The sequence below is a fragment of the Carassius auratus genome, chromosome 43 (assembly GCF_003368295.1).
Source record: "Carassius auratus strain Wakin chromosome 43, ASM336829v1, whole genome shotgun sequence".
In the NCBI taxonomy this organism is placed as follows: domain Eukaryota; kingdom Metazoa; phylum Chordata; class Actinopteri; order Cypriniformes; family Cyprinidae; genus Carassius; species Carassius auratus.
Window position 1 is genome coordinate 4752067 of NC_039285.1, and position 114368 is coordinate 4866434.

At 36.7% G+C, this 114368-nt stretch overlaps 6 protein-coding genes across 6 annotated transcripts in view; 2 read left to right on the forward strand and 4 right to left on the reverse strand.

Moving 5' to 3' along the window:
* lrriq1 (leucine-rich repeats and IQ motif containing 1) overlaps positions 1–4138 on the reverse strand; it is a 24357-nt gene extending 20219 nt beyond the window's left edge. The window contains exons 1-8 of the mRNA XM_026230678.1: positions 3898–4138; positions 3470–3578; positions 3281–3366; positions 3001–3094; positions 2618–2826; positions 2457–2528; positions 740–2008; positions 496–648 (exon numbers count right to left, since the gene is read on the reverse strand). Of these exons, the coding sequence (XP_026086463.1) occupies positions 496–648; positions 740–2008; positions 2457–2528; positions 2618–2826; positions 3001–3094; positions 3281–3366; positions 3470–3578; positions 3898–4011 (2106 nt within the window). The 5' untranslated portion in view covers positions 4012–4138. The remainder of the gene's footprint in view (positions 1–495; positions 649–739; positions 2009–2456; positions 2529–2617; positions 2827–3000; positions 3095–3280; positions 3367–3469; positions 3579–3897) is intronic.
* Positions 4139–9344: 5206 nt separating this feature from the next.
* On the forward strand, positions 9345–22678 carry LOC113061516 (sodium-dependent neutral amino acid transporter B(0)AT2-like). Its single transcript, XM_026230679.1, is given in 13 exon segments — positions 9345–9535; positions 10506–10963; positions 10966–10980; positions 13360–13517; positions 13699–13825; positions 13964–14145; positions 16592–16702; positions 17637–17878; positions 18013–18202; positions 19312–19504; positions 20172–20331; positions 21060–21222; positions 21549–22678. Coding segments are annotated over 12 exon segments (2205 nt in total). The 5' UTR covers positions 9345–9535; positions 10506–10680; the 3' UTR covers positions 21930–22678.
* Positions 22679–23430: 752 nt separating this feature from the next.
* LOC113061519 (cathepsin D-like) lies at positions 23431–28921 on the reverse strand. The gene is made up of 9 exons (XM_026230682.1): positions 28743–28921; positions 27694–27850; positions 26518–26641; positions 25531–25649; positions 25256–25455; positions 24987–25109; positions 24688–24832; positions 24181–24279; positions 23431–23915 (listed from the first exon to the last, which is right to left on the reverse strand). Exons 1-9 carry the CDS (start codon positions 28802–28804, stop codon positions 23754–23756), a joined length of 1191 nt encoding a protein of 396 aa, XP_026086467.1. The 5' UTR covers positions 28805–28921; the 3' UTR covers positions 23431–23753.
* A 2202-nt stretch (positions 28922–31123) lies between these two features.
* Positions 31124–35154, reverse strand: LOC113061518 (class E basic helix-loop-helix protein 41-like). The gene is made up of 5 exons (XM_026230681.1): positions 34891–35154; positions 34711–34774; positions 34462–34569; positions 34229–34340; positions 31124–33928 (listed from the first exon to the last, which is right to left on the reverse strand). Exons 1-5 carry the CDS (start codon positions 34950–34952, stop codon positions 33003–33005), a joined length of 1272 nt encoding a protein of 423 aa, XP_026086466.1. The 5' UTR covers positions 34953–35154; the 3' UTR covers positions 31124–33002.
* Positions 35155–36518: 1364 nt separating this feature from the next.
* LOC113061520 (sarcospan-like) lies at positions 36519–41690 on the forward strand. The gene is made up of 3 exons (XM_026230684.1): positions 36519–37112; positions 39195–39281; positions 40218–41690. The coding sequence occupies exons 1-3, from the start codon at positions 36858–36860 to the stop codon at positions 40575–40577; spliced, it is 702 nt and encodes a 233-aa protein (XP_026086469.1). The 5' UTR covers positions 36519–36857; the 3' UTR covers positions 40578–41690.
* Positions 41691–43061: 1371 nt separating this feature from the next.
* LOC113061517 (inositol 1,4,5-trisphosphate receptor type 2-like) lies at positions 43062–112567 on the reverse strand. Its single transcript, XM_026230680.1, has 57 exons — positions 112122–112567; positions 103745–103815; positions 100932–101047; positions 100706–100792; positions 100301–100459; positions 99366–99464; positions 98949–99032; positions 98695–98841; positions 98113–98208; positions 96341–96391; positions 94370–94518; positions 93830–93929; positions 93583–93746; positions 93312–93453; positions 93066–93224; positions 92815–92987; positions 92113–92232; positions 91804–91971; positions 91423–91674; positions 91181–91328; positions 89504–89651; positions 89207–89394; positions 88972–89092; positions 88812–88863; positions 87066–87234; positions 86780–86947; positions 85752–85841; positions 85546–85659; positions 85224–85346; positions 84907–85107; positions 84356–84598; positions 83190–83315; positions 82910–83035; positions 82638–82758; positions 82007–82185; positions 81621–81754; positions 79710–79818; positions 68193–68295; positions 67902–68089; positions 67642–67822; positions 65702–65946; positions 65336–65536; positions 64800–64910; positions 64461–64556; positions 64179–64295; positions 61307–61417; positions 60916–61108; positions 60690–60815; positions 59204–59379; positions 58191–58355; positions 57292–57475; positions 56441–56497; positions 54676–54806; positions 54109–54274; positions 53081–53241; positions 47379–47540; positions 43062–44929 (listed from the first exon to the last, which is right to left on the reverse strand). The coding sequence occupies exons 1-57, from the start codon at positions 112211–112213 to the stop codon at positions 44846–44848; spliced, it is 7947 nt and encodes a 2648-aa protein (XP_026086465.1). The 5' UTR covers positions 112214–112567; the 3' UTR covers positions 43062–44845.
* Positions 112568–114368: the final 1801 nt, after the last annotated feature.

Consider the following 114368-nt stretch of genomic DNA (forward strand, 5'->3'; position numbering starts at 1 on the left):
GAAATGAATACTTTTATTTAGCAAGGATCCATTAAATTGATCAAAAGTGACAGAACAGACTATCATAATGTTACAAATTACTTCTATTTTAAGTAAATGCTGATCTTTTGAACTTTCTATTCGCCAAAGAATCCTAGAAAACAATGTATCACAGTTACCACAAAAATGTTTTAGAACCAAATCAGAGTATAAAAATGATTTCTGAAGGATCATCATGTGACATTGAAGACTGGAATAAAGGCTGCTAAAAAATTCAGCTTTGCCATTACAGGAATATTATATTTGAAAATATATAAAAATGGGAAAAAGTTATTTAATTTGTAATAATACAAATGAAAATTATTTACTGAAGTTTTGATCAAACAAATGCAGCCTTGATGAGTATAACAGACTTTTTTAAATGGCGGTGTATACTGTATAGCATAAATAAGTGATCATTTTACTAGAAAGTTTGAAAATAATGCAGTCTGCATTGGATAGTTTGTTCTTTCTTACTTGTACATCAATACATCTGATCTGAGTGCACTGGTTCAATCCATCCAATGTTGTGAGGCCGCAACGTCTAAGGGTCAAAGTCTGCAGTTTGTTACACTCGGACAGTGTGGACAGGCTACAGCCTGGCAGGTCTTCCAACGTGACTGTTGTAACCTGATTTTACAGCACAATTACAATAAAGTCAGCATGAACATATGAGACGCATGTCACAGCCAAGAAACGGGTTTTCAAGTTCAATTTCTACCTGTTTGAGACAGCTCCAAGCGCCTGTTTTGAGAATAGTGTCCACAGACAAAGGGGGTAAACTGGGGACTCTTCTTTTTCTTGGGCCTCTATTTTGGCACTCCTGCTGTGCAGAAGACCCCTTCCTTTTATTCTGCAATGACAGTTTGGACCAGGGAGTGCAGTTCATCATCCAGGCCAGTCGCTTCTGTTCTGTGCTGTCAGGCAGACAGATTGAAATTGATTCTTTGCTTTTTGGTTTATGGTCTTCAAGCTCAATAGCTGTAGTATTTTCACACCCCCTAGTGTCCATCTCAGGCACTACAACAGCCAAATCAGAAACCTGTTCCGCCAAGTCTGTTTTAACATCTGCTTTAACCCTGAGATGATCTGCAACACTCGAGGAAACCACTGGACTGATACCAAGCTCACCGGAGAGACCTTGATGTACATTTATGTGGGACTCTGTAGAGGTTTTGGTAACTTTAAGGCTTTTTCTTGACTGTAAGCGATTTACCTGAGAGTCAAGCTCTCCACTGATTTCAACAGTTTTTTCTTCTTTATGGCTCTTTATTCTGTCTTCATCACTTTTGTTTGTTTGTGGTTCTGTATAATCGAATCTTTCTGTGTCTTCTGTATTTATGCTTTTAGTTGTGTCCTGTTTTTTCACTGTATTCCTGTCGTCCTCCAATGTGTTTTCCATTTTTTCCCCATGCTTTTTTCTTACATTGTCTTTTTCCCCTCTTTCTTCCTCTCTTTTACATTCATCCTTCACCTGACTACTCCTTTCCACTATTTTTCTTTCCTTTTCTCTGTTCTTGCCTACATCCTCTTTCTGTCTTCTGCAATCATCTTTTACACCTGCAATGTTGTTCTGCATTTTCTTCCTCTTCTCATCTTCCTCCTCTTTCCTCTTCTGCTGTTCCAGTCTTTGCTCCGTCTCCAGACGATGGCGCTCTTGTTCTTTAGCTCTTTCATAATCTGCTCTGCGCCTCTCCATCTCCTCCCTCTGAGTGCGCTCTTCTTCCTCGATCCTCTTTCTCTCCTCTTCTCTCTCCCTCTTCATCTTCTCCCATTCCCTCTTCTCCTCCTCATGTCTCCTTTCTTCTTCTTTCTTTCTCCTGAGCTCTATTTTGCTCCAGCGGCGTACTAATGTTCCTCTGAGAGCAGCTTGAATCTTTGTTGCAGCTGTGCATTGAAGTTTCTTGGTTCTCCTTCTCTCCTCCTCCTGAGCCTTCTCAAAATCCTGTTTCTCCTCCTCCATCTGCTCCTCAAGTTTCCTTATTAAGTTCTGAAATTAACCAAAAAAATTGGACTGGTACACTTACTTCAGCAGAAAATCATGAGGCGATATATGAGTATACAGGAGTTAAAATCAAATTTCACTTTTATGTAATATAATAATTATACTTATGCTTGCATATAGATTATTTACACATATACGTACACACAATGGGAAAATGGTGTAGGCATTATTTTACTGGTGAAGGATAACAGTTTTCACTCAGAAATGACTAGTAAATTAATTACTCACTGAAAACTGAAAAATAATTTCCTACACTGTACATTCAACAAATTGTCTTATTTTTGTATATTTTGATGTTAGTTTTTTTTACATAATGCACCAACTCATTTCATATATTGACAAATATTTACTTTTACACAATTTTTCATATATATGCTTTTGCCTCATATAATAAGAGCACATCCTCAACAATTCTAGGCATATTTAAAATCACCTGCTGTTTATCCAGCTCCAGTTGAAGATCTTCTGTGTGATGAACTTCGTTTTCCACTCCAGCATTTTGAACCTGTTATAAATTTAGATTTTGTTATTCAACCATCTTTTCTTCTCATTTTGATTTGTATTTTTCTAATAAAGTGTTGAAGACAGTCTTACCCAAGTGGCCTCCTCTATCTTCTTCAACTCCTCCTGAAACTTTATCAGTCCCCTCCTCCTCCTCTCTTCTTCTTCTCTTTCCGAGTTCAGATGCAGCTCTCTTTCTACCTCCTGTGCTGCTAATTTCTGCTCCTCTTCCTCTCTCAGTCTTTCCTCTAATTCTCTCCACTCAAGACTAAGTTGCAGTTCACTCTCAGTGCATATACCATCTAAAAACAGAGTAAAGGTTTAATTCTGTGAATATAAAGAGGCTAATAAGCAATCTATGTGAAAACATTGCAGAATTAGTTTTTATGGTATTTTTTGCATATTTAATGTTTTTACTAGTGTTAAGAAACTTAAAATACAGGCTCATCGAACCATATCATTACAGAAAAATATACCTTCCATGCCTGGCATATTTGGAATCTCCCGCTGGGCGTTCTGTGGCACAGTGTCGTTAAGATGTCCAACTTGTTCTACTACTTCAGAGATAACCTGACAAAAAAAATATATATGACACAGACACAAAACACAGACACTTCTCCTTTCCTCTGTTATGCCTGAGATTCAACTTTATTGTCACTGTGCAGAGTACAAGTACAGAGCCATTGAAATGTAGTTTTAAAAAATATGGATGGAATACCATTTCCATTTAGCAGCAAACAGATAACCATGACTCACTCGCTCTTTCCACTTCATGGGGTCTTCTATTAAATCTGAAGCTGGTTCATTGTGATTATGGTGAGCCAGGTTCTGGCTTGAGATGTCTATGAGCACATAGGAAAGGGGGAAAATGCAATGCTTCTAATAAACATATTAGGTTATTTAATTAAGACTTCCAGTCAGTTCTATTTTAAAATGCCTTCTTACCCTTTTCTTCAACATCTTCAAGGATTAATTGTTCAAAGGTATTCATTCGATTTCTTGAAGCTTCAACATATGTGAGTACTGAGTCAGGCAGCACATCTTCTGAACTCAGCTTTTAAGAAAAAAAAGAGATGATTGTTAATTCTGTACAGACAGGTATTAAGTAAGCATACTTTTTTGATGAACTACTTGATATGTCATCACACTGTCATAAAAGTGGGATAGATTATCATATTCAATGTAAATATTGTTGGTTTTAACAAATTTTTCTTCACCATTCAAGATTCAAGAAATTCAAGAAACCTTAGTTTTACTTTCAATTTACAAATAAAGCTTTCATAATAAAGTGGGTTGAAATATAATGTTAAAAAGTTGACTAATTTTTAAAATAAGTAGAGGATGAATAACAAATAAACAAAATAGCCACTTACAATTCTATCCAAAACCGTGAAAGTGTCATCGTCTGATTCTGAATCATTTTCAGAAGAATGCAGGTTTAACTTCGTCAGCTCCTCATCAATCGCCTGTTCGATGTCATCCATCATTATCAGTCGAATTAGAAAATCATCTCATAAGTATTTAATAAACACTTCATCTTTCTGACTCATTCTTTATTGGATGCAGAGCGCCTGCTTCTCTGTTCACCTCATGTTTGTACATTCGCGTCCACCGTAGTTGCTATGGAAACAAAAGTACAGAGTGGCTTGAGGGACAAACTTCTTGTGCTGCGCCAGGTTAAATATTAGCCGGATGCACATCTTTCAGATTTTTTAATCAATTTACGATTACATTTTTAATGTATAATAAATAAATACATGCATACATACATGTACAGAACTAAATAAAATATAGTAAACAAATGTTTCAAAATACATATTTTAAAAACGTTTTCAAAATACATTTTGTTAATTTGTTTGCCTTTACTGAATCACAACTATTTAAATTATTATCTGGGCAGTTATTTCCAGCACACATATATTTTTTTATTTGTCGCCCTCTAGTGCCAGCACAGTTCATTAAACGCAGTCCCTAATGGTGGCGTAGTGTTTTAGTACAAACTACATGAAAATGGCTGATATTAATAATTTGATGCACTAGACTAGTGGAATCATTTCTCTTCTCTAAACAACACACATTACGTCTTCTGTCATTTATTGTGGCTAGACTGCTGTAATTTGTACTTCTCACTGCAAAAAGTTGTGATTTTCATTTACATTTATTCATTTGGCATGCACCTGTAGCTATTCTCACCAAAAAAAATTTTTTTTCCTAAACACGATTGTGATAATATTCAGTGGATATAGTCTCATGGAGCTTGATCTGCCCAGTGGCACATCAACTTCAGTGTTACAGTGTCATAATAAATGGGTCATTATTTTGTGTATTTGATGTAACAGAATATGTTTACAAGTTTTTCAAATAGTGTACATTATTGTTGGTTTCTATGTCCGCCTCTCTTAATCGCATCATTTTCTACAAAGTCTCTCTCTCTCTCTCTCTCTCTCTCTCCCACACACACACACACATACACACACACACACACACACACACACACTCACACGTGCACACACAAACACACCCACACACACGCAGACACACACACACTACGCATTTGAACAGTCAATAGCAAATACTTAAACTAATAACAAAACATACTTACAGTAGCTGATTCAGGAGCGCCAGATCGTCGTTGGAAAGTCAGAATGACCTCCTCTCCTAGTTCATGAGTCAGTCGTCCATAAAATGCATTGCTGTTGTTATAAGTAATCTTAAAGATTCCTAAATGCATCTACTTTTGGAAGGCCAAATAAAGTGCTTTTGCCTAGATACACACAGCATCTCTCTGACATGTCTGCTTCAAACACTAACTGCGGTTACTGAAACCACGGCTTCTTTCTTTGCCTGAACATTTGGACAGCATTACACAAATCTTCCCACATAGTGACGTAGAGATGTGGCGGCATGTTAGAACAAGCTGTTTTAGGGGGGTGTGGCAGAGTCTTACTTTGATAAAGAATATCTCTTTGGATTTGAGACTTTAGTCTTTGCAACTTTACAGATCTTCTTTATGCACCAAGAGCTTGTAACACTCCAAAGAGAAAGGAAAATTTGAAATCGCATAATATGACCCCTTTAACTGACCCCAGTGCCTGCTCCTAGAAAGTGTCCTCCAGTGCCCACTCCCTGAAAATGCTTTCCCTCCCACCCACTCCTGCCTCCTCCACCACTGTCGTCTTCTCATCCCACCATCTATGTAGTACAAGGACTGCAGGACTGCCGTCCTCCAGCGTTGCCATAGTCGGAGTCTCCCTCACCTCCAACTCCAGCCTCCGAGGCCTGGACTCCGCCTGTGGCTCCACCTCGGCTCCTAGCTCCTTCGCCTCCACCGTCAACCATCAATCCATCAGCTCCAGCAGGCTCCCTTGTCACTCTGGTTCTGCCTTGGTCGGGCGTGGACCCATCATCGCCTCTGGACTCCTCTCCATTGGCTGCGCCTAGTCGCTCCGTCCCACCAGCTCAATTGGGATCCTTCCTCCCGCCATCTCCACCTTGATCCTCAGTCGACTTGGCTTTGCCGCTGATCTCTGGGGGGGTGAAATGTCAGAACTATGGACTTGTCTGGGTGTGTTTTTTCCTGTTCCCCAGTTTCTGTCTCTGCTTGATTGTTGATTAGTTTCCAGAAGTGTCTCCTTAGTTCCCATCTGTCTCCTTAGCTCCCTCATTAACCTGTCTTTATAAGCTATGCCCTTTCAGTTCAGTTTTGTTGGGTTTATCAGTTCCATGAGTGTGTCTTCTTCTTGTCTTCCATGTTGGATTTACCACTGTATTGGATTAATAAAGATTTTTCAGATTATCCTCGGCTCTGTGTTCCTTCCTGCACTGTAGTGTGACATTAACATCCATTTTAATAAGTTAAAATGGAAAAATTACCCATATTTCTCAGTTTTTTAAATTAGAATTATTAAAGATTAATCTAAACCCATAAAAAGTTTTGGTACTTAAAATAATAAAACAAACATTAACTGAAATCAAATTAAAAAAAAAAAATATATATATATATATATATATATATATATATAACAATATAATTACAAACTAATAAACATGTCAAAAACAAAACAAATATAAAAATGAATTCAAAATATTAATAAAAATACAATAGTATCTTAATTATACTAAAATATCAGTTCTTTATGTTTTAGTGGTGTAATATATGATGTCTGTATTGCAAAAAGCTAATTATTATTAGTAGCATTTTTATCTGCTGTAAAATGCTTCCCACCTCCCTACACACTGCAGAACTGGGCAAAAGAACATTCAATTGAATTAACAAAATTATGAGTATAAAGTTTGGCTTCTCAATAAATTTGATACTGCTCAATCTGGAGATAATCACTTTTTGTTCACATTAACACCTATTACTTTGAATGACTAATATTCATGTTTGCAAGAATTTATAATTCTATTTGTTAACCAAAATTGTCTTTTTTCTTCTTCTTTTGGACGTGTGCCCTAACCTTGTCACTACAATTTCCATGTTCCATTTCATATGTGAATATTAAAGTTTTCCAGGTATTTTTGTATTCTTTCAGTCTCAATCCCAACCCTTTCCATGACTAAATTGAACCCAATGACACAGGCCATTTTTCCTAAGAAAGAAGACTTAGGACCACACTGAAAATAATCCCCTCATTGTCAAACATCTCCAAGAACTTGTGAAGGCACCACTGTCCACTCCGATTCCCACATTATTTCCATTAATTTAGAATATGGACAGTTAAGATATGACAAAAAGTTACTGGACAGAGGGAGACAAAGATAAAGGGAGATAGAAAAAATTGAGGGGAAAGAGTAGAATACACATTTTTAATCAGAATAAAAGCAACTACAGCATGGGTGGGTCTCAGCAATGCTATGTGAAAAGTGTCAGACTATATTAAATACTGATTCACTCAAGGCTCCTGTGAAAAGCCTCCTACAGTCTTGTGATTGCTAGACACTCATTCAGTCCAGGACTATATCATTTTTTTCTTAATTCAGATGCATATTTAAGCTACTTAAAATCAAATCAAAGGGCTTTTACATTATGTTGTTCATACATATAATTGTCACTTATTTCAGTCAAATGAGCACTCTTCAGGTGCTTTAATTTCAAGTATGTTTATGTATTGTACATTGTCACTTTGTAAAAAAAAATCTAGAGCTGAATACTATTCATTATCATAATGATAAGTTAATTAATTAAACTCCTCCATTGTATTTTGATTTATCCACAAGTAACCAGATCAACAAATTTACCATCTGGTATCGGTGTAAAAAATAAATAGAGAAAAACTTGTGAAAGCAGCAAAGCATTGTGTTACCTTATTCATGGCGTAGTTAGGACATTAACTATTTAACAGTTAGGTAGAACAACCTGCCATCTGTGACACACTTGTGTGTTTGTTATCATCACATACTGGAAACATTTTCAAAATAATGCCCGGACAAGAGCCGCTGGGAGATGTATAATTAATGTATATGCATGTAAAGCATGATTCCAATATTGATATTTTCAATATTTTATCCCTTTAGTTCTACTATTCAGTTGAGATGTCTGCAGAATAGTTTTTTTTTTTTTTAATCTAACGATGTCAAGGATTAAGCCTTATCACCAATGCTCCTGTGATTCATCACAATGTGCTGAGTGCAATGCAACATCAAGTACACTCTTCCTGGTACATCTGGCATTATGATCACCTCCAGCTATAAGAAAAGTACAATCACGTCACAAACGGCCATGTTTTCCCATTAACTGAGTCACTTTTAGCTTCCAGAACCTTCACACTCAATGTAGGAGTCACTAAAAATCTTTAAAAAATGACTGAAGAAACAAATCTTCTGCAAGTAGGCCTATTGATCTATGCAGACACCTTCCAAAATTGCTTTTTTTTTTTGTAAAGCTCTTTCCCACAAAGCTAAAGTTGCTATTTTTTTCTTTTCTGATAAATATCCTGCTTCAGTCCTGCAACTCTGTCTATATCATTTAAAATGTCACTGTTATAGCGCCACCCTTTTGCTGAACTGCATCAAACCTTGCAGGTTTCCTCAAGTTCTTGCTATAGTATACTGAGTTTTATGAAAATTGGACTTTTATTTATTTGTTTGTTTGAATTCATTTGTTTTACTTAAAATAGTGCATGCATTTATTGGTCTGGGGGTCTTTGGATCTTTCTGCAAGTTTCATTGAGCAAAAAATAATAGCGTTAGTCCGCAAAATGTTTTTCAAAAAAATGCCAAATTTATAAAAGGTATGGTTATAAATTTGTTCACAAAATGGTATGTGGGTTTACAACGTGAGACAAGGAATCGACGAACATGACATCTATTTCTATTACCAATTGCCCATCAATTAAAACTAAGAAGTCGCAATTAAGTAATTTTGTTTTCTCTACAGCTTAACCAGTATTGCAATTTACGCGCATATATTTCCTGAGTAGAGGAGGTTTCATTCCAACTTTTACGTTTATACAATTTGCATAACCAAAGGCATAATAAGAATCCAGACAAAACTGCAGCGTTCCCATCGCGTCGTTATTGGACTTATATAAGCCTGTTTCATTAACTCAGATTTATTGTAAAGCTGATGTAAAATTTCCAAGCACGAGGTTACGATACCGGTAGGCAGACTTGGGCAGACTAGGCACACCCCTAAAAACCAGCTTGTGGGCGATAGTGGGGTGTACCACTCGTTTTATTTGATGGGGGGGGGATTTAGATTAAATGTAAATGTAGACTAAATGCGATGCAATATTGTCATATTATATGCATTAAAATATATTATGTTAATACATAGAACACGCTCAGTTCTGTTCTTCAGGGAACTCAAGTCAGTTTTCTCTACAATTTCCTGTGGGTCGGACGATACGGATAGACAGCAGACAGTAGAGCATCTGCGGCTCCAGCATCACATTCACATCAGATTGTATGAGCCACACTTGTAAGATCAAACCATCGAATATAAACCGTCTACAAATCGAAACAGCAGATTTCAAAACCTAAGCTCATTTCCTTTTGATTCGTTGTAAGGTAAGATTATTATTTTCTATTCGATTGTGCTGATTTAACATACGGTCTGATGAGAGAACGGCAGCGCAATCACATGCAGTCTGTATGATGAAATCTCGCACATGGGTCACACAGTACATTTAGGCGGGGGGTGATAAATGATATTCTTTACAAATGCATATTGTATTAACTTACTTTCGTAAGAAATCATTGCTATCATCGTGAGCGTGATAGCCTATTTCAGTCAGTTTATAAAACTAATAATATTCCCAATAATAAGCGGAATTTAAATAAGATCTACACATGTAGACACAATGGGTTTTGCTTATAAAAAAATATATTCTTTAAATCCTATGCGAATTTAGATTCCTTAAAAATGACTTTTTTAAATTTCAAAATGTTTGATCTAATTTCGAGTTAATTTTAAGAGATTTTATGGTAAATTAATTGAGGAAGAGGCCAAAATGTGTTCTGCTGGAGGCTGGATTATAAAAAAGAGCAGCCTTGAAAAAATCTATTTATCACATGACTGAGAGCGCGCCGCGCAGCATCATTCACATTTGTACACTCGACTCAAGGCTCAGTACAATGTACAAACCAGAGCTTCTCAGCCTCAAATTATCGACTTAGTAACGTAATTACTATAATTTTCTTTTTTGCTATCCATCTATTGCGAAACCGGCATCCAAACCTGCTATTCTGGAGCGCTGCGACTAGAGAAGGCGCACTCTTTTCTGTTTGGGTTCGTATGTAAATGAACCGACCTCGTGCTCCTAAGAGGGGCTAAATTATTTAGACGCGAAATATGATCGTGCAGTTGACTTGAGGGACATTTAATTTTTGTTTTGATGCCTGACTTTGCCTGAAGCTGAAGATATGGGTATGGAGTCTAGGGAAAATAATTTTTACAAATCATGCATCTTTGACACATTGCATCATGTCAGGCGGATTTACCTGTCTGGTTTCTGTTCTTTGCTTTTGTATCTAACAGGAAACCTGTATTGTGAAAATGAGAAGATAAATATTTTCTCAACCCACACGTTTTCTCTATCTATGACTAAATCCCACTCTCTGACCTGCCTTTGTACGTTTGACCTCAACCTGCCCTACCGAAAAGGACTTCCTAGAATATCTCCCTCACCCATTGCCAAAACAGACAATTTCAAATGCCCAAAAACAGCAAAGCGGTCAAGAGAGAGATTGACGATGACGAAGTAACGGAATCTGTCAAAGATTTGCTCTCCAATGAAGATAACTGTGAGGACTCTTTCAAGAAGAGCTCTCTATTCGTAGGAGATGTTCCACAGAATAAGGAGCGGGATGTTGAGGAGGGTTCAGAGGAAGAGGAAGAGGAGGAGAGGCCCGCCTGGAGCAGCAAGCTCCAGTACATCCTTGCCCAGGTGGGCTTCTCAGTGGGCCTGGGCAACGTCTGGAGGTTCCCCTATTTGTGCCAAAAAATGGTGGCGGTAGGTTATGATGAATGAAATTAATAAAAAATTATCAAGTTAATATATATGGATTATATACATATAAAAATTGAATAATTTACCTTGAGTACATATATAAATAAATTAATATATATATACATATAACTGAAACTGCAGACAATTTCACTCTCAAATGTTCTCAAATATTCAGATAGATATGAAAGGAGAATAGTGAAACTGTGAGCTGTTTCAGTTCATTGACACATGCTTAGACTGACAGCCTAAAGTCAGACATATGCCTGACACCTCATTTTCAAGTTCTCATTATGCATTTCCTCCTTCATTTCCTCTTTCAAGTCTCATCAGTGTATTTTCAGGGCCAGAGGTCTTCTAGGAAAATACATACTGACATTATGGGGTATCAGAATTCATGTTTTAACTAAACAACAGCAATAAAAGCGTTGACTAAATGTAAATGTAAAAACACATTTTTTGTCAACACAAACAAAAATACACCATAATGGAGTGATGGTTTATCACTACATCTGGAAATTCTTCTGGCTAATAAACTTATTTCTTTTGAAACCATAAAAAGTAATTGGAGTAAGAGTACCAAAATGGCAATCAATATCAAATTAGAATTAGTTACCATATTTTCCGGACTGAAAGTTTTTTTCATAGTTTGGCTGGTCCTGCGACTTATAGTCAGGTGCGTCTTATTTATCAAAATTAATTTGACATGAACCAAGAGAGATGAACCAAGAGAAAACTTTACCGTTTGGATGGAACTTTCAGTGCTGCAACTTTGCAGATATTGTTTATGCTCAAATAGCAACATTACACACTAAAGTTAAAAGTCTTTAAGTTTTTTTTTTCCACCAGGAGACAAAGTTTTTTCCATGAATGAAAGTGAACATTTCAAGTGAATTTTGACAGAGTTAGAAAATAATAATAAAGGCTTCAAATTATTATAATTATTTTAAAAATGTAGGGTTTTATTTTGAGGAAGGGGGGGTGTTCGTCTTTGTCACCTTTTTCCCCCATGATGAGTTTGCATCCCTATAACAGAGGGAATCATGACATTTTCCAAAGCTTGCAACCAACAAAGTAATGTTATTATAGTTATCCTACAATGAAACGGAAAAATTAAAAAGTTGAAATAAAAATAAGCTGAAATAAATTAAAATATATATATTTTTTTTATTTCATTTAGCTGGCAAAGAAACATTTCTCATTTTAATTCCATTTAACTCAATGTGTATACATACATATATATCAACAACTACAAAAAAACACAACAAAATTACTTAAACTTGAACTAAACTTGAAAACAGAATATCAAAATAATAATAAAAACCATGATAATATCTTGGTGATGCTAAAATAACTCAGGTTTAAATATATTGTATAAACCAAGATGTTTATAAAAAAAAAACTACAGTTTACAGAACATCTTGATGAGTACCTGTCATTCCCTTTTCATAAATAACGCTTCAGTTTATGCTCCCAATTGAAAAGATATATAAAAGATATTTAAAATCATAATTTTCTGTGAATCTCAGTAGGTTTTTGTGTGTTAAAGCACATGACTGCAACATGTTGAAGGAGCAGCTGCCCTACAGTAAATGCTATTGTACTGAAGTTGTTCCCCATAAGGCAATGGGAAGGAATGTTCTACCCTGCGCCACTGGCAATGCTTGAACAGTTTTAAAAGGACAGTCTCTTTCTTCTTGAGCTCTCTGAAACAGAGATTAATTCAAGAGAAGAAAATAATTCCAAATAATCACAGTCGGTTACCTCATCCATTCATATTTTGTAAAAAAAAAATTAGACTAAACTGTTAACTAAAAATAATATTATTAAAAATGGGTGTCTTTAATTGAAATAAACCTGAAATAAAATAGAATATAAATATAAGATGAAAAAAAAAATACTTTAAAAAGTCAATTAAAAATGTTGCCTTGATAAGTTTTAAGTTCTAAAATAATTAAAAACTTAAATAAAAATAAAAATATAGTTTATTCAAAATATTAACAAATACTATGTAAATAATACTAAAATAACACTGGACACAGAAAAAATTTACATGATTCACATTATAAATAACCATATTAATAACTTCATTTTATAAAAATAATCAAAACAAATTAATTATAATAAATGAAAAAGCATAAAACCAAGATAAAAGTAATTTTGTTCGTTTAGGTAAGATATCTGACATCTTTAAAAATAATCCAACACTGACCTTGAAGAATGTTTGATCTTGATGGGTAATTGCTTTAATTGCATTTACATACTGTCACTTGTCGCATGAACATACTGTATCTGACATACTGTATAGCTCACGTCCTCTGTATACCAGTGTGGAAGTTTGGTTCCTAAATAAATAGCCATAACCATAAATTCTTCTCTTTGTAGGAGCGTATCTGGTTCCCTACCTCATTCTGCTGGTGGTGATAGGCATTCCCCTCTTCTTCCTGGAGCTAGCAGTGGGCCAGCGCATCCGTAGAGGCAGTATTGGGGTGTGGAACTACATCAGCCCACGTCTGGGTGGCATCGGCTTCGCCAGCTGTTTGGTGAATATCAGTGCTTTCATGAGGACAAACATTATATAAGTGCACTATAAAAAACAAAATGGCCAAAGTTGGATATTGTCTTTGCACAGGGGAAAGGCAACTAATTAAACCATTTAAAGACTTTTAGATTTAGAGTAGATGGTGCAGCCCATACATTTGACTGCATTCCCTCTTATTGCAGGTGTGCTTTTTTGTGGCTCTTTACTACAACGTCATCATCGGCTGGAGTCTCTTCTACTTCTCACATTCCTTCCAGCAGCCTCTTCCTTGGAACGAGTGTCCCCTGGTCAAAAACGAAACTAATACATGTAAGAGAACTTAAAGAATAACAGGATATTATACTTTTACCATTTAGAATGAAACAATACATTTTAATGCACTGAACAACTTTTCTGATCAATCTTGTGATGCGGTGCAGGATTGTTAAGTTTCATGATATTTTGTAGATGTCGAACCAGAGTGTGAGAAAAGTTCAGCCACTACGTACTACTGGTATCGTGTGGCCCTGGACATCTCTGATTCCATCTCTGAGAGCGGAGGACTTAACTGGAGGATGACTCTGTGCCTGCTGGCTGCTTGGACCATGGTGTGTCTTGCTATGATGAAGGGTATCCAGTCTTCTGGCAAGGTAAGAAAAGTCTTTTGTCTTTTGTTTTAGGAAAGTCTGCCTTTGGGGATGTCCTCAAGGGATGTCTTAAAAGCAACACAGAAGGAAACACTGACCTTTAGACTGATCCTTCCGATCTCAGTGAGGACCATCATCCTCTCATGTGATCCATGCCTGTGTAACGTTGTGAAACGTGATGCAGCAGTACTCTGCCATCAGTGTGCTTTTGAACAAGTTCGCTTTAGACAGATGATGTTCAGGTTTTCTCAAATAATGTGAGAATTGAAACCCCCCCACAGGAATAGTTCCCCCAACATTGAACATTGGCTTAAAATGTACTCACCCTCAGGCAATCAAATGTAGATGAGTTTGTTTCTTTATCAAAACAGATTTCTAGAAATTTAGCATACATTACTTGATCACCAATGGATCTTCTGCAGTGAATGGGTTCCGTCAGAATGAGAGTTCAAACAGCTGATAAAGGCATCAATTTAATCCAAAAGTAATCCACACAGCTTCAATCCATCACTTAACGTCTTGTGAAGTGAAAGCTGTGAGTTTGTAAGAAAGAAATCCATCTATGGTAATGCCAAACGCTAAAAGCTAAATTTCTACAAATCCTTCTTCAAATCTGTTCCTATGAAGAAACAAACCTATCTGCATCTTGTGATGGCTGGAGGGAGATACAAAATTCAGCATATTTGAATTTCTGGGAATGGATAGGGGGTAATTTTTTTTTTTATGAATCCTTTTTACATATTTTATAGCGTACAGTATATGTTAAAAGAAAGCAATATTTCAGTAACCACATAAAAATTACATTACACAGTCCACTAAATTGATGTATGCTTATGATAGATATAATAAAGGTTTCTTATAAACATATAATCCATTCCCAGTTAAAGTGACAGCAGATGAATTCCTACTGTTTAAGCGTGGCCCCTCAGTCAGTAAGGGCTATCCTATACTATACTCTGCAGTGAATAAGGCCAGTCTTTGAAGCCTAATCTGGGATTTACCTCACAAAAGAATGTCTCATTCAATGTCCCATTCAAAATTCCCAGAAACCGCATTTTGCTCAAAAAAAAAAAAAAAAAAAAAAAAAAAAATCCCACCCACAGTGCCATTCTCTTTTTTTTTCTTTTTGTCATTTTGTGTGCACAAATTGCATAGAAATAATGGTTGCCATGGTTTTTATGTGCACCCTCCCCATTCACAGTTCTGTGGCACTGCACCCAATAACCATACTCTATTACAATTATTGGTGACTGAGGATACTGTACTGTAGAATTAGATGTGTGTCTGCAGAAAAAGGGGTTGATTAATTTAATGGACCTTTGTAAAGTCCTTCTTGATGCTTCATTTTTGGGAAGCCACAGCGAAAGTGTAATTTTAATTTTAATTTTCTCAGCTGTGGGATGGTAAAACTTCAGGCTTTGTATGACTGGCCCACCCTTGATGAATCAGAGATGAATCAGTAGCATTTTCAGCATTATAGTCATACAGTAAAAGCAAGATCAAAGTAAGCCAATAATGTCCATCATCTATGTCATTCTTTTATAAAGGCTGTTTTGTTTACTTTGTTTAAAAAGTGCTTTTTATCTCAAATGAGCTTGTTAAACTTAAATTAATATGTGACTGACTATGTACACATATGTATATAAAATGTATACTCTCAAAGCAATGTAAGTCACTTTAAATAAAAATGTCTGCCAATGCCATATGTACAAATGTGAGTGTAAAACGCCGTTTACTTTGTCATCATAAACATTGTCCGGTAGAAGTTTTCATCATGATAAACATTAAAAAACTGAAATCAGCATTATCGTCTTCATTCTGTAGATGACTATCCTGGTACTGTCAAGATATTGCCCGGACAGGCAAAAATATGTGAAATATGAAATAAAATTGGATATATGTTTCAGTCTGATCAGTCTATCCAGGTCAGGTTTGGGTCGTGTTTTTTTTAGTAATCTGGGATGTAACATGCATATATAACATCAATTCACTCATTTACACTCATCTGCTAATAGATGCCTAACTACATCATCTGGCTTAAAAAAAGCATCTTTCTTCATGAAGACATAAAAATTAGATGTGTATTGTGATCAAACTAATGTTTTCACTACACTGTTTGAACAAAACAGATCTGATTTCTACACAAAATTATGAATTGTCAAGGTATGAAAATTAAACAAATGTAAAAGTTTGAAAAACTAATTACAATTCGATGCACTGTGAAAAAAGGCAGTCGACTCTGTCAGCAAAGTCAGCAAGTGAGGGCAAATTTCCACCCTATATAAGTAAAGGATTTAGCACAGCAAAAAAAAAAGAGGCAAATGGTCATTCATAACAGAAGACACTGGCCTTCTCTGTGTTATTATTGCAGTACTACAAATGTAATTTTTGTGTTTAATGTTTTACTTTGCCATCTTTTCATAACTTGTTCGGTTATGTCTAATTGCAGGTGATGTACTTCAGCTCTCTCTTCCCCTACGTGGTGCTTATTTGTTTCCTGGCTCGTGCTTTCCTGCTCAAGGGTTCTATTGATGGCATCATCCACATGTTTACACCGAAGGTAAGAACCTAAAGGACATGATCTGTGTATGTATGAGCAGATGATACATCACCACAATGATTAGACTAATTTACATGCTCTGGTTCCTACAGCAGCAATTAATCCAATTTATTGAGAATTATGGTAATCACACATTAATAATTCCAATGTGCATCCGTCGTCTCAGTCCGGTGGAGACCAGTGGACGTATCTATGGTAACAATAGCCCAGCATGCATTTGTGATGTGACTCGACAGAAGTGAATTAACTCTTCCCTCAACACAGACTAAATTGTTAATTAAATGTTTTTCATTATTCTTATTATATTTCATATGTAAGAAGATTTTTAGCACTGATGCAACTCAGTATCTAGAAAAAGCTGATTAGGTATGTTTATATTTATATTTTTACACAAAAATGAAAATGACTCGCCTATCATATTTTGTTCAAATATCTCTAAAAAAAATACCATATTTTATGTTCCATAAAGTCCGCAAGTCATGGTGTTACAAATGTATATACCATTTTACTTTTTAGTTTTGATATTTATATTGCTAATTTTAATTTTAGTTAATTGTTTTTTTATTTTTTATGTGCTGTTGTCATTTTTTATCTTTTCTTTTTTAACTTTAGGTTTACTTTAATTAAGTTTTAGTTCAGTTTTAGTTTTTATTTCCAGTAATTTTAGTGCTTTAACTTCGACTTATTTCATTTAGTTGCAAAGGTAACATTTCAAATTTTCATGAAGTTTAAGTTCTTATAATAATCTCATATGTAGGCATTTCTTTAATAGGTTTATATGTTAAAATTTGTGGTGTGGCACACAAATTAATAAATTAATTAACAAATTAAGACCAATACATTTTCAGATGTTTGCAGATATTTTAAGAGAAAAGCATATCATTGCATCCAATTTAGCATGTGACAAACAATAAACTACAGTATCTTTTTACAGCTGGAAATCATGCTGGAACCCAAAGTGTGGCGTGAAGCTGCCACGCAGGTCTTTTTTGCCCTGGGCCTTGGTTTCGGTGGAGTTATTGCCTTCTCCAGCTACAACAAGCGAGACAACAACTGCCACTTCGACGCTGTGCTGGTCTCCTTCATTAACTTCTTCACCTCAGTGTTGGCCACTCTGGTCGTTTTTGCCGTTCTGGGCTTCAAAGCTAACATCATGAATGCCAAATGTGTGGAAATGTAAGTTCTAAAGCAAATAAAGCATGACGAGCAGTTTAGTAGAATATGTTGAAAATAATAATAAAATACTGTACACTTGCAGTTCATACAGACCAAAGAACCAGTATTTGATTTTCTTTTTTAATGTATCTTAGGAACACAAAGAAGATCGTTGATTTTCTTGGGAAAGAAATCAATCCAAGCTTGATCCCTCACCATATTAACCTTAGTAATGTTAGCCCTGAGGACTACCAGCAGATGACCAGCATTATCCGGGGCGTGATGGAAAACGATTACCCGCGCCTAGGCTTAGACAGCTGCGATATCAAAGAAGAGCTGAACAAGGTGAGGAGGAGCTTAAAGTGAACTGATACACCTCGGGGAAACCTAAGAGACAACTGATATACACAAACTTTCCATGGGATTCAACCCTGGCAGCTACACGCTCTCTCTGGTCACATGTTTTTAAATTTTAATGCAACACTAAAGAGCAGTTTAAATAAAAATGTGCTCTTTTAAAACCCATCCAGTCTTCACAACTTTCATCAAATCTGACAAAAAATTTATATATATATATATATATATATATATATATATATATATATATATATATATATATATATATATAAATTTTAAGCAATAAAAATACATGAAGATTTCTCCTTTCCTAATCACAGACACCCTTGTTTGTAATTGACGGCCAGAAACAGATGTAAAATGCTTTAAAGGCACAGAGGTTTGCTGCTGTCTGTGTTGTTATGGAAAGAGGTGTGTGGGTGATCAAGAAACACTTCATGATGAAACAAATGGAAATAAATGTGGTACGTGTTGCCACAATGAGATAAACCACACAGAACCATCAACTGCCGTAGTCTTCTAGAATATGAAGCTCTTTCTTTACACAGTCACTTCTGCTGCTTTGATGTGTTTTCTTTTTCCTTTCATTTTTGTCACTTCCTGCTAGTTTCTAGGTAAACCCTTACACTTAAACGTGTTGAACAATCAAGATTTACTATCTTCATATATACCGTATTTTCCAGACTATAAGTCGCACTTTTTTTCATAGTTTAGCTGGACCTGCGACTTATAGTCAGGTGCGACTTATTATCAAAATTAATTTGACATGAACCGAGAGAAATGAACTAAGAGTCATGAACCAAGAGAAAACATTACCGTCTCCAGCCGCGAGAGGGCGCTCTCCTGCTCAGTTCCCTGTAGTCTACACTGAAGACATAGAGCGCCCTCTCGCGGATGTAGACGGTAATGCTTTCTCTTGGTTCTAAATAAATGCGACTTATACTCCAGTGCGACTAATATATGTTTTTTTACCTCATCATGACGTATTTTTGGACTGATGCGACTTATACTCAGGTGCGACTTATAGTCCGAAAAATACGGTATTTGTGCTTTTATAGGTTCATGCTAAAATCCTACCTTTATCTTTCTTCTCACAGGCAGTGCAGGGGACAGGCTTGGCCTTCATCGCCTTCACTGAAGCCATGACCCATTTCCCAGCCTCACCTTTTTGGTCCGTCATGTTCTTCCTTATGTTGGTCAATCTGGGGCTGGGCAGCATGTTCGGCACTATCCAGGGCATCCTCACCCCCATTGTGGACACCTTCAAAATACGGAAGGAATACCTCACAGGTCAGTCAAAAACAAAAACACTGCTATATGGAGAAAAGACAGAATCCCTTAATTCATCTGTTTAAGTTTCAGAATATAATAGATCTTTATTTGATCTCTGAAGCCTGTTCTAGACTTGCATGAATTTTTAAGTTTAGCCGAACTATTCCTGTCATCACAAGGCTTCACCAACGAGGAATGCTATGGTCAGTGGTGGATAGGCATTTTCAATGACCTGAGTCTATGCAAATATAAATAAATAATAACAATAATCAAATAACCTACTAATATGAGGTGTAAGTCAAGACAAGAACATTCTCAAAGAAAAGTAACAATATAAACAGCTGTTTTCACTAAAATTCAAACGTTCAAGGCTACATTTATTTGATCAAAAATACAGCATAAAGCGAAATATACTGAATTATTATTACAATTATAATAAGCTTTTCTTTATTTTAATGTATTTAAATTTTTATTTAATCCTGTGATGGCAAAGCTGAATTTTTAGCAGCCATTACTTTAGTCTTCAGTGTCACATGATCCTTGAAAATCATTCTAATTTGGTTCTCATTAAACGTCTTATTATCATCAACATTAAAAACAGTTGCCCTGCTTAATATTTTTGAGGAAAACTTGATCAAGTTTTTCCCCTATAGTTAATTCGACACTTTCTCTGCTTTCTTTCCAGTTGGTTGCTGCGTACTTGCCTTCTTTATTGGTTTAATCTTTGTCCAGCGATCTGGGAACTACTTTGTAGCCATGTTTGACGATTATTCCGCTACACTGCCTCTTCTCATCGTGGTTCTTCTGGAGAACATTGCTGTGGCCTGGGTGTATGGCACCGACAAGTATGTTACTCTATTAGACAGTTTACAGCGCCCTCTGGTGACACGAGCGTCATATTGCTATCAATATTATTTATTGTGAAGTGTAATAAATAATAATAATTCAAGTTATGGTCATATCCAGACCAAATAAATAATTATACTTTATTGATCATAAAAAAAGCAATAAAAAAAAACTCATAGTAACAAATGCTAATCTGATTTTAATTTATTAATAATATCTCGAATTGAATCATCTTGATTGAAACTCACTGAAAAAAAAGGCCAAAATGCAATTTGAAAGTTAATATATCTGAAAAATAAAATAAAATAATATAAAAAAAATGTTTTGAGCTAAAAAAAAAAAAAAAGACAGACATTTGTGGTTTTGTTTAGAGGAACATATTCCATCCAGACTTTATTTTGTATATTATTGAGATTGATATTATGAGAAGTATTTGTTGTCAGTTAACTAACCTAAGAAAAACAAATTTAGTTATAATTATATTACTTGTATAATGTGTGTGTGTGTGTGTCTGTACATCACAGATTGCTTTCACAAGACAGTTAAAAATTATATGTAATTACAAGAAATCAATTTAAATAAAAATAAGCAATCATAATAATAATTTACAAAAGCTTAATACAATCAAATCTTAAAACTTAATATAATGAGTTCATAATTATGCTGCAATTTAATCAACTAATAAACAAGCAACTGCAATCTATTTGTCTCTCGTGGGTTCGCTCAGGTTCTTTGAGGATCTGAAGGACATGCTTGGTTTCACTCCATACCGCTTCTATTACTATATGTGGAAGTTCATCACACCAGTGCTTCTGCTGGGTCTTCTGGCCGCAAGCATCATTCAGCTGGGATTGTCCCCACCTAGCTACAGCGCATGGAACCAGCAACTGGTGGGTAAATCTGAAACGTGTTTTTAGCTCAAAATATAGCCATACTTTTGAGGTTTTACTCAGAGGAACATACAGACTCCGTTCAGAGTTTGTTTTGTAGTTGATTTCACCTATAGGCATTCTATTTTTATTTATTTTTTTGGTAAACATCAAACTAGTTAAGACTAAGTTTAAATCACCGATTAATTTATTACTGATCCATTTTTGGGTGAACTATTCCTTTAAGCCTGGGTCAGTTCTAAGGCCTTCAATCCACAGTTTTACCACAGGATTAAAGTGGAATTATACCTTTGCCAGAATACTCCAATTGCTGTGTCTGTTGTCAGGCTCAAGAACAGTCTCTCAGCTATCCGCCCTGGGGCCTGGCTGTCTGCATCTCACTGGTGGTGACCGCCATCCTCCCTGTGCCTGTGGTTTTTATTCTGCGCTATTTGAACATCATCGACGAGAACGCAGGAGGCCTGTCCAATGTCTCGTATAAAAAAGGCCGTATTATAAAAGACACTGCTTGTAGGACCAGAGAAGAGGACGAAGATGACGCCAGTCTTCTCAATGCGAAGACGCCGAGCGAAGCCCCATCACCCATGCCAGCCAATTACCGCAAGCAGAGCGGTCCTGCTTCGACCGCAGACGTCATGTTCAATGGTAGCTGCAGCGCTGGATACACAATGCCGAATATAACAGACATTCTGGAATCTGATTTGTGAGGACCTGTTCAGCCTTATCTGTAACTGTGAGGACCAGTGTCATTTCATTTGCCCTGTAAGAACCTCTTCATCTAGTTCCTGAGCTTCAATTGTCAGTCACCTGAGTAACCAATCACAATTCATTGAGATGAATGTTAACGCTAGCAGCCAGTGTTCTCCTATAGACCTCTTCTAACAGCCATCTTCCTTTCACACTGGTCCAGTACGGAAGTTTCAACATTTCTAAACGTAATATGTGTGTACTAACGCGCCCCCTACCCCCATCCCAATCCATTGGCCCAACTGTTGCACGCACTTATCCTCCTCTGTAGGGGCCTGTAGACCTCTGGGTTTATGCTCCACTGTAGAATGGCTATTTGTACAGATTATGCTGCAAGTCAGGACAGTTACTGTCCATAAAATTCAAGATTAGAAGCATTATAGCAGCTTTGGAAAAGTCTAGAATGTAAATGAACATTCAAGTAGAATGTCTAGAATTGTATTCTATCAAAATGTTGATAGAATACAAGGTGTGAATGTTGCACACTTAAGGTATTCTGTAAATATATTATGAATAAATGTATTCAAATATAGTTTGGAATACCGATCATGTTTTGGTAGAAGTGCTTAAAAATCCAATACGCAGACTTTGTTTGTTTGTTTGTTTGCTGATGTGCTATCATTGTAAGGAGACATATTACTCCTCCCTCTTCCTGTAAATATTTTTTAATAAATTTGCTCAATGAATATTTCAATTAAAAGAAAAAGATTCGGACACACTGTTTGGCTTTACTACTTTGTTGCGCTCCACAATAACGTGACTGGAATTTAAATAAGAATTTAAAATTCCAGTATATGGAAAAATATGCACCAATATATGCAATGATATTAAAATTCTGGATGCTTTTATGAATCATTTTAGTTTCTTAGAACCGATAACCAACAACTGGCTGCTTTTAAAATTATAAAGTTAAAATGGCTGTACTATTTTTCTGTACTAAATAATCTTAAAAATAAAAGCCCACACTAAATTCAATTGCAGAAATTCTACAACAGTATTTAGGCATCGTAACATAAGTTTGCTAAAGAACACACATATATATATATATATATATAGGTTTATTTTTAACACTTTTTATTTATGAATTTAAAGTGAAGGCAAAGTCTTTGGCTATTATACATCCAATATCAATAAATACATTTTAAATAATAATAGTACTAATAATAAAATCTCTATTACCAGAACTGATATGTGCTGTGTCTCATTTCAGAGGCTGCGTCCTCCGGAGGTCGCATTTGAAGGCTGCATACATCATCGGGGAAGTCTCATTAAGAAAGTAATCATAATAAAATTGACCGTTATTCCTTGTGATGTTTAAAATACTATAGTTTATTTTTTACTTTGCAATTTAACGGTTACTTCCCCGATTTCGGACGCAGCCTCCGAAATGAGACATGGTAAATGGTAAAAATATATCATGTGTCCCTTTAAATAAAAAATAAAAAAAAGTAACAACATAGATGGGTTTAAAACCTTTATTGTCCATTTTGATTCGTTCAGCCATTGGAAGGTCATTTTCATCAATAAAAATCTTAAAACAGGTAGTGTCTAAAATCAATGACATGAAAATAAAATGTGACATATTCAAAGAAGCCTCGGCTAAAAATCAAATGAGTGTAACTTTTTTCCCTGAATCATTTCATCTCCACATGCCTCTTTAAAACGAAAACATTTGAAGGTTAAAAGCAGTGCAAAACAACAATCATACCGCTACTGTGTCACTTAAGCAGAGATTTCTTATTACTCTCATGACACATCTTAAGTGTTAAGGTCGACAGTTGGGCTTATACAGACTTAGCAAAGCCCACTCGGTTATTCTCCCGATCAAACACAGTGTAGTACTGCCCAATGAACACATCACCCAGAATCCACAGGGGTCCAGCGGGGGGTGGGATATCCAGGCCCATGAATCCACTCAGACAGATCTCCTTTCCAGCCTGCTTTTCCTGTAAACACATACAAACACACAGAGAGATGCCATCTTTAGAATGTTTTTGTGATCACCAAGAAACGCTTCAGTGTTTGCTCAAACAATACTTGGCTAGCTGCATGTGATTTACAAGAAAATAAATCTCCAGGTACATGTTTTTTTATTTTTTATATCCTGACTCATGCACAACCTTGTCAAAAACAACACCTCAATTTCACAGCTCTGCTGATGCAATGTACCACACCACATCAACAGCGCTTAGGTGACAAACTAGGACTGACCTTGAGTATGTACTGTTCTCCAGTCAGTGAGTAAGACTTTCCACCCAGGACGAATGAGATGGTGGGAAGTGTGGGCACTTTTTTACAGTCTATCATATACTACAGAGAAAACGGGTTTAGTTAGAGAACATTATCAAATCATTATACATTTCGATAAGTAAGCTACCATTAATAACAACACGACAAGCATGAATACTTTGTTGAGCAGTCTTGTAAAAAAAAAAAATTATTAAACTAGTTAATTTAAATGTACAATTTTTGTTTAAAAATTTTATACTTTTATTCAGAAAGGATGCATTAGATTGATTAACAGTGACAGCAAAGACAATTTTAATATTACAAAAGATTTCTATTTCAAATTTCATTTGCTGTTCTTTTCAAGTTTTTTATTTCTAAAAAAAAATAAAATAAAATAATAATAATAATAATGAATAGATCCGAACAGAAATCTATTCAAGTCACAACGCCTCAATAATGTATAATTATAAACATTAGAAGTTGCATTACCTCTCCCTGCATCAGAGGGACGGCACCAATAGCCTTCTGCAGGGCTTTGATTTCAGCAGCTGGGCCAGTGATCAGAGACGTCCCAGTGTCCACGATGGCTTCACATCCTCCTTTACACAGAGTCAGCTCAGTGCCGATGCTCATGCTACACAAACAAACAGAGCACTGTCAACACTAGATTACGGTCATAGGGATTTTGGTTGGTTCAGTGGTAAAATTCTTGCCTCTCACATAACAGACCAGCATATTTCCAGACCATTAGTTTGGTCAGAATATACAAAAACCCAAAAATCTCTTACGCATCCATGTGAATCTGCCAATAGGCCTGTCTGCTGATGTCCACGTAGTTAAAGTCTCCAGTGTAATATTTGGGGTCTGTGCCTCCAAGGAGCAACTCACCACCAGGTTGGGTGTCAGGGTTTCTGTCGGACAAATAAAACCGCATCATCCACAGAAATCAGGCCTGAAAATTACTGCATCAAATGCATGTTTACGGCAGGCTGACATGTAATTATTCGTTTCATAAAAATCTGGGACAGATGAGGATGGCTTAAACAAATGCATGTACCTGTTCAGGTAGAAAGAGAAAATATTTTTCTCCACTTTCTTCTGGCTCATCATCATGTCAAAAACAGGAGGAACCCCATCCACAGAGATACGAGGATAAGCCATGCCGAGAATACCATCAAACTTGGCTGCAATGAAGGCTACTCCTGGCTGTTTGATAGCTTCTCCAAATATCTGCTTCTCAACTGCAATATCCCCAACCTAAAAGAGAAGTAACAGTTTGGTTTCTTTCACCACTTCAGGTGACAAAAAAAAACAACAACTGATGATTCCTACCGTGCATGTGTCCTGGCTGAGATACCCAGACAAGCTTCCGGAACCATACTGTATGGAAAATTCAGTCCCGTTCTTCACATAGGTGCTTGACTTGGCCCCATTGTATTTATGATGAAGCACTACAGGGTTAAAAGTAATTCTTCAGTTAAATACTTTTTTTTTTTTTGGTATATGTACAGTGCTCTAGCTGTATATAAATACACAATATAGTAACAGTATTTATCACACTCTTCTAGCTACTGTGTCCAAAACTCACAGAGACCAATTATTAACCTTATATTTCATGTCAGGGCTTTTATCCTTGAGCAGAAAAATGGCACTTAAATTTGTACTAAAAGCTAATAAACTTAATATGCATTTAAATGCTTTTAATTATATATTAGGCATAGGCCTTCAGGTTGTGTTTACTATTAAAATTGATTTCTAAAGAGTGCAAAATGTGGGCAAGTAAATTTTATGCCACATCCATCCATGAAGCATCCAAATATTCACACCAAGTAAAGCATTTAGGCCTTGTCTGATCTGCAAGACTCTTGTACTGCAAGAGTTAAACGCACCAATGAACTACTTTGAAAGGGTGAGATACAATCACTGACAAGTTCTTGTTCAGACTACAGGAACAAAATTGCTACAACTTCACTAAAATGAGGCCACAAAGAACTTGAGCAACATTTGGCCACACTGAAATGGATTCTTGTTTTAGCAAAAAAATAATAATAATAATTGCTTTAAAATGTGTTTACAAAGTTAATTGTGGTCTAAGTCTGAAAACACAGAGTGAAACAATATTACAAAAAAAACAAAAAACAAACGAGTTTCCTTAATACTGCCAGTATATGTTGTTCTTGACATCAAAACAACTATTTTACAATACTATAACATTGTGTGTGTGTGTGTGTGTATTTTACTGTTACCAATTTAAAGGCAACACTGATCTGATAATACTGTAAAACTGAAATAAAATTCCTAGGCTCTCTGTGGACTTACAGCAGGCGATATCAGTCAGCGAACAGTGGATCGATGGCACCCACAGGTTGGAGGATCCCGTGTCAAACACCACAGTGAAGGTCTGGACAGGAGTGCCAAGACCGATCTCTCCATAGTACTGAGCCTGGAAACACAAACCCTCAAATCATTCAAAATTCAACGCCACAACAGACAGTAGTAGAGCTAAAACATTTTCACACAAGCGTAGAATTGCTAGGGCTTTAGAAAAAAAGAATAATGCATGCACATATTAATAATTCACTGTGAACTTAAAATCTGAATTTCATTTTCCTTAAATGCAATAAATGTCACGAGGTTAATTCCTAACTAAATATCTCATTTTTACAAAGTTACTGATATTCCAATTTATTACAAGTAAACGCCAACCTACATTTTTTTTTAACAAATGTAAAGATTACCAAAAAAAGGAAAGAAATAAAGTAAGAAATTTAGGACAAAACCTCTTGTTGACTCATTATGTATATCATGCAAACATTAAAGTGATCTTTGACACTAAAGAACTTGCATTTATTACCTAAGCCTGTTTACAATAGCAGCTGCTTACTGTCAAAGAGGATTGTTGTGGTCTATTGTGGCAGATGTATTATTTGAGAAGCATGACAAATAATCTCATGACCTGCTGTCTGACACAGTAAAACAAACCATCATGCTGTCCATTACAGCTTATGACAGGAAATGGACCAGTACCTAATTTTTTTTTTTTTTTTTTTTTTTGCTGAATAAAGACAGAACAGGTTTTAAGTTCACTTTTTCCTACTGTCAGTCACATTTCAACTGACATAGTGAAATTTATTAATCATATGACATGATTAAGCAATCGGACTGTAGGTTAAACTTTAACAACTGCTTGTCCTCATTTTAACTTCAACTTTTTAACCTCATTTTAACTTCCTGGATGTACAGTACAGCTTTGTGCAAGGCACTGCGGTCAAAAAGACTGCAGACATTCACATGCCTCTAATAACAAATACACTGATTTACAATACCACCATACACAACTTAGTGATCTTCTGAAAAAAAAAAAAAAAAAAAAACAGGCCAACTAATGATGTTTGGTAAATGATTAGAGGCTATTGTTATTAAATTTGGTAGATTAATGCGGATTCATGTACGACAACACAAACAGCAGAAACGCCATTAACAAGCAGTACTCACATCAAGGTAGTTCTTGAGGGTTTCTGGAGTAGGACCATTACTTGCTGGGAATCCCAGGTTGTATTTCAAGGGTGCAGAAGCAGCCACAAGCTCCTCTATAGCTCTGCCAGAGTCACTCAGTGTCCGTCTGATGGAACGAAACTTCTTTAAAGGAATCCTGGAGAGAAACAGACACAGAAACATCAACATAAAGTGTGCACAGTTCAGCTATCTTACAGGCATAACTACTTCCCCTGCAGCGAACTACAAACATTCTCATGCGAAAAGCAAGCCAAGTCTTCTTTCCACCGTCTTCCTTCATGCCGAACTCAAGTTTTTAGATAACGCAATGTCATTTGATTTGAAAAGGGATGGGGGGAAAAGCTAAACAAATGTAAGCTGGGAGGAAAAACTTTGCCAATTGCTCTCTATGCATACGATGCAGAGATAAACAAGTTATTTAAATGAATTGCTTGATTTAATTACTCACTCACTGAATGTATATGACAAGATGTGATGCAGTAAAATCTGTGGGGGTTTTTGGACTTTGATTGGGTGGTGAGTCAAATTGAATCTCATTATGTGTGTCTCTTTCAATCAGGTCAATTTCTAACATTCAAAAAAAGAAAGCAAAGGGCTTCCACCATAAGGACTGAAATCAAGTGATTAATGACCATGATATATACACAATATCCACGTGTTTTTGAGCCAGCTGGGGTGAGATCTGTCAGCTTAAGTGCACTAAATTGGATTTGGAAAGGTTGAATTTTAAAGGGCCCTTCTTACTTATCTATAAACAGATTTCAGTTTCTGCCGAGTCACAAACGATCAATCTCTGTCTAAGTTAGTAGGAAACCTACAACAACCCCTGGGTGCTTTACAATAATTCACGAAAAGTTTTCAGAGACAACTATTGTTTGTTAAAATACAGGATAAAATAATATAAAAAAACAGACTAGTCCCAGTGAAAGAAAAACAAAGCTCGCACTGCGTGGTTTAGCTCGAATGGTCGGATTGTGTCGCGTTGTGTTGTTGTTATTGTTATTGTGAAGTTTTTTGTTCGACCTTACCGAACAATCGCGTCGGTCGTCCACAAAAAGGCAGCAGCTAGCAGCAGACAGGCGAGTCTCATGTTGGCGAGCCGTCAGGACTAGTTAAAACACCTGAGGAGTAGTATATGTGTTGAGAGAGTGTTGTTGTGTGCAATCTATTATCTAGGACAAACGGCTGCAGTCAGCTGACTGCGATAGCGCTGCCGGGCAACGCGTGCACACAGTCATGTGATGGTGCTTTGAAGAATGTCACGGCTGCGCTGGTTTCTGCGCAAAAATAGGTTGATAAAAGGTTCTGGAGAATGGTTGTTAGATTAAGAGCGTCAAAATGTAATTAATCGTATTACTTTGTGTTCGTTATAAATGTAATAAAAACAATTAATCACATCGTAATTCAATCGAAATGTTAAATATATGTAATATAAATATATGAACCAACTAAATATTTTTATATTAATACAAATTGCTAAATAACTACATCTAAAATAATCATACATCTGATAAAGCTGGAATTAAATAGTGCTGACTTGGTTGACACTGGTCCTGATCATTATTTCCGATTTCCCCTATAAATGTAGCCATAATTTGCAAACATATTTGCATAAGCTAAAACTGTGGAGTAATAATAATAGTACTATTATAGAAAGTTATATATCTGACAAATACTGCAGCAGTCACACCAGCCTGCTTGAGGTCAGTATCAAACATTACATCCAAGAGTCCAATATGTGACTTCCATATCTTTGAAATGAACGTTCCGCTAGGATAAGCGCCGTTCTTGAGCTTAAAAATGAGTGGAGTACTAGGAGAGACACTTAAAATAAAAAATAAAAGAATAAGTTATCAGTTTAGTCTTTCAAACATAAAAATGTAAATAATTAATCACTTTTAGACGAATTAATAGACAGAACCATTTTTATTTAATGTGTTTTAATTTTTATGATAGGCTATTACACATTATATTAACATTTATTATATTACTATTTTATTGTTTTATTTAACTACGTTTTAAAACATTATTAAATAAACAGTCAATTTTGAATGTCAGTTTATTTCCCAATATAAAACGGATTTATTGTTTTATTTAACTACATATCATAACATTAGTTTAAAAAAATAACAATAATGTAAATGTCTATTAATTTGTCGATTTAAAAGTTATTTATTTATTTACATTTTATTTTTGTATGATTAAATTGGTAAATAACAATAGGCCTACACATTGTAAGAAAATCCACACAGATCTATTACACAGTTGAATAATTCTTCAAACGCTAAACAGAGAAATACATGCCTGTTTTATCACTGCTTCCCTTATAATTACTTAATAAGGACAGATAATTTCCAACATCTTATTTAATTAATATATTATTTAAACATTTAAATGATTGCTATAAATTGCATGCGACTTCGCCGTTTTACCGCTGGGTGTCAGTGTGATCTCGATCATGTCCTCACTGCAGTCTGAGAATGTGATGAGGGACTGGCAGCACAGCAGAATCTACACATTTCTACACGTTTGTGTTCTTTAACTTTCTCAGCATAACTCAGTGCTGAAATATAAGACCAAATACCCCTTATCACTTTTCACGTCCCCAACATAGGTGTCTTGAAGTAAATATGTAGCACTCTCTCCAGTTCATTGCAACCACTACTATTTACTCAGTCCATTACATAAGCATTCCAGAAACAATATGGTTAAATCTATTACTAGATGTTTACATATGCATTTAATAGCTGGGTCCTTATTTTTGGGTTGCATTTTTATTTCCCACAAGCTATGATTTACAGACACTTACTTTATGAGCAATAATGCTATATTTTACAGATGCACATTCCGAGTAACTTGAGGGATTCATATAATGTGAACTTGTATTAACTTGGGTTGTTTTTACATTTCAGTATTGTGAATCTCACAAAACACCCACATCAAGACATAAACAACATAAAACTAATTCAGTGTATAAAAGGTCATTTTGTTGGAGGGTATATATTTATTTATATTGACATTTTGATTAATAACAGTATAAATGGCCAGTTTAGTTAATCGCATGATACTTTGTGTAAACATTTATCAATCCAAATGATGGGTGAGTCTAAAAAAAAATATTAATAGAGACAGTTTCAGAGTAACTGATTTTAATTTTTTCTTGTTAATGTTAATTATGCATAAAATCTGTTGACATATAGCTAGCAGATCTCTTGATGTCAGCTGTAGGTAAGTGGCTGTTTCTGGGCGGTTCATGTTGAAAATAACACTCTAATGGACTGAGTGTCACATGCATCCTTCAACCTTGGCTGTAATGAAGCCTAAATGAGGCTGTCAGTCTGTTTAAGTGTTTTACTGTGTAACTATGATGTGCATTTCACTGCTGAAATAAATGAAGGGGGTGATAGCATTTTGTTCACATGAGCTTATGTTTATTTGATAACTGAGCTGCATAATTTCAAACAGCAAATGTGTAAAGCATTAAGGAAATGTGCAGCAGTCGTTCAGTTTATCCTTTAAAAAAATCCACAGATTTCTTCTACAACATGAACATTAAACATACAGCATATTCACAAACTATATACATCCACATGCCACTGTTTAGGCAAAATGACAGTTGAGGCAAAGACACTACGGGGCCTATGAAATGTGTTACAATGCAGAAATGAATGGCAGCTGGTACATCACTGTTCCTATGCATTCATAAACCCAGGTCTAAAACAGAAACACATTCAATAAAATTCCTTGATCTCATTATTGTTAAGATCCATCCAATCTTAAAGGTCCGGTTACATGTTTATGTCATGTTTTACAGTGCTCCACAACATTTGTACAATACACAGCATGACCCAAAAGCACACAGCTTTTTGAGGTCATGAATAGTGACAAAGTTTCAGAAAAGGCAAAACACATTTGATATAATCACATCTCTTTAAAGGTTTCACCTTACAAAATTCTCAACAGCTGTCTCAGACTAAAATGAGCCAGCTCACGTTTGAATACGCCAGCTCAAGAACATTATGATATCATACATTTATAGATACATATATTCCAACACCTGTCTTGTATTGAAGAAGATTTCCTTCAGAAAAAAACACATCATAGTTTGAGTTCAAAGGGCATTGGCTTCAAAACAAAAGAGTGAGGATTGTGTTAGGAAACTGAGAAGGCAAGAAAAAGTGCACTTTACCTCTGGATTAAATAACTGATTTTATCAGAATATATACAGTATAAACTTTTATATCTACCAAAAGAACACAGATTACATTCAGTATCAAAGTTCCATAAGGTGCTATTATACCTTGCACATTTTTGCTAGAGGTGACACAGGGCAATGATGTCAGATTGTTGTCAAAGCCCTCTCAGTGATGACTGACAGGTGATTGGTCCTGTCATTCTTCACAAGAGATTCAGAATAATTGGAGACGGAGAGAGAGAGAGAGAGAGAGAGAGAGACGGGGACTGCTGTAACATTACATCAGAGGGTTGTGGCTTACACCATTTGTCCAATTAAAATCACTTGAAACATTTCGTCAACACCCCTACCAGAGGAGCATCTCTAAGAAACGAGTCCTGGCCCAAACACTACGGTATGTTGAGGTATGTAGGTGACCCTTTCAAGCACTGAACTGTGGAAAGAGCAAAAAACTACCGAAATCCAGTTGTACTATTATAGAAAGTTACATATCTGACAAATACTGCAGCAGTCACACCAGCCTGCTTGAGGTCAGTATCAAACATTACATCCAAGAGTCCAATATGCGACTTCCAAATCTTTGAAATGAACGTTCCGCTACGATAAGCGCCGTTCTTGAGCTTAAAGAAGCTTCATATGTACTTCACTAAACTAAGTTTCTTCATCAAAAATAAAAAAGACAACTACAACAACAGAGAAGAGAAGAGAGAAAAAAAAAAAACCCAGAGCAAAGTCTGAGATTTCACACATTTTCAATCAGTACTAATATGCCATTGGATGGCGAGACATAAAGAAGTTGCCGACAATTGGATTTTCATTCGAATCTCTCAAGGAATCAGTGCAAAAGGCACTGGCTGTTACAATGTCCCCCATTCTCCCGAAAAAAAAATAAAGATAAACCACTTTGTTTTGAAATTTTGAATCCTCATAATAATAATGTAAAAACACACACACACACACACAAAAACAGCCTTTGCTTGGAAATCCATAGAAACGCTATAGTTAATACTCAGTCACAATTAAATTAAGAGAAACAGATAAATAGCAATTTTACAAGCAGACTAGTGTGCACTCAAAGGTCAAACGATCAGCTTTATGTACCATCATTTTCATTTCTTTGGGGCTGATGAATGGCATCACTCTCTGAGCCATGATGATCCCCAGACACAGAAGAGGCCAGGTCAGCCTCGTTGGACAGGTCACCATCGGGAGATGGCGGCTCGTCATCTTTTAAGGATGCTGCATTAAATCCAGAGGTTTTATCGGTGGGTGCACTGGGGAAAGCGATGGCAGCAGCAGCTGCGGCTGCTGCGGAGGTGTGCGTGGGAATCCCGGGGTAAAGCCACGGGAACGGGGTGGTCAGCGCCGCCGCCGCCGCTGCTGGATACACCAACTTCTCCAAGTGACTCTTATCAAACAAAGGCATGTACGATGCTGCAGACGGGTTTATGAAGTAAAACGGCATGCAAAAAGGAGTTTGTTGTCCACCAACACCCGTCATTCCAATTAAAGAGTTCATTAGCGCCACGTCCGGCCGGGTGTTGGCGGAATCTGATGCACTGTTTGCAGACCAGTTCATTTTAGCTTTTTTGGTGACACGTTCGTCTCCGAACTCCTGCTTGATCTTTACTCCTTTGGCCGTGTCGCATCCTTTCTCGAATTTTCCATCGCCTTTCTCTGCCTCTCCTCCGTATCCGCTGTCGGTGTCCGTGTCGTTCTCGTTAAGCTCGAGGTTCTGAGTCCTCTGGATGACAGGGACGCAGTTGGCTTGAGTATCCCTCTGCCCGTCCCGCTCTGGAGCGTCGTCGCCTGGCAACGGCTGCTGCGGGATCCCCGCGCCCGGCTGGAACTGCGCGGAAACTTTGTGTAAGTGGTTGATGAGTCGCGTGCACATCTGCTCGCGCGCCGTCCAGTTCTCCACCTTGTTCATATACTGCAGGACTTCTTTGGCACATGCTTGAAAGCCTGAGTGAAAGGCGTCTAAGTCAGCCTGGAGGGAGGACTTCAATGATCGCTCCCCTGTCATAAAATAGAGACAAAAAGTCATGTCATACATTTTTTTTTAAATAACATACAGACAGACGGACAAATAAACAGATAGATAGATATTAATAACTCTAGACAGATATAAATACATGCAACAATAAAGTGATCTGTAAAACAAGATATAGAAGCAGCATAATAGAAATAAATGGCATATGCATAAGTGCATCTATATTTATTAAAGTACTGTACTTTAAGCTCCTTTAACTGTTTTACTTGATGTGGTATTGATGTTTTTATGATTGCATCGTGTGGGTTGCACATTATGTAATTTACCGTTCTGCAAAGCGACGATCTTCTGATGCTGTTGCTCTGTGACGGCTGTCAAAGCGTTCAAATGCTTCAGCGTCAACTCAAGAACTACCGCTTTTTCCAAGTGACCTAGAGTCTGTAAGACAATACGATCATTTATCGGATTTGTCCACTTTCTTGCTTTCCTTATGCGGGTGAGCTAAAATTACAAAAAACATTTAAACTAGACCAAACACAATTCAAGTGACTTAAGTTACCGTGAGTTTCAGATGTTCTGGTAATAAATCTTTCAGCTGTCCAATACATTCATTTATTCTGTCCCTCCTCTTTTTCTCGATCAGTCTGTGTGGTAGCTTATACGCGTCCTGCGAACAATAAGCATTAGCCAATTGCAAAAAGTTCTTAAAGTAATAATTATCACTAGGATTATTAAAAATTAGCGACACAAAGTGTTACGTAAACTTGACGGACATCACGTTTCCATCACGGGTCCACAGTTTGCTTACCTTTCCTTCCTCTCTCTTCAACCCTCTTTTGGATTTGCACATGTAGAGAGACGAATATTCAACCCTAAAAAAAAAAAATATATTTTTAAAAAGCCACCAACCTCACACATTTAAAAAATAAAAATAAAAAATCGTAACAATTGTTGCGTTGATTAGAAATCAAAACAACATAAAAATTACCCCAAGAAATCAGCATGATCCAGGAACTGTCTTCCTTGCATTCTCGGTATTCTTTCATCCATAACTTTGTCCCACTTTCTTGAGTAGCTCTTTTAAAATCAGGTTTCGTTAATCCAGTGCCAGCGGAGCAGCAATGCGTTGTGTCCGATATCGCGCAGCACCTCTGAATGACGATGTGTGCGCGCGCTTGCCTGAGCTGCCACTTTGCCCAGTGCTCTCGCGCACTCACCGCGCACGCGCGCCTTCACAGGAACCGCGCGCTGACTCACGTGTAAACTGCACCAGCTCTAGAATCCGGGTATTTAATGGACTTGAAAGTTGACAGTTTATTGTTGAAGAGACGCCGAGAAATAAAACCACGGCATATCGCTCAGACGCATTAAAATATTTGAGGTCTCAAGCATGACATCTACACATCTAAATGTAAAATACCAAGATATGCTACTTATATAATTTACAAGTATTTAATATAAATAAAGATATATATAAGACATGTAATTATTTTATATAAAACTAGTTAGAATTATTAACCAGTGAACTTACGTAAAATGAAAACGTTTTGTTATTAAAACACCATAGTCTATTTTATATTTTCCTGTCTTTCCAATTTGTGACTTCCCTAAAGGTCTTCATACTAAGTAAACAATGATTTAAACATTTATTAGCCTAACTTGGCTAAAGGCTTTTTTTTTTAATCTTGCTTTTATTTGTTTATCATTATCCCTATTTGTCTAGGCTGATAATTCATATCTTTGGGGATAAACATAATTATGCTTCAGCTCAGAAATAGTATTATTATAAATTATTATTATTATATTTATTATTTGGTTAATATTTTATTGTTAGTTGCAATCATGGATTAGTAATCTCTAACAATTAGATTTTACCTGCAGTGTTCACATTTCATCAATATATTTTTAAATTCATATATTTAAAGATATGCATATAGATTGCCTGCTATATTACATCAGTTTATATATATGAATATTTTATGACAAATTTATTTGCAGCTTTAAAATGTGAACTTTTCTGAAGCTCAGTGCAGCATGTTTAGCTTGAACTGACATCTAGATCCACTGAGATTGCTTTGCCCATACGTGCCATCTGAAATGAGGTGTGACATAACACAACAGCACATAGAATAAGCTCTCAGTATAGTCTGGCTGAAAATAGACCACATTCTGTCAATATCCAGCCTTCAGATGTAGCCATTACAAGATTATAAATCAGTTTTCCCAGCACACTCTATAAAGAAATATAAAAATGAATAGAGTTTTATGAAAGGTCTAGGTGAATACAGACATATTCATTATAAGAAACATGACCTGCATATAGTTAGAGACTCTCCGTAATCAACCCAAAGTGAAATGAACACGTAGCATATCTGCACTCTCACACAATATTCATAAGAGATTAACTGTAACCCGCTCACATGCCTGCGGGTCACGTAACTTCATCAAAATCATGTGACTGGCTCCACGCTGTTATGAATAGATCGCACAGTGTGATGCAGGAGGTTGGCGGGACTCAAGCACTCTCCCACATGTTTGCCAGAGACAAGAATTGTTTCTGCTCTGTAAGATCCCTGTTTCCTGATTAGTTTCAGTGAGACCAGAAGCTGTCGTGTGTTGGAGTCCCCCTTTATGTCCTCCCTCTCCTTTTCAACCCTCCCTCCTTTCCGTCTCCTTTTCGGTGCTCTATATGTGGCTCTTGTGGAATCTGCTCCAAATGTTTTCCATATTAGTTCAGAGTCCTTTCTGATTCTGAATAGCAGGGATCGCGTAGGGAGAGAAGCCTCCAGTGAGGAGGGAGGGGAAAGGCAGGGCAAGGGAGCAGTCCAGCTAGAGAGAGCAAAAGAAACGGCAGGCAAGAAAGAAAAGGAAGGACAAACAGATAGAGGGCGAGTACAAGAACGTCCAGTCGGCCTAAAGGAAGATTAAGAACCTCAGCACGAGACAGGAGGAATTATGGGGTCGGGGACGAGTCCGATGGGGTCGACTGGAGGAGGCAATGCAACCGCTGGCAAGGAGAAGAAGGGACAAGCAGAAACTGGAGGCTCAGTGCTGGAGGAAGCCCAAAAATGTTGTGGCTGTCGCTTTCCTTTGCTGGTCGCTCTGTTACAGCTTCTGCTGGGCATCGCAGTAGCTGCTGTGGCCTTCCTAATGGTTGCCATTAGCTCCTCTCTGCTTCCTAGGGAGACTCCCCATTGGGCCGGCATTATTGTAAGCTTCCTTTTGCTCTTCATCTACCTCTCCCTCAACTCCCAGCATGCCTTGTTTACTATTTCAGGGCCATGCATGAGGCCGTCTCATATCAGATCCATCGGCCACACTGCCATACTGTACAAAAGCATGCATAAAACAATGTCACAGAGAGCATGTATGCATGTCCAAAATAACATATTATTGAAAACAGTGAATACATTCCTAAACAGAATCACAAGTTTTAAAGCTGACATCGGATTGTCCAATGAGAGTATCATGTTGCAAGAAATCTGGAAAAGAGTACAAGCTTATATGCTAATCAGTGGATTTTGCTTGTTCGGCAGTGGTTTAGAGTGTTCGTGCTTCTTTAACAGATTGGTAGTAGGCCTCATTGATCTAAGCTTATGCACCTCAGTTTTTGAGTGAACATTGCACAAATGATCAAATTAAAAATATTTATTCATTTATTTATTGGTTTAAAACATGACATCATGCATAAGCTTAGATCAATGAGGCCTATATGGTTATTCAATCACTTACAAAAAGAAATACAAATACCTGTGATAATTAAAATAACACCAGGTGATAAAAAAGAGAATTATTAAAGAATATTGCTCACCAATCTTGTCTTATCTCGATAATACAGTATGTTATCTATGTAACTTTTTCAAAACTTTTGAACAAGACTGTGTCAAGCAAAGATTTAGTTGCGGGCAAATACTTTAATATTAGGTCCCATTTTATTTTTATTTTTATTAACGCATTAATTAATATTGAGTGATGAGCAATGCGTTTGTTATTTAATATTCTTACTTAATGTTAGTAAATAAAAAATACACCTGTTCTTTGTTACTTCATATTAGCTCAGGTCCATATTAACAGATTATAATTGTTAAAAATATAAATGTAAAAAATATTAACGTAAGTAAATAGTGAAAATAACATGCTTCAGAGATATTTTTAATAGGAAGTTCATAAAGTTAATGTTAAACATATAACCTTATTTTAAAATGTTACGGAATTGGCTTTCTTTTTAAAAATGACATTTGAATTTCTTTACATTTGTAATTAACATTTCTAAATACTGTTTGCTACTTCCGTTCAACAAAATGTAAAACGCATTCTTTGTTTAATTCTGAATGCCACACAAAACCCAGTATATAATGGTTTCATTGTGTCAAACATTAGTTATGGTGGCAATAAAACATAAAGTAATGTCTTTATTATTCATGGACGCGCATACTGGAGTGATAATGTAGATCAGGGAGCATCTCAAGTTCAGGCCTCACGAGACCAGTGCTGCTGTTCCTAGAGAAAAACGCTGAGGTCACCAGGACTTCTCTGCCTCAGAACCTGGGAAAAACAATCAAATTAGATACCACACGCTAGTCACAAGACTCCAATCATGCTGAGAAAGAGAGCAGGGAAAATGGAGAGAGAGAGAGAAGAAAAGACTGAGATAAAAAGCGTGAGAGATAAATATATCTCGGAGGGTGGGGGGGTCAAGTTATTCAGTTTGCAGTGGCAGTCACTATATTATCAGATGAAAACTCAATGCAGAGTTGCACAACGCTGATTACAATAAGGGTTATGGTTGGCTCAGAACAAGTCTGGCAGATATAGAGAACTTTGGAGGTCTGCTGCACGGCAAATAAGATTAGATCAACCCAATAAACTGGGATGTGTTCATGACAACAATGGCAACATTTTCAACAACAGACTCTGAGATGCACATGATCACCCTCCAAAAGGCCTAATAAAACTTGATTAGCATGTGATTAGATCATATATTGTACTTTTGGGGTCTAAATTACATTTTAGCATTTTAGCACCTCTGGTCCGTTTTATTTTTCTATTTGGTTGTATCATATTTAGGATTCAAATATTGCGTTCATTTAAAAAGATTATCATGATGTACCAAACATGTGAGAATCATAAACATTTGTTTGTCACAGAGCTAATTGTCTGCAATAATCCAAAAGCCAATGGAAAAATCCTCTTGGGTTTTTGTTGAGGGAACCAGGGTGATGCTAATTTCCGGGTTGGCCTACAAAAATGTCATCACTGCAGCACTCTAGAAAAATACTCTGTGTTTTGCAGATGATTGTGGTTTCTCTGCTGGGATTCGTCCTCTTCTGCATCACCAGAGTGCCCGATGAGAGAGCGACGACTCAATTTATTGTAAAGGTAAAAAAATTGTAAAGTATAGTTTTGGATGACCTGAGAATTAGAATTGCACCTCATATGCAAATGCTTTTTCAAGTGGACTTTAACACATATTTTTACTTCTATGGTAAAAATATAGTAGGAACCCAGTAGCAGGCCTAGAATTAGTTTACAATTCTTCATATCATTGTATTTAAAATAACAATTAATTCAGAAATTAAAGCTATGTCAACATGTAATGATCATTTACTCACCCATATCATTCCAACCGACTATTATTGTTTTTCTTCCATGCAACACAAAAGGATATGATTTGAGCAATGCCCATGCAGCTCTTTATGCCATTCAACATCAATTCAACATAACAGTTTAATAAAAGTAGCCCATATTACTTTTCAGTCTATATTCCAAATCTTCTGAATGAATTAGTGATGTTCTTTTGAGCCACTTGGTTTCAGTGGATCATTTGAAGTGGTTTGTGGCATGTGTATTTATTTATTTTCCCAATGTGGTTCTCCAGTCAACAACTCGCCTCACCGACCTGAGATGCTGTTCGAATGGACTTATTCAATGAGTGAGCTGATAATAAGATTGAATCTGGGATTTGATTTATGTTATGTTTTATCTCAAGCAGACTCATGTCTTGAATCAACACCTTTATTAAGTAAATGTTAAGTGGAAAAAACGGCTGATTGGAAGTTCTTTGTTCATATCAAGCTCATTGGAATGTGTGTGCCAATGACAAAATCTAAATTTTCAGGTCAACGGTTTCGTTTGCTTTAATTAGACATATTTTTTGTATTTAATGGACCATTGCCATTTCTGAGTCAAGAAGTCAGAACATTAAGCTGGTTTTAAATGAACAAGAATAGGCATTTTAGTCTATTTAAATCTGATTTCCGTTGCCTTGCTTTAATCATCACAAATGACTGTAAACCCTCTCTCACTTCTGCCCAGCTCCTGTACTTCTTCCTGTGCACGATGGGGATGGTCATTTCTGCAGTGGTCATTGCCTTCCAGTGCTACCATTATGCCTTGACTAACAGCTACAGCTGCAAGGAAATGGGGGAGAACTGTTTGTGCACTCTGGACCCTGAGGATCCCATCGCCCGCACCTTCATCTACAGCGGTGTGACAGACTGCAGTGCTATCGTAAGCACTCTACCCATCTATTACCTTCTGCAGATGGTGCTGAACCTGGCTCAGGCTATCGTCTGCCTGGTGGGGGCCTTCCTCGTATGGAAGCGCAGGTATCAGGTGTTTTTCGCTGGCCTTCAGACGGGATCTCCTTCTACCCAGAATTGGCAGAAAGTTTAGGGCACTGAGAGATTTCTCTGTAGAAGTAAACATGTGGCGTGTGGGAGTGTTTGTGCCTTTAGAGAAGAAACTGTTTGCTGCAGTGTCTGCCACACTGGGAGTTTTATGACATGCAACCTTTTATCAAAGCAATTGAATGAGTCGGTTTGTATTGCCATATTATAATATTTCCGGAAGTTTTATGCAATCTTTAGAGTTACTGTATTTTTCTACATTGGCTGTTTGAAAACTTCCACTTGTTGAGGTTAACGGTTTCTTTTTACCCCTGACAAGAAGAGTATTTTTAATTATTAAACCAGTGAGTGACACACCAAAAACCCTGACATTTTAGGAAAATGAGTAATGGCATGCATGAAAATGTATTTAATTGCCAGTATTACATTTTGCATGGTCCAAAAACAAAAAAACCTTAAAATGCAATTATTCACACAATAACCTTTACCTTTTACTTTTTATCTAACTTCAGGTGCATTTATTGTCCATTGTTTCAGAGACAAAATTCCTGGTGGTTCATAAGAATACACAGGAGCAACATTCTTTAACATTTTTTAGATAAAAAATGTGATTTCTAAAATATAACACTGTGTACACAGCAGTCAGAGATAATAGGTGTGTCCAGTGAAGAGGCTGGACGGGCTTGTGGACTGAAGTCACAGTTTATGCAGCCAGTCAGTCAGGGACTGGGGGGGTTCAAAGGGGTACTAAGACAAACAGCAGGACACTGCCTCCACTTTCATGCAATGGAAGGGCAAAATTTAATTTTTTTACATAAGTCTATTGCATATTTTATATTTGTGGCCAGGTGAAACTTGAGCAAAATGTAAAGCCTGACAATCAAACCAAAAAGCTCTGTTTTTCATCATTAAGTCCTGGTCAATAAAGCTTATAAACCAAATGAAAAAGACTGAGTGATATGAACACTGCCAACAGGAAGAGAGCTGCCTGAGGTGTTAAAAGAGTCTGTTGCTTTAAAGAGACCTTCAGTCTGGTGTTTGGAAGAAATGCAACATGATGCTTCAGCACAGAAGAAAAAAAAAACAACAACCTTAAATGTAAGCTTTGTATGACTCATCTTTCCTTTGAGCCGATTTCTAATAAAAGGCATTTACATAACCCTCTCTCATTCATCATTCAGTCGCATGTCCTTTAAAATTATTAACTGAATTTCATACTTATGTATGAAACACAGCAATATTGTGAAATATGAATACAATTTAAAATATGTTTTCTATTTGAATATATTAAAAAATATAATTTATTCATGTGACGGCAAAGCTGAATTTTCAGCAGCCATTACTCCAGTCTTCAGTGTCACATGATCCTTTAGAAATTATTCTAATATGATGATCAAGAAAACTGTCTTACTATTAACAATGTTGGAAAAAACTGTATAAAGCATTATACTTTTTTCATCATTCTTTATTGAATATTATTTTAAAATATTATATAATATTATAAAGTATTTACAGTCACTTTTTAGCAATTTAATGCCTCATTGCTGAATAAAAGTATAAATTAAAAAAAAAACTTTCACTGTATAGACAAGATCAGCGTGAACATTTTCATAAACATCTCTTTTTGGATTCCACAAAATAATGTCAAAGAGGGTTTCGGAATGACATCAGGATGCATAAATGGCATAATAAAATGTTTTGGGTGAACTATTCCTGTAACAGAAGCATATTCTTGTCTCCTCTTCCTCTGCAGCAGAACTTTAGCGAGTCACTCTGTACACGATTAGATTAAGCAGGAACGCTGAGTCCAATGAAAAATCCCCCTCTGATCTGCAGCGCTTTTGGGAAAGAGTGCAGCAGGGGTGATCTCTCACCGCTCTGAGACATGATCATGTGACAGATCTCATCTGCTCTCCGACAAACCAGCATGACAACAACACGCACAATCACATGCAGACCTATCACATGCAGAAAGAAGGAAGGGAGGGTGGTATATTTAGATTAATGAGTGTGTTTATGCAGGATGTTGTTTACTGTGCACCTGCATGACTAAACATAAAAAAAAAAGACTGTGCGTGTTAAGGAGGGATCAAATATTATCATCATTAAATCCAATTCAAATATTGACATGCTTGCTAATGGGAGACTATGTACAATAAACCGCAAGATAAAACATAGTATAACTGATATATCCATGACTTTTGTCATCTTCCGAAAGATGAGCGATCAGTTAGTGAGAGTGGCAGTTATCCAACTAACTGTCTTCTCCTCCCTGATGGAGCATTCCAGACGTTCTGGACTGTCTCCTGCTTAGTGACAGCCGTAAACCGTAATGGAGCCGTCAGGGGCTAATTTTAACCCATGCCAGAGTTGAAGGCACGAGCAGATGTGAGTCTTTGTACCAGGCAGGGTCCTGTACCCTAAAAACACCAGGAGTTCTGAGCATTTAGCATTAGATCACTTGCCCACTAGCGGAATCCTCTGCAGTGAATGGGTGCCGTCAGAATGAGATTCCAAATAGTGGATAAAAATGTCACAAGTAATCCACACGATTCCAGTCCATCAATTAATGTCTTGTGAATGTCTTGTGAAATGTATGAGTGTTTGTCATCTCTTCTTCACGATGGCGAGCAAGTGATATCATGCTTAATTTCTCCAAATCTGTTCAGATGAATAAACAAATCTATCTACATCTTGGACAGTAAATAATTTTTAGGTAAATTATTCCGTTAAGCAATCAACAGATTCTTTTTTTTTTTTATCTCATGGAAATTACTCCAGAATTCATTATCAAAATCATACTCTTCAGACTTAACTTCAGTTAAACTGCCTTTGATTTCACAAGCTTGTAGATTCATAATTTCTGAACATATTTTTAGAATTACAATACAAATATTCCAATAATATTACAAGTAAGGTACAATTTTATCATCTTTTACTACAGATTTAATAGTGCCAACTTAAAGCTAGCAAAAAAAAAAAAAAAAAAAAAAAAACCTATATCCGTTTCAAAAATTAAAGAAGGAACTACGTAGTCTAAAAATACTGTCACATGCTTTCAGATTACTCTCCTGAACAGTGGTCTTCCACTGGTGGGTCACAACTCAAAATAGTTCATAGATCTGTTTGGATGGACTCACAGATACTATTATAATCTTAGAAAAGACTTATATATATATATTTATTTATATGTATAAAAATGATGTTTGTTTCCACTAAAATGTTCAGCAGCACAACTGTTTTCAATATTGGCAATAAAAAGAAATGTTGCCTGAGAACCAAATCGGCATATTAGAATGATTTCTGAAGGATCACATGACAATTACATTTTTTTCTAGTATTCTCAATCAATATTACACCATAATGTTGGACGTCTGATTTAAATGCATTGTGCGCTAAACTGTTCTAGTGTTGAGTTGTCATGTCCATTAAAATAGTGATTTGAGATCCACTGCTTGAGTGTAAACCTGAACTCTGTACACAGATCTTCGTGTCAGCTATCAGTGTGGACACAACAAATTTATCATTTATAAAATGATCTTATCTCCTTGCATAGATACCTAAATATCCCCAAAATAATTGCTTCTATTGTTTCACATAATTTAACCTTCTAAATCTTACGGTTTCTAAATGGTTTCAAGAGTAGATAGTCAAACTAACCATTGTAATACCACATATAAACTCTTTATTGTTTTCTGTACAACTTTATATAAGGCAAGCACAAATATTGTAGTCACATCTCCAACATAAAATACACAATAAAAATGACCATCATTTAAGAGTTAAAACTAGCGTTTACGTCTCTGTAGAAGGTGAAACAAACAGTTTCCAGTGTTCACATGATTGTCTGATTATGAGATGAGAATGTTTTCCAGTCTTATATCTTTCATTAAAGTAATGCTGATGTTGAATTATACAAAATGATTCAATTGTTTAGAGCCACTTAAACTCTCCAGTTCTTCCAGCCCAGACTAAAGTCCACTCTGAAGTACAGCAATAATCAAGTTATGGACAGGACATTTAAAATGCAAGGGAGTTAATACTTGACGCTTATAAAGCTCTCCCAAAGACTGTCTGAGTCATCTGGCTTAAGCCTGTAGATATGCGTAGAGTTCATGATTTTACAAACAAACACACTCTGTCTATCAGATCTAAATGAGAAGACACTTACAAAATGATGCTCAAGTATGTAGGATCTAACCGGACAACTGTCCTGTCGTGATGTACAGTAAAGTGTGATATCACCATGAGTGTGGTGTGAACATCAGCACCTGTGTGTGAGTGTGTGTCTGGAGAGGTGCGATGAGTCCATCCTCAGTGCACAGGGGTGACTGGATGGCTCATCTGTGATGGTCCCATGAAGCCCAGCCTCTGTTTATTCTTTCTTTGCTCTGTCATCTGTACACGTGCAGAAACACACACACACACACACACACACACACAACACACATATATATATATATATATATAAAACAGGGAAGCCACTTTAGTTACATCTCAAAATTACAGCCTAAAAAAATAAAATCCTACAAGGCTATCAGTTTTTTTTTTTTTAGTAATTTTAACAGTTTTTTAACGATAAGTTTGCTTATTATATATGGTAAAAAAAAAAAAGTTTACAGATCTAATTAGACATTTCAGGAAAACAAGCCAGCTTATAACTTACAATGACAAAATGTAAATTGACATTCCCAGAATGCTCTGTGTGCTAGCGCATGTTTTATGGATTTTCAATGGAATAACTGTTTCTTCTTAGTTTTATCGGTTATGCACATTAGGGTTTTACGATACATCTGATGATGTTGAATGAATGTTTACTGCATTATTTTAGCACCATGACAGTGTTTAATATTTGTATGACACCATGCACCGCCTATAAAGAATTCCTTTTTCAGCATCAAAGGCTATATTCATAGCAAACTCAAATGTAACAAGATTTAAAATATTCTTAATTACAATAATTAAAAGATTTATATTGCTAATTTAACAATATTATTTTTACAAACCAACAAAAAATGGATAAATGTTTTTTTTTATATATATGTTCCCTGAAGAATTAAAAAATGTTCATTAAAGTCATTTCTGAGCAAAAAAAATGGATGGATTGAATCATGTGGCCTATGTTTGTAAGGTGGTTATCAGTATATGATAAAATCAATCTGTAAATACTACCTTTTGTTTTACAGTAAGGTTCTGGTAACCAAAGCTGGTAACAAATATAACAGATCTTCTTACAGTATAATTTCTGAAGATGCATTTACATTTATGGTTGTGCAGTGACATTTTGTGGGTAATATCTAGTTATTCAATGGGAATACATAGGGTTGGGTATTTTTAAATCAGGGTGAAAAAGTTCCTCATGCAGTCAAGAATCCACCGTGTTGCCCAACAGAAAGTTGCTTGGTTTGAAAGGGAGCTATCCTACTGGCAATAGACAACTGAGCTTTTTAAGTGAGTGAGTGAAGTGAAGTGACATTCAGCCAAGTATGGTGACCCATACTCAGAATTTGTTCTCTGCATTTAACCCATCTGAAATGCACACACACAGAGCCAGTGAACACACACACACACACACTGTGAGCACACACCCGGAGCAGTGGGCAGCCATTTATGCTGCGGCGCCCGGGGAGCAGTTGGGGGTTCGATGCCTTGCTCAAGGACACCTAAGTCGTGGTATTGAAGGTGGAGAGAGAGCTGTTCATGCACTCCCCCACCCACAATTCCGTCCGGCCCGAGACTAGAACTCACAACCCTACGATTGGGAGTCCAACCCTCTAACCATTATGCCACGACTTCCCATTTTGACTTTTGACTGCATATGACTGCACACTGTTTTTTTTTTTTTTTTAATCAACATGCTTAAATCAAAACTGAAGACTTAAGAGCTTAAGATATTCTTCAAAATATCTTAAGCTCCACAGATGAAAAAAGTTTGGAACAACATGAGGATGATGTTTCATTGCTATAATATCGCTTTGCACCAATATCAAAATGAGCTCTCTTATTCCACACAGCTCACTTTTTTCCTTTCCCAAACACACTGGGTTTAAACCGACGTATTTGACTTCATAGCAATTCCACACAAAGAGAAGGAACTACCAAGTAAACAGTCCTAGCAAGAAAACGGAGGCGGAACACAGTATTCATGCCCGTTGGTCTGAACATGACAAGTTCGGATTTCGCCTATCGCATCTGAGCTGGATCTCAGTCTGGCTCGAACTGAGAGGTGAGGAGGATCTGTTTAATTAGGCCTGGCTGTCAGAGAAGAAATCACTTTAATAAGCTATTTAACATCCAGCACTGCCAGGAGAATTACAGTAAGCCCACTCCTCGTGACTGCCAGGAATCAGAAGGACCACTGGAGGATGTGAGGGGCAACACTGGCGTGGTTCAACAGTTTCAGGCTCAGTGGTTTGGATCAGTGCAGATTCTCAATGACTGTGCAGTTTCTATGTGTTTACAGCACAGAACAGTTCAAATCTGAAGTCTTAAGGTCAAACAAATATTCAGACTTTAGAGAGACACTTAAGAAAAATGAGCCATGGGGCAGCAATTTCTTTCCAACGTCATCCCATTAGAACCTCAAGCTTTCCCTCTCCCCGTGTCATGTGAATTTGTTAAACTGTTTGTGTGGAATCACATGTGGGCCAGGCAGGTGATGGCAGTGAACCGACACAGCAGAGCACAGTCGGAACATCCACATCGCCTCGGGGTACGGCCCCACCCCTGCTCTGACGCACTTCCTCAGCAGAGCCTAATAGTAAACACTTCAGAGGCCTTGTGAGGAAAAAAACGGTTTTGCTCTGTGAAACCAGGCCGTCCCATTGGATGGTGTGCTGTATGTTACCTGTTCTTTAAGCTCAGACAGCTGGGAGGACAGCTGATCCACAAGACTGACGGTGGTGTCCAGCTTTTCCTGCAGCAATCGGATCTCATTCTGTTCGCTCTCACCCTCCGTGCTTACCAAAGACATGGCCCGCATCCGTGGAAACCAGTCCAGATTCTTCTCCTGAAAGAAAGAGAAAGGTGTGATTTGTTGTTGTTGTTGTGGAGCATCAACGCTATCTCAACAAATCGTACGTATTTTACGAGGTGGCATATTCGTACGAATTTATACAATTTGTCTAAACCCCAGTGACGGTTAGGTTTAGGGGCGGGGTTAGGTGTAGGTCATTCGTACAAATTCATACGAATTGTGCAACTCGTAAAATACATACGATTTGGCAAAAATCGTATGAATTTATACGAGTGTGATCGTATGAATTCATACGAATAAGCCACCTCGTGAAAAATTTACGAATTGCAGGGAGATTGGGTTGGGAGCATTCACCAAACATTTTTAGCATAGGGATATAACACTATTTTGAACAGTATTGCACAAATGTTTAAGAAAATGGAGAGAATTAATGGGACAATACTTTCAGAAGCAAGAATGGTGTAAAAGTGACAATTAATCATAATATATGGACTAATAGGTAAAGTCCAGTTCTTAATAGATATATTCACCAAATAATTAAGCTGAATAACTACAAAACATAACTAGTCCCTCTCAGAAAAAACGTACATATATATTAAATCAGAAACACTGCTCACAGCATGTGATTTGAGTGTAATTGTCTTCAAAATCATTGCTGAATGTGAATGTTAAAAAGTGGGTTTAATGGCTCTAGGATTTAATGACAGTACTTATTGGAGGATGTTTTACCTTGCTGACAGTCTCACACTCTACAGTGCAAGTTGAGCAGCAGAGTTTTGTTGCATAACAGTTGCTGCTGAAGACCTTAAAGACTGTATCACACTAAAGCACAGCATGTTGCCATCAAGAAACTGCCTCTCTAAAAAGCAGTGGAAAATGGTAAGCCTCGAAAATCTGTTCTGATCAGGTTGTGGACAGAGTAAGCACAGTAAATATACACTGCTGTTCAAGTTTGGGATGTACAATACATTTATTAAGTCCCTTAAGCATTGATTTGATCATAAATACAGCAAAAATATAATATATTAATATATTTTAAAATGGAATTAAGTCTTGTGATTGCAAAGCTGAACTTTCAGCAGCCATTACTCCAGTCTTTAGAGTCACATGACCCTTCAGAAATCATTCTAATATGATGATTCGCTGCTCAAGAAACATTAAATGCTGCTTAAATGTTTGGTAGAAATCTCTCTCTTTTGTAAAGTCTTTACTGTCACTTTTAATCACTTTAATTCATCTTCGCTGAATAAAAGTATTAAACCTTACTGACCAACTGTTCAAAGTTCAGTTCATCAGAACACAAATTCATCGCTTGGAAGAATCTATCCAAATTAGACAGGTGTCAGCATGGACATGATATTTGATAAAGTAAAAGAAAATCGCACCCAGAGACTACATTGAAATGTAAATGGCTTTTTGCTATGAATTACTGCTTGACTAGACTAGAACATGGACGACTAAGTTGATCATCATGACCCATCTATACTTGCAAAAGCAAGCTCATGAATATGAGCCAGTGTGTTAAAACTCCTCAAGCTTTTTCTTTCAAAAGCTAAAGCATATAGAGGCAAATCTGGACAACTTTAACACCTAATTGCAAAGTTAGCTCTAGAAACAGGAAGTACTCATGGAAATGAAACGCAGTCAGAGCTTTTTGTTTTAGATAATAACAGTTAGTCATTCTGTTTGTTAAGTGTGTGTGCCCACACAGAAGCTCACACACAAGACATTTGTTTGTGTTCTACAATTTGCTGTGTGAGAGTGTGTATGTGATGAGTGTGTACATCCGAGCTGATCTGGGGTGTGTGGTGTGTGTGAAAGAAGGAGGGGGGTAACCGAACGGTGGCTCATCACAGCAGTTATGTAAGGTGCTTTTCACAGTCAGCCTGACAGGAGCGCTGCAAGGAGCGCAGAGAGTTCCAGGATATGTTTAGAGGTGGGAAAAGACCGCCTTCCCTTACACAATCAAGAAACACACTCTCACGAGGTGACACACTTGGGCATGCACATCTTCTGATACAAACACAGTGCTTTTCTCTGCTATACAATAGGGAATGAGGCTTTCCAAGAAAAACACTCTGGATAAACACGCTGCTCTTCTGAGAAACAGGCGCATGAACAAGGTCAAGCACACGTTCACACAGAAGCGGGACAAAGTGACTTGCTGGAAAAGAGCGGTCTGGTTTTTTCTGAAGGTTTCAATGGGATCTAAAATAAGAAAAACAGGAAAATAAGGATTAGGCATAGATTTTTGCTAACTGGTTTCATAGAACAGGCATTATGAAATCTAGGAAAAACATTAAAGGGAGTGGGAAAACACTGGTCAAGTGAGGACGGATGAACAGAGACTGGATTGTGAGGGTCGAGCCTCATGAACTGCCCTATTTTTCACTAAAGGTAAGACCTGAGATGTGGGGTGAAAAAAAACAAGAAAACAACACTTTATGTGACGGGCCAGTGGGAAAAAATAATGTAGAAAGATAATGGACATAAGACGGACAACATTGAGCTATAGAGTTTAGTTAAGGTCAACTGGTAACTTATCATAAATTATACGATTAATCAACACTGAGCATTCAGTGATAAAGGCCTTCCAGCTGCCTCATGAGCTCAAGACAAGAAAATATTAATGTTCATATACTGAATAAAGAGTGTTGTGGTCAGTAAGATTTTTGGTAACATTATACTATAAATGTCAAATTAGTTAAACTAACAATGAACGATACTTCTACTATATTTATTAATTTTACTTAATGTCAATCTCAACATTTATTAATACATTAATACACATTAAGAACAAAAGTTGTATTTGTGGTGAATAAACAGACACTTTTGAGTGCATTAACAATTCAAAAGACTGACATTATAACTTAGATATCCATTCTAACACTGATTTTAAATAAAGTCATTTTATGTAGCAAGGACACATTAAATTGATCAAAAATACATTTATTATGTTTATATAATCTTTCTATTTTAAAAAAATGCTGTTCCTTTTAACTTTATATTAATTTAAGGACATGGTGAGCTTAACAGACTTGCAAAACAACAAAAACTTACCAACTCTAACTTTAAAGGTAGTGCATGCAAAAACCAATCAAGTGAATTAACCTGCAACTTAAATACAAAAGAAATATTTTAACATCTAAGAAATTACACTAGTCACACATAGCACCTCATAACAGTGCAGCTAACAACTCAAAAAAACGTACACATTACACACACATCTATACACTTCAGCACATTCACGCTGCTGCAGACTTGTGTGGGAAAGGTGTTTGGGCTGTCATTAAAGTGCCATTAAACTTCTTTTATCATCTGACAGACAGCATAATCGTTCGATCACGTGTCCTCGGCTCTCATCATCATAAAGCTGTTGTTTGGTAATGGAAAGGCAGTTTCAGAACGCTGCCATCAAATCGACTCTGGAAATAGCAGCATGATTGCAATAATCAGTTTGATTAGCATGGCTGGCTGCTGCACACGCACTCCTGCAGTCATCCGTTCACACACACACAGAGCCCGAGACGCCCAGCTGGGAGGAACGGATCCAGCCGTGAATATGTGACCTTTGAACTAGAATTGATAACAAGTCCAGAGGCCAAGGAGTTTTTTTCTCCTTGTTCCTGCGACAGTGCATGACGACGGTGTTACCAAGGAGACGCCTGACTCACTGTGTGATAATGAGCGGCGGAGCAGGTGTGTGTGTGTATGTGTGTGTGTGTGTGTGTGTGTGGGACAGGAAAGCACGTGTGAGGATAGGCTGAGCTAATAGCAGGCCACTTGAGATGGGTTACATAACAATGCTGTGACTGCTGCAGTACCTGCTCACACTCTCTCTCCAGCAGCCTGTGAGTGATAATCACACACACACACACACACCTGCTTCAGTGTAAACTTGTGCTCTGCTTTTTTCTTTGAATATGAGCAGAGAAGCTAGGGTGGGCTGTTTTGCAGACCTTTGCATTATTTGTGTTTTCAGGTGATTGGAGTCTACAAACACAGACACAAACACACACACACGCGCACACATGCGCACACACACACACACACACACACTTATTTTAAAATCCAGAGTGTAGTATTTGGCATTCAGTTACTGTTTCCTCCCGCCTGCTGTACTACAAAAGCTGAAGGTCCTTGTATGAGACAGGACAAACACTAGGAAACTAAACAAGCGTTAGTTATGCATCGCCCATGCCTCATCTTTCCCATCTCAGCTTTAATGAGGGCCCTTGTGTTTGTAGCAACTCACAGTAATTAGTTAATATAGTACTAATAGAACTCAATGTGTCATCAAGCAGGTTCTACGTGGAAGCAGGGCCTGCAGAAATCTGCAGAAAGCACTGTAGATTTCCACAGAATCCAAACACCCATCTACTAATACGGAGTTTTATTGGCAAGGCTGATAAAACGGCAAACTTTTGGCCCTTTGAGCTTATAAGCATCTGCCACTAACAATGGGACATTAATATTGTGGGAAAAAAGACATTTATAAAGTTATTAAGATTTGCATTTGACATAAATTCTGCTTTTGCTGGTGCACACTGAAGACAGCCTGCTCAGAGTCAGAGACAGAGATATAAATACACACACAAGTCCTTGGTTTGTCACTGCTAACAATGTCAAAAATAAATTCCAATTATATTCCAGTTATATTATATTCATAGCTAAATTATTTCATGCTACCATAAAGTGTTCTAATATTTCTTAAAATACTATTCATGAGTTAATAAAATATAGTTATAAAAGTAATATTTTATAGTATAAATAGTATAAATATAGACACATAGTTCATTAATTAGTTCACAAATTGCATCTTGAGTAAAAACAAGAAAGTCAAATGATGTCAAACATATTGGCACAGACATGACTGATGGAGAAACAAACAACATTCCTGAAGGAAGTCAGCTGACTGACATACGGTGGACTCCAAAAAACTATTTGGACATTGGAACTGTCTGAATTTCACTGTATTACATAAGAAAATTATGTAATGCAAATTATGCTTTTCTAATAACTATTTTTTTGTTAAGACTTTTTTCGTTTATGTTCTGTATGAAAGCTTGTTTCCACCACAGAATAAAAATATAAAAGGTATTTGCAACTTTTTATCTCACAATTCTGACTTTGTTTTAGAAATTAAAAATGTATATTTCACGATCACAAGTTATAAACTTGTAGTTTTGTACTACTTTGTAGTAATTTTGAGTTTACATCTTGCTATTTTTTTTTTCCTGAGAGTTTAAACTGAATTTACATTCTAAATTTACATCTCACAATTGCAATTGCATCTTAATTTGAAATGCTTCAAATTGCTAATTGATCTCACAATTGCATTTCTGAGTTTATATCTTGCAATTCTGAGTTTATATCTTTTTTTTCCAGAGTTGTGCAAAAAAGAGAATTCTGAGAAAAAATTATAGCTGATGATGGCTGAAATCAGGTTCACACAGGTGCTCCGTCAGAGTAAACACACATCACATTAACTACATAAATATGACAATCAGAAAGTGTCCAAAGACATTCTAGAGGTCAATGTATCCTGGCATCAAATGTGGCGATGAACTAACCTTAATCATTTGGGCCACGTAGCTCTCGGGGCCCGTGTACTCGGTGGGGTCCTTCACCTTCACCAACACCAGGAAGTACAAATAGTGCCACATGTTGTGCTCTGACTTGATGTGCTCCTCAAACGACACAGTCTTGTTATCAAACTTGTCTCTCTCAAGGCCTGAAGAAGATGAGCAGATCATAAAAATGAAAGGTTCTTCAAAGAGCGAACCTACACTGTCTATAAAAGTCATTCGTTTTATTCGCGATATTCCATTTTTTAGAAACACTATAAAACTTTCTCCCACATCTGTTATTCTCTAACATAGTCTTCATTGTCCTCTTTAGTGAAGTAAAAGTCAGCATGATCATGGTTGAATCAATCAAATAGAAGCCCTGTCGCAGACCTCATATACAAATTCAAAGGCAATCAGAGTAACAGAATGTGACAGGGCATGACATCTGCTTGGAGATGCCCCACTAGCTTGTTCCAAGCTGTCCTAAGATGTTTGCTGCTGTGCAGATATTGAAAAGTGGTGTTTTAAATGGACTTTATTCTAAACTTTTGGAGAATTTTATGTTTTGCATAAAAAACATAATTTAGTTTTATTGGAGAATTTTTGCCCTGACTATGACCCTCATGAATAAGATTTTTTTTTGCTACTGTAACTTTAAAATAGCTTCTGCATGTGGAATAGACTGAAATCTTACGCTCCATCATAAAACGCAACTTATTCCAGGATTCCCACACTTTTTTTGTCCAATTTCAAATTATTTGCAAATTCATATCCAAGTCATTTTTTAAATACTTTGATTCACAACAATCTGTTAAAGCCTGAAACATTCATTGATTCAGTAAAAAGATCAAAACATAATAATATTGTGAGGTTTTCAATGACCGTTTTGGTTTCACAGTACGTGGAAAAAATCAGCTTATAGATTCTGCTACACATCTCAGTGTTTTACAGCAAGGATCACTGTCATGACTGGCTAACCTCTGTTAACTAATCCTGTTTCTTAAAATATGTTCCTTTTAAACAAGACGTACCACAAATGAAGCAGCTGGTCTTTAGAATCTCTTCCTTTCTTTGTTTCTCACTCCTCAGGTCAGCAAAGGTGTCAATGATCACACCAAAGATGAGGTTCAACACAATGATGATGACAATGAAGAAGAACAAGAGGTCAAACACAACACGTGCCGGGAACATGGGCTCCTGAGGGGCAACAGTAAGAGGGTTATGAATGAAGATATATATATGTATATACGTATAAACCATATATAAACACTTTATTTCATCTCTAAAAGCAATTTCTAAAAAAATGACCTAATGTACTCAAAATAAATAAAGGTTTCCTCTTTTATTGATCCGCAGTTTCAATCATTCCGAAAATAGGCTCTTTGAAGCTGGTGTGACTGATTTTGCAACGCTTCAAAAGCATATAGACAGATGCTCAGAGAGAGTAGAAATGAATGCAGGGGTCTGTAAAAGCATGATGTACAGATGCGTGCAGATCCCACAGCTTTAAACATGGATTATACTGTCAGTATTAGTGACGCTGGATTCATCGGCGTATCTCATGTCTGAGTGTGCTGCGTTGATGATATTCTGTTCACCTCTTTGGAGAGCTTGCGCAGAACATCTGCGATTCCTCCTCCGTTCCTCAGCCCGTAGTTCAGAACCGTAATGATGCACATCAGCAGGGTGTCACACATGCGCTGTGTACCATCTTCATCCTCTTCTTCCACTGAGGTGAGCACACACACAGATATACAGACATGGATAAAATAACAGTTTCAAGCATTTAGATTTAGATGCATAAATATCTATTCCAAAGTATATATTATAGAATTATATATTTAGAATTATATATATATATATATATATATATATATATATATATATATATATATATATATATATATATATATATATATATATATATATGTGTGTGTGTGTGTGTGTGTGTGTGTGTGTATGTGTAATTAATATATATATATATATATATATATATATATATATATATATATATATATATATATATATATATATATATATATATAACTTATATTTATTTACATATTTAGTATCATAATCTATTCAGAACTAGAACCATACATTCAGTATAATTACATACATTTTTTATATTTTTAGATATAAAATTATATATTCAGAATTTATAATTATACATTAAGGATCTTTACTTCTATATTCATATGAGATGTATAACTATCTATTCAGAATTATACGTTTATATTCAGTATTTAAACATGTATTTAAATGTATAATCTAAACGTATAATCGTTTAGAATTTACATTTTATTTATATATAAGCATGCATTGCTTAATCTATCTATCTATCCATCTATATATAATGTATATATACACACGCACACACACACACACGTTTGTTTTTGTGAAAAGTGGGGACATCCCATAGGCGTAATGTTTTCTATACTGTATAAACTGTATATTCTATGGCCCTACACCAACCCTACACCTAAGCCTAACCCTCACAGGAAACTTTGTGCATTTTTACTTTCTCAAAAAAAAAAAACTAATTCTGTATGGTTTATAAGCGTTTTGAAAAATGGGGACATGTGTTATGTCCTCATAAGTCACCCTCTCCTTGTAATACCTGTGTCATACCCATGTCATTATACAGAGTTGTGTCCTGATATGTCACAAAAACACGCCCACACACACACATACACACATATTTACTGTTTATATAAAGAAACAGAGACTTACAAAAGTCACAAAGTAAGTAAGACAGGAATACTGAAGGAATGAGCATGTGGAAAGATAAGTAAGGAATAAGTGAGGGACACAGAGAAAGTCCAAAGAGGTCAAAAGAAAGGAAGAAAGAGAGTGTGAGAGAGAAAGAGAGTGCACGTGTTGATATCTAGAAGCACAGGTGATCTTTAAAGACTCACAGGGCAAAGCAGAACAAAGAAGCACATGAGTCATCTCTCACACACACATACACACACTCCCAGGTCATCTCAGCACCTTAACCTCTATAACATACACAGGACCAGCCCTTTACAAACAAACACTTAGGAAAACCATAAATACACACGCACACACAAATCACACGACATGCCAGCACTACTGCAGATTATGCAAGAACATTCAGCTGAAGGATGAGACAGAGGTGGATTTAAAAGAGAAACTGCAGAACATCTGTATCAAACATCATTAAAACATTGTTCTGTACATTTAATTAAAAAAGCTTTTACAGGATTCTTTTTTTGTGAGATTTTTCTTGAAAAGTGTGCTATAGAGTGTGTCATATTTCTTTAATAGACATTTTAATGTCTATTACAAGGATATTTATACATTTTGTGTGTGGCCTAAATGTCCAGAAATGTGACTTACCATGGTAAGAACAGGTCTCACTCTGGCAGCTTATAGACTCCTTCACATTTATCTTCTCTAAAAGTCAAAACAAACAAATATTCACTTGTTAAATATATATATATATATATATATATATATATATATATATATATATATATATATATATAATTTTTTTTTTTTTTTTGTAAATACATAAAAATACATTCATAGCATGTGCTCAACAATTCAGAAGTCTGATTTGATTTAGTTTATTTGTCATATTTAGGGAAAAACTACTTCAACAGCAATCATCTAGACAATTGAAGCTCATCTACCAAGTGAAATGTTTCATGTTTCCACAACTGAAATGTTTTATTAAATCATGTGTGTTGTATTCCAGTGCATGCGTGTATACATGTGCCCTTTCTGTCCCCAGTGCTTGCACAGTGCTGCAGTGCACAGAGGAAGTGATTACATAAAGAAGTGTGGCCACTGCGGGGTTATGCAACAGGTGCTATGTGCTAGCGTGTCCTCAACACAGTTACATGGCCATGTGTGTTCATATAAACACAAATACACAAACACAAATATTCATCTTCAAATGTTATCATGTGCATGTATGAATACACCGAGTACATACTGAATACATCACAGATGTGGTAATCTCTCTAAAAGAGACATTTCAGTTCTATTCATACTAAGTTGTTTACATGTACGATAAGCAGGGTTTCAGATTAACACATGATAATGACTTCATCTTCATCTAGAACATTCAGAAAATATGAAATGAAAGACCAAAACCACAAGTTTTATGCAGTGTACGGCTGGAGAGACAGGAGGCCACCACAGCAAAGAGCATGACAGGGACATCATGTACATTTCATGCTTACTTGAAGCAGGGAGGCGGTCGACTTCCATGAGGAAGTCATCTTTAAAGAAGAGGAAGCCCACAATGGAGAAGAGGTAGACCAGGATGATAGCCAGAACAGCTGTGAGGAAGATGGAGCGGCCGTTCTTCGTCACGCTCCTTATCACGTTAAGGAGCGTTTCCTCTCTTCGCACAAGATCAAACAACTATAGGGGATAAAAGAGAGAAAGAGGAGGATCTTATAAATACATGTTTCTGAAATTAAATTATTTAAATGGTCATTGTTATAATATATAGTGTTCCTGTGGCTCAGGTGGTAGCGCATTGCGTTAGCAGTGCAAGGTTTGGGTTTGATTCGAAGTCGCTTTGGATAAAAGCGTCTGCTAAATGCATAAATTAAATTATAATGCCAAAAATAAATGATTGCATTTGCATTAAATTGATTTAAAATGACAGTAAAAGATTTTAAACTGCTACAAAATAATATTTTTAAATACATTTTTACTTTCTATTTAAAATCTATTCAGAAAAATCTATTCTAAAAAAAAGTTTCACTTTCCACAAAAATATGAAGCAGAACTTTTTAACATTAATAACAAGAAAATGTTTCTTGAGCACTAAATCAGCATATTACGAAGAATCATGCAATAGAACAGTTATTTTAAATTATAATATTTTACAATATTTCTCCATTTAGCACATTTCTGATCAAACAAATGCACCCTTGGCAAGCATAAGAAATTTCATAAACAGTAAAAATCTTGCCGACCCCAACTTTTGAGATCTGTTTTTTATTTCTTTTATTTTTTTTTCATAAAAATCCTTTTTTTTCTGTCGAAACAAGCATCCATGGACCACACTTTAAATCATTAACTTTTAGTACAGAAAATGAATCATACTGCAAAAAGTGTGAAGTCGTACCAGGATACTGTAGAAGAACTCATGTACGAACAGACCCAGCATGCAAACGATGACGTAACTGACGTGCAGAAGGAAGAAGACGTCCATGACAACTGCTTTGTACCCTCGAGTGAACGTGCCCTGGTTCCCCACAAAACTAACCAGGAACACGATTTTATTCAGCAGCTGTGACAAGACATCAGAAATTAATGCTATAGCATTAGCATCCTCACAATCACATGAAATACTTTTCAGTCATATTGAAAGAAAAAAAAAAAAAATGGAAATGCATAGTTGGGAAAATAAGTAGGGTTGTAAATAAATAACTTTTAAAAGAAAGAGAAAATATTTCCATATCCTTTTTGTCTGACATCAAAGTAAGTGCGTCTTGGTAGAAGCTAGCCAGATTAGGCAGACAACAACATGGCCAGTGCGTGCCCTCATCCTCAAAACCAGGAGCAAAATACATAAGAGTTCACTTGCAGTGAGAATAAACACAGTTTGTGGTGACCACTAGAAGACGTGGTGAGTGGCGTGTAGTATAACAGATCCCAGACTCCTAGAATCTGTTTCAGCACATGTCTCTGTTGGTTCTTCATGTGGTGCCATAATGGCTGAGGAGATGCCAGCTTGAGCAGACACAAACAGACTGACACAACAGAGGGACGTGTCAGCAGTTTAAAGGCTGAAACTCCATGTGGATGGGAGAGAGGCATGAAATCACTCATTTTTTATCTGAATGCACATCAAACACATCAGCCGCTTCTGTCATCGTAACTGATATTGATGCAAAATGGCAACACTACTTCCTCTTCAGCCATCTTTTGCATTTAGCCAGATATTAAGCAGCTTCTCGTAATTAATCGGCATTAGTGATTAATCAGCGAACATGAGGTGTTAGTGGCTGGTCTTTTTTAATAGGAGTTTGGTTGGTTCATACATTCAAAATACACTTTGACATTTAATCAGTTCACGGACACAGAGAGCTGCCGAGCTAAATGAAGAGTGAATGGTTGATAAAGAATTTGCCTTACATTGGTGGCCCCCAGAAGCAGCAGTGTGGGTCTTAAGCCCAGTGTGTAAATAGAACGGAAGATGACAGTGACCAGGAATGCCAGGATACCTCCAAGTCGGGGAAGAACAAACAACGTGAAGGTGCTCACGACCACTGCCACCCAAAGCAAGATGGACAAGAATGGGGGCAAGACACCTGAGGGAGAGAACGAAGAAATGCATGAAAAATTCTGGGGTGAATCTGGGTACCCTTTAAATGTTATTATGTATTATGTATGACCCTATGAAATCAGTTTTAAATTTAACTATTTATTTTTACGGTGTAATATTCACAGACAATACTCTGTATCAAAATTTAATTAACCATATATATTCCTACTTTTTATTCATCCAAATTTTGCTACATTTTGTAACATTTCATGTTGTATAGTAGATTATATTGTGACTGAATTCCATGATTCCGTCTGTATTTATATATGCTCTTATCTATTTATATTTATATATGACATAATTAGGGATGCACCGATACCACTTTTTCTAGTACTTGCCCGATACCGATACTTTTATTTTTGGCACTTGTCGATACAGAGTACCGATACCAATATTTTTATTGCATTTGTAATGTTTTTTTATATTGGGTACAGAAACCAAAAGAGTATGTATAACGTTAGCTGGTTGACTTAATTTATTAAATAGATAAAGTCAAACCAAAATTTATTCAGACAACTTCAACATTTCACATTATCTCAGTTTATTCTCTATAGTTTAGAAGATGGCAATAAAATATGACAAGAACTATGTCAGAACAAATTCCTCTTGATAATGTTAGATAACATTGATAGAAAAGTATGTAATGGATTACAATCAACCAAAAAATATTCAAGCTGTTAGTATGACTACCAATACTTAGTCGGGCAACCCTAAGTTTTAATGACTGCCTGTAGTCTCCTGGGCATGCTGTCATCCAGGTTCATGCAAACCTGAACTTCAAATTTTCCCCCGGACTTAGTCTGAATAATTTTTGGTCCCAAAATTGTATCAGTTTTACTGGTAGAAGAACTTTTGGGTATAATTGCCTAGCGCATTACACAAAGGCTGCTATATTCACTTTCGCCACAGTCATGTATGCCTAATGTTGAAAATAAATAATTTTTATAGTGAATGCCCCTATAAATTGTCTTTCTTTACAATTTAGTTTACAGTGTAGTTGCGCGCTCAATCGACTCGCGCACGTCAGCTATACAGGCGTTAATAATGGATGTTTAACCTTATATACAATGCATCGATATACTACACAGACAATCTTCATCTTAAAGTCTGTTGTTGGTGTTTCTTTGTCTGAATATGGCACTTATCACATGCTGTGTGGTATCAGCATTTGGTATGGGGCATTTTAACAAGTATGAGGAGCTCAGTATCGGGCCCAATACCAATACCAGTATCGGTCTCGGTGCATCCCTAGACATAATTATACAACTTTTTATATATCAAAAATCCCAACCATACCTTCATCTCCATCATCTCCAAATGGGTAGAAAAGAGCCACAGCCAAGTTGATTAGTACAGCCAAGTTAAAGGAGATAGTACCCCACAGCGATATATGTTTGGACACCCAGAAAAGTGGTGCATTATCTGCAAACACACACCAATTCATCAGCATAATGACTTTGACACAGTCTCGAACTGGTGATAATTTGTTACATTGTTTTTTGCACAAAGCAAAACAACCCACTTCTTATTTTCTTCTGCCAACTCATCTCGTTGTAGAGGTCATCAAACTGCAGGAAAAAGTCGTTGACCTTGCTGCCCTGGTCGTCTCGCTCCGTTGTGGTGAACACGCGCACTTTTGATTCTTCTGTTAAGTACTCGCAGATGTTGGGCACAGGAAACACGATCTGCTCCATTGTGCGGTCATGGCGGACGATCTGAAATGTACAAAATGGGAAGATCAGTGATCATTCATGTTTAAATGATGTATTTTTACTTAAATTGTCTGATAAAAGCAGTGATAAGTAAACAAGACTTCAATAAAACTATAGAAAAGCCAAAAAATGTGCAAGTGATAAAGGTGCAAATTAAATGAGATAAGATGGACATCTTCATGAACTCTTAAACTCTCATACCTCTATCTGAGCGGTGTGGTTGGCATAGTATAGAAGCGCTGCCTCTCCTTCGCTGGTAGGGTCTGGGCCTGGTTTCAAACTCTGCTGGAGGTCTTTTCTGTGGCGTGCCAACTGATCATCAAAAACACTTCAGTCATCATGACAGATTCAACAGATTCAGAAACAGCAGCTTATTATAAAGTTATTATAGTCTCAGTAGTTGATTTGTCTACTAAAATTAAATAAGACAATTCTTGGGCAGATTTTTGCTCAAAACCATGAACATTTGCTCCACACTTTCATTTACTAACACCGTGTGATGAAAATGACAAAGATGGAAATTTAATTTCTGGAATAAAATGGCCTATTATTTCATCTTGCTAAGTCTAATTTCATAGCTAGCATTTTATGTATGCTGAATACACAGATAAAAAAATATCCCTTTAAATAATGTCACTATCCAACTAAATGAGAAGTTTAGTTTTAGACAGATAAAAAAAAAAAATTCAAACTGAATACAAAAAAAAATTGATATTTTTTTAATGCAAGACTAAAACAATATAATATAATTGGAAATTATGCACTATAAAAAACTTTCAAAACTTTGAAAAAACTATGCTCTTCATAGACACTGTTGTCTACTTGGGAAACAAGTACACTAACTTTTGATAAAATATTATTATCTAATACAATGCAGAATTGTTTGTTGTGGTGGAAATGATGCTACAATTGTCTGACAGTCATAATTTGTTTCAAAATATATAGATATAAATTACAGATACTGTATAAGACATAAAATCGATATTAATTATTTTAACAAATGAAATGGTCATATTTTGATAAGATCACCATATCTTCTAAAATGCAGTAACTAAACTTTATAATGGATTTTCATTGTTTAATATTGGCTATTAAAGTATGGCCCTGGAACAATGGTATGACACTAAAATAAACACATCTATACAGTTGAAAGGTAGCAAAAATAAACAGAGGCAGTTTTAACGTTAACGTCATGTAATAAAACGAAATAGCTATAAACGAATTAATATTGCTAAACGGTCAACCTCTGAGACATTAAAGTGTTTGAAGTTGCAGGAACACCCATAAATCTATTAGTGACACATTGGTGACTCGGCTAACACAAATCACATTAGCAATTTAACACTTTCATAATGCCAATGCGACCCCTAGATGAGTCAATTCATAAGAGGTCAGGACTGATCAATCTGATTACTTCAAAATCGAAAAATTTTAAGAGCTACCCACGCAGAGGAACTCTGATGTTTATCTCAATGACTGAAAACCCGCAGCGATGTGGCCAAGATGCATTAGTGAGTCAACAGCATCCAGAGACAACCTAATCAAAAACAGCGCTCTGAAAATCATTTCCAACAGATGACGGGATCAAAGGGAAACAGACGATCAATGATGCTCTGCAAGATCCAAGCAATTTGTTTAAGTAAAGAACCATCTCCTTAAAAATAAGGCAATTTATACATAAGAAGGCTGCTTAGTCCATTGAATCAAACTAGTAACTTATCTATTAAGCAACCAGTCTGAAAGGGAGGCGGATACTCTGTAACCTCCAAAAAGGACACATCCTTGAGGCAAAGAAGTAATCATTCCACGCCCTCAGTGTCCTTCATCACATAATGGCCTTAAAGTGGTGAACGAGAGCGAGGGATTTACATGCTTGTTTTCTCACAGGCTGAAGGAACACAAAAGATGTGCACCACTTGAGCACAAAGGTCCTTTTTTTTTCTTTATTGAGGTCTAAGCCACATTTGCTCCAAAAATGTTCATAGTGTCCTTTTCATTTCAGATCAGAGCGAACACTTTAGGAATCTGTTTATAAGAGCTAGAAGAGAGCAAGGCATGCAATACTTGCACCAAAAATTGTCATTTTACTTTGTCATGTACCGAGTAAACACAGGAGGATCTTGTATTTGGCAGTTGTTTTTTTAGCACTGGAGCTAACACAGTCTACTGCAACCATGTCAACAGTGACGAGCAAATAAAAAAATTTAATAATTAAACCACAAATGGAAAAAAGGATATTGGAATGTTCTTTGCGAAAACCACTTACAGTATCATCATTCAGTTTGACGTACTGAGGGCCAAAGTAAATTCATACACACTTCTACAGGAAAATCTAAGAATGTTAAAGTTACTAAGGACTTATTCCTTTCTCTGTCTGATGTCCTTAGGCCCTGCTTGTTTTCTACAAGTGAGAAACTACACAGGAATATGAGACTGACAAACATCGTGAAGATGGTCCAACTAAAGACCATCTAGCCATAGGCAAATGTTTCTCAAACAAGTATCCATATGAAACAGCCAGAGGGTCCGAGTAAAAGTCCTGAATTTTGAACAAAAATCTCAATGAAAACTATGGCAAGAGTTGGCCATGAGATATATTATTCCTGCATAGCTAACAGTGAGAGAACCCTGCACATTCGCACTTGGTTCTTTCTTTCAGTCATCTTTGTGAGAGAGTTTGGAAACACACTGATAGACGAACACCTGAAGTTATGTCATTATGAAAGCAGCCAGTTAGACAGAAATAAACTGTCTAGCAGATGGCTGAGCTTGTCAAGAAAGAGTGTGGAAGTGAAAGTGAAGACTGAACTGAGAAATGCACAGCTGTCTTGAGGATTTCCTCACAGGAGACCTTACCCCTTCAGAAGGAATTTACAGTTCTTTAATAAACTGAATTATTATATTAAAGGTGCAATAGGTGATTGTCTTCAGAAAATGTTTTTGTTATGCTGGTTGAAAGTCTCTTCACATTCTGATAGCCATCATTTAATTATGTGGTCTAAATTAATTTATCTGTATTAATATATTCTGTGGAAGGCGCAGGACCAAGAAATGTTCAATGTTTCAAATTTACCTGATGTGCCAGGATGTAAATGTTGTGGCCAACATCTTTAGGTCTGATCTGATCTGATGTCTCTTGATCAATCTCACTCTCTTCTTCTTGAACGTAAGCCTCCTTGATAACGTCAACCTATTGATATGACACCAGAAGATCACTTTAATTTAATTATGGCACAGAACAGGCACATTTTGGCTGATAACAGATGATCTAAACTATATTCATTAGCTACACAACAGTTATTTGAGGTACAGTGCCAATTTACCAACCTTACAGCACTACTAATGATAAGCTCACCAGTTCATTGGGTCTCATCTTGTACAGGATCTTTTCTGCATTCTCGCTGTCATGACGACTCTCCATGATGGCCAGAAGAAGTTTGGATGCATTGTTCTGATTTTTCATTGCAAAGAAAAGAGCTTTTATTTATTTATTTTTAAATAAAATTACCGTGAAGTTAAGAATATTCATATATTCTCCTCCTGGAGGGAAATGCGCAGATGTTTTTACATGCCCAATCAAAAATCTGAAACGCTTCAGGACATTTTGTTATCTGTAAAATCATATTATACACCAATTGCTTTTTTTTTCTTTTTTTTATAAAAAACTACACGAGTGAGTGCAGCAAACAAGTACCTTCAGCTCCAGCACAAGGTCAAGTCGGTTCTTCCCCAGCGGATCAATTGGATTCACAATGAGAGCGATGATAATGTCAATGCCGTTTGACTCATGTCTGGCTATGCATGACTGTAGAGGAGGGAATACAAAATCTATTATCCCAAACTAAGTCTTAGCTATGTAGAAAAGACTGGTTTTTGCATAATCATTAATAAAGCTAGAAATTAGTTCAGATATCATACCAAATCTAAAAACAATTTCCATGTTGAAACTGATTTGTTCCCTTTTTCCAATGAGGCTGACATTTCAATACCTGGTTCTCATGGCCTGGTTATAAATTATATATGTATTCCACTTATTTGCCAAGGCAACATTTCTAATCATATGACTCATGTTAGCTAGTTAGTTCTTGGTTATTACATCCCTTAACTCATCATTACCTCATATTAAAGTATTAGTACATGATTATTCCCCTACTAGTGTTACCCTTGGATTCATTGTTCCATGTGGAAAAAGATTTGTTCCCATTTTCCAAGAGGATAAGATTTCAATACCTGGTTTTCGTGACAAGGACCCTGGCAGTACTCTGTGATGGTCTCTAGTGTCTGTTTGACCAGGTCCACATTCCTCTCATTTATGTAGAGCCCCAGCAGTCCCAGACCTCCCGTTGTACTGCCACAGATGCAGTCGAGAAACTGGAGCGTCTCGCACACCAGGTTATAATTGGTTTTGTTGTTCTGATCTCGCAGGAAGTTCTGTATACAAGAGAACAGAAAGATCTGAACTAACAACACAAGTCAAATCCTGAGTGGCAGTGTTTGGTATCTCTATTCAGACAGACTCGGCCATACTAGGTCGGTGGTCCCTTGAGATTTTGATCTGCGCAGCAAAACTGGACTAGTAAAAATGATTTGCATCACCTGCAAGTCCCTGTTATGATTCTCACAGAGCAGCTGAAGGAAGCGTAGGATGGGTTTCATGATGATGATGGCCTGGCTCATCTGGGTCTCATCCACCAACTCCTCCATCCCGTCCATTCCCGATCCCATCGGCTCCATCTCGGGGTCCACTTCCCGGCGTAAGGTGCTGTAGGCTTTGGAGGTGACAGAGGAGGCATCTTTAAGCTGACCCCGTATGTCTCCTCTGAGCTGCAACGAGTCTTGAACTTCAAAGACAAGCGAAAATAAATAGAGTTATTTGTAGTTCTTACAGGATCAGTGTTATTTTAGCATTATTTACATACTATTAAAATAGTACTTTCTTAACATTTTGAATTCGCTTTTATATTGTCAGCTCAATTTAAGTTTCTTTTAGTAATTTTATGATGTCATTTCATATCTTTTATAGCGGTTTTATATCTTTTTATTTAGCTTTAATGTAATTTGTTTTCCAGTTTTAGTTTTAGTCATTTTATTACTTCTGTCTGGAGTGCAAACTAATGTTTATGAGCATTTGCAGCAAATTATTGAAAATTCTCTTTTTCAAATGATCATGTGTTGTGCACAGCACCGTTTGATGTAGCGAATTTGAAATCCTTTTTCACTCAGTGAGAAATGAAAAAAAAAAGCTTAAAAATACACTGCTTAACAGCAGGCCTTTGATAAGGTGCCAGGGACCCCTCACATGACACAGCAGTTGAAATAGGGACAGATACTATTCATATGCCTGATTGTTCCTTCATTTACGCTGCCTCAGGCCAGAGCTGCCCTCACATGAACAGCTATGCATTAAGGCACACTTGTTTGTGATGAATGGGCTATTCAGGAGATCAGTGACATACTTCAAGTTCAGACACAGCATTAGAGAGTCTGGGTCGTTTTTTAAGCAGAACACTGCAATTAGGACACGTCTCTATTTTCAGCGAGACTGAAAGAGTGATTTCTAAAAGTTTATTTTTGGCTTTAAGAAATCACACCTGGTTTGTGGTCTTTTGAGGCCTTCCTTTGTTGGAGATACATTTCCAACAAAGCACCAGAGTCAGTCAAAACACCATCATTTTATTTTCCAGTTTTTTTCATTTGTAGTCTAGAAAGAACATGATGTGTAAATGTAATATCTTAACACAGTCCACAAAATGTAGTTGCCATATTTATTATTAATATTATATCTCCAGTTCAGATAATACCAAACATGTTTCCAAGGTAACTTTTCAATATCATTCAGATCATTTATCAACCATGTGTTGAAACACACACACACACACACACTTCACATAGAGCAGCAGTTACTACACAGAGCCGTCATTAACTGAAAAGATGCGCAAATAAACGCTGAAAATGAACGTGGATTTGCGCATCTTCTCAGTTAACAATGGCTTTGTATTATATATATATATATATATATATATATATATATATATATATATATATATATATATATATATATATATATATATATATATATATAATTTAAACCGTAAAATACACCATTGCACTATTTGTTAATCTATGCTAATTTAGTAAAAATGGCATCAGAGGTTATATAGCAAAATATTTGCCATGTATAACAGCTTAAACCTATTTTGTGTGTGCGTTGTTAATTTTGATAAATAAGTCGCACCTGACTATAAGTCTCAGGACCAGCCAAACTACGAAGAAAAGTGCAACTTGTAGTCCGGAAAATACGGTATATATTATATTTAGCATTACAATAATACGATTTTTCTCATAGGAGTCTATCAAATCAATAAATAAATACCAGGCTTGATTTCCTTGTGCAAAATGTTATTGTTTATATTGCTCTTTTGATTTTAGGGTGAAATATGACCTGACATTTCTTTACAGTTTCACCATTCCATTCTGTTGGATATTCTTTTTCTCATGTTTAGACCGAGAGAACCTGCGAGAAAGCGGATGTATACCTTTTTTATTACTGACCCCGGAGTCCTCGCCCTCCTCCTCTCTCTTCCTGCAGCTGAGTTCAAACATGTTGACCGACACACTGGAGCGGATCTCTTTCTGCGCCAGCTCCATTCGATCGTAGAAGACCTTGAAGAACTTCTCCGACTTCTTCTGCTTGTGCAGCTGATTGTAGAAAGAGTTCTGCAGGGAGACATGGCAGGAAATGACGTCGCCTGAAATCTTGTAGACGACCTGTCGTGAATGTGTGTCCTGTTTATACCTGGATCTGTGTATTTCCTCCTCTTAGGAGTGCAATGCCCAGTAAAATGCTCTCCTCAAAGATACGGTCGTTCTTAGTGCTGACGATGAGGTCGATGACGAGTTCGGACGCCCCCACGTTGTCCAGCGCACATTGGATGTCTGTTACACTAGTGCCTGGCTTATCAGGGTCCTGTCCTGGAGAACCACCTATACACATATGTACACACACATGAGAGGAGCAGAAGTTGGGTGAGAGGATGTTAATGGGGAGCCAACAGTGCTTCTGCTGATGGTCACTTGTAAACCGTACCTCCAGAGGAAGAACTGTTCCCGCTGCTGTACTCCAGGGCTTTGGTATGGGGCCGCTGGTTGCCAAAGTAGTGTGTAAGGAGACTTTTCCTCAATGAGTCACCCTGAGGAACAAGAGAGGAAGGCATCCTTAATATATGGGGTGTATCAAGTGTTTTAATTATTCAGTCATGAAAATGTTTTCAAGACAGTTCACACAGAAGGCATCATTCTATAACTTAACATATAACTGAAATATTAGAAATGGTAAGAAACTATGTTTTGCACATTAAAAAAAACAACTTGCTGCCGCCTACTGTATATATGGTGTCTGACAAAGTACAGTAAAAAAATTTTGGCATTCAGATTTAAAAGTGACAGTAAAGACATTTATGATGAAAAAACATACATTTGGATTTTAAATAAATGCTGTTGTTTTGAAATTCCTGTTTAAAGAATACAGAAAAAGCACATGACGGCTTCCACTAAAATACTGTTTTCAAGGACATTTCATTTAAGACTTAATAAACTGTAAATCCAGCTTTGCCATCACTGGAACAAATTATAAATTGTGTAATATTTTTTATATAATTTTAGATGAATGTTTTGTTATTTTAATTTTAATTGTAATAACATTTCACAATATTACTGTTTTTACTGCGTTTTTATTCAAATAAATGTATTCTTGGTGAGCATAAGAGACTTCTTTCAACAAAATCGAAAAAAATCTAAAGAATTATTTGATATGCTATTGAGATGTATCTTTTACAAATTTATCACTGGCATTACAACCATTATTTCACTTGTAAAAAAATAAAAAATAAATAAAAAAGATATAGTTCATCCTCCACTGAACCCATAGCACTCCTTAAATTATATATGTATAATAATTTATTATATTACATGGATTTTTTTGTTTGTTTTATATTATATATATATTATATACAACAAACAATCAAACAAACAAAAAATCCAGTGCAAAGATTCATAGCGGACTGTGTGAAGTGAAGAGTACTTCATTCCCTGTCCGTTTTGATTATCTTCACACATTTGAGTGTTTTCCTCCCAACTGTGTTGGATAAAAACACACAATCACATGGGAGAATTTTTACATAACTAGTATAGACTGTAGTAATTGCTGTAATTATGCCAGAAGTGTAGCGAAACCTCGGGGAGGCAGAGGGTGAGACGGCGAGTGCTGAAGGTAGAGAGCAGAAGGCTGCCTTGAGAATCTGTTTCCCAGTGGGAGAGAAACTGAACGTGTGAAAAAGACAGAGGGTGGGGGGAGAGTGGCTGGCATGAAAGAGAGAGAGAGAGACAGATTAACAGAGAGAGAGAGAGAGAGAGAGTTATGTAACACCTGGTGGTGGCTTGCTGAGAGATCACGAGGAAGACACGGTAGAGGGAGCAGGATGGTACTGATCGTCTCTCCCTTCCTTTGTCTCCTGACCTAATGTTCTTTCTTGTCGTTCTCATTTTCTTGCTTTTATACTTCTGGTTATGGACAGTGCATTCACACAGTCAGCGTTTAGGACTGACAACCATATTTACCAACAGGTGTGACTCCCGATTTGGCCTGTTCATTCAACAGCTTGCAAAAACGGGTCAAACAGCATTTGTATTGAAGTAAACAGAAGTCAAGCACCTCTTGCGATGACCATTAATAATGACTGCAACTATAGTGACAGTCACTAAAAGAAATATAGAAGACGTCGGCCACTCTCAATAAATCAGAAAATCTTTTCAATAGATAATTAATGAATGAATAAAAAAAAAATAAAAATGAATAATAATAATAAAAAAATAATACATTAATAAGAATAATCAAAATAAAATAACAAATAAAAATGTAAAAATAAACATTTATTTTACTATTGAAAAAATAAAATAATAAAAAAATAAAAAAATATAATAATAAAAAAAAAATTTATGACAATAAAAAAAAAAAAAAATTGAGGTTACCAATGATTGTTTATTTTTTGTTGTTGCAATTTTTACCTTTATTGTGATAGAATAGTATCTAGACAGTAAGTGAAATTGGGAGAAAGAGAAGGGACCATGATCGCAGCGCAATGGCTCTGTATATATGTGTGCTGCACTGACAATGTTAGTTGACTTGTAAATATTTTTACTGTAGTTTTCTTCTGAGAAAACAGGTTAAAATATTTATGATTCCGGTCTACAAATCTTGTTCATTCAAACACCACAATGATAATGTCCCTCCTGCGAACACCACCTGCAACCTACCAGCAAATAGCAAATAATAGTTTATGAATACCCTGTGGATGGCCAGGAAAGGAGTAAGGTGGTGAACAGACCCTGACATTTACTGACTTCACCCTTCCACACTGTGTCAGCCAGGAAGATAATGAAACCCAGTGTGGCCATGCAGCCATGCATGCGCCGACACGAGAGTGACAAACTGCCACAGAGAGAAGACACTTTTCTCTCTCACTCTGACAAGCACGTGTTGTTGCTGTTCCCACTCTCTCAGTCAACACTCATCAGCAGTCAGCACAGACTGTGTCTGCTTCCACAGTCTGGACGAGCCGTCACACACACACACACACACACACACACACACACACACACACACACACACAGAGAGACACACAGAGACGCACACACACACACACACACACACACACAGCAGATGAGCATTCTCTATTAAAGAAATAGTTCATCCAAAATGAAAATCCTGTCATCATTTACTTGTCCTCATGCTGGTTTCAAACCTGTATGACTTTCTTCCTTCTGCAGAACATGAACGATGATATTTTGAAGAATGCTGGTAACCAATTATTCGTTTTGGTGATCATCAACTTCCACTGCATATGGAAGATAATGAATACAGAGACATTCCTCAAAAACACTCATAAACTCAGGTGTGGAATGACATGATTTTTCCTTTTTGGGTGAAATATCACTTTAAGCTTCTGAAACCGCCATAATTAACCATATTTGTCCATATTCAGAGCCTCTTCATATCATTTCCTGCTCACTGCAATTGGACATGCTTTCCTAGAAGCTGCTCTCTTTTCTACAAAAGCAGCTGTAATGGGGGTTTAGTGTCTCCTGATGCTACAGTCTTTCTTGAACTTCTGCGGAGGACTTGATGGGAAGACAGAGGAGGAAAGTGAGAGATGAAGGTAGCAGTGCCAGTCTGACTCATCTGTCTGCTGCTGCATGGCATAGAGAGAAAAAGAAAACCCTGTGCAGGTGAAGTGAGGACAAAATAGAGACAGCAAGAGTGGAAAAAAAAGACAGATAGGAGATAGAGAGAGAAGGGGGGTTAGGGAAAGATGGAGGGATAGATAAAGAAGAGGGGTGGCAGAAGCAGACAGGCTAACTTTGTTTAAATGTGCACGGGCACGCCACACTGCGGCTGGACTGGCTAAGCCTGGGATGTTCCAGCAAGCTTTAAAAAAAAAAAGCCCTCCACTGCTGTCTGCGGGAACTTGAGAACTCAGGATGAAGGGATCTAAAGAATGAGAGAGAAGGACGGCAAAAGGGAGGGGTGCTTTGCACTGCTGGACTCATCATGTCTGGTTCTGGCTTAGGCCTTATGGCTCACCCCTGGGTCGTATCCCCTCCCGTTACAACACATCAACACACGGGGCTTCGCTCTAAGGTTACAGCTGCCAGACTTTCTTCTCCAAGTTTTGGATGTGTTAAAACATTTAAAAGAGGAGGAAAAAAGCAGAGAAAACTAAATACATGTATAATAATAATAATAATAAAAAAACTGTTCTCAACATTGATAGTAATAAGAGCCCAATTAGAAATATTTCTGAAACATCATGTGGCACTGAAGACTGGATTAATGATGCTGAAAATTTAGCTTTGTCATCACAGGATTATATTCTATTTTAAAATATATTACAATAGAAATAGTTATTTTGACTTTTAATAATATTTCACAATATTACTGTATTTTTGATCAAATAAATGCAGCCTTGGTGAACATAAGAGATTTACATAAAAAAAAATAAAAAAAAAATCATACAGGCCCAAATTTTTGAAAGCCAGTGTACTGTCAGTCCCTACATATTTACATAACTACTCTATATTATTTACAACTATATATATATATATATATTATTTACAACTATATATATATATATATATATATATATATATATATATATATATATATATATATATATATATATATATATATAATACATTTATATACTGCTCTGTGTGTGTGCACTTTATATGGGTTAAAAGCAGAGCACGAATTCTGAGTATGGGTCACCTTACTTGGCTTTATGTATGTATGTCACTTCACTTAATATATAATAAATATAAAATAAATGATCAATAAATAATCAAAATAAATGAAGCCTTGGTACAAGTATAAGAGACTTTCACAACATTTTTTACAAATCTGACCAAAAAGTGAGTGTAGAGAGTGTAATAATATTGATTTCAGCCCTGCTGATTTCAGCCAGCGAACAATGTGTTAACCATTGAAGCGGTTGTGTAAACAGCTCACACAACACAAAAGGCCTTCAAAACAACTTCATTGGCACAGTAAAATTAACGGAATGAAACTCTGCAACGATGCACTCCCATTTTAAAGAGCGGAGGGAGGAGTATGACTTTGGGTGAAACAGATTTATGGAAGAGAAAGAAAAAAATCGATACACCTAAAATCTTGTCAGGCAGTCTAGACATGAACCCCATGACCACATCTTCTCAGAGTCCAGATCTTGCATAACAGAATCCGGGGAAATGGGAAAGAGAGAGAGAAAAAAAGAGACATAGAAAGATACTAGTTAATTTATTAAAGGAATAGCTCACTCAGAAATGATGAATAGTTCACTTTAATGGTACTTTTGCATCCTTTTTCGAAACTTGAAACATTTCAAGGACACAAATCTACCAGGAAAAGATGGGCTTTGGGCAAAAATGACACTAAAATGAACAAAAATGTCGTAAGCTACATTTGCTTTGGTTGCTGCCTTGATACCTAACACTACTCTAAAATATCAATCTCCCCTGGCATTTATCTTCTCATAGTCAGGAGGACAAAGGGGAGTCTCTAAGTATTGGGTTCCTGTAAGCATCCGCCCTGTTGAGTGGCCTGATCACTCTGCGATTGGTCCACAGGCCCCTTGTGACCTGCTCTCAGAGGTAGCACTGTTCAGTGTGGCTCTCCTTATAAACAGTGCCACAAGCAGGAAAACAAATTAGCCTTGCATGTGAGAGCAATTGGAGAGATTGTTGATTTGCAGGCAAAGCCAAGACAAACAGCAGCAAGGACGTAAACAACCGTTCCTGAAGACGACTGACCTTGGTGTCATTCGGAAGTGGGGCATGTGATTGCCTAATGTCCTTAGAGGCACAAGACGTGTTTGTGAGATTCACTGTATGCAGTCAGCACCTGACCCATGGATGCTCGGGCCTTGTTTTCAGACACACCCGGACACTCGAAGCCCACCGAAGTGACCATTTACACGGCACGTTACACAAACAGTACTCGGCACACATTCACAGATGTTTAGTCTCATGCACAATTAATCTTCATGATGAATCCACTTAAATCTATCAAATATACAAGCAAAGGGCTGATAAACAGCCAACATTAATAACATGTCCTCTTCACGGCTATAACAGTTTCACTCATCTGGAAAGGCTTCACAAGATTTTTGGAGTGTTTCTGTGGGAATTTTTGAGTATTTTTGAGGTCAGGCACTGATGTGGGACAAGAAGGCCTGGCTTGCAATCTCTGCACCAGTTCATTCCAACCATGTCTTTATGGACCTTGCTTTGTGCACTGGGCCACAGCCATGCTGGAATAACAGTTCTCACAAAGTTGCAAGCATAGCATTGTCCAAAATGTCTTGGCATCCCCTTCACTGGAAGTGAGGGGCCTTGCCCAACCCCTAAAAAACAGCCCCTCAACCGTTACAGTTGGCACAAAGCAGTCGGTCAGGTCACATTCCCCTGGGAACACGCTTCCTCTGCTCTGGAGACCATTTCATCTGACAATTGGCATTGTACTTCACTGAGCTCTTCAGACTGACCCATTTTTTTTCACAGATGTTTATAAATGCAGACTGCATGTCTAGATTTTTACAAATATTTTTAAAAAGACATTGCTCATGCTCAGCAAGGCTGCATTTGTTTAAAAACATACTGTGAAATATTATTACATTTTAAAATAATTTATCTAATTTTATCTATTTTGAAAAGGATTTTATTCCCGTGACACCAAAGGTTAATTTTCAGCATCATTACTCCAGTCTTCAGTGTAACATGATCCTTTAGAAATCATTCTGATTTGTTAATTGGTGTTCAATAAACAGGCTTTTTTAAATATATATATATATAATTATTATTATCAATGTTGACAACAGTTGGGTTGCTAAATATTGTTGTGGAAACTTTGATAAACTATGATTTAAAAGTTTAAATCAAGTAAAATTGTATTAAAAAAGTAATACTTTTATTCCGCAAGGATGCGTTAAACCGGTCAAAAGAGCCAGTAAATACATTTATAATGTAACAAAAGTAATAATATACAATAATACTAAAGACTGGAGTAACGGCTGCTGAAAATTCAGCTTTACCATCACAGGAATACATTATTTGTTAAAATATATAAATTATATAAATATTTATAAATATAAAACAGTTGTTTTACAAAATAATATATATATTTATTTATATTTATGTTTTTAGAATTTTCGATCAAACAAATGCAGCCTATATATGTAGTCTAACTGTAACGTGTGCTAAACAAATTCCACTGGCCCTGCTCGGATACATTTTCCATTTCTCCTTTGAGGATTCTATTCTAAAAATCTCCCTATGGAGTAATCTTGGTGTTCTCCGATGGTGTGAATGCAGGATGAACTGACTAGGATGAATATCAACAGAGAACACGGTCTAAGCATTTGAGAGCAAACTGCTCCTAAAGTTAGTCTCCTAACTGAATCTCACTCCTGGTGTGTGTACTGTGGAGCTCCTGTGGATCATCTACAGGTGTGTTTTTCTGACTCTTAAAAGGCAATAGGAGCAGTACAGTATGTTCTGTGCTCATTTCCATGGTGACCACACACCTCTTGCACCAAGCTTGATGACTTATTTAAACAATAAGGGGGAGGGGGGATACAATTTTTCCCTATTCTTTTTGTGCAGGATTTCTGTTTCCAACAACAAAAAATTGTCCATCACCAAAAGTAATAACTTCAAAACAATCAAATAAAAAGGCATAAAATCCACTAGCCCTTTATAATTGTGCTTAACTTGCTTTTTTTTCAATGGAACAGTCATGAACGGGTATGCAGACATGTGGCACTGGCGAGACCCCTGGGTTAAACGTGCCTGTCTTCATGTAGGCTTTAGTCTAAGAGCTCTGAATGCTCCGTGGGATTTGTGTGTGGGCTGAAACGGTCATATTCCACCGCAGTCATCAGGGAGACCTGCTCACACAGAGCTGGTGGATGTGCTTGCATTTTAGAGCATGTCCTGCTACCACCCCCGGCCCACCATTGTGTGTGCAGTGATGTGTGTGTATCTCCATGTGTGTGAGGAGCTTAAACGTTTGAGGTTGGTAATCTAAAAAGCTGCTTTGCCTCCGGGCGGTAGTGTGAAACTTGGCTGGAGAGAAATACAGGCAGGATAAGAGAGACAGGCATAGGTTGTTATGTAACAGGGCTTTTCTTTCCTTTGTCAACAAACAGGAGAGACCTGTTTATACACACACGCACAGCTAGCCACCAAATACTGGTATGAGAGAGTTAACTTCTAGGGTACACCCAACTTGTGAAACATGAGGCATTTCTCTCTATAAACACAATCCAAAACAGGCTGTGGTTAATGTTTTGTAACAAGAGCTGGATGCAATGAACGGAAACATCTTGGAAAGTAGGGAAAGTACGCAAAGACCAGAAGTGGTCTGGCCGTCAGAAGGATTTTACACGTGCATCAAGCCACGCTCACTCACACATTTATCACGTTCTGCAGCCGGAGGGATTTATGAACAGGCTTGCGCTCTCATTGACGTAGCCCACTATGAACACAACCTGTGAACACAGTACATGACGGTCTTTGTTTCAGAACTTTTCGGTTTTAACATCGAAAGTCATTTAAATCTGCACCTTTAAGATGTCATCATCAACAATTTGACTTAATTTAACAGGCAGAATTTATTCACATATAAATGTTTAAAACTACTGTACTATTTTCTGAAAGACATTAAGATTTTTATTTCGCAAAGACGCATTCATTTGATCAAAAGTGACATTTCTGATTTTTTACGATGTTACCAAAAAAAAGAAAGGAAAAATCTTTATTACTATTCCTAGCTTGAAACAGAAAATGTTGCTTGACTTTTGAAAAAAAAAAAAAAACACTTATAGTATTGAATAAGTGATTGAAATTGTTGTGTGGGTGAGGGTAATGTGATGGGCAACATGTAATGTTAGGATTGTGTGGGAATTATATATGTTATGGAATGGTTAATTATTATTATTTTATTTTATTTATTGTTTATTTTTGTGTGTGTGTGTGTGTTTTGATCTGCTCTCCTGGTTGCCTACGACAAATTTCTCCTAAGGGAGACAATAAAAGAGAACTAACTAACTAACTATCAGGACAGGATTATAGTAATTTACTACTGGATCGTTGTCATTTGCTATCACTGCAATCTAATGTGACTGACAGGATGCTGGAAAAGAGGCTTTATTTTCCCATCCTTTTGGCAGTGAACATGTGATCAGAGAAGAGATATCGCTGAGATGTCTAGGGGAAGTTAGTGTTTTTGATTAAAGATTACGAAGGAACACCCTCCTTGGAATCACAAGCTGAAAAGTTACTGAACAACACTTTTGCTATAGTGTCAAAAACTAAATAAACAGAAAAATACACAGATACTCTCGCCATATTGAAGCTTTTTGCTCAGCATTCTCTGCTGTGACTGTTTGGCCATTACAACATATCTAAAATTACAGAGGAACAACAGGACCTGTTTGACATTTTAAACATTTTGTACATTGTGTGCAGACACACGTTCACGTTCAGCTCACCACGCTGACACAAGTGATCATTAAAGAGCAAGAGGCCAATTATATCTGCTCATGAGTCATGACCTGCTGCTCAGCAACCAAATCACCAAGTCACTGGTGAGAGATGCCTTCAAGCTAGTATGAAATAAATTCAATCTGAAAACAAAGACTTAAGAGAAAAAGCACTGAGATAAACAAGTGCTAAATGATTGGAGAGACCGAGCGAGTGAGCGAGAACATGATGAGCCACGTGAGGTTGGCTCAGACACTGCAGGCCGATTACGTAAACACCCCCCGCTCCGTCGACTCATGGACTCAGCAGACACCGCGCCTCTCCAATCCCTCCGCCTGCTGCTGGGCCATGCTTTTTTCTCTTCCCTCACATGGCTTCTCACATGCTCGCTCCCTCCCTTCTTCTTTCCCTCGCTCGCCCTCCTGCTCTCTCTCTCCTCTGTGAGCCAGCGGTCTGTGCAGAGCAGGCCTGCATGAAACCGCAGCACCACTCTCAGGGCGGGAAGAACATGGCAAAACAGCCAAACCCCGTGAAGAATGAGTGCTCCAAAATAAACAAACACATAAAGACGTGGAATTGCGCAAATCTTTCCGAGTCACTTTTACACTTCTTTTACACTACTAAACTTAAATAAAATACATTTAAGACATTCCACCACTCACTGTGATGTCATAATGACCACGATGTTTTAATGTTTATGTTGCAACAAAATGGCAAACAGCGGAGAACAACCGCTCCAAAATAAACAAACACATAAAGATGTAGAATTACGCAAACCAACTTTTTTTTTGGTGGAGAGACGAAACATATTCCTTTTAAGGTGTGGCCACATTAACTGTTGCTGGACAAAATTTTGAGGGTGAATTCTAGCCATACTAAAAGGAATCACTCTGACAAACATAAAACTGCTTGGTTTAAAATGGACTTTTGTGTAATTGTGTTGATTAATGACAACATTTTTATTTTGGGGTGGAGTGTCCCTTTAAAGGTGCTGTATCTAGGATTGACACCGAGTGGTTGAACTAGGTATTGCAGTCCAAATTCAAAATATTGGAGAGGGTTTTTTTTTTTTACCCAGCCCCTCCTCCTCACTTGACCCACACACAGGTTGCCAGATTGATGACACAAAGAGGAACGGAAACACTTCACGATGAATGAAATTAAATAATCTGTGTTTTCCACTGACTGGCAACCAGGTGTGCCGAAATACAACAAATCAAAAAAAAGAGACCGATATTCCGGCCCGGAAGGCACATTTAACAGTAATAAATATAATTTCTCTTTTTGTTTCTATTAGCTTTTTTTTCAAAGGAGAATAACTGACTGTAACACTGTTTTTGCACATGAAATTTCACTGAAAATCACTAACGTGACCACACCTTTAAACTTATAAACTTGTCACACGACTTGTAACCCCATAGAGAATGAACACTCCAAAATAAACACTAACGGATGTGTAATTACGCAATTTGTTTTAGTGGAGAGACAGCCAAACTGAATCACACTGAATGTGTAGTTACATTTACCATTGCTTTGGTACCATACCGGTCATTCAGTCACATGGCTGGCAGGATGAAAAAGTTCCCTCACAGAGATTTTGTTCATGTTCAAGGTGGTCACAGAATCTCGCCACATGAACCAAAAAAAAAGCTGCTTGATTTGAAAGCTGTACTTCACATGTCGCTATATTATTGAAACTTGATCCCTTTTTGCATGCAAAATTGTGCTGAAATCTCACTAATGGAATCGTACCTTTATTTTTTTTTATCCTGTCACAATTAAAACATTTCACAACTCACTTTGTAGTCATAATGACTATGGTGTCATAATGTTTATGAAGCAACTGATGGGAGTTAATCCGTAAGAGCTTTCCCTGTCCTTTATTCCTCTTATTTGTCTACTCTTCCTTCTCTTTATTACTCTCTCACTCTCTCTCTCTCCACGTGCAAGGCTGTAGTCAGCTCTCTGCAGTATTGATTTGTGGCGCTGGGTGATTTGGCTACTTGCTCCAACCCTAGGAGCATGTCCTCATGTGCCTCTGCTTATGTAACAGCGAAAGACTCGTTCTCTGCTGAATGCTGATTAACTGTCTGGAGCTTTAGGACTCCCAGCTTTCACCCTGCTACAGATGCCAACGACACTGCAGAGGCCCGAGAGCTGCACTTCACTTCGAACGCCTGCTTGCACGCACACACATGAGTACTCGGCTCTACGGGTTTGGGGCGGGGGGTCATCAGGTTCACAATCCTTGGTTTTGGCACTAATGCCCTCTTCTGGTGGTTACTGACATGGCAACAACTTTCCCTGAAAACATCATGACATCACAGGTGGCAATTTTTGATGTTCACTACAAAAACCTGAGCTGGTCTGCTACTTGTTACTGCTAGTTAGTGGCAGGTTGTATTAGAGACAAATTTTGTACGCATTCGCATAATTACAGACTAAAATAATTCATTTATTCATAAAAGAGGGAATAAAACAGGGCCAGAATAAGGTTACAGAAAGTTACCTTTTCCTCGAATATTTCTTTCCTATCCACCATCTCTCTCAGGGTCTGCAGGATCTTAATACACAGCTTCTCCTCTTTCTCCATCAGTTTCTTGGTGTGTTTGATGAGCCTGAGAGAAAATATTATATCATATTTCATATTAAACGTAAAATAAATTAAGGATATCAAACTGGCCACCTGACCAGTCACATCAACTACAAATGTTTAAGAATATGTATTCTTTGAGGTAACAGTCCTATTACAAAAGTAGATACATGACAAAATTGGTATTAATATAACAGTTAATAAAATATTTAAGGACTGAAAGTACACTACTGTCGAAAAAGTTTGAAGTCAGTGAGATGTTTCCTTACCAATGCGGTTTATTTTATCAAAATACAGTAGAAACAATAATATTGTGAAATATTATAATAATTTAAAATATATTAAAAATATATATAATATATATATTAAAATATTTTAATATTTTAAAACAATATTTATTCCTGTGATGCAATGCTGAATTTTTTTCAGCATCATTACTGCAGTAAGGAACATTTCTTATTATTATCAATGTTAAAAACAGTTGCGCTGCTTAATATTTTTTGTGTAAATTAGATTTTTATCAGGATTCTTTTGTCTTCAGTCTTCACTGTTGCTTTTGCTCAATTTAAGGGCTGTTACATAGTCAATACGAGAAACGCGAGAAAGCAACGCGAACGACGCGAGCGACGCGCTCCCTTTCATAGTCTAAACAGTGGACGCAAGCGTCACGGGCGATGCGTGTATGCAATACACTGCTCCCGCAACAGGGGGTAGTAGAGTCGGGTGATATTAGTAGAGTCGGGTCGCGTGATATTCAGATCACAATGGCAACTGAAGAGGAGTGTATTCTGTTGCTGATTTTACATCGGCGGCAACAAAGGCAACGCAGAGATTAAATGTGGATGAGTTTGCATAATTTTTCCTCTTCGCCCGCTATTGTATTCAAACTTTCTTCTTCTGTAACCACAATATACTTGAATTAATGAACAATACTTCCAATGTCACCCCCAACGACAACGCATAGTATTGCGTGCATCAGCGTGTCGCGTATCAAAAACTAGGACGACACATTTGGCTACGTACCGACGCATAATGGCGGCCAAAGCGTAACGATGCGTAGCCTTGGGGACGTGTATGCGTACAGATGCGTTGACTATGAAACGGCCCTAATGCATCCTTGCTAAACCAAAATATACATTTTTATTAACTTAATAATATTAACTTAAAACCATTTTTTGGGTGAAAATACTAGTGGCCGGAGACTTTTGCACAGTACTGTACGTATAAGCCTGATTTAAGGAAACACTATGAAAACTCCAGCCACATATGACAATATCACATACTAACAGATTGGCAGTTTGAATTCAATAAGTATTTGAATTGTTTTTGCACAACAATTTTGAAATGAAGTGAAACATATAAAATGTTTTATATCCTAGTTTTGTAGACTTTTAGAAGCACACCTTTTACGCAGTCTTTCTGTGATTTTAGAGGTATATCTTGCTCGGGCTCAGATAATGACTTATATAAGGCACTCAGAGCCCCGGGCACATTCACAACAATCACATATATGATGCTGCTGGTACACTAAATCACAGCACAACCAGATCCAACACATACTGTATATACAAACATTAACATATTCTCAATTATACCTAAATAGGAGTTTACATGTTTTAGACCCATTTTTATAGGCAAACATACAACAGGCAATCAGCTAAGGAGGCTGTTGACGTAAATGTTTGAAGCTATAGCAGAAATTTTCAGGGATTTATAATGTCATACCTATACACATGGCTATTTTTAACACCGCCACTGGACCTGTTTAATATATGCATCGCGTATGACGCACGGTTTTAATTTGTTTGATGTGGGTGCGTGTCTCACTTAGACAAGAAGGCTCCATCCTCACTGCAGAGCTGAGGAAACAGCATCTCTGGGCTTTGCAGCACGTCCACTAATACAGAAAACTCTGCCTGCACCTGTGGACTAAACTGGTCCTCCAGATACACAATGACTCCCTGAAACACATACACGTAGCAGGCAATGTTGTAGACAAAAATCATTTATCATACACAAATATCATTAATTATCTCATTCGACATGAGTATAAAAATGCTTGATCTTAATCGCATTATAGAAGTCACAGCACACTTCAGACAATAAAAAAGCAACTTATATTTGAGAAAATGTGGTACTTAATTCTGATTGGTCAGTGATAAACCTACAACTGTGAATGCGAATAACATATGTTAATTTAAATGTAATGTTACCTGTAGTTTCTCAATGATCTTGTAATCATGGGCTCCTAAGGGCTCTTTGCGGGGTCGGCCGCGGGCTGACAGCTTCCAGTCTTTCATGGCACGCTGCACCATGCTGCTGTGTGTCTTTAGCAACAGGGTACTGATCTGACCGTCCAGGTCCACTGGAATGGAGATGGCCCGGCTCTTAGCTAGACAGATTTAGAGGGAGGACATGCATTTGTTACCTTTATGCATTCTCTTAGATGTTAGCAATGTTAAACATGTTAAATGTGTTAAGAATCTCAAAACACTGATGAAAAACACTCTTCTGTATTTTCCTTCTATTTTTGGGGACATTTAAACTTTCAGACAGACTGTCTAACCGGATGCAACAGCTGTCTCATCGCTGAGGCTGTCTACACTGGACTTGTCGAAATCCAGTGGTTTCTTATTCTAGGGTTTAAAATGACAACTTTGAACATGCCGATTTGGCCTAATTTCTTAATATCTTTCATTCTTCTTTTTTTATTTCTTTAAGTGCCCATTGCAACAATGTAGAAATCTGAAGGAGGATGGTCAATATTTAAAAACATGTCAGTAAAGATTAATTAGCATTATGTTTAACGGCGCCATTATACTCATTGCCGGATGTGTAACTTACCGAAGTCAGCTAGGGTTTTGATGCAACTTTCGATGTTAGCCTTCTGCAGGGAGTTGAGCCAGATGCAGCTGTAGAGTTTGCACGCAGCCTTCAGCAGATCAATGAAAGTTGTGTGATGGGCCTGACGAAGAGATATAAATATCTCACTCTCAACTAGTAAAAAGCAACATTAATGTGACTGATTCATAGAGCGTAGGGAGAGAAATACGTCCCCTCTTCAAGTCAGACTGAGACGAGGTGAGGGGCTCATGAATTGAACTTTCTCGCTCTACCTGCAGGTTTGAGTTGCTGACAGAGAACTGGGATTCGAAGAAGCCCTTGACGATAGCCATGATGGTATCAGTGATGTATTTTTCAAGGAATGTATCAGCAGGCCTCTTGTCTGTGGAGCTGCACACCTACAACAACAACAACAACAACAACAACAACATCAGTTCAGGATGCTTAGCACCCACATGGCAGGCAGAAATCAGTCACAGATGATCTAAACGGCTCTTTAAGCCTGTGTATTATGCCTCACCATTGCGAGGGAGGGAAAGAGAGAGTTCTAACCTCATTCATGTCTTCAAGGAAATTGTCGAAGAGTTTCCAAATGTGATTGCTGGTGTAGATCTCCTTCATCTCCACCTCGGTGTCCACATAGCAGTGATTCACGAAATTTATGTAAGCTATTTTTACCTGCAAGATATAAAAGTGATATTAAAAAAGGCTACCTGATGTCACAAATAAAAGGTCTATGGGTTTTATCACATTTTTGGACATGGTACCCGTTTTCTTTTTCCTTTTTTTTTTTATGCCATGAAGTACCCTAGAGTACCAGGTAAATACCATGGTATATGTACTTGGCAATCATGCAGTACCATGGTACACAGTGGCCTTTAAAAGTTATTTGGACAAAAAGCCAATTATATATTATTTATATATTAAATATATGCAACATATTTTTGAAAAAAGTATCTTATTTCTCAACAAGGCTGCATTTATTGGATAAAAAAATACAGCAAAAAGTAATAATGTGAAATAAAAAAATAAAAATAAAAACAACAATAACTGTTTTTTTTATTTTAATATATTTTAAAATGTCACATGATCCTTCATAAACGATGATAATTTCTTAAGAACAGAATTAATTTAGATAAAAAAATCTTTTGTTACATTCTAAATGTCTTTACTGTCAACTATGATCAATTAAGCATGTCCTTGCAGAACAAAAGCATTTATTTATTTAAAAAAATACTGACCCCAAACTTTTGAACAATACTGTTTTTGGTCTACTGTAAATGAAGACATTATGGTCTTTCCATCTGACACCATCACTGTTTCACATTTTCAACATCTATTTTTTGCAAAAGGATCAATACTGTACATGTTCTTGAGAGTTCACTTTTAACTTGTGATGCACTGTAATTCTCAAACCTCTCCATGAAGTACTCTAGCACTGCACGTCTTGTATGTCTCCCTATATCTGACGCACACACTTCAGCTCTTGCAGTCTCCACTAATGAGCTGATGAGTTGACTCAGGTGTTATAATCGAGGGAGACATACAAAATGTGCAGGGCAGGGGTTACTCCAGGACAGGTTTGAGAACCACTGGTGTAAGCAAAAATGTCAGTTCTCAACTATTATACAAAGTTAATTTGATAACTTATAAAAGTTTTCAAATATGCCATGGTGAGCTTTCAAGAGAACATTCAGGTACGGTTAATGTTCCATCACCTTTGGAATACAGCCCTTGTACGTGACCACTTCGACAATATCATCAAGCGGCAGAAGTGAGTTGCACTTGAGCTCTGTATCTACGTTCTTGCCCTCGGTGCAGGCTGCCAGCAGCTCCACCAGATTGATGTGGTAATTTAGAGCATCGTTCTCATCGTTCTCAGATGACATCATGTTTTGCAGAACAGGGAAGGAGGCACGGTCATTGTAGAAAACCAACACGTCTTCTCCTCCGTTCACCAGCTACGGTCCAAAACAAACACAGTGTCTGATTTAGCTCTACAAACACATATAAAGCTACTCTTCTGAGAATGGAAGTCTATATGGACAATTAGTGGAGAATGATAAAAGAACAAATGTTAAAATATTTTAAAAATAAAAAATTATAGATTTTCTATATTATTGCATAATTGATAACTACAATAAAATATATTTAAAATATATTATTAATTATTAAAAAGAAATGTGTAAAAATATTAAAACATGATTGGCTTTGAACCTGAAGTCCACCTATCTCTATCATGCATTCAATTCAAATGTATCCTTCTCACCTCATTCATGACTTTGCATTGACATTCCTTTACGTATTTGCCATCAGCTTTCACAATGGTTTGGAGGAAGCTCAGGTACTGCACGTGACGGCCGTGGGTCACGATGCAGTGCACGAAGTGTTGCACCACGCGGTCGCTGATCTCATTGCACAAGTTGTAGTTGTTCCTGAAGATGTCACACATGGTTTTTGCCTCCAGAAGCTGAAAGAAGCAAAGAGAGAATCAGATAAAATATCAACAGAATTCCAAATAATCTAGTATTAATAGCAAGGATTAATGGTTAATGTTCATTAACAGCGTCCTCAGTTGAAACGCACCCCAGGCGTAAGGAATAGGTTGAGGTGTTTGTGCACCAGCGCCTGGTTCTGAGGATTATCTCTGCAGAAGTACTGAAGGAAAGTGTGGGCTAGAGTCATGATCTCTTCCATCTTTTCGTCCCCCTAAAGATAGAGCAGCAAGAGATTGGCAGCATAAGGACCTCAACATGAAATTCCCTAAAATTTTACGGCACCATATGATAAGGTTATGATTTATGTTTAAAGCTCTTTGAAAAAAAAGAACAAACTTCACTAGTGCCTGGTTGTGGAATCTACAAAATACTGATCTGATTATATAAGCATTAAACTAACATCCACTCACCTTCTCATATGGGATCTGGAGGAGGTCCAGCACTACAGTGTGAGCTCCCATGTTCTTCAGAAGTCTCTGCTTCTTCTTACTGGGAGAGGAGGAATCACCGAGACTCTCCAGGATCTACGTAATAGGCACAATCAGGCACAAAATCACAAGTTTTATACTCATTTCTGTCTTTAGAGCGAAGGAACATTTAGTGAAAAGGTTCCCACCACTTTGACAATTTTGTAGTTGTTGGCTTTGTTGCTGTCTATTTGAGGCTTACTGCTCCCATCCTGCACTGGGCTCAAGATACCTGGGTCCTGTAAACCAGAAATTACACTCAGTCAGGTAATACCACTTATAATGCTGTTCTATGACCAATACTCATACAGATTATTTTTGTTTGTCTCTCATAACAGAGCATAACTCTTATTTATGCTTCAGTATTATGTTATTTATCGATGACTGTTATAGTGAGCTTTTTACATTTTTGTTTTCAATTTAAAGTTGTAGTAATTTATAAAGTATATTTCAGTATATTAAAGTATATATATATATATATATATATATATATATATATATATATATATATATATATATATATATATGTGTGTGTGTGTGTGTGTGTGTGTGTATGTGTGATTATGTATATATATATATATATATATATATATATATATATATATATATATATGTATATATATGTGTGTGTGTGTGTGTGTGTGTGTGTGTGTGTGTGTGGAATTGGGCTTGTGTGTGTGTGTGTGTGTGTGTGTGTGTGTATACACACACTCACACACACAAGCCAAAGTTGGGACACTTTGTGAGTAAAAAAATGTTGAATCCTGAATAAAATATATATTGTATGTAGCTTTAATTTGTATTTATTTGTGTTTTATTTTTATTAGTTGTAGTATTTCTTAGTAACTCGAGTGAAATTTTGAAACTAATTTAAATATGCTTTTGTACTTAAACTTTTTCATCTTAAGTATTTATATCAGCTTCATTTCAATAAATGAAAACAATTTTTCATGGTTTTAAAGATAACAACACTGTTCTGCTTTCTGTCGCAAATTTTTTAATATATTATTAAACTGCAAGGATAAGAGCATAATGTGCATTATAACTATTTTATTACTAATATCAGTAATATGATTTTATCACCATTTATATAATATATGATTGGTATATCTCTTATTATTAGCAAAACAGTAAATCTGCTGCATTATAATTTAACAATATGCTTGCAGGTTCACACCTCCAAATTCTGCTCTTTGTTTGGATTCTCAGCATTGTCTTCATTTCCATAACCGCCGCTCTTCTCGACCCACAGCTCAGACTTTTCCACTGTCAGACGTAGCTGGTCCAGGCTTGCCTTAATCTCCTTGTAGTTCTGCACATCATCTTTAGAAACCAGCAACTGGACCTGCAAAACAAACCATAATTCATTTCCAAATATGTTGGTCTATCATTTAAACATTTAAAAACCAGAGCCAGTCTCCATACATTGATAAGCAGTCAATAGTATTGAGTGAGAGTGAGACCTGTTTAAAGGCCTGCAGAACTTCGGATCTCTGGCTGAAGTGTTTGAAGATGAGCTGAAGAGAGCCAGAGACCAGTGGAGGGTAGTCCTGCATGATAAGGTGAATAAGCACCCGCAGAAACGTCTGACCGCCTTCATCATCGAGGTCCTCCGAGCTCCTCTCCTTAGCACTGTGAACACAACAACACAAGATCCCATTCAAAAATGATGCCAATCATAACAGAAAGTGTAATTGTAAGGGTCTGAGACGGCTGAAAAAACTGCTCCAGGATGACAAATATTTGAAATGTGGGCTGGTAAATTACTGAAATATAATCTACCAGAGAGTTTATTGTTTTAGGTTATATAGGGCTTTGTTTACAGCTACAGTACCTGATGGTGATATGATTATAAATTAACTGTCATGTTTGTTCATATTGTTATTGGTTTTGATTCATTCAATTCAAAGTGTTAGTTCATCCAAAAATTAAAATTGAGCCATAAATTACTCACCAAGAAGTCATCCTAGGTGTATATTACTTCCTTCTTTCAGATGAATTCAGTAGGAGTTATTTAAAAAATTGTCTTTGATCTTTCAAGCTGTTTGAACTAAGCAGGTGTTGCACTGCATCGGTTTGTGAGAAGTTTAATAAAAAGCTCATCCATTTACACAGCTCCGGTGGGTGAACAAAGGCCTCCTCTAGTGAATCGATGCGTTTTTGTAAGAAAAATATAAATATTCAAAACGTTAATAGTCACTTTAATCTAGCTTGTGCGCACTGTTGTAAACCAAAGCAGTTCCGGGTGGATGACGTTAGAGGTCTGCATTGCGCTGCTCAGAAGTAACATGCAGAAATGGAGCAGAGAGATCAAAACAAAACAACGGTCGTTTATTAGAAGTACTTAATGATGACTTGTAAAGAAGAATGTCGGAGGATTTCGATTTAAGCCAAGAAGAGACTGGTTTTTGTTTGCTAAAGTAAAGAAACCTTGTTAACAAACGTTCTTTTTTTACGAGACTCACGGCTGTATGCGCAACGCTGACTTCATACGTCATTCCCCAGAACTGCTAAAGTGCAAGTGCATAGAGTGCAAGCTAGATGATTATTACGTTTTGAATATGGATATTTTTCCTTAAAAAAAAAACTAAACAAAAAAAAAACGCATCAATTCGCTACAGAAGGCCTTTATTCATTTTTTTTTTATTAAACTTCTCATGAACCGCTGCAGTGCAACACCCACTGATCAAAGACAATTTTAAAAGTAACTCTGACTGGATTTGTATGAAAGAAGAAAGTCATATTCACCTTGGATGACTGCAAGGCGAGTAATTTATGGGCTAATTGTCATTTTTGGGTGAACTATCCCTTTAAGTATTTGACAAGTAGACAGCACACTGTTTTTTATTGTTATAAAAAAAGGCATATTTAAACAAAAATATTAAGTAGAACAACTTCTTTCAACATTAATAATAAGAAATGTTATTTAGCATATTTTATCATAGAATGATTTCTGAAGGATCATATGACACTGAAGATTGGAGTAATGGTGCTGAGAATTCAGCTTTTCCTTCTTATAAATAAATCATATTTTAAAATATATGAAAATAGAAAACATTCCAAACGTTATTCCTAATTTGAGCATTATTTCACAATATTATTGTATCGACAGTCTGACTGATACTAAATATGATACTGAGAAATAGTAAAAAAAAAAAAAAAAAAAGAAAAAAAAAGTTATAATAATTTTTCAAGAAATCATTACTCACCTTCCAGAAAACATATTCTCTGCTTTCTCCGCAATCTCTTCAATGTTTGGCTCTGGAAGGTACCACAGCAATATTAAAACATACACAAACATACCCACATAATCAACTGCATGGTGTGTTGGGAATTAATTTATATTACTGTATGTGAGGAAACTCTCACCAGTCGTGACAGGAGGTTCAGCCTCCAAAGTAGTAGGGTTCGAAGTCTGGTCGCCAAACTCTTTTTTAAAGATAGACAGCAGATAGGTGATGCGGTAATCAAGCTGCACATTCAGAATGAACTATAAACAGAAAAGAACAATCTTCAAAACTTCTTCAACACTTGAATTTGGTGTTTTATAACTGATCAATTTAGTTCATTGGACTAGACATGCAACAGTCTATAAGGGCATCACCTGCAGAATCTCAATAATCCTGAGTTTGGTGTCCATCACCATGACGTTCTCTGTGTCGGAGAGACAGATTTGCTTTCCGTGGATTGGCTGAGCATCAGGGAGACAGTGGGGCATCATCAAGCCTCTGCTTAGAACCATCTGAGACACCATCTCACCCACACCATGGATGGTACGTATGACATTATTACCTACACAAACACAGCCTGAAGTGTTACACTGCCTCATGGACAAGCAGTGATTACTTTGTAAAACAAACACTGAAGAAGCATTATTGGAGGGAAAACAATGGGGTCTCACCTCCCTCAGGGCCTTTGTTGAGTTTGAACATAAATGTGGAAGTGGGTTGGACAATGTCCAGGATGGCCAGCAGGGTGCGCGTGAGGCACAGCAGGTCTTTAAAGCTGTAGAAGCCAAAGTAGACCAGGTTACGTGCCAGGTGCACCACCTGTTAAAGTAACAGACAGAAAAAGCCATTAAAATTCAAAGTGTTAGAGACTGAATCATTAGTATTCTGTTAGAGCTAATGCACCCAATCTGCTCTGTCCTCTGGACACATCACATAATACACTCAGGAAAAACATCAAACCTGGCACACGAACACAAAAAAAACATACACACAAGCATGAAGTACAACATTAGTGAGTTACAAGCTCCATGTGACTGATTCACAAAAAAAAAAAAATTACTACATGCTTGGTGCTTTATGTTTTTGATTCAGTATAAAGAACCAATACAATTGTTCAGGAATCAGTTTGTCTTACTAAAAAATGACTCATAATAGACATCCTTTTGGAATTGGAAAACACTGTGTGTGCTTTATTTTTGATTTATTAATAGATTCATTTACTCAGGAATTGGTTGGACTACACCAGTCAGGCTGTATGGATGAAACTGATTCAATAAAATATAGCTTTTAAGGGTCATTCATTTTGGGAATCAGCCACACTTGTCATACTGTTTTTTTATTTACTAAATAGAACCAAATCTTTTTGAGTCATTCGCTCAGGAATTGGTTGGACTACACCAGTCACGATTAAAAGATGGATATGATTCATTAATAAGCAGCTGATCATGGTGATTGGTTCAAGAATAGGACTATATTTTTTGTGCAGGATGGTTAAGGGTCAATAATCAGTAATCAGACTACACTGGTTGTTCTGTATGTTTTAATTAACCAAATAGAACCACTCGTTCACAATTCAATTAGATCACAGCAGTCACGTTGTATGGATGAATTTGATATACTAAAAAAACAGCTTATACTCTAAGAATCATAGGATTGGGAATTGAACTACACTGTTTGCACTATGATTCTGATTCTCTACAAAGAACCAACTCATTTTTTGCGGAAAACAGTTGGATCACTCCTTTCGTGCTGCATGGATAGATCTGAATTATCAAATTAATTTGGCAATCAGACTACACTGGTTGTGCTGTGTTTTTGATTCACTAAACAAAACCTACTCCTTAGAATAATTTGTTCAGATAGCAGTGCACAACAACAGTCACACTCTATCAACAGATTTGATTCACAAAAAAAAAACAGAAAAAAAAAACAGCTTATAAGAATAATTTGTTCAGGAACCGGACTGCACTGTTTTCGCTGCCAGGATATATTTGACCGACTAAAAAAAATTGGGAATTGGACTACACTGGCTATGCTATGATTTTAATTTAGTAAAAGTAACCAACTCACAACAACAGTGATTCAATGACTACACTAGCTACAATACATGAATAAATATGAAATCACAAAAAAAAATGTAAATAATAAAGCTTATTAGAGTCCTTTGTTCTGGTACTGGCTACCCTGGTCAGGCTTTATTTTCACACTGTAAATTCATTAGTAGTGTTGGCTGAATAGTAGAGCAGAAAAAAAATCTCAGAGTATTTCAGAGTATTCATGGTGTTCTGTCCACATTGATGGAAGATTGCATGTGTGAGAACCGTTAATGCAACCAAACATCTTCTCACCTCAAGGGTCAGCTCATTCTTCTCTCGGTCTCCAAAGGGATCAGGCTGACTGACCACATCTTGGAGATATTCATCCACAAAATGCATAGTAGGGGCAAACTTTCTCTTCATCTCCTCTCTGGACGTGTCTCTGAACTCATAATCATACCTGTTCACCAAACGTAAATTCAGACAAACTGAACAACACAAAGCAGCTTCATAAATAAAGCCACACCAGTGACAAAGAGCTCTTTCCATCTTACTCATTGACGGAGATCTTGGAAGGTATCTCAGTCCAGAGCCGTGCATAGCGAACGGGCACAACGGCCTCCTGCGGGTCGCGGTCCACATGCATGTGCAGCATTAAACGACAAAACGAGGCACGAAGGTTGTAAGGGAGGTAGTCATCAAACATGCAGCGCAGGATTAGATCTACCGGCAGCTGAATGGAAATCTGATTGATGGCCAGATACTGCCGGTCCAGGCACATTTTAGCGAAAAGATTGAGTTGACACCTGGGAATGGATAGACATTCATATGTAGTTCAATTTAAAATGAACCAAAGGACCTTGCTTAGAAGGTTAATGACAATTATAAAATAAAATAAAATACACTATCTTACAAAGATGTGATTGAACTCTCACCTGTAGTAGGTGATGATGTCAATGTACTTGTCTGTCCTGGCCAGTTGGCGGATGGACATCCCATCAGGCTCTTTGTTGATATCAATCCAGTATAGCCACACCTCTTCATCATCGCCATCCTCCATGATTAAAGATGACTCCAGAGAGGTCTCTGTGTGAGGGATCAGTCTAAGAAAACACAACACAAGTCATATATATCTCAACATAAATGCAAAATGATCTTGTCATTGATTATTAGAGCTTTCATCCCATAATTCTGAGTCATTGTTATACAGCTAATCTCAGCAGGCAGCAGAGAGCAGATCTCACTTGGTCTGAATGAGGATGTCTGCGTTGGTGGGGTTCAGCATGAATTTGCAAATGAGCTCCTGGGTAACAGGAATGGCTGTTTTGTTGGAGACGCAAAGGTCAGACAAATAATCAAGAAACCTGGGGAAAAAGGCAAAATAAAATACACAATTAACTTTGAGACTACCACGAACCAATGTGAAAGCAGCACTTGTATCAAAAGCACGAATCAAATCTGAATGTACGCTACTGTTCAAAAGTATAAGTAACATTTCTTTCTTTAAAAAAATACATTTAAAAATGTATACTTTTATTCAGCAAGAATGCATTAAAGTAAAATACAATCAAGACTTTTAAATTGTCACAAAAGATTTGTTTCAAATACATGCTGTTTCTTTTAAACTTCCTATTTATCACAGAATCCTGAGACAAATGTATCACTGTTTCCCAAAAAATATATTAAGCAGCACAACTATTTTCAATACTGATTAAAAAATTAAAAATAAATAAAAATCAACATATCAGAATGACTTTGAAGGATCATGTGACACTAAAGTCTGAAGTAACAGCTGCTGAAAATACGTCTCTGACCATAACAGTAATCCATTATATTTTTAAATATAAAAACAAAAATGCTATTTTAAATTGCAAACACAACAATTCTAATAGGACAAACTGGTTAGTGCCAAACATTTGAGTTGATGTCTAAACTCTGAGTCAGACCTGGGCTCTCGGTTCCTGCGCAGAAGTTTGACAAAGGTCTCAATCTCACGTGCAGTGATGTGTTTTTCTAACAGCTTGCGGTTGTTGTGCAGGAGAGCAGTGATTGTGTCTTCGGCCAGGATCTCATAGCCGATTTGAGCCTGCATGACTGAAAAATTCTTGGCTATGTACTCCTGTGAGAAAGAGGATACGTGTATTAGTCTAACGGACAACCCTAATAATTAGAACTGGTAATCGAAGATGTTCCTTGCCTGGTTCTTGCGGTAATCTTGTTGGGAATGGCGCAGGATTCTGTAACATAACTGTAGCATGTACTTAAACAAAGCGTTCCGCTGCTCTCCCATATCTTCCAGCTTCGGCATGAACGAGTCTTTAGCATCGGAAAATGGGGCTTTAAGAATTCCAAAGATCTGTAAACATTGAAAATTACAGTCAGAAATCTGCCCCTGAATCTATGACTCTAAAAGAATCAACTTGAGATTACTGTTTGAGCAAACCTGTGCCAAGATGTTCTGCTCCCTCATGAGTTTCTGCCTCTCTCTGTTGGGGTTCGAAATGACCACAGACAACACGTCCTGTCCGTTGTTCGGCACATCGCACACAAAGAAGATCAGATCCTCCAAAAGTTTAATGACAAACCTAAACATAGGAACGTAGGATTATTTTCTGTGTGATCTGAGCTTCATACATCTCTATGCGATTGACAATGGACAAAGCTAGTATTGTTACCACACCTTAACAACTTCAAAGGACTTCAGGGACATATACCTGCGTTCATTTGCTGATGATAAATTGTTGATGTGCAATATTCCCACATATCTCTGTAGGACCTTGTTGGCATCGTTGGCAAAGTCCAAATCTCGGACCTCTGATATGGGGACAGAATTAATGGAAAAAGCCTCCTTGTCCTCCTTCAACTGGCAGGTGCCGATCTATTTGAATAAACAGAGAAATGACATGAGATTTCATTGACAAGAAGTTCTTCTTCACGTAAAAATAGAAGGAAAAAAACCACCTTGAGCATAACGGGTCGATCCTCCTCAACATCAATGGGAATGTTAGTACTGGTCACCCAAGTGTTTGTGCACAAGTTCCTGAGTCTCACATAGGAATTCCTAAAAAACGGAAGGTACATACTTTAAAAGAATCCAACCCATGACCTTCTTAGCAACATACAAATTTTTCAGCTGCAGGAATTACCCAAAAGTACATGTGGCATGGTGTGGACTCCTATCCACCGACAGCAACTAATGGGGACTTGAATAAAAACTAATCTGGACAAATGGTTTCATAAGTATATTTTTTAAATCTAAATGGTTGCCCTAAAAGGCTTTGTGGGCACTTGAATTTATTGAAAGTTTTAAACCCTTTTTCACACCTACATCTCTTAACCTGCCAGTTTTGGTGCTTATATGAATTGCCTCTTTAGGGTGGATTGCTTGCACCATTTCACATAATGGATAAAAGAGATTTTGCTAAACATCTAAATGTAAGTGTTTTCCTTATAATTTCATAGTTTCCATTATTAAAAGTCATTTGGTGTACAGGAACTAACCTGGGAACCAGGCAGTCTGCCCGCTGTAAGGTGGTGGCATCCAGTTCAAAAAGAGAGGCCATGTCATTGCCATGGGGCACTGACGCAAGGGTGTATGGGATCTTGTCAGCCTGCTTCTTCTTTTTAGAGAACGCAGTCTCTGTGTTGGTCTGAGGTTTGCACAGAGAGACAGACAAAGGTCATATTGGTACAAAACAACTCACATATGACAATGTAGCACAATTGAGTCTGGATGTATTGGTTTTAAATATGTGACCCTGGACCACAAAACCAGTCTTAACTGTCAATTTGAAAGCTGAATAAATAAGCGTTCCAGCGATGTATGATTTATTAGGATCAGATCAAATTTGGCCAAGACGGAGTCTGATGTGCAAAAAAATCTAAATACTGAGAACTTTTTTTTTTTTTTTTTTTTTTTTAAGTTGTCCAAATTAATTCTTAGCAATGCATATTACTAAACAAAAATTATGTTTTGATATATTTAGATTAGGAAATTGACAAAATATCTTCATGGAACATGATCTTTACTTAATCCTAATGATTTTTGGCTTAAAAGAAAAATCCATAATTTTCACCCATACAATTTTTTCACATATACTAATTTGAACTTATGGGTTACTGTATGTATTTTGTCTATTCTTTTATTTTATTTTTACATTAAAATATTCATGGTGAGACCTCAAACGAGTGTAATTACTTTTAAATAAACTTTTTATTAAAACCATAGTTTTTCACTTTAATCAACAATAATGCAGTTAAAAAATATGAAAATCTTAAATGTTTTATATTTTATCCAGTTGCCAAGGACACATTTCTCATTTTAATTGACATACTAAAAAAAACTAAAACAGAAATATAAATTAATAAAACAATACACAGCTATACATACACTGACAGAAATGACAAACAACTAAATGACTAAATGGAATTAATAAAACAAAAAGGAAAACATATAAACTAATTTAAATAATACCTATAACAATATCTCAATAATACTAAAATAACAAAAACAGTCTTCACTGAATAATACAATTAAATAAATAAAAAATCTATTTACATTAATGCAGTTCCAATTCAGTCCATTGGTAGTGTGCTACTGTAAAAACATTTTTGCTTGTTTTTAAAAAACTGAAAACTGTTTCGACAACAGAGAACCTGCAGTTTATACAATGGCCACAACTCTAGTAGATCTTGCAAAAAATCCAGAGAAAAACTCAGAGGTCATCTAACAGTGAGGATATTATGCAGGACTGCATCTGTGGTACAGACTGTTTTCACCAGAGCTTTTTGATGGAGGGCTATTTGGAGAGCAGCATTATAAATTCTCCTCTGCTCTGACTCTCTGCAGCTCCTCTGACTCACTCCTCCACTGAAGCAGACAGCACGTCTGCCTGACTCTCACGGGGCACCCCCAGATTCAGACATTATGTAAGGAGCCCCCGCTGCAAGCGTGCATGCGCGTGTGTTTGTCTGCGAGGCTGCTGAAGCAGAATGCTAATACAGTGGAAAGGTGCAGTGAGAGACACAGGCAGAAGAAAAAAAAAAAGTAAAATCTCTGGAGAGGAGGAGGACGGGAGATGTGCGAGCCTGTCTGTTGCAGCGGGAAGGAGAGGAGAGAGAAACGGATTACGTAATAGTGAAGTTGTGCAGGAAATTCGGCTTGGGCCGCAGTGTTATGCTTAGGAGACAGAACGGGTTCTGTTTACTTCAGTAGAGCGAGTCAGACACAAAACTTCAAAAATGTGTTTAATACATTACAGTCTCACATCAATGTTTCATCGGTCAGACAGGTTTAGATAGAGTTGGCAAAACTTCAGTCACAATGGGTGGTGACTGTGGGGGAAAATAATTGTGTGGAATTCTGGTGAATGGGTAAAGGAACTTCTTTGGAACTTCTTTGAAACTCTGTACGCTTAGATTCCAAGCCTAGTTATGACTCATGGGCTGGCATCCAAGTGAGGACTGACTTACCTCGTTTTTGGTGCTGATACGGTCGGGACAATCCTTAAAATCAGGATTCACCTGAAACAGAAGCAGAAGTGTTCATGAAAAGCCTTATGGAATACACAGACACAAAGTGGGGTTTTTTCAGCAATATTATCTCAGACAATAACCCCTCTGTCCGCACTGTGCACAGTGGATGGCTGTGACTGATTCTACATGATTGTGACAATAACATTGAGAAGACTGCCATCTGCAGCCCATCTTCTGTACTCCCAAAAATATATGTAAAATAACGATAAGCCTCTCCAAAAGTACATTATATTGTTTTGAGGTAGATATTTACACTTTTTATTTATTTATAAAAAAAAAAACAAAAAAAAAAAGTATCTTATGCTCACCTATGCTGCATTTATATGATCAGGAAAACAATAAAAATAGCAATATTGTGAAATATTATTACAAATTAAAATAAAAATGTTCTACTTTAATATTAAACAATTAAGTTATTTCATGTGAAATTAAACGTAATAAAATATCATATTTTTATAATTTGATGCATTTTTCAGATTACAATTCTTTGTAACAATATAAAAGTCTTTTCTGTCACTTTTTAACATTGCAATGTTTTTGCTGAATAAAAGTATAATGAAAAAATATATTGACCTTAAAACTTTTGAACAGTAGTGTGTGTCATGTTTAAGCATTAATTCTGTGTCAGATATTTTAAAAAATTCCCTAGCAGAAATTAGGATACAAAAAAATATTGATTACTTTTTACATCTAGTAGAAGTAGAGAGCTTTGATATATGCGGACAGTGTTTTTTTGTTGATGTTTGAATTTTTGTGTCAACTGTTCATGCAGCTGCCTTTTGCCCAGAGACATCACATTAGACCACATTAGACCCTAGTGGTTAAAGAGTTTGACTCGTAACCCTAGGGTTGTGGGTTCGAATATCGGGCCGGCAATACCACGACTTAGGTGTCCTTGAGCAAGGCATTGAATTTACCCTTGTTTTACAAAAGGTTCTTAGTTTCCATTCGTATTAGCTTAAAATATTCCCAGCATTATTCTTCGTAATTGCATTTTAACTAGTAACAATTCAATCGGAGCACTCTACAATTAAATTCTTACTAGTAAGAATTGATTTAGAGAGCTCTTTAATCATAATTGTTACTTGGAAGAACTGAATTAGAGAGCTCTATAATTACATTGTTACTAGTAAAAATGGAATTACGACGAGTAACACTTGGAATATTTCAAGCTAAAACGGCTTGCCATATGTTCACCACTAAAGATTTTTAACCAACTATGATGGTTTCCACTTCAGAGAACCCAGAGAGATGTGAAAATGTCCATACAATTATTTGGAATGTTAAAGTTCAGATAATTTGGTGATGAGAGAGTTTGATCAGAAATGTTAGAGTTGTTGATATCCTGATATTCTTGACAACTCCTTGCCGTCTACAAGAAAACAATAGAGATCTCAGAAAGAGCTGCTAACACATTCTGACATTCTTCTAATATCAGCATTCAGCTAATGTATTAATGATCGCTCGGATGAGTAAATGCAGCTAAATCACTCAAATGGTGCGCTGGTGAGTTTACTGCTCTAGGAAAGGCTTTCCATGTGTGCAGCATGCAAATAGATGAAAACCACAGGAATTGACATAAATAACACCATGTCAAACCATACACTAAACAGTTCTTTAACCATGACTGAACTATGCAAAGCAGGGGGAACAGAAAAACTGGATGAGTTTCGGGTAAGGAATAAACAATGTAGAGATGGAATGTGCACCTCTGCTGCAAGGTAGTTGCCTGTGGCGAGGTGTTTGAAGCGAAACAGGCTGTTCCACTGGCCGGCTCCTCCTTTGCAGGGGTCAGAGTGTACAACCTGAAGCACATGAGACTCCAGATCAATTCTGTACTGTGTGATATTGTTCCAACTTCTGAGAAAGGACATCAGTTTGGGCTACGATTAAGATCACTTAAGATTTTTTATTTCAAATAAAGGCTGGTCTTTTGAACTTTTCATTCATCAAAGAATCTTAAAAAATTAAACAAAGTTTCCACAGAAATATTCAGCAGACACTGGAGTAATGCTTAAATATTAAAATAGAAAACAGTTATTTTAAAATGTAATCATATTTCACAATATTACTGTTTTTTACTACTGTATTTTTGAATTGTAAAACATTACAGCCTTGGTATAGATAAAAGATTTTTCAAAAACATGATAAAACGTCACATTGACCCCAAACTTCTGAACAGTAGTGTGTATCCCATTTGTAAATCACAAAATGTTAGGACACAAAGGTTTGTGAACACAGATCAGATAAAAACAAGAAAAAAACCTTGACATCATCGTACAAAACTATACCTCCACTTCCCATAGAGCTTTTGAACTAGTGGCGGAGGTTGCCGATTGGCGGAGAGTGGCTCGTAAGAAGACATACTGCTTCTTCTTGTACTCATCACAAGTTAGAAACCTTTCTTGTTCGGCATGAAACAACCTCACCACATCCCCCTGAGTGAATCAAAGAGAGACACAGATGATTAGAAAGATATTATAAACCACAATACAAAACGAACCCAAATCAACAGACCACTCCAAACAAATCATATAAGACTCACCCCTTTTAATATGTCATCTCTGTATTCACAGAATTTCATGAAAAGAGTGACCTTCCAACTGGTGTCGCAGTTCAAAGCGTTAACCTGCCAGACGGAAATACACATCTTTCTTTTTATTTTCATTTATTTGTGATTGAAGTCATTCTGAATCAATATTCATTTTTTTACGACTTGATTGATTCACTGATTTTTTTTTCATCATAAATAAAACATTTCTACAGCTTTGTTATAGAAACTTGCATGAATTGTTGACGATTTCTAACAATTATCAACGTTCATGATTTTTCCAAGCATGGAATCACATCCCAAGCATTCACATTTCCAGGTTTTCTACCACAATGGGAACCTGGTAATTAATACAACACATCAGAACCTGACTCCTTAACAGTGCTGCTGAGAACACAGCTGGTGTCTGACCTCTTTGCAGCCACGGTTATCCAGGAGTTCGATGTTGCTGGCGTGGAGAGGCTGCCCTGCGTTTACAGGCATTAGAACCACTTTATCTCCAAGCACCACCTACAAACAAACACACACACACACACACACACACAACACTGCTTCAACACCAGCTGTTTCTGTTGTTTTACCATTTCAACAACAAAAGAAACATCACATCTTGTGACATGCTTAGTTTGGAAACTGGTGTTTTAGACACATTTTCACTTGACCCCATGAAATCTTTAAGCATGCTTTTTCATTCTAGCACATTAAGTAAATGAGTCAACAGTGTTAAAAGTGATTAAAAACAATGTCACTGAATGTCAATACAATCATCCAATTAATTCCATCAATTTAATAGATTAAATAAGGATTCTTAAACATTTGTATGTCAATAAACCTGTTTGGATGCTATTTAACAATTATATTCTGATCTGAAAACTATTTGCATACTAGATATGAAAGTATTTGGATATATTTTAATAATTCAGCCATGAAAGAAAATAAAAAAATAATTAAAGCAACAACATTGTGTGAACATGGTTCTTTAACAGGCTGTTAGGGTTGCAGGTTACATGCATGCTAACAGCATACTGCAAACGTCTCTGTGTACACACACACACACACACACACACACACACACACACTGCATGCTCCAAACTATATATTAGATACCTTCACGATTCAGTAGCTGAGATGAAAACAAGAGGAGAGACCAAAGGAGTTAACACAACAAAATGTTTGTATAATGATTAGAGGTGATTAGCTTTTTAAAAATGGGCAAATGGCCCATTACCAATGATGCAGTAATTTCTTCACTGCATATTTAAAAATAGAAAAACATGATAAAAGTCAGAACCTAAAAACAGTCACTGTTTCTGATGTGTATGTTGTGTAAGTGGAGCAATGCCTACATTGTCTCCTTCACTGCGTAGTTTCCAGAAAGGCTGGATGCAGAACCAGGAGCCCTCATTTCCCAATGGGTCCAGAGACACACGCATGGCGTTCTTCTCCAGCAGAGCAGGAAGACGCTTATTCACTGTCAGGTACTTATTACTCTTAATATGGAGAAGCTGAAAATATAAGGAAAGTGTACTGTAATTTAAAAATACTGCACGAAATACATTATCATTCAAAAGTTTGGGGTCTATTGTTTGTTATCACAAACTCTGTCAAATGCCTCTTTGAGCAGTGCACTGGCAGTCTTGGCAACAGTGTTAAAACAAACATAATGTTCTCAATGTCCAACCAAAAGTGTAAAAAAAAAAAAAAAAAAAAACAAAACATTTGTTGATAAGAAGAGGGAAGCTTGACTGTACCTGTATTACCCGACTATATTTGACAATCTCTCCCAATAATTTCTTATTCTCACTATCGTTCTGTTTTTGCTCCATTTCTGCTGCATGCTGCAAAATTTAGTAGAAAGGAGAGCAAACTATAATTAGCAATCACAAAAGGCCAAGTAGTCGAATTCTATTGCATAATCAGTGAGGTTAAAGAACTAAGATGCATATACACTGTCAGCAGAGTGTGTTATACGGGCACCTGTAATTTCTTGAATAGTTCTCTCTGTGTGCTGTTCCCATGTTTCCCCTGTTTTGCCTTCCAGAACTGTCTCTGTGCAGAGTACCTATTCATAGGACACACCTTGAAGAGACAATCTAAACAACAGAAAGAAAAACAGTTCTATTAGCTGCAGAATTTTAGTTTTCCTCCCTAAGGAACTCAAACAGCGTCCTCTCGTCCACCAGGAACCCATGCTTTGAGCCTTTACTTTCATTTCAGGGTTGTATGTCTCTCTGTGAACCTCCTCTGTCTGAGAGTCAGGATGTGATCCCCATGGGTTGGGACCTCCCCCCGTTCTGGGGACCTCTTGCGTTCGATGGCCTCCTACCAGGGCCAGATTTAAGCATAGGAATTCTAGGCACATGCCTAAGCTTCCTCGTCCAGGTGGGGGTCCAAACACATGAAGAGATATATCATATTTTTGTTATACTATGGGATATCTACAACAGTAAAAGAACCAAAACCCCAGAACACATTGAGCAAATAAATATAACAAACAAGAGGGTAAAAACTAAAAACCTTTTTTATGAACAGAAAACATGCTTTCTTTTTCCTTGTCTCTCTCACAGACGCACACACAGTACAGACACACACTCGCACACGCACGCAGAGACGGGGACAAAAAACTTGTAGTCAGAGAATTTATCAATAAAAGTTTCACATTTCTCAGTAGTGAGGTTCTTGTAGCAATTAAACTCAAAAATTCGCTATACTGTAGGTAGATGCTGCTGCTAAATACTGCTGACAGACATACAGATGCAAGTATTTACATGCACTTAATCTCTCTCTTTTGCTCTCTCTCTCTCTAATATATGCGTTAGCATATGATATTGGCTACTTCCTGATGAACTCACTGGGTGTTTTTGCTTCGAGAAGCCACCCTGGCAGGGTGCTTATGAGGTGAGCTAATTCATATCTTGCCCTGAAGGGCTCCTTAAGATCTAAGCTCCCTGTGACCATTCTGCACATGCTCTCCGCTCCCTCTTTGCAGTCATGATAGGTTTTAAGGCCCACTATGGACCTCACTGTGATGGCACTTCCTTCATTCATTCCTTCTAATCATGTGCATGAATGGCTTTGGGTTGTGTCCTCTTTTCGTGGTTGCTAGCTACCCTTAGTTATAGCGATATTACAAGAGTCCGTCGCGCCCAGAAGCCTCTTCAGCAGACTCCTTTCAAGCCTAGCTGCCTCCTTTCTGCTAACCCTGTTAGACTGCCCTTTCTGGTTGAGTTTGGCAATGCTCCTCTCACTACAGGAAGATTGCCTAGGAGCCTGTTGATCCCAGGTTGAGCATGTAAGTTCCCTGTTCAATTTGAAAATGGATACTCCATTCTCAGGGCTCTCGGTGCCTCAGGCAGAGAGGTTTTGGGCTATACTGTAGCCCCAATGGGAGGATTAGGTGTATATGTATGAAGTTCCCCTAGGTGACAGGCCAGATTCTGGTGATATGGTGAAATACAGATGCCCAGACATATCCCCCTTAAAGAAATAACATTGTTATCTCCCTTTTGTTATCTGTTATCTGAGCCTTGGAGCTCTGCCCTGGGACTGGGCTTCCTTGTCAGCCCTTAACAGGTAAATTGGTTTCAGTGTCATTACTGAATCCAAGCGACTGTATCATTTTATTTTATAGGCTTATATAGGTGTCCTTTTATTTAACTCAAAGACAAGATTGACGAACACAATCTGTCACTTTACTCCAGCAAACCAAATATATGTATGATTTCTTCTTAATGCGAATGTACTGTGCACAAACAAAATAGTTTAGAGAAGACAGATTCAAATACACTTCCTCAAATGTCCCTTTTGGCAAAGTGACAACTGAGTAAATCCAACAGTCAAAGCTTATTTGCTAACCTTCAGGGACTCATTAAAATGTCTACAACAGTGTAAAAGTTTGATTATTAAAGATTTAAGAACATTTTATACAGAGTAAGATCTCTTACTGAAATGTGTTTATTATTGTATTTTACCATTAATTTCATTTTCTGGTTAACTATTACTTCTGGTTAACTAGTGCAGTACATAAAAAGCGCAAGTTATCACATGGACTTTTGTGTTCAAGACCACAGGAAGCTTGTATTGACTTGTAGTGAACATCCCTTTGGAGCTAGCGTTTCAACAAAGCCCTTCAGCACAACAGGAAAATAAAAGTTTACAGTTATAGCTATTTCTGATTCTTTTTGAGGAACAACACTGTTTTCCACCTCTGCTTACAATTTTAGTCATTAGGCAACAGCCAGGCACCCTACTGAGATCTCACTATAAAGCTGAAGACATGGGGCGCAGCTGACAGCCTGCGTGCGCAGCCTTGGCAAGAGCAAAGATTCAGCATGTAGGCTGTTACTGCTCAAGGCCCGAATAATTAATCAGTGGCTGAGCAGGTGTGAAGAAACACAACGGCAGAAAGTTATAGCTACAGATTTCTTTTGCCCGGTGTTGGGATTTCTTTTGCCTGCCACTTTTTATTGCTACTACAATGCTAGGGAGTAACTAAGCAAAAGCAACAACGCTAACTTAATTAGATTTTTCTTTAGCATGTAGCTTACGTTTTTCAAAACAGCATAACAAGCTACTTGTTCCACCAACTAGTGTAGTAACTTGTAGCACAACTATATAGCTTGACTGTAGTTTAACTACTTTAAATTATGAGTAAGATTTACCTTCATAAGCTAATTCCAAATTAGATCCCAACACTGTTATATCGATAACAACTATCCACTGGCCAATAATGGTGCTAATATGTTAGCATTGGCTCATTTAGTGTGATCAATCTAGTCAGACCGACTCACCTCTGAATTTTTTTGGAGGTTCTTTAAGATCCCCAGCCTTAGGTTGCACCACACATCGGTCATCCACCAACCTGAAGAGGCAAAATATGATAACTTATGTAAAATTATACATTGAAGGATGAGAAACAGAAAATTTAACATTTTTTAAAGACAATTTTCTTTCAATTAGACTTTGTTCAGACAAGCCGCAAGCATAAGCAGATTAATCAGCACAGCTAGTCGATACCCGGAACTATTGGCTATAGGTAAAACTCCATGCGGATACATTTTTCTAGGTTGTGTCCAATTCTGGAGCAGCAATGTTCCGCCAGTACGAAACCAAGTGCGGTCTTTAGATGCAGAAATCACTGACACTTTGTGCTGGATGGAAAGAGTGTTATATGATAACAAAACCAAACAAAACAAATTTTCTTCTTCTTCTGAGACATATATTTTCAATCCGAGTATGAGCAATAAACGCAAACTATGCAGCATATAGTAAAAATAATTGCACAAATTGTCTTCAACAATACAGTGTAAAAACAGTGCAAGTGATTAACAAACCACACACAAAATGGGTGAGAAATATTCAGAGTGCAACAGAAATAAATAGTGCATTCTATCTTTATGAAAAATATAATTATATAATTATTTAAACATAATATAAGTAATATAAATGATAGATTCGCTGACTGCAATCTGTGTCAGAATCCATTTTACCGGAACTTCGCCTAGCGACCCAATACATAAATACCAGTGCTTTATCAGTGTTTCATCCTACTTATTGGTTGAATATGGGACAATTTGAACCAATCTGGGCTTGGGGGTGGACTTCGCATCAACAATCATTTCTGTTTGGCTCAGAGGACGAAAGAATCAATGTTGTCAAAATGCAATGACATAAATCACATGCACTACGGCGCCTCTGAATAACCAAATGTGGAGAGTCTCTGCTTTACATCACATTTTAAAGCATTCAGATTGGATTAGCGGTTCAAAAATTATTAAACATAAAAAAAAAAAAACAGTTATTTTTTTAGCCACGGGCGGCTGTCTTTGAGGGTTAAACAGAGTTTCCTCTCATGAAGGATTGAAAATGCTTGTAATCCTAAATCAACAAACTATTCAACTCTTTGAAAGCAGAGCATATTTGTAGATTAATATTTTATTACTTGCTTACTCAACCTCAGTGAATGGGTGCCGTCAATATAAAAGTCCAAACAGCTGATAAAAACATTATAATAATCCACACCAGTCCATCCCTTAACGTCTTTTAAAGTGAAAAGCTGCATGTTTATAACAAAAAAGATGTTTTAACTTTAAACCACTGCTTCTGTCCAAAATATGCATCCATAATCCACAAATAATGCTTCCTCCAGTGAAAAAGTCCATCCCCCGTTGTTCTCTCACATCAAAATCCACCAACATATTTGCTTAGAACAGTTTTCGCTTGTAAGCTTCACAAAATGTCAACCAATGGACTGGAGTGATGAAATTAATGAACTCTCATTCTGACGGCACCCATTCATTGCAGAGGATCCATTGGTGAGCAAGTTATATAAAGCAAAATTTCTCCAGAATCTTTACAACAACTGTACATTTTGGTTTATTTCAGAGTTATTTCTTTAATGTTAACAAACAATAAGAGATTGTATCGCCAATTTAACCAAAGTGGCTCTCCTTAAACATGAAGAGGTTTTTGATGTTTTTTTTTTGTTGAGGTTTTTGAAGTTAAAAGATAAAAGTTAAGAAGATAAAAGAGGAAGCCACAGTGCTCTTTTCGTCTTGATAAACACACCAAAATCCAGGCTTTCCCCACTGTCAAACTAAAAATAGGCAACTACTTAGCAAGGGCAGTTCATGGTTCTCTTAATGATAGCACTTGTTTCAACTTGTGAACACAACTGTCTGTCTGGAAATAAATACTTCAGCAATAAAATGTAGAAGTTCAGAGCACTGCACTGAACTGTCTGGAGGAATGTGGGTGTGCACAGATATCCCTTTCATACCGCGTTGACAGTAAAATGAAGTTCTTCACATTACATTTTTTGGTTTAACTGAATTTATGAATAATGCTTCCGTGATCTAAATCAAACAACCTCAAAACTTGTAGTACAACATCAAGCTAATCTTCCTTCCTTACAATTGTAGAAGAAACAAAAAAGGAATGAATGAGTGAGTTCACACTATATTCTGGACATTACCACATTAAAAGGAAGTGCCACACAGGTTATGACAGAAAGGCCGTTATCTGAGCAGCAATATTAATATTCTCTGGATTACCCAAGAATTACTTTACTCTTGTTACCCAAGAGCAGGGCAGCAGCAGTGTTTCCTTTGTACCCCTTTGTCCCTAAAATAACCTTGTCAACAACAACAACAACAACAACAAAACAATCTATTTCATTAAAAAAAAATATTATATGTGGCAGTCCAGCATATTGGTCAATTATGTATGGTTGCATAAGACCATAAAGTGTGTGGTAAGCAGTTCGATTTCATTTTTGCAGATTTATAGTTTATGCAATTTATTGTGTGGTTTATTGCATTTATGCATTGATGCAATTCAACTAACAACTATTATGACTATGTTTTGAGACATTGGACAGGATAAATAGTTTCAAAGCACAGAATAAATAGCACTGAACATTATGCAATAGTATTACGAAAAAAAAGACGTGTGAGTGAGGCAGTTAAAGAGTGCTGCTTCCTGAAAACAATTTCTGTCGTGTGTCTGGCTGTTATGATCTATTGACATCCATAATTTGTTAAAATCACAAATACTGATTTTAGGTTTAACAAAGCAATATTTTCAAGTACCTTTAAAGGTGAGCATACACTTGGGGATTTTTTTAGGACAGTCTATTCTGAGAAAGGAACAACTTTGTCTGAAACGGAAAGAAATTAAGTTCTATTGAAGACCTGAAGTTGCAAAGACCTGATTTTCAGGTCTATAAAGTTGCTATCTGATGTGCATTTTCCACAGAAAAAAATGTCATCTATTATAATCTTTCTGACAGTCTTCGGTTTCATTGAAATGCGAATTATGAAAGCCCTCAGAGCGAAGTACAGGAATTCATGTAATTGATCTAAATTTAGATGCTTTAAAGTCTGCCTATCCTCACATGAATCAGGCGTGTCTGCATGAACAAATGTTCACTTAATATTCAAATGATGTAAAAACTTAAAACAAGAAAAAAAAACAACAACCACAGAGCTACCAAACCACCACAAAAACAAGACACTCTACTGAACGATTACTAAGCTAAGTAAGGATTGCAAATGGATATTTTCCGAGACTAATAGTTTATTGCTTAAATTGGTTATGCCAGTACACTTCTTCATCTTCCTGTGTATATGCACAGATGTATTAAACAAAGACATTAAGTACATTAATAAGATGTGTTTTGGAAGGTGAAGTAGAAAACAGGAAAGGTGCCAACAGGGCTATAGTATTACATGCTCATAAATGAGTAACAGAGTGCTTCTAGTTCTCTTTAAACTCTTTGACAGCCAGCAATCTTCAAAGACACAACGGAGTACACTACACAAGTTAAAATGCAAGCCTGTTTGAGCAGTGTTCAAACATATCAATTATAGCTCCATTACTTGATGACATGAAGTGAAGGAGTTAGACCTTGTCCAAACAGAATAATACGTTCCTAGCTTGCTGCAAGTTAAGCATGTTAGAACAAATCCTATTCTTGCACTCAGATGATTTGTTTTTCATATGTATGAAATTGGGAGTAAGCTACTACATTTGCTTTCACAGCCATGCATGAACTGATTATATAGAATGAACTGTGTGACCAGACATTTTATAGTCCTTTTAACCAAACTACTCTCAAATTATAGTCATAAATGTTCATTATGTAGAATTTCAACCAATCAAATCTCTTATCAGTCTTTCTTCTCTAGGGTCCTGCAATATAACGATATTGGTCTCTAAAAAAAAAGACAACACCATTCAACTTCTATTATATCTCTATACAAACACATGACAGCCTCTGGGAAATAATCCAACACCTTGTTTAGGATCAGAAGAGAAGCTCTGGCCATGTTTAGAGTGCAAGCATACTACTAAATAATGCACAGTATTAATTGCATACTGCCTGCTAAGTTTGAAAAATATTAAGAAATACAGTAGGCAATGTGCGATCATAAAAACTTTAGCTCCCTTCATTTGTGAAACATGTCTTTTGGCATTTTGAAAATGATAATCAAATAATGATCCACTTCATTCATTAACTAGAAATAGAAAGTTAAGTCAAGCACAAATGCATCATGGGAAGTCCATAGGGTGCAACAGAGCTATGAGGTGAATTGCAACATGACAAACTTTGATTTGAAGTAAAAATGTATTTGGAAATCAGAAAAAATTTGGCTGTGTATTTAAACAGCTTTAATGAGGGAAAGATCTACAATCCAATGAAGCACTGTGAAAAATAACAAATATATGACTTAATTATTTAGTTAATTTATATAATTGTTAGTCATTTAAATATGTTGGTTATATAGAGGGAAACTATTTTTATTTATTTATTGCAAAACATGCATATTATGCATACAAGTTATTTAGGTAGCTTGAGAGCATAAGGAACATCATTTAAAGAGCTGCTTGTGAGTGGACGGTGGCTAAAGTGCTTTTTTGGTGGAGATTTCTCTGCAGAATCATTGATAATTAATTTTTTTCACCATGAATTCTGCAGCTGAAAATTGTTTACAATATAAGTGGAAATAATGCAGGCTGGTGGCTTCAACAAAAGCACATACAGTACCATTAAATTAATAACACTGTAGCTCGCATTAGTCCTGTCTTTAAAGGGATAGTTTTAATTCTGTCATCATTTACTCACCCTCAAGTTGTTCCAAACCTGTATGAGTTTCTTCTTTCTCCTGTTTGGTTACCAACATTCTTCAAAATATCTTATTTTGTGCTCAACAGAAGAAAAACACTCAGGTTTGAAAGAACATGAGGGTGATTAAAATATGACAGAATTTTCATTTTTGAAAACTTTTTTTTGTGTGTGTGTGTCAACTACAGCATTGGCACACTTAGTAAATATGAGCAGGTGAAAGGTGGCTGTGAAAATAAATCTGCATCATGTATCCTTTTGAGCTTTCATTTAAAAAAAAAAAAAAAAAAAAAAAAAACTCTCCTCCTCAGCATGCATTATGACAATATAGACACATGTCAGATTTTTTACATACAGTTGATGTCTTAATTATTGCCCTTCAGGTTGAAACGGGGGTTTTCAATGCTTTAGCTATTTCCTTACACCCACAAATTATTTTGTGACGCTCAACAATCTTGTTCTGCACATCAGAACTACATTCTTTGGTTTAACTACTTGTGATGGATGTTCAAGGGAATTTGGCCTTTGTGTTTCTCATATTTATAATTCTGTGGAACAGGAAGTCATGGCTGAATAATTTCATGCTCATAGTCACCCTGGTGGGCTAAAAAATATATCCTATACTCAGTATAGACTGACTGTTTAAATATGGAAAAACATAACTGGACAAACACACTGCAAAAGTAAAAAAAACAAAACACAAAAACTGGAAACTAAACTAGCTTGCATCATGCTTCTAAAGAAAACCTCAGCGTTTAAATTTGAATCCTAGTAATAAAGTGAAAAACCACACATTAAGTTTTACAAACGCTTAAAACTCCAAAACATGTCATCAATTATGAAAAGTGACAGAGAAATGCAATCCCTCTGATTCAATACAGCAAAACTCTTTGAGGCCATACTTAAAAATATTCTTGTTTGCCGTAACCTGACCGACCCTGTCAATTTAAATTATTTTTATTTTTTTTAATTTTCAAACAACTAAAACAAAAGCAATAAAATAATATTAATTATATTTTAGTAAGTATTGTAAATATATAAATTACCTAGGCCTACATACAAATGAAGAATACGTTTGCACGGATGTCACACAATGGCCTGTGCATTCGATTCATCTCATATAGTGATGGGAAGTTCGATTCTTTTCCACGAACTGGTTCTTTCGGACGGTTAGATTCAATAAAACCGGTTGAAAAAAAACGGTTCACCAGTTCTTTTACGCTCAACGTAATGACGTCATTGGCGATGACGTAATTGTGTCAAGTCTATCAAACATTAAAATATAAAAAACAGTAATAATAACTTAAGTCAGTTAAAAACCTCATAAACATGAAAAGTTTACAGTTAACTTTTACAACAACGCACCCAAATACAGTAACAGCAATAATGTGCATACGAGGATTTAAGTCTTGAAAATGTAAAGTAAATAAATTAGGTGTCATCAGCTCAGAAACCATGATCCACTTACTATACATAATCCATTGCGATGTATTTGTTATTAAATGAACTTACATTTCCCCAGATTGCCCTTCATTCAAGCCTCGGTTTACCCGCGCTCATAACATTAGCACAGAATCAGTTCAGAATCAATCACCAAAAGAACCAGTTCGGTTCAGACACGCTGTTTGTCAGTCTGCTTCACACTGAATCACGCATGCGCAGTATCATCAGCCCCTCGGTTCTCAAATCGGACGCGTCCGAAAGAAACGTTTTTCGGTTCAGTGTACTGAAGATCCGAAAATCAATGCAACCGGTTCTTGATTCGAGAACGAGAACCGCTCTAACCGGCACGTGCTGCAGTTCAGTATCTTCAGCTGCTCTCCTCGTGTTCATGTTCTGTTCACTACAACTCAATTTCTGTATGTGTCATTATTAACTATAAATACGGTACAGATATTTCATAAATCATCCCTTATTCCTATTAGACACAGTTTTAGAGTCTTAATTATTGTCCAACTTCCCCGAAAACCCCTTTGGCCTATAAATAACTAGGGGTGCGCCGATGACAACTGGCCGATCGCTATGCGCATCTCGTCAGTAAAGCCGGTTCAATAAACAGCAATAAATTCCACCAGGTGCGTGATTTTACATAGAGTAGCTGTTACTACACAGAGCCATTGTTAACTGAGAAGCTGCGCAAATCCACTTCATTTTCAGCGTTTATTTGCACATCTTTTCAGTTAACGACTGCTCTGTGAAGTAACAGCTGCAGTATCATCGGGTTGAATATATATATAAATATTATATGACCTACCTAGCCAACCCTTTTTTTTTTTACTGTTACTGCAAACCATAATATTTTTAAGGATGGCCTGAAGCTAAAAGATTTAAACATTAAGTTGCACATATTGTGAGCGTAGCTTTCTGAATTCCACAGAGCAGAATGCTACGGTGCACTGGAGCATTTGTTCTGCACCTTATTTGTTTGAGGAGTCATTGCACAACAATGCAAAAGTGATTCAACACAACCTAAAGTGGAGCTGGGCGTTTCACCTCCATGTGGTAATATTCAGAATCTTTCATAAGACTCTCAAGCAGATGTGTTCCTACATGACCACATGAAAATCAAATGAAAGCCGCATCTGTTACATGGTGCAATCTCAGAAACTATCAAATGAAATTTGATTTAGCTTTAAAGGAATAGTTCCCCAAAAAATGAAAATGTGATGAAAATGTATTCACCCAGAGATCATCAAATAGGTACAGTACATGAGTTTGTTTCTTCATCAGAACAAATCTGGAAAAATGTTGCATTACATGTCTTTTTCGCCAATAGATCACTTCAAAAGGAGAGTTCAAACAGGAGAGTTTCTTACAAACATGCAGCTTTTCACTTCACAAGACCCTGATTGACTGACTGATAGCATGGTTTACTTGTGGATTATTGTGAACAATTCCTTTATTAATTAAAGGTGCACTCAGTAAATGTCTTGTGTGCTATACTTTGTAAACAGAACTGACTGCAAAAGCTCTATAAAGTGAACATATTCTTCTTCTTGTGATTAATTTGTAGTTAATCAACAATTTACATGACTCAACAGGTCACATGGTATAAAAATGGTTTAATCTATGACGTGGTGACCAGTTCCGTTGTATAAAAAAATCATCTTCTTTTTTTTTTTTGGAATACTCATTTATATTTATTTAATTTGACGTAAATAAAGGCAATGATATTTCTTCATTTTTCTTAATTAGCAAACATTACTGCACGTAGCTTTAAACGGAGCCTATACATTACTGTATTATGTTTACGGTGTAACTAAAGAAAACTTTGCATTCCCGTTCAATGATTTGCATGCTTCTGAAGCAATGCTGTAACACTGCAACTCTGGTCTCCAGTTTGTGCTCAAATCACTTCCTACTTTCACTAAACAAACTTCATCTGACATGAGGAGCATAAAAAAGTTGATGAAAATGTATTGCATGTTTAATGTGTACCTGAATGAAATGTCCTAATGCCATGTTCACTTACGTTTAATACCAATATAATTAGGATATTATTTACGTCTAATACAAATATAATGGCCAACATAACAACTTACCCTAAAGTGCTGATAAATCCGTTGACAGTTCCCTCTGCATACAGAGACACGATATCCCCAATGTGAAGGAAACAAAACCTGTGTTCCGACATGTCTGCAAATGTTTTAATAGTTTTTCTGATACTTTAAAGTGTAAACCCTCAGATCTAGCGCAATGTGTCCAGTCGACTCAGTGTCTCAAGCCACTTGTTTCTTCGCTTTGACAGTAACACATTTTAATTCAGCCGCCCGGAGAAGAGATGTGTGAGCCCGTGACTTCTGAGATGGGATTCCTCTAACTGTCGCGTTTCTTCATGTTTTCAACTTCTTCCTGTGAGACAAACGAGGCTTTTCTCACCAATATGCCACTCGAGTGGGAGGAGACTCGCTCTCTGTCCCGTGAAATCAAGGAAGTGCTGCTGTCTGTCTTTAAAGCTGTGGTATGCAACTCAAAAAGTGGGATCCAGCTTGTTTGTTTGCACCTTTGCGGAGTCGCGCACAATTATTCCGGAAGTTTGTCGTCAAAATTTTTTTTTTAACGAACGAGTTTAAACAATGTTTTTTTTTTTTTTTTGTATGATGTAAACCCCTTATTAGATAATTTCATATTATTATTTAATATAATATCTGCACTTAAGTGAAGTGTCCTCCAGCTATTTGTTTAGCTTCCATTTTTAATGATACATCTCCAGTTATACATTTATAAATAAATACATAAAATATTACTTTAGAAACCATTCTGTTTTCGCCATTATATAAATTGCTTGAATTTTAAATATTTAATAAAGCAGATAAAATAGCTTCAACATGGTCATAAACGTTTGTGATTTATTGAATGTATACATACCCTATATTTAACAAATGTACCCCCTGTGTTTGTTTGCCTGGTTGACGTTAATTAATTTATTTAAAAAATAAAAAAAATAAAAAAATAAACGACAAAATTCCTATTTAGTTTGTGGTAGAAATAATCCTCCTGAATTGTTGAAAACTGCATAATGTTCATAGGTGCTTTCAGTGTCTGGGTGCTTAATGTCATAAAGTATTGTTAAATGCAGATTAACCCATTTAATCCCATTTGTGAACACAAATTATGTTGGAGATTTAAGGGTCTAAAAATAGTTGTTGTGTATACACATCGACTAATGATGAAAGTGATGATGCAGTTGTTTTCTGGAATTTATGTGAACATTATTTTATCATTCCCCCTTTCACCACATCTGATCTGAAAAAAAAAAATTGTTACACAGTTGCTCACACTTATCTTGAGAAATTATAGGATTAAAGGGTTTAAAATGGGTATACTCTACATGGCTAGTTATGCAATAATTGAATTAAACTTAGTGGGTGGCTTTTTTAAAAATATCTTACTTTTCAAAAGCTCCAGAGCCATGGATTTTGGGATCGGACATATTTTTGTGGGAATGACTCCAGTCAAACTAGCATCTTCTTCGTAATCAGTCTTCTGTTGTTGGATACGTTTTTTGAAAAGTAAAAGTTCCTTATCTGATAAAGCAAAAGAATGTTGCTAGCATTTTTCTGTATATTTTAAATGAGATAGCTCTGCAGCCTTTATAAAAAAATACTTACAGTATACAGGTCATATAACTTGTATCTTTGAATAATCTATAGACCACCTTTGCATAATCACAGAAATAACTGTTTGCTTATCAGACATGAGCAGGACATAAGTCTTTATTTGTAACTTTTTGTGTGCCTAAGAATAATGACGAAAATTACTGTTTAATGATATTTAAAATAATATTACTGATTAATGGATTAATTTCCTAATTGAACTGTGGTCTAATCATGGCCTAATCCTGGTCCTGAAACCAGGTCTTGATTTCATTACCTAAGGTTTGGTTAAACTCGCCTGCACTGCCATCTAGTGTCAATAGGGTGAAATAATCAAAATAAAGTCACATGGACACAGATGATTTTATTTCTCGATTATTAGGCTACTGCATTTTGTTTTAATAATAATAAATTTACTTAAATTACAAAGAAAATATGTTTTTACCATTTTCCTTGTGGAATTTGTTCAATAGTGACTTCGATAAGATAAACCATGGATAAATCTAATGATAGAAATTCTTGAATGCAGCTCTCTTATGATGAATGTTTCATCATCCAAAGGAATTAACTGAATTAAATAAGTGGTTAATTAATTTACTTATTAGATAATAGTTAAAAGGTTTTTCAAAACATAAACCATCATATATACGAGGATATTTCTTTTGAATATAGATTTTACAATATCACTCATCG

Coding starts and splice junctions, on each gene's coding strand:
- LOC113061519 (XM_026230682.1), bottom strand. CDS start 28,804: ATGAGACTCGCCTGTCTGCTGCTAGCTGCTGCCTTTTTGTGGACGACC. Junction 26,642..27,693: donor CCCTCAAGAACTACCTTGAT/GTGAGTACTGCT, acceptor TTGTGTTTCCAG/GCTCAGTACTATGGAGAGAT. Junction 25,650..26,517: donor GCTGACTGATATCGCCTGCT/GTAAGTCCACAG, acceptor TTAACCCTGTAG/TGCTTCATCATAAATACAAT.
- LOC113061518 (XM_026230681.1), bottom strand. CDS start 34,952: ATGGATGAAAGAATACCGAGAATGCAAGGAAGACAGTTCCTGGATCAT. Junction 34,775..34,890: donor GATCATGCTGATTTCTTGGG/GTAATTTTTATG, acceptor TTTTTTTTTTAG/GGTTGAATATTCGTCTCTCT. Junction 34,341..34,461: donor CAGAACATCTGAAACTCACG/GTAACTTAAGTC, acceptor ATTGTCTTACAG/ACTCTAGGTCACTTGGAAAA.
- LOC113061520 (XM_026230684.1), top strand. CDS start 36,858: ATGGGGTCGGGGACGAGTCCGATGGGGTCGACTGGAGGAGGCAATGCA. Junction 37,113..39,194: donor CCCATTGGGCCGGCATTATT/GTAAGCTTCCTT, acceptor TGTGTTTTGCAG/ATGATTGTGGTTTCTCTGCT. Junction 39,282..40,217: donor CGACTCAATTTATTGTAAAG/GTAAAAAAATTG, acceptor ACTTCTGCCCAG/CTCCTGTACTTCTTCCTGTG.
- LOC113061517 (XM_026230680.1), bottom strand. CDS start 112,213: ATGTCGGAACACAGGTTTTGTTTCCTTCACATTGGGGATATCGTGTCT. Junction 85,842..86,779: donor ACAAAGAGCAGAATTTGGAG/GTGTGAACCTGC, acceptor TCTGGTTTACAG/GACCCAGGTATCTTGAGCCC. Junction 54,275..54,675: donor TGCGCAAGCTCTCCAAAGAG/GTGAACAGAATA, acceptor GTTGCCCCTCAG/GAGCCCATGTTCCCGGCACG.